The sequence below is a fragment of the Centropristis striata genome, chromosome 8, assembly GCF_030273125.1.
Source record: "Centropristis striata isolate RG_2023a ecotype Rhode Island chromosome 8, C.striata_1.0, whole genome shotgun sequence".
NCBI lineage: Eukaryota > Metazoa > Chordata > Actinopteri > Perciformes > Serranidae > Centropristis > Centropristis striata.
The window spans coordinates 27,768,053-27,912,231 of NC_081524.1; the positions used below are offsets into that span (position 1 = coordinate 27,768,053).

The following is a 144,179-nucleotide window of genomic DNA, read 5'->3' on the forward strand; positions in this document are numbered from 1 at the left end:
AGTGAGTTCATGAACACATCAGAAGTCGTTTGGTGTTTATTAGATGAATTTCCGGTGAGTTATTAAAAATAGAAAAGAAAGACGTTGCACTTTTGCGACGGTCCCTAAGCACTCTGGCTGCAGTTGGGCACTAGGACGTATATTCGGCCCGGTTACTTTAATCTTTCGCCAGACTCGCTGATTTTGGTGAGTTGATCAAGCCTGTGAAATGTCAGTCTTAGTTTTCTGTACAAAATAAAACCATCCTGGGGGAAATTGGTGCGGTTTTCGTGACGCTATTCCAGTTAGAATGCCGGAAAATAGGCGAATATCGCTCCTCCATTGCTCCTCTTCTTTCGTCAGTATCTCGGGATCTCGCAAAACTATCTCAGGATCTCGCAAAACTATCTCGGGATCTCGCAAAAGTATCTCAGGATCTCGCAAAACTATCTCGGGATCTCGCAAAGCTATCTCGGGATCTCGCAAAAGTATCTCCGGATCTCGCAAAAGTCCGTCCTTTTTTTTTTTCACCCATCATTTTTTTTTTTCACCCATCATTTTTTTTTTTTTTTCACCCATCTTTTTTTCCCCCCTGTCCCCTGGGGGGCTCCGTACGTCCTTTTTTTTTTTTTCACCCATCATTTTTTTTTTTTTCACCCATCTTTTTTTTCAGCTCCGTAGAAAATGGCTAGATATCAGCTCTTAGATTAAATTCTTATGAGCTATTTTTGTGTCTATTCTTCTTCAGTTTGTGCCACCACCTGCAACAGTTCGGACCGATTTACTGTTCAGATGAGAAAAATAGAGATGATGTGAGAAGTGACTGTGGGAAAACAACAGCTTCAGATGAAGAGTTTTGGTGTATTAGTTAAATAACTATAATTTAACCAATTCCTTGTACCTCAAAAAAGTGGACATTGATATTCAAATGTATGTCGATGCATTACAGTAAACACCTTTTCCTTTAAATTTAACTGAATTCATTCAGATATTAGTTTGGTCATCTCCAGTAATTAGGTGACCATTGACATCAGATTTTCATTTGTGATCATGCCCATAACTCGAGTCAGCACAAGCAGGGCTCAAATTAGAGCCTAATATGAAGGCTCTATGATGTGTTTAATAAACTAACGATACAGAGCTGAAAATTGGTAGCCATCTTAGATTTAAAAAAATGGGTAAAATCATTAAAACAGTTAAGAATTCCACAACCCCAAAATACCCCATAAACCACATATTATTCAGTATTGTAGGCCAAACCATCGAAAAGATAATTTCCAAAATGGTCGATGGCAGCCATTTTGGATTTGGGGCTCTATAGACTTTTCTTTTTATTTCCTCATGACGCATGGGGCTTCATTTGGTTAAGAACAGATATTTTTATGTTATAGAATACAGAATCTGGTGCGGTTCTCACAGAACAAACACTGAATTATTTAAATTAATGTTCAGCCATTCAACTTGATTGATAAATCTTAGTATGTTGCTGAGAAACAGTCGAGCTCTGGTAGCAATTTGTTTGTGTGTGTGTGTGTGTGTGTGTGTGTGTGTGTGTGTGTGTGTGTGTGTGTGTGTGTTTCTGTGTGTGTGTGCCTGAATGAGAACTCACCTTACCGTTAATGTGGTCTTTAAAACCTAGTTTGCCTCACCACACCTTAACAACTGAGAGAAGGATCACATTCTTTTTTCTTTTCTTTTTGCACTGGTGCCTGTGCATTTCTACAGCCGACACTATCTGATCTGCCCTTAAATAGGTTACAAGCTTGAAATCTTGGCCCAAGGGGAAAACATGTGACAGGGCAAAAATAGCTTCACTCTCTCCCCTTGGAAACTAACCAGAATGCAGAAATAGTAGTTTCTATTAGGCAAGATATACTGTAGCACTGTGTCCTGTGTTCTAGTTTGTGATGCCCTCAGCATCTCCAGCTATTCCAGACACAATTTCATCACTGTGTGGAAAAAAACAATATCTTATTTTGTTAGAGAAATATCACTTTGCTGTCTTAGGAGCTTTGTGGACTCTACATAAAAAATGACCCCATCACCAATCAGCTCCATACAACTATGATCTATGTCACAGGACCCATATCATGGGCGGTATTTAATTCAAGGCTTGCAATATTTTGAAAAATGAAAGTTGTTGGATTTGATGTTGACTTACATATCAGTTACAAGCAGGGCCGGTTCTAGGCAGGCATATATGAGGGGGCAGTCAGAAATGTGAAGGGGGCATCATGTGTACACATCACGCTCCAGCACTTTTTTTTCTGTGCTTATAGTAACGATGCTTTTTTCATTAAAAGGGGTCTAAAATGTGGATTGCACTTTTTGCACTTTTTCAGGCCTCTACCTTCAGACCTGTCCAACTTGGGTGTCCCACCTGAAGACTAAGCTCCTGCTGGTATCACTCTTAAGGTCACTGAGGCACGCAAACCCCCTGACCACAATAAGGTGGCAATCCCTCAGGGGGGGAAACTGAAAAATAAAAATAAAATAAAACATCCTTCATCCAGATTTCAATCAACAATCATGTGTCGTGTGTCCCTTTTTCTGCATATTTTTCGGCTACTGCAGATAATTTTGTCAAATTGTAATGTATATTAATTTTGTAGTAAGTATATTAAAATGTGCTTTCTCAACTTCAAAAATTTTGATTTGCGGGGGCAAGACATTTATTTAAGGGGGCTCTGCCCCCTCTTGCCCCAGCGTGGAGCCGGCTTCGGTTACAAGTTGATGTTTTCATAAATTTGTATTGCAACAAATGATGCAACACCATGACACATTGAATTTAATCAGATGTGCTTGTAATGCATTTGGAATTGTAACTTAATTACATTTAAGAGTTTGAACTCAAAATATGCTAAGACGGACTACATTATTTGCGATCATTTGTCATCATCTTCTCGTAATCGTAATGGAGGGAAGCGGACTACACCTCCCACAATGTCTCGTGTTCGGTTGCCTTGGTAACGTTTGACGTCAGCCCCCTCCCTGCTCCTGCCGTGCCTTGGACTGGTGTGATTGGAGGGAAACCCCGTGGACTGCATTCAGACAGACGGGCTGAGAGAATCAGCTGTAGCTTGGCACGCCGAAATCACTGCTATCTGCCAGTACTCAGGTATGAAAGGACTTAAAAGTTTTAAAACTGCACTCTCACGTTTGCGTAATTTATCGTTTGGTCTTCCAACTGAGGAGTAAAACATCGTGAACACGGAAGCGCGTCGCCTCCACTTGACTGTAGGGCTGCATGAAGCGGCGACAATCATCGGACCAAAGAACAATGGCTAGCTTAGCTACAGTTTGGGATATGTCTAATGGCTGGTTTAAAATGGCACATCAGACGGGCAGACGTGGAAGGAAGGAGGGTCAGGTCGAAGGTTGAAGCGCTGATATTCTGTTTTAGCTACAAACGTTAAACCTGTTAAGTGGGATAATTTGATACATTAAGCTAATTGGTAACGTGTGCCGCTCCCTTGTTAACAAATAACCAGGCTACTGTAATGGAGATGCATTGTCTTTAGAGGAGTAATAGCTGTCGCATTTAAATATGTCTCCTATTCTTCGGCTATTATCTTAACATCATTTCTGGCGTATGTAATTCTACAAATTTGCTGACAATGCCTGGAAGGTCCAATACCATCCGTGGCACTGTAATGTATCGATTATATTGGCTGTCGTTGTGTGTAGGGTCCCGCTAGGTTAACGGTAATGCGGCTAATGTGAATTAACACTACGTTAAAAATCCAAGTGAGTCATATCGCATCTGCCGCCAGGCGGGGAGCTAAACGCAGATGCACACCTTTTAAAAAGCTTCATACTTCATACATACTAAAAAGATCATACTTTCTCGGTTTACGGTGAACAGAAACGCTTGAAATTACGTATAGGCCTTATATAATAATCGTAACTTTAGCTACAATATTGGGTATAGCCGATTTATAAAAGCTGTCTTGCTTGGCTGCTTCGTTTCAGGAAATAGTCGGCGCCATACTGGAAACGGGTCACGAGGGCCTAACAGTAGCGGCTCCTTTTTATTGGCTGTAAACGATGTTTCTCGTCCCAACTACATTTATGTAAACCTACAGTTATTGGAATCGCTTTGGGGTTCGTGTCGGCGTTTATATACTGACGTTAATCGCAGTAATCCGCTTTAATTTTGCACTTCAGTTTCCGTGTTCTCGCTTGTTGGGTGAGCCACAGGTACAGGGGTGGGTGTGGTATATGTGTGTGTGTGTGTGTGGCAGATCAAGGGAGGCACAAAATGCGCCCCCGGTATCTGTACCGTATACCGAATACTATTAACTGCCACACGTGTATTGTTACAGTAACAAACGAAATTTTAGTTTTTAAATGTACTTATTTATCGATTAAAATGCATACACACCATAGAGCATGTTGCATAATGCCCATGCCAGGCCGTGGTAGTTCGTTCAAATTGGTCAAATGTTGTTTTCTATTGTTAGAATTTATCAAACTAGAAACTATAATAAACCTATTTTTATGAATTTGATTTTTGTGTGTTTTGGAGTGGTGGTCGTCAAGCTATAATACTAATACACGTTTTTAAGGTTTCAACACGTTAAAGCATTGTATTGTGACTTATACCCTGCAGTTTGACATATACAAGTAGTCAAGTGTCTTTCTTTGAAGAAATGCATGAGCATGTTGTACCAAAGGTGGAGTGTAAAAATTGACAAATCCATCTAATGAGGATTAGTTATCACACTGCTAATTTGGAAAATAGTTGTTTCTTCTTCGTGATGGCAGTGTTCTTATAAATGTATTTTCTGTTAATTGGTGTAGAATTTGCTTTTCCTCATGTCAGGACAGATTTTGTTCACGGTACACTACATGCACTCTGTAATGGAAAAAAAGTAATTGATTCTGTAGAACTCCGCTGGCTATTTGGGATGGGTCAAACGGATATAGGCTATTGATCTAGTGAAGAGAATTCCTGTGTGTGTGTCAAGTCTACACATAGACTGCATTTATATTATATATTTGCTCCTGACTTTTTAATCTTACCAGCATATAGCACTTAGTATGCTTAGTAAATTGCAGGGCTAATACAGAACAGTGGCTAATAGTAGTATTGCGACTTTTCTCAAGTCACCATGCTAGCCTACAGGTATGTATATATAGATATATTATGTTTCCTTATAGAGACACTTCCAACAAGGGCAGCCAGGCTTAAATACAATATCATAAGTCACTCATTCAGTTAGGCTAAACCAACAAAGGTTTCTGGTAAATAAGCACTGCTTAAAATGTTAAATGTCCTCTTGCCACTCCCTTAATTGATCGCCAACTATCCTATTTTCTTCTCTGCTTTTCTTTGCCCAGTGAGCAGTCATGAGCGAGGCACCCCAGAAGGAATTGGTGCAAAAGGCCAAGCTGGCCGAGCAGGCTGAGCGTTATGATGACATGGCTGCTGCAATGAAGGCTGTGACGGAGGACAGTGAGCAGCTGTCAAACGAGGAGCGTAACCTGCTGTCAGTGGCCTACAAGAACGTTGTGGGAGCTCGTCGCTCCTCATGGCGTGTGGTGTCCAGCATTGAGCAGAAGGCCGATGGCAGTGAAAGGAAGAAGGCCATGGCCAAAGAGTACCGGGAAAAGATTGAGAAAGAGCTCAAAGACATCTGCCACGATGTGTTGGTGAGATTGGCAACATTTCATAAAACAACTTAAGTGGCTTTTTCTGTTAAAACTTGTCATTTAGCCATAGGTGTTCATATAACTTTTACATAACAGAGTGCACACCAATTGTCCATGGTTGTTTATTGTATGGTAGAATGTGGATAATATTGTTACTATAATCTTATAGTAACAGTAATCTCCAGCAAATGTGGTTACTGGATGTTGGCCATGTCAAAATGTTTTCAGCACAATTGTAGAGGGATACAGAAGTGATTTTGGGAAAAAGTAAGGCATTCAGATTATGTGAAGTGCTGGAGGCTACCAAGGAGTGAGTCTAACTCCACAGTCATACCTTCCTTCAGCAGCTCACATTGTTAGATGTGTCAGTTCTGTCAACAAGACGCAGCAGAACATGCAAGGAAGTGCCACGCCTTGAGTCCTTCATTTCTATTGCTGGCTGTTTTACAGCAATTCTGCTCAAGTTTTCTGCCTTTAATAGTTTATTTAGGCATTCTTCCTCACACATGGAGAAAGTACATTTAGTGTGGTGGAGGTATATAAAAATGGTTTTACTACTAAAACTAAAACACCATTCATAGTCTGAGTTTGCCTGATATTCCAACAGTATGAAGTGGTAAGTGTGTTAATCCTATTAAGTCAGACTGACTTATAGTAATACTCCAAGCGGTCCTCTCATATTACACCTGTAGCAGCTGTAGTTCTTTAGAAATGTTACCAACTTCCTTGTTTGATCAGCCGTGAAAGCCACAGTCAACTTAAATAAATGAATAATCCTCAGATGAGAGTTAGAGAACACAGAATGCATGAGCTCACACAATACAGGAAATTATGTCTAAATACACCATGGCCAATTTATTAGGCACAGCTGAACAATCTAATGCAATCAAATACAACATCCATGCCATAAATGTCTGTCTAAACTGATGTTCCAACTTTGAAGACATTTCTTTAAACTGTTGATGCATATCAAGTCAATCATTTTTGCGTATTGACTTCACAGTTCTAGTTAAGACTTGCAGTATCTGACTGAGTAGCTTGGTGCAAAAAACATTGTTTGCTTCTACAGCTAATCTCATTTTGAGGTTGCAGCTATAGTTTGTGTAACATTTATACTAGAGTAGTTGATGTTAAATTGTTTGTTACTCATGGCTCACCTGTCCTCAGGCCTGGACTCTTAACAAATCTATACAATTTTGTGTTGATCGGTTAAGAGACATTTCTGTTAAAGCTAGAGAAAGACTGTCTGTTGACCAAATGTGCTAGAGATGGCGAAAAATGCACTTAAACACTTAAAATGGCTGACTTCCTGTTGGAATCAGGTTATGGGTCCACTGTTTTGTTTGTCTCATCGGCCTACCAAAATTGTTCCTTAAGCTCTGGGCTCTAAAATTAAAATATTGTAGGTGGTGGTATCGATCCATTTTGCCACGCCCATTCGCAAGGTCAATAAAGCTAATAGCCTAAATTTCCACCACTCTTGAAGCACATGCAAAGTTTTGTGATTTTTCAACTTAAGATGTTTAGGCCCTCAAGAACTGCTATTCTTTCGCAAGAATAATTAAAGTAAAACAATTAAATGAAGAGTAATTCTTCCTATAGTTTCAGTAGGTTAATGGATGATTCATTTGCACACAACATGAAAAATATCATACCAAATGGGACTTTAGGGCCTTACCAGTACTGTAGGCATTTTTGCTCGGCTCAAAATACTTTTTTTTTTCTCTGCACATGCACTGGGGCTTATCATTTTTGAAATTGCATGCACAAAATGTTTTCTTCCTGCACGATTTTTGCTCCTTTCTTGGAACTCCTGCCATTGTCATATTTAGCAACAAGAAGTCCAACATCGACCACTGCAAAATTTGCTTTTTAGACAGTTCAAATATGTAGAAATTGGAAATGTGTTATAATGTAACATAAACCCAGCTGATTTTCTTGAACTGTATAGTAAAAATATATAATGCTGTAATGCATGTATAAATAAGAAATGGAGCATAGCTCAAATTTTATATGCACAACAGTGCATATGCATGTGGTATTTTGAGCCCTGCATCTGTAGGAGCTCTCATACTGTTCTTCTCTCAGCCTGTGCATTGTCTGCATGATGACCCACTATCTCCTAATCCTATAATGACAGCAGCTGAGCCACGAGCACTCTGGCTCACTGACCTCCACTTTGGCCAAACAGCCTTATGGGGACCGAAATAGCGACGGATGAGAGTTAATAGGGCCAAAGAGGAGTGGTGTAGGACGGGGATAAGGCTGGGGTACACTAAGCAAGCTTTTTTTGTACTAGGAGTCATCCGACCACCTCTTAATATGCGTTTCTGAATGGCCACACTTTATAAAGCTGGCTACAATAGAGCAACACTAGGGAAGGGCACATCAAGAAAAATTGGATAGTCAGTGGTAACTATTATTCAATTAGCCTAAAATTGGGTGATCTTGTTTAATGAACACATCCCATTCAGAAGCTTTGTAATCTAACCTTTAACTGCAGTGCCTATGTGGTGACTGTAAAATAAATCCATAATGATACATTTGATGCAGGATATTCTGTTATAATCATTCATGTTTACATGTTAAAAAGTTATTGCCCGCCTTTCCACTTTTGTTAGCTGTCCATGATGCCTTGAGTTTAGTCTATCAACCACTCGGGCTGTGTTCCTGACCAGTCAACTTATCAAAGGCAGTGTTGGACAAGTAAGTTTGGCTATCGGGCTGTCGGCAAATATATTTCAGTAGCATCTCGCCCACAGTGGTGTAGAAAACTATAACCGCCCCTTGTGTGCAGCTGAACTGAATGTGCCATGCAGACAAGGTGACGTCACAAACTGTTAGATTTGTTTTAGGGTTTATTTTTAACAATAACGATGCATATCGTTGGACAATCTCTCCTCTGTGGTGTTCATGTTATTTTACTTGTGCATAAAAATGTGATAAAAGTAGTTGGGTGAAGACAAAAGAGTCCATGCTTACTTTTTCACCTATGCAGATGACAAATTGGTTGTTCAAACAAATGGGAAGCATTTATTTTCTTGTGGTTGTAACTTTGGTGTCTGGTATTTGTCTTATTCTAACCAAGATTGTATGACACCTTAGTTGTGTACTTATAATGGAGTTGTTGCAGTCCTTAAATAAACAACAATGTCCAGCTGTGCTATGAATGAATTTAGCTATATGACAGGCCGATCATAGCTAACATAATTAATTCTAATCTTACACAACAGTGGTGTATTAGTGTTGCTGCTTGTGCATTCCAGAAAGCATGTGTGCGCGCACACATGGATGCTCACTTTTACTGAAATTAATTTGATTTACAGGATGTGCCGCAGAAACCGAAGATATAATTAAGTAGGATTATATACTTTTATTCACTTTGAAGTTTCCTGCCATTGATGTAGTTCTTTGTGCTCCAGTTCCACATTTAGATCCAACAGGGCTTCCCTGATCCCTCACAGCAGTCAAAGAGCATTCTGCAAATGTAGGCACCTTTGATTGTTTTATTATACTTGGGATAATGTACAAATATACTAACAGAAACTAAACTCATAGTTTTAGAAAATCGGGAGGTTTTGTAAATATAACGATAGGTCTGCGTTGGGTTTCCAGATCAAGGATTTCTGTTTTTTTCTACTTGCTTATACCTCTATATGGCACACTTTTTATATAGGCTGTTTCGGAGAAACAACATGGAAATGTCCACATGGAAACTGCATTACAATCCATAGTTATGCCATGAAGAGATCAATCTACATTTAGATTGAAGTAGTAATTCATGTTTATTCATGATTTGAAGGTAGTTTTTAACCATTTCTGACCCAATGCTTATAGAAGATTAGCAGCACTTTTCAACTAGTGTGTTAAGGGAGACTCCCACCACTTAGGTATGCTGTTCCCTGCCAGCTAGCATTCAGGTTAGCAACAGGGAGAGGCTGTCAAGTGGTGCATGGTTTTGTTGGAAAGGGTCGAGCTGGGCTCTGAGTGACCTACTTCCTCAGCAAAAGCTCATCAGGAGTTCAGCAGCCCAGCTCTCTTCCCTTCTCCACCCCCACTATCTGTCATCCATATTCACAATACTCCCTATTGCTCCACTACCCTTTTCCACTCTCCCCCATCTTCACTCCCCACTCTTATGTCCAGCCCATTCCCCATCTCTTGCCCTATGATTACATGTTATCCACCATTGACACAGATCCACCCGCGTTCAGTGGTCATTGATGCATCTGTAATTAGGGGTGTGACGATGCATCCATATAGGTCGTTACATTGATTCATTGGTGAACAATCCAACTGCATTGATGCAATGCCCCAATATTGATGCATAAATATACACTTTTATTTTGACAATCTCCCTGTTTTGAGAAGTAAACTGGCCACACAGATAGAACCTTAAATGGTCTATGTTCGTAATTTAAAGATTACAGGCTCTTTAAGTTAAGCCATTAAATACACTTGCATGCAATGTGGCATTTTAGAGTGAACAGAAGATTTTTTTCAAATTTCTCATTTAAACATCTGGAAGAGCTTAGAAATAAAATGGTAAAACCATATTATTTTTGTTGAGTTGATATGAATGTAACTGGTTGTGTTAAATGGGCGTATGATATCGTCTCATATCCATCGATGGCCCCTGAATCCAACTGAATCAAAGTCGTACTGCGGCAGGCTTCGTGATATCATCAAATATCGTATTGTTGTCCAATTGAATAGATCTAATATCGGGCTGAAACCTGTACTGATCACCTATCTGATGTGGCTATAGCTCTGAGGCCACTGGAAGTAGCCAGCTTTACCCTCATTTAGACCTGGTGAGAAATTACTCTGCTGTCTTTGCTGATTTCAAGGTCTACCAGCCCCAAACGTAAAGCAAGTACGTTATAGTTGACACTTTAGATTTTATATCTTACAACCCAGATTCCAAAAAAGTTGGGACACTATGTAAAATGTAAGAACAGAATGTGATAATTTGCTACTCATTTTTTAACATGTATTCAATTGAAAACAATTCAATTGTACTATATCAACTTAAAGTTTTTTTGTAAATATATGCTTATTCTGAATTGACGACAGCAAAACATTTAAAAAATAAAAGAAGACATATTAAACATTCCATATGTAAAGAGACTAATTGGTAACAGGTGATGGTATCATGACTGGTAATACATTTTCATTGAATCAGAAGAAATCTCTGCATGTAAGGGATAGGGCCAACATTGGATGCAGGTGACCATCGATCCCTCAGATGGCACTGCATTAAAAACCAGCATGATTGTACGAATGACTAACATGAGGTCAGGAGCTGACTTCTGTTGGCCTGAGCTCATGTGAGATAGATTGATGCAAGGTGGAAAGGTGTGTGTTCCAACACATGGCTTCAAAGAAAAATAGTGTGGGTACTAGACTGGCCTGCCTGCAGTCGACACCTGTCTCCCACTGATTTGATTTGCAGCGAAAAATACGACTACGGAGACCAGAGACTGTTGAGCAACTGGAGTTGTATGTCAAGCAGGAATGAGAAAGTATTTCATTTCAAAACGTTGACAATTGATGTCTTCAGTTCCTCAGAGCTTGCTAAGTGCTATTATTAGAAAGGGTGATCTAACAGTGATAAACATGCCCCTGTGTTGGAGGTATCAAATACGGGGGTTCTATGAAGTTAGATTCTAACAGTCTGTCTGTTGTGTTTTTCTGCCATAGGGTCTCTTGGACTCTTTTCTCATTCCCAAAGCCGTTGCAGCAGAGAGCAAAGTCTTCTATCTGAAAATGAAAGGAGACTACTTCCGCTACTTGGCTGAGGTGGCCACAGGAGAAGACAGGACAAGTAAGTACTATGTATCACCGTATGTGGGGGTGGTAATGGTTTATTTCATTTTAATAATTTATAGGTATGCATGTTTTGATGCCCAGAAAGACTAAAAAAAACCCCAATAATTTTGTTTTGCAGTTGGGATGCTCAGAGCAGATACTGTCTTAGCTAGTGACAACATAGGAAAGTGCATATTACATGAAAATTGGCTGTTGAGTTTCAAGCATGGCAGAAACTTGTACCAGCTAATGTATATGAGATTAGCTATATTTTGTGCAGGAAGTGTTTCAAACTCTGCATAATGGTAATCAATGCAGTATATGTATGTATAGCCAGTATAAAAGACAGGATTTCCACTATGCGTCTTGCTCCCATACATCATTAGCAATATATGCTGAGGTTAGTACAACAAGTAGAATGGTAGGCATGTCAGTCCCACCATGCAAGCTCAAAACAAACAAAGAAGCTGAAAGGGAGGGACTCATCTGCAGGTTCACAGTCAGCTAAAACCGTAACAAAGATGTGCAAAAACATTGAATTTATGCTCAGTCAGGTCTGCAGGACGACAAGCAAACAAACCCTTAAAAGGTTGGTGGTTAGCACTTTCGCCTCACAGCAAGAGGGTCGCTTGTTCGAATGCAGTGTGGAGTTTGCATTTTCGCCCCATGTCAGCATGAGGTCTCTCTGGGTTTCTCCCATAGTCCAAAGACATGCAGGTTAGGTGAAATTGGTCACGCTAAATTGTCTGTAGGTATAAATTAAAGCATAAATGGTTGTCTGCCCTGTGATAGTCTGGCGACCTGTCCAGGGTGTACCCCGCCTCTCACCCAATGTCAACTGTGGTTGGCTTTTTTGTAATTTGACCTGAATGTATAAAATTACCTGCTATGACCTCTAGGATAATCTCAGCTGCATGAAACTTTAAAACCACAAACTCACTGAAAGACAAAATTCATCATACATACACACATGTACACGTACACACATGTACACGTTCACACATGCAGACGTTTACTTTAACTTTATATTCCACGGCACTCATTGTCCTTTTTTCCTCTCTCAGCCACCATTGAAGCCTCAAAGGATGCCTACCAAGGTGCTTTTGACATCAGCAAAGGAGAAATGCAGTCCACGCACCCAATCCGTCTTGGTCTTGCCCTCAATTTCTCCGTTTTCTACTATGAGATCCTCAACTCCCCTGAACAGGCCTGCCTCCTGGCTAAAAGTGTAAGTTCATAACACCACATAACTATATTTTCATACTTGTATGGATATTAAACTGCTAAATGAATTGCAATTGTAATAACATGTCACATTATTTTTGTGAAGACTTGTAAGATTGATTGCACAGAAGCCATTGTACACAACCTTACCTGAAACATAGACATTCTATCATAGCTTGTTTAAGACCACTTTTTTCCCCAGCAGTGAAAAATGTGTTTTGAATCCTTTTAGGCTTTTGACGATGCCATTGCAGAGCTTGATTCACTGAGTGAAGATTCCTACAAAGACAGTACACTAATCATGCAGCTACTGAGAGACAACTTGACAGTAAGTTTCCATTTCTTAAACAATACAAGCATGTCCCAAATTAAATTTACAGATTTTGTGCAGAAAATAATCATGAAGATTTTAGGAGTGCAACTATTGTTTTTCTTTATTGATTAGTATTAATGGTAAGTTACTTGCTCAATTGTTTGGTGTTAACTATGCAAATCAGAGCTTCTCAGAATTCATGATGACATTTTTTAATGTTATTTTCCAAAACCAAAAACCAGTTTACTGTCATAGTAAGTGGAGCAGGTGTAAGAACCAGAAAATTATTGCATTTGAGAAGCTGAAACCAGAGATTTTTGCTTTAGAATTGTTTTGAATTTGAATTCATGAGACAGTTTTTCAGTTTTCTATAAATGTTTGGTATTGTCAGTTTGCCTTTGAAACCTAAATACACAAAATCAACAGTAGCAGTTCTTTCTAGAAATGATGATCCAAATATATGTTCCAAGTAATGGACATGCTGTTTTGTATTTTGCTGTTGAATTTAGTGCAATAATTGTTGGTTCAAGGAACATTTAGGTAACATCCTATTCTTGACATAGCCACAGCAGTCCTGATATTGATTGACCCCCACTGGGTAAAGTACATGCAATAGGTCCCCCTTACTGTAACAGCTTTTTAGTAGTCCAGATTACTTACTGAACAGTGGTTTGTATTTTGTGGACACTGGAGTAGAGAATAAGTAGTGCTCTTAACAGTGTATTTAGTGAAAAATAGAAAGTATTTTAATTTTAGATATTAATGGATTTTTCATTATTTTCCCATACCCGCTCCTCATTGACCCTCTTTTTCTCCTCCCTCTCTGCTTCTTTCTCCTGCCCTGTCCTCCTGTCTTTCCTCAGCTGTGGACCTCTGATAACCAGGTTGAGGGAGAGGATCAAGAGGAGACCAGAGAATGAGCCACATCCCTATAGTCATCCCTGTCTACCTGCCATCATCCCAGTTCATCTTCATCATGATCATAAACACTGAGACCACCTCATTACTATCATTGTCGTCCAATACTCTCCATTTTTTTTCTATTTAGTTTTCTCAGCACTCATCTCATTCCTTATCAGTTTACTATTCCTTCTTTTGAAGTAACTGTGGGGATAGGGGATGGGGAGGGAGGGTAAGTTTTAAATTGTGTGACGGGAGGGTCCATGTGGAAGGTAGTGTGTTTGGGGTGGGCTGCTTGTCTGCTGACCTTTTCTTTTGTGTGGGAGTAAAGTTTGTTGCATTATTGAGGTGGTGGGTGAGAGGGCAAGTTCTCAACTCATGAAACATGCAGCAGGTTGAGTTTTTAGAGATAAAGTTATCCTGTGTGTGTATCCTATTCATATTAATGGTCCTGTTCTTGATTAACACCATCTTTTGATGATACGTGTGGTTTCACAAAATGAGTTGATTTGTCACACTTTAAAGAGACAGCGGCTGTTAGTCTGTACTTGGCAGGAGGAAGGACAGAGGTAAAGACCGTGATGGCGTAATGGTGAGTGCTGGAGACAGAAGGCAAAGTTTTTTTTTGGAACACAAAGGTTACATTCCATTCAGTTGCTCAACTTTCTACTCTATTATTTTGTTTTGTTTCGGGTGACCTGCTTTTGTATTTCTATGTATCAATTACGAGGTATAGAAAACTGAAGAACAAAAGAGCACACAAGCTTGTTGTTGATGTTTCATGAGAACAGCATTTTAAAAAAAACCCATGTGCTTATGTAGTTACTGCTTTTTCGAATTAAGATTTTTATTTGATTTGTCTTTTATTCTCCTTTTTTTCTTTCAAAACTTGCCTAAACTGCATGTTGGTAAGAAGTAGTTTGTGGAGATGTAAGGATGGTTGTTGTCAGGCAGGCTAGCTTTGTTCATGTCTTTGGAATTTTCATACAGAACACCCAAGCATAACTGTTATTTGGGGGGAAATGTGTGATTTCATGTAAGTGGAATAAAAAAAATAATTAAAGTTTCAACTTGTCCATTTATAGGTGATACACTGGTAGTTTAAGTGGTCCAACAGTCTGAAAGTTTTTTCTTTTGACATGGTATTTGTATCGTCCAAAGCCATAATTCATGTTAAAACTCACAGGAGAGATTATCTTTACCCAAACACCAGCAAGGTTTGTGTTAAATGGTAAATCCAGCAACCATTATAACGGAGATGTGCTTTTCGGTGAAGCACTACAAGAATAAGTGAGTCAGAGGGGGAAGCTATGAGCAGACAATGAGACACGGACCTTTGATTACGAGACAAAGTTTACTACTGCAATCTTACCTCTAACAGGCTAAGCGCATTAAAGAAGACCGCAGAACAGTAGGGTGAAAAAAATGTGAACAACCATTTCATGAGATATCGCCCTTGTTTCTTGTCCTATAATAAAAAATAAAAAAAACAGTAAGCATGCTTCATTGCCATTTATAGAATGAACAGCTGAAGGGAGGGAAACTTAAGCTCTCTGGGTTTTAATGTGATATTCAGGAGGTGGTCAATGTAAGGCCACCACAAAGGAATAATGAGCTGCAGTGCCATCTATTAAACTAACCATGAGGAACAAGAAATACAACAGCCACTTCAGAGAACTACCCAGCAAGTTGCCCTCACGCAGTCTGCACAACGGTTATCGTTCAATTATGCCCTGTGGGAGATGCATTTGTTTATTTATGTGTACATAGTACACTAAGTATTACTGTGTAGTCTCCAAGTCCCAAGGGAAGTCATCAGAGACGTATATTAAAACAGTGCTGTCAATTAAGCATATTGTGATGTAGCTTGCGCTCTTTGCAGCCCCCTGTGGGTGTGCAGTGCTCTGTCTACCTGTCGAGATGCGCGTGACCGTTGCGGGAGCGCGCACTGCTAAAAAAGGTAAAACGGTCGGACATTTATTTGCCATTTCATTTATTAAATTCCCAGGACTACATACGGTGAACAGTTAATTTTACTTAAATAGTTATTGTTGAGTAGCATTCATCAATGAAAGCCCTGACTTTATTTACATTAAAGTTATCCATTCAGTGATCAAGGTCAGTTATATTACACGAGATTGTAATACAATTTCCTTGACATGGTTGGTCTAATCCTGCAACATTTCTGTAAGCGAACTCTTTTGTTGTCCTAATCCAAGTAACCCCAAATCATAAATGGGCAGGTAACACCATTTATTGTGTCCATAGATTTAAAATGATTTGTTATATTTGTCAGAGCTGGCAAAAAAAAATCCACGTTTATTTTAGCCGGAATGAGTGCCACGTGTTTTAAATCTGCTCGCACACGCCAAAATAGTTCAACATATTTGCTAAATGAGGAATTATCAAGAAAACCATGGAAAATGGCCAGATATCAACTCCAAAATGAAACTCTTATAAGCTATTTTTGTTGTAATCATAATATTTGTCCAAACAAATGTACATTTAGTTGTACCAGGCATTAAAAAGAAGAGAACAAGGGTGGTCTAGTATTTTTTCCATGACTGTAGTTAGGGACATTTCAAGTAAGAGAGAAAATGATATGCGATGCTCGAAATCAAATCTTTAGTGAAATATCGCGAGATGTGTGACGTCACCCTCAGTAGTGAACGCGCCGTGGTTTCGACTAGAATCGGGAAACAACCTCCACCGACCTTCCTTTCATTCCCGTAATCCGTCTGCGTAGGGTGTGCTCCGGAGCTAGTCTCGGCACACATTTTATTATTATGAAACAAACCAAAAGCTAGAGAGCACACGCAGACATATTTTTATAAGAAAAAAAAAAATCGGTGAAGCAGGATTTCATTTGCCAACCCAAGCAACGCGAAGAAGACGAAAAGACGGAAAGGAGAAGACCGCTAGCAAGCCAAGCTGTTAGCGTTATTGTTGAAAGCGTGGGTGATTAACGTTAGCCAGTTAAACTGTTAACAACGTGTTTCTCCTCATTAAGAAATTTGTCATTCTAGTTACCATTCTGAACGATAGCATTGGCTTCGTTTACTGTCGGCAATTTAGCTTCGTAACGGACTGTGACAGAATACAGATTGAAAATTGTGAAGGCTGCGAGCCATCTCGTTTAGGCCACGCTCCGACATTTTGCTAATCAAGCTAACTAGCCCACGTTGCTAACTATTGAGAGAAGCTAGTATATGTGTCTGCGCTCTACATTTTTGTTAAGTTATTGAATAGACTGAGAAAGGGAACCTCCTTGTATAGGAGGCTTATATTTGTTGACGGTTGTCAACAAAATATCGAGCAAATATCACCTTATACAGCTGTATTGCCTGAGCACACGCGTCGTCTGACATGAATCCCAGCGCGCCTAGCTACCCAATGGCTTCCCTCTATGTGGGGGACCTGCATCCAGACGTTACCGAGGCCATGCTCTACGAGAAATTCAGCCCGGCTGGGCCCATCCTGTCCATCAGAGTGTGCAGAGATATGATCACCCGCCGATCCCTCGGCTATGCCTACGTCAACTTCCAGCAGCCGGCTGATGGTACGTTTACGTTACTATGAAATAGTATAGCAACTAAAGCTAACAAGAGGGATGTGGCACCATATGACTCCATTTTGATTGTGTACTATACATGCAATGTAACCGCATCTCAGTTGGAGCTAGCACTATTTGGGTGTCATTTAGCACGTTGGTGTGATGTAATTTCATGCGACGATAAGTGCTGAACATGTCATTTTTTTAATCCATGGATGTACCTAAGTTATTGGAGTAGGGAAAATACAAACTATAAAAACGAAGTTAAGTGTTAAACATTTTTGGCGTGTTTCAGCTGAGCGAGCCCTGGACACCATGAACTTTGATGTGATCAAAGGCAGACCCCTACGCATCATGTGGTCCCAGCGTGATCCCTCTCTGAGGAAGAGTGGAGTGGGCAACATATTCATCAAGAACCTGGACAAGTCTATTGATAACAAGGCCCTCTATGACACCTTCTCTGCATTTGGAAACATCCTTTCCTGCAAGGTGGGTGGGGCAGCATACATTATGCTGGTCTCTCTTTTAGAGTTTGAGTGCTTTACATACAGACCACTAGTTGCATGACTAAATATTGCACCAGATTGAAGATGATTGTGTGTGTTTGATGTGTTTTAAATGCATGGTGTTTGGGATTGTTTTGACATGCTCAAATCTCCCCCTTTCCAAGGTGGTTTGTGATGAAAATGGCTCAAAGGGTTACGGCTTTGTGCACTTTGAGACCCACGAGGCTGCTGAGCGAGCCATTGAGAAAATGAATGGCATGTTGCTCAATGACAGAAAAGTGTAAGTGGGATGACAACAATTACACTTGTATCAATGAAAATTTTTGGAGGGAAACATTAACATGTGAAATTTATATCTAATCAGAGTTTGTGTTTAACTGCATCTTGTCCACAACCCATCTCAAATCATTCCTAATGTATTTTCTGTTGTCAAACAACCAAGTGAACAATGACAAACATGCCAAAGAACTGGGCCAACTTTTAAGCGTTTCTCAGTATTATAAGCAGGAAACGTTGCATTTCTTGAGTGTTTTCTGCACTACTATCAGAATATTTGATTCTGATGAGTTTTTAATGTAATGCATATTTTTACCATAATTTTCAAAGTAGTTACAACCCACTTTACGGTGGAAATTTGGTGCCATAAGAAAGATTTCTGAACGCAGTGTCTGGACTCACATGATTGCTGTCAAGTGTTTCTTGCAGTCCGCCCTGCATATCATGCTTTAAAATCTTAATACACTGCTGGTTTACAAAAGTCGTGTGCCCAACACGGCAACTAGTGCTGGGTGCCAGTCAACTACTTTTTGTTGAAGGAAGTGCATTAAAATAAAATACAGTGGAGAATGATTTCCTCAGTTTTGGGCAGAAACTGTTGTCCATTGATAGTCCAGCAAAAAGTTATTGAAATATGGTGTTAAAGAATTAGAGGATGTCTTGTCCTGTGGTTTGTTCCAATTTTTTTGTCATTTGACCAACAGATTTGTTGGACGATTTAAGTCTCGTAAAGAGAGGGAGGCTGAGCTTGGTGCACGTGCCAGAGAGTTCACCAATGTTTACATCAAGAACTTTGGGGAGGACATGGATGATGAGAAGCTGAAAGAGTTATTTGGTAAATATGGTAAGAAAATAATAAAATTTTAGAGAGCCAACGTTTTTCCAATTAGGCAGGTTACCAGTGTTATTTGGCATATTAATATAAATTCATTGGCTTTTATATTTTGCAGGTCCTGCACTCAGTATCCGGGTTATGACTGACGAGAGTGGCAAATCCAAGGGTTTTGGCTTTGTCAGCTTCGAGAGACACGAAGATGCGCAAAAGGTTAGATCAGCCTCTGGCTTTTTTCTTCAGGGACATCACCCCATCATATATATTTACATTTTTGAAGGAAAAAAAAGAACATTAACTTATTTGCCACTATGCTTTGAGTGATATATTGGTCTATTGCTTATTTCTATGCAGGCTGTTGACGACATGAATGGTAAAGAACTGAATGGCAGGCAAGTGTATGTGGGCCGTGCACAGAAGAAAGGGGAGCGTCAGAATGAGCTCAAGCGTAAATTTGAGCAGATGAAACAGGATCGCATGACCAGATACCAGGTTTGTTGGCCTACTTTGTCATAGCAATTTTAATCAACACATCACCCTGTTTTTATCCTGAGCTAAAAGATAATTGTAAAACAAAAAGAAGTGTGCTTGTGATGCATTCGTGGGTTAAAGTAAACACGATATCTCAACGTCTCAAAGAACTTGACTCGTGATTGATATATTACGTTTTTGCAAAACTATATTTTCATTGTCCTTATATCAGGGTGTCAATCTGTATGTGAAAAACCTGGACGATGGCCTGGATGATGAGCGCCTGCGTAAAGAATTCTCTCCATTTGGAACCATAACAAGTGCTAAGGTACAGATGTCAGGACTTGATTTGTAATGTTGCACCTTTTCATTAATTGATCACAGATTGAGTTCAGTTGTTGAAATTATTTATAATTCAACAACTGTACTGTATTCAACAATATAATTTATATAATAATTTTTATAAAGTTTAAGCAAGCTGATATTTTATCTGGATAAATGCTAATCGTATTATTCTGTCCCAGGTGATGATGGAGGGTGGCCGCAGCAAAGGCTTTGGGTTTGTGTGTTTCTCTTCACCGGAGGAGGCCACTAAAGCTGTAACAGAGATGAATGGCCGTATTGTTGCTACAAAGCCACTGTATGTGGCCCTGGCTCAGCGCAAGGAGGAGCGACAGGCTCATCTAACCAACCAGTACATGCAGAGGATGGCCACAGTCCGCGCTGTGCCCAACCCTGTCCTCAACCCATATCAGCCTGCCCCACCCTCGGGCTATTTCATGGCGGCTATACCTCAGGTGAGTCTCCTGCCCCTAATTTCCAGAGTATACATGACATACAACATAGCCTTTTTGATTATTTTGTTGCCACCTCATTACTTTTAAACCTTTTCTGTTGGTTGTAGTGATGTGTGGATAATGGGAAAGTAATATTTCAATATCCTGTAAAATATCCATATCATGCTGAACCTGTCTTTGCCCTTCCCAGGCTCAGAACCGTGCTGCATACTACTCTGCCAACCAGCTGGCCCAGCTCCGCCCCAGCCCCCGATGGGCCACTCAAGGAGTGCGTCCTCAACGTAAGTAGAAACATTTAATCTCAGATTCCATGCATTTATTTCTAATAACCGTTTGACCATTTTGATGATTGGAGTGCAAAGTGATGCTGCAAGTATTTTAGTGACTAGCTCTCTTTTACATGTATCTAATTTCATTCTTATTACTTCAATGTGGATCTCTGTTGTTTCCTCCTCCTCAAGACTTCCAAAACATGCCCAATGCCATGCGCCCATCAGCTCCAAGGCCCCAGACCTTCAACACCATCCGTCCCACCACCACCCCCAACACGCAGGTTCCACGTATGATGGCATCACAACGTATGCGTAAGTATTTCAGCATTCAGATCACATAAAATGTTATATTTTGTTCCTCTTTCACTGCTTGTTCATCACTTGATGTAGTTCTGACGAAGTGCCCTTTTCACCCTCCTCACCTCAGCCACACAGGCCCTCAGCCAACGCCCTGCAAGTGCTTCAGCCACTGCTGCCCCAGTGCGTGCCATGCCCCAGTACAAATATGCTGCTGGTGTGCGCAACCCACAGCAGCACATGGCCTCCCAGCCACAGGTCACCATGCAGCAGGTTGGTATTCCATTGGCTTTCATGGCCCCAGTATAAGGCACTAAGAAATTGTATTGTTTCATTCACAAACATAGCAAATTGGTTTCAAAATGAGGGAATGTTTTGTTTGTTTTTTAACTTTATTTGCAGATTTCTTAAAACAAAATTTAGACCACATGGGTTTTTGTCACCACTACCAGAGTTTAACTTGCTGGGCTTTTTATTGACCAGAAAATGTAAATGAGTAAAAATTGTTTGAATCAGGTTCCTCAGTTTGCATTGCCGACTAATCAATTATTTGTGGTTATCTCTAACAATAACCCTAACCAGGATTTGACAACAAGCAATATCAATTAGCATAATTTGAATGAGTCTGAATATGTACAATTTTAACAATACCCAGCAACTCACCTTTCAGTCATTAATTCATGCTGTATAGAAATAGTTTGGTAGTTGTGCAGTTTTTTTTTTTACAATTTGCTAGAATCAATCCCTGAACTAAAATCTTTTTCCTCCTTAGCCTGCTGTCCATGTTCAAGGACAAGAGCCCCTGACTGCCTCCATGCTGGCTGCTGCCCCTCCTCAGGAACAGAAGCAGATGCTGGGTCAGTACATAATCTGCTCAAAAGAATTCTAGTTACCAAGTTATTTCACACATTAAGGACTGGTTGCATATATTTTAAATGGTTGTTGATGACTGTTCTTTCTTTTAGGTGAGCGTCTGTTCCCCCTGATTCAGAACATGCACCCCAGCCTGGCAGGCAAGATCACTGGTATGCTGCTGGAGATCGACAACTCAGAACTTCTGCACATGCTCGAGTCACCTGAGTCTCTGCGCTCAAAGGTCAGTTAACGTTAACGGCTAAGCTGTTAGATAGATCTCTGGAAGATCTCTTTGATCCATAGATCTCTTTGGTATTACATTCTTTGCCTTTTACATGAGCCTAGTTGTGAGCAGCATCTTCAAAAGGCAGAACTCAGTGAATTGACTTGACCTGGTATAATGTTTAATGGTAATTCATCATATGTCTGTTTTTAGGTGGATGAGGCTGTTGCTGTGCTTCAGGCACACCAGGCCAAGGAGGCTGCTCAGAAGTCTACCACCCCTGCTGGTGTTCCCAGTGTCTAAGGTAGGTGTGTGTGTGTATGGGGGGTATTTTTATTATCTAATTATTAAATGACTCAGATGAAAAGAAATGATGTAGTAGATGTACTGCAGTGTAACCATCTATTTATTTTTGTCTTACAGATTGAGCGTTTTGAAACCTGCTTCACCGATGGAAAAAGAGAAAAAAATATTAAACATTGAAAAACCTAAAACTCTGAAAACATCGCAAAATGATAAATTATTTCTTAAAAAAAGAATAAAACAATTAAATCTGCCAGGTCTAGAGATGGTTTGACTAGACCTTGATCATAAATAAAAATTTGTTGAAAAAAAATAGCAAAATCGTAAAAAAAAAATTGAGATTATAAATTTGAATGCATTCCTCTGTTTTATGTCATTTTACTGTGTCAGTGCTCAGAATATCAGCCATGTTCAGGAAGGTGGTAGCTGAGCATATTGAAAGGTGATTTGTATTGTAAACTGCTGGCTGTAATAAAGTCTCATTCAAAATTCATGTGTCTGTTTTATTTCTGTATCATTGTGCATGAATATTCATTGGGTTGTTTTCCTGATGATTGTTTGCACAAGTGAACATGAATTCATAACTCAGATAATGAAGTACAGTACCTTTGTCTTCCACAAGGTGTCACTGTAATTCAGTCTTTAGTACCTCATGCATCTATTTCATTTGAATATTGGTAGAAGGGCCTTATTTGAATTTACCATCTGTACTTTCTTTAAACCCTTATTGTGCATATATAATTTACAGCTCTAGTCTTGTTTTCTTGGAATTAATATCCTGGCCCATACTATACAATTAATATGCTTTTGTCATTGAAAGCTGACTGGACAGATAAATCACCATGCCAAAAGACTACAAACATAAATTGTTGCACTCAAAAGCATTAAACGGTGGAGCTATGACCTACATCGATATTTAATATTCACAGAAAGTAGGGCAGCTTTGCATAAATAAGTGAATTAGTGGCAGCTGCTAAAGCATGATTTCTAATGCCACTTTGACAACAATTTAGAAAGACTAGATCAATGATTTGTACAACTTTCACTTACCAAATTTTCCACAGTGATGGATGGGTTTTTGTGACACATTTTTCCAAATTGTAACCATACTATTCTGTAAAGAAAATTAGTTATTTTGCCTTGCCCAGTCCTGACTATCAAGAAGGGATCAACAGCCCTCAACTGGTAAGTGTTCTCTGCCATTTGTTTACATTTATGGCTGTCATTTTACACCACTTAAACTACTAGGTATTTTCACCACTGTAAAATGTGAAAATACCTATCCATCTCCTCTCAGAACTGTGAATAATGCTCTGAAACTGGTACTGTGTGAATGTGTCCATAGGATGAGGGACCAGACCTCGATGGAATTTAGTAACTTTTTTTCCTCATATTTTGTGGGAAAAATTACACGCCATCAACCTAATCTGTTGCCTGCCCTTTTTGTACAGAATATCTGATCATTTTGGCTGAAATCCTATGAAAAGTTAGACCAGAACCCATGCAGTGTCCTGTCTTGTAACTTGAGAATACTAGAGTAAAAGCCAGTTCACCTATTTTCTTTTGCCATCCATTTATAAAGGGAACCTTCTACATTTTTATTCTTTTTTCAGATTGTGGCACATATAGGAATTTGATTGTGAAGAGACAGGAGACAAAGCGCTGGTTGGAATTACTCTCTGATGTAACTTCTCCAACTGAGCTTTTTAGAAATGTGTGCTTTAATCTCATCGCCAATGCTTACTTAACTGGCTTCTCTATATTATTGGACAACCAACTCATTTAATTATAGCCAGCTTGCCCAACTTTACAGGGGCTGCAGACTCATCCATTATCTCCCATGACACTCCAGCACAAACACCCCCAGGCTTAAGACCAGCCTTTCTTTAAGCTGGACCCAACTGTGAACATACATATCAAAACCTGATATAGTACATGACTGACCCAAAACAACTTTCCACCAGGATTTCATAGGATTATCCAGCTTTAACTCATGCTGTATGTTCATATCTGTTTATGGTTTGCAAAGGGATGATTGAAAGTTAATATCTCTTATCTCATCTCATACATGTTCATATAAAACTCCATCATTGCTGTATTCACCCTGTGTTCTCAGAGGAATTTTGTGCTGGCTCAATATAAGGTATAATGCTCATGTGGATGGAGCTCCTGTGTAGCCTGATTGTAAGGATCTGTGAAGTGTAGGATTTTGAAATGGGAACATTCACATTTTGGTAACTCCATGATGTATGTGTGTGTATATATTGTGGGTACACTTCGACCTGCACCCATCTGGGAAACAACCATCAGCTTACCCTAGATTCCTGCTGTCACATGATTTCAACAGTCTGGACCAGGCTGTTTTGGTCAGCGTTCCTCCCTGATTGTACTGCACGGAATCATTGCTACAAATAAACAGTGTTTCTGGCATGTCTGTGAATATTTGAGTGGTTTTAATAACCAGAGCTGCAAAATTCCACCAACTTATTCGTCACTTCCTCTTGAGTCTCTTTGAATTATTATAAACACACACAGAGCTTCGTGTAATCCTCTGTAGCTTGGATTAGATTTGTCTGTCTGGCGTTGCTCTGTCTGCCAGTCCATTAACAAAATCTTTCATGTACTGTTTGAATATCTGAAAAATCCAAAAGGTTTGCCTAACTTTTAACTCATGTATTTTCATTTTCATTTATCCTTTATTTCTTGAGGAATCATTGAGGGCAACCCCTTATTTACAATTATGTCGAGAGCACAGAGAAAACAATGAAGAACAAACAGCACAGACAAAACACTTGAAAACACCTGCCCGCCTGATACCCTCCCCCTCTTAACTCAGCCCCTGTCTGACTTCTCCCCTCTGTCCCCTGTGCAACTGTCCACCCTCATGGCCTGCATGAAATGCTCCACCTCCTATCTCTACCCCATCCCATCCAAGCTTCATCTTGGACATCAACACCATGGTCCTGTTTCCCAAGGCATCCCCAAGGGTTGGTGCTTGGTCCTCTAATGTTCATCCTCTACATACTTCCACTCTGCAACATAATAGGCGACATGGCCTCCGCTTTCACTGTTACGCCGACGACATCCAACTCTTCATCTCTAGCAAAACCATCTCCAATGCCACCCACTCCACACTGACCAACTGCCTCACCGATATCAAAACTTGGATGCAAGAAAACTTTCTACAACTTAACTGTGACAAATCAGACCTAATACTCATAAGCCCAAAATTCCACAGCAAAACCACTGACAACTTCAGCATCACCATTGACAACTCCACTCTGCCCCTGTTCCCCCACATTCGCAACCTAATTTTTGACAGCAACCTTTCTTTTGAGCACCACATATCCCATATCACCCGAACTGCCTTTTTTCACCTGAAAAACATTGCCTGTCTCCATTCATCACTCTCCTTCCCTGCCGCTGAAACACTAATACTTTGTCACCTCCAGACTAGATTACTGCAATAGCATCCTGTACGGCATACCTACCAAACTACTCAAAAAACTCCAGTACATTCAGAACTCTGCTGCTCACCTACTCACCCGCACCCCCTCCCGTGACCACATAACCCCTGTGCTCCAGAACCTCCACTGGTTAAAAATCCAACAACGAATCCACCTCAAAATCCTCCTCCTCACCCACAAAGCGCTCCATCACCAGGCCCCCTTCTACCTCACTGACCTCCTCCACCACCACACCCCTTCCCGCAGCCTCAGTTCCTTCGAAGCAAATCTCCTTGCCCCTCCCATCAGGACCAAGCACCGAACCTGGGGCGACAGAGCCTTCTCAATAGCCACCCCCTCCCTCTGGAACTCTTTCCCAAAAAATAAAAGAGACTGCTCAAATCCACTCACCTTCAAAAAAATTTCAAAACCCACCTGTTCAAAACTGCTTTTAATGTATGACCAATGTTGTTGATTTTAATTGTTTGTTTTTATTTGTAATTTGTAATTTCACTGTGTTTTAACTGTAAAGCGTCTTTGAGTACCTTGTAAAGCTCTCTATAAATAAAATGTATTATTATTATTATTATTATTATTATTAATAATAATAATAATAATAATAATAATAAAACATTAAAAATAGTTAAAGTAAAACGCAGAGTTATTGGTTATCATAGTTTTAAACTGGCCCATAGTTATAATTGTGTTCAGTTTGAGTGAATGTTATAAGTTCCAGGTAAATGCAGCAGAAAAACTAAATTCGGTATTTGTCTGGGGAACATTGAGCATCAAGCAATCACTTGAGCGTGTGGGATAATTTCTATGTGACCAGTTTAGTAAAATATATATCTTTATATAATATATGTAGTGAATCACTTCACTTTGATCTCTCTGGCTTTATAATACAATTTATTAATGGCATTTCTTAGGGATGTTTAATTAACCTGAGATGATCTAGGTTTTATGATTTTTAACCAGTTGCTATTATTATGATTGTATTATTATTAGTTATTATTACATCTTAACTCTCTCGTAAACAGTAGCCAAAGTATGGTGGCAGATTCAAAGGTGTGAACCCAGGCCATCAGTGTAATGCTGAAACAACACCATAGACCAGGGATGGGCAACTGAAGGCCCGGGGCCGCATACGGCCCGCACCCTCACTTGTAGTGGCCCTTGGTACAACTCCATGCATTTGAGCATGAAATCTTAAAAGTGCAGTGTAAAAATGCACAAAATTACTTCTTGCAATTAATGTTGGTCTGCTGTTCTTGCACTGAAAAAAAATCACAGTAAGTGGTTATTTTTTTATTTGCTTCAAACCTTTTGTATTTCTGTTTATACTGTATACTTATGCATTTGAGGGTGTAATGTGTTAAGTTACTGCACTGCAAACATATTTAAAATTGCCGTTTCATCATATCTGGTTAAGTGCACGGTCATATATGTGGCACTGTGGTAGTGTCGATGAAAAATTGTGGCCCCCTCCAGCATTTAAGTTGCCCATCCCTGCCATAGACCATTTTAGGCCCATGAACCTTTCAAAATCTCGCGATGCGATTTGAATTTGTGAGTTAGAACGAGAACAGTGAACAACAGAGGGAGCTCTGTAGGAGCTGTTGTCGTCCGTAACGGAGCGGATAGGTGGGACCGAAGACAGAGGAAAATAAGTGCTAGTAGCAGTGGGAAATTATTTCACAGCACTGCACCGGGACCACCGATTAACTTGAAATCGTTTTTGGAAGGCAGAACGTTTCCTTTCGTCTGTGTTACTGTCTACGGAACCATTGTCACTAGCAACAGACGGTATGTTATCATCCTTTCTAGCTCTACTTGCTAACCAGCTGCTAACGCTCGCTGTATTCGGTAACGTTAGTTAGCTTGCTGGCATTCTGGTTATCGTCAGTAAGGCAAGATGAGACATTTCTAGTGGCTCATAGCTATATTTTGCTAACGTCATGTGCCCTATTTTCAGTCTGGACACGTGTACCAGATGGTGATAATTTGTGAGGTGACGTAAACTGACATAAAACACAATGAACTATGTAGCTAGCCTAGCTATCAATCAAATGTAGAAGACGAGGATCAGTACAAAATGCATCGCCAACTGTTGGCATCGTCATTACTTTTTAATTCATTAAAGCTGCTTACTAATATATGATTGCTGGAATGAATTATGTGGACAATTAAAGACGTGAGTTGTTTCTAAGGCACGTCAAGTACTGAAGCAGAATGTTCAACTTAGGCAACAGGGCTGGTTTGCTAATGACTGCCATGACAAGATAAAACTGAGAGCAGCCAGAGAAAAAGTTGTGATTTTGTGTGAGTTTTGTGATGTTGTGTCTGTCCCACAGTTAATTATAATGTAATACACGGGTGGAGACTACCACTCAGTTTAGATAAAAAGCACATAAAATGCATACGATGTTGCCTTGAAGTAATGAAGACATGTTGCTTGCAATACAAATATGAATCAGTAGCCGATAATAGTAGATCTTAAGCTTGTTTGATGGGCTTTCTCCACATACTCTGGTGGACCGTCATCCCACATATTCATTTTTACAATCTTCTGCCCCTCCATTAAATAATGTGTATTTGTTTACATTGCAGAGGGGTGGACATGTGAGTGGTGGAAAGAGGCTAACTTTATTCATTCTGTTTAGTTGGCCTTTTGGGTATCGGACAGAGTAGCCTAGGCCTGCCGCCATAACCACATTTTGTTGGGCGATATATTGTCCCAGAAATAATTGTGATAAACAATAATATTGTCATTTTAAGACTATTCAATGTCACTGATATGAAAGATAATATAATGGCATAACAATGCAAGTACACCCTTTCCAAAATATTGTGTGTGAAACTGACACAAGAGCAGACTAGAGTACAGAAGCAGTGTAGCCAGAAATGACAGCAAAATGTCTCCCAGCAAAAACATTTTTTGTTAATTAATATTAGGCGCTGTAAAAAAGACTGCTTAGGCGCTACACTCAAGTCTCATAATGGTCAAGAAAATCCTGCTGTTTATGGCATCATGTTTGCTAAAATGTTGGTGTTCTTATGTAAATACTTTCGACTTTTGATGAGCTTGATAAGTTATATTGTAATTATCATGACAGGTTTAGTGAAACTGATACTTAACCAAAAACTATACATATTATATCCTAAATTAACAAATTAATATTTAGAAAATGGTCGCCACTACTTTTAACTGATGTATGCAATCTATCACCAATCATCTTTATTGACTATACTGTCATTTTATTACTTTGGTCTATTCAGTCTACACGGCATCCATTGCATACATACTGCATGTCTGTCCATCCAGGGAGACGAATCCCTCCTCAGATGCTCTACTTGAGATTTTTTCCCTTTTTTTGTCCCTCGTTAAAGGCGTTTAAAGGGTGAGTTGTTTCTTATCCAAAGCAAGGGTCTTGTTTGTGAAACTGGGTTATGCAAACAATTTGACCTGACTATTGCGCCGCACTACAGAATTCTAATGGATGCTCCTCGAAATTTCATTTTTCTGATTTGACCACATTGATTGTGTATTGAGTGTTAGAGGGAGCCCTCCAGAATCAGCAATGTTTGGGTGTCAGAGGCCTCCCTGTGCTAGCAGCATGTTGTCCTGACCTGTTTGTTCTTCCAAGGAAAGGTCATTATCCCAGCATGGTGACCTGGCCTGTTTTCTCTGCGTGTTTATCAGGACACCTGTGACCTCCGTCTCTCGCTCTGTGGTAAACACAGCTGCAAGGCAAGGTTGTGGTTGCCTGGCCACATCAGGGTCCTGTCATTGATTATGACATGCATCTATGCATTTTGGATGATAAGGGGCCAGTCTCATTGTGCTTGACTGCGCATATATAGGGTTTTGATGTAAGATTGCTGTCTAATCTGTCAGACGAAGTCCAGAGGTGATTGGTAGTCTGTCAAGTGTAAATTCATAGATCTTCTAAAGCCACAAACTGTAAGTCATCTCTCAACTCCTCCAAAAAGTACATAATCTGAACTGCAGTACAGAAGTACTCAGTAACTCTGTATGGTGAGAAAAATCTTTAATTTGCTGCTCTTTAAAATTTGCTGTGGGCTGTTTTTCGCCACGCCCTCATTAGTTACATTGCTATACCTGCCAATCTTTCCATTTTAGCACAGCACTAATCCAGTTCACAATGATAACAATTTGAATTTATCTTAATAGTAGTTGTGAAACAATGGGCACTTGATTTGAGACAGATCTTGCAAGCAGATTGGCTCAGGTGAAGCTAGCTGATCCATTAACATTACCTGGTAGAGTTGAATCCAGGTAAAAAAAAATAAATTTGTGGCTCAGTTGGTAGAGCGGGTTTCCCCCCAACTGAAGGGTTGGTGGTTCGATCCCTGACCGTCGCAGCTTACATGTCGAAGTATCCTTGAGTAAGATAATGAACCCCAAATTGCTCCCAATGCTGTGTTCATCGGTGTGAGAATGAATTCCCAATGGTGGCAGGTGGCACCGTGTAGGGTAGCGCAGTCTGTAGTGTAAAGCACTTTGAGTGGTCGCAAAGCGACTAGAAAAAAGCTATATAAGTGCAGGTCCATTTACCATTTACTTAATTTAGTTTTACGATCGACTGGAAGTTTCTTTTGGTCCTTTCAAAATAAAAGCGCCTGTTATCAAAGAGAGAGGATTATTGAATATAATATTGAAATATAATTGAAGAGTTTTTAACATTTTATTTTTGGTAAATTTGTTGTTATATTATTCGTAAAAATAATCGATAGATGAATTGATTAAAAAAATAATCGTTAGATGCAGCCCTACAGATGTTGTCATTTGTCATTTTGATTGGTTAAAGTGACGCCCAGTATGTAGCGTTTTAAATTATATTGAGCATTGTTGCTCAGTCATTCCATGCTTGCCAAACTCTTATCACAGTGTGAACACTTAATATTTCACATCAATTTTCACACGCATATACAGCGGAATGTATGCACTGAAGAGCCAGCTGTCATTAAGGAGAGCACTAGCAGACTGAGGTGGACAAAACACAATAGGCTACAGAAAAGAAAGTATTGGATTTTGATCACCTTTATTTGATTATCCCATACTAATCCATTAAATGGGCTCAATACTGATCCTTAGGATTGATATGTGACATCTCTAAATGTTTTACTGCTGTAGGTATTCAGCTTGTCGTCCAGAAGTGGACATTTTGATTTTTTTTTTCCATTTTTTCACCATTAACCGACCCTTGTTAATGACCATTGAGCATTAACTGACAAGATTAAGATGTCTTTCTGTGACCCATTAAAAAGTGACCAATACAAAAAGCTGCTTCTTTTGGTGTGGTTTCGTGGCGCCAAGTCACTCACAAAGCCAAGAAAGACCTGGGAGGCTTAGTAATTGCAGAGATCCCCCGTGTAAGAAAATATTTAGTAGGTTACTTAATTAAATTGCAAAAAAGCCAGTATTGAGAATGATCAAAAGTGCTGTCACTCATTCTTAGATCTTAAATCGTCTTATCCTAAAATAATAAACAAGCTAGGCCTACGTCAGTCGTCACTAGCGGATAGCTTGTTTTTTACTTATGTTACTGGTTAATTTTAGAAATGGCAACATGTCGACAGGTTAGTCTAGTGCGCAGTCTGTTGGCTGTGAGACCTGAGGCAGAAAAAAACCCCTCTCAGATAGCGCCTCTTGAGATAGCCAGCCTCGGGAAGTGTGTATGGTTACTTTTCCACCAGGAAAGAGAATTACTATGAGGGGGAATTGTCTCTCATATATGTGTCCACTTCTGCCTCTGGGTCATTCGCTTGTTGAGTTACGCTGCAGTCATCTCCCAGTAGCATCATCATGGTATTTACCTGGCACTTTTGGCCGATTCCAGCCTGGACACCACTGTCATCATCTCAGGCTCAGCTTCATCATCAATATCAGCAGCAATTTCCACAGCGGTACAGAGTAGCCTGTTTTTCTTTAAGCATGCACCATATCTCTTTTAAAAACTACGATTCTTAATAACCCCCCAAAATAATAACCATTAACTGATAGTATTAATCGGGAAAAGTACTTATTGTCACTTAAATGTTTAACACTTAATTGTTAACATACCCAGTAGTGTCTTACACAAAGCACATTGTTTAATGCATTCATACATTTCTGCTTCTTAGTTTTTAAAGGCAAAAAAATAACACCAAACTTCTTTGTCTCTAGATGATGACTGGTGCTCTTACTAATGCCTTCTGTACACAAGGTTATTGAGAAATCTCTATTGAAATCACTTTTTACAAGGTCTTACCATAAACCTTGGATATACACAAACCTTTTCCCATACCTTGAGCAGCAATTATTTTGTGCCAGATTTTACAGAGAATTGTAATTGTACACCTGCTCTCCTGAAACTGAACCACTTCTAAATATATACCCTATAGAATGATTGACATTAAACTGATGAATGAGAGAGCGAGAGAGGGTCTCCTGCAAACACGGCCTGCTTCTAATGCCTAAATTTGCTTAAGAAATATACTCATACAAAGATTTGGCCATCTGCCATATCATGCATAAATGTATGTTGGAATATATTGTATATAATGTGTACACTGCTGGTGCAATGTAAGTGATATACATAAAAAAAATACAGTCTAAATCGTTGGTGCTGCTTGGTAACAAGTGTGTGAGGCAGTGATGAGCCGATTTATTGGCCAAATATTGATGTCGGCTGATATTCTTTATTCTTTAGGGTTGGGCCAAAACATGGTGCAGATGGACTATTGCATCCACTGTTGGCTAAACATTTTTAAATGTCTGTATCTTATATGGAATTTGACAATTGTTGCATGCCTAGTTTGAGCATGGAACGGTAAAATAGATTCACAAGGTGGGAGAGCATTCACAGATTGGTTGTGGTGAGCAAAGAAATGGCTTTCTCCTCTACTTTTAATCAACTTTGGTCTTTCTTGAACCTCTCTCTAGCTCAGATGTTTCTCTGATTTCCGCACCATTGTGAAGTAAGTGAAGTGTGAGTCAGTAAGAGGTTTTGAATTCTTCAGATTCTTAATGACTGGTATTCTTTCGTTGCCCTGTTGAAAACTTTGAAACAGGTGTTAGCTCGAGCTCATTCACTCACATGGCCTTTAAAGGATGTTCAGTGTGCATCACACTGTATAATCAGTGTCAGTGTTACCTTTAATGCTGAACAAACACAGCTCTTTCAGGAGGCCTATGCAATCAAAAGGCAGGAGTGATGATGAGTAAGTTGGGGAAAAAAGGAGGATACACAATACATAGGCCAGTTACTACTAATATATCGATATTTCGTCTGTATTAATGTTATGGCAAAACCCCTCTATTGGGCAAATCTGTATTGGTTTATGGTATAGTCTTACATTTGAAAGTTTTTTTGTCTCTTTCTACAGCATTGCCACAGGAAAAATACATCAAAAACTCCCAATTTACCAGTTCATTCCTTTCTATTTCACACCCTCTCCCCAAGCGTTTTGCTCTTTCAGTTGAGCTGAAATGCCAGGATGCTTACCTCATCACCTCCCTACTTGAGTGAAGTGTGGGAGGAAAGAGGGGAAGTCTGGGAGGAGGGGGGCAGCTGGAGACTGTACTGGCTTTGTTGGGGTTGGAAACTTTAACTGTTCTTCTCCCTGTCAGCCTGCCTTGCCTCTCTTTGTACATTCAACAATGCCTTCCCTGTTCATACTGTTGTTGTGGTTGTTTGCACCATGTTTAAAGGGATAGTTCAGGGGCTTTTTAACTTAGATTGTATGAGGTACTTATCTGTAGTCAGTGTATAAACTACAGTAGATAATGCAATCTCTTGCAAATCTGCCATATCTTAACTTGTCAAGTAAAAATTTCACTGCAAATGACCTGCCATATTTCACCAAACAGAGTTCAGGCGTTAAAGGGGCTGTACATCTTGATTCATAAAGATCAACAAATCTTTGGCCCTGAGAACAAATTTCAAATGCTTCTTTAACAGGATAGGATACATGGTATCATGTAGGTGTAACTGCTACATTTTTCTGTAATGTATCACACTTAAGCCACATAGTCATATTTTCGATAATTGAAATTGAAAGCTCATGTCAATTGGTTTTCTACTCAGAATTTAAATTCTGACACTCCTATTCAGAACCGTAATACAGCAGTAAACAACTCATTACTATGAAAATATATTGTGGAATAACATCCTGACCAGAGAATGAAGTCCCACTCCCTCTTTGTGTGATTTAAACCGAGCTTCTGAGTTCTTTGTTGACAACAAACAACAACAAATTGTTGTGGTGACCGTTCCAGCCATGCTTTCATGTGAGTCCAACATCCCCGCTGCTCTACACCAATGGCGGTTATTGCTGATAACACCTTCCGGACCCATGGCATTGCTGGCGGAAGTGTAACGGCCACCTGTCAGTTCCTCCTCAGGTTACACTGTTGCTCTGTGTCCACTGGTGCCATTTGTAGGCCTGTTCGCGGCTCCATTATCAATATTAACTGCTAGGCGACAGCTCAGCCACCACCATCTTTAGAGCTGTGTGCAAGTAATCAATATGCTCGGAATCTCTAGTACAGCCACTTGCATACAAATCGGCATCTTGGTTATTTGCTTTGGAGGGTTGATAAAATTTTGGCCAGGTTAATCATAGTGCTGACATTTTTCAGGCTAAACTAACCTGGTAACACTGCAGTAGCTAGAAGGCTACTTCACCAGGTTGGTCAATCATTAGTGTGTCCGACAGCTTATGCTGCTCTCAGAATTATCTGAGACACTTATCTGATTTCCCTGTTAACCAGTGATAGAAGATGCTGTAAAACAAGATAAAAGGAATTCCATTAGTAATGGCATATTTGTGCATTTGGATACATTTATCAAACTAAAAATTATTTTTTTGTCTACCACTGATCCCCGGAACCTCCATGCCACAGACAACACAGCCTTTTCCAGGCTGGGAGCTGGGAATGAGGGAGGTGGGTGGTCTGGCAGGTGTCAGATCTGTACAGACCAATCTGCTACACAGAATTGGTCCTAAATTTTACCTGTTTTTACCACTTAAAAGGTGATAAAAATGGCCATGAATTGCCCCAAATACCACATTATTTACCACATACCATTAAAACATGCTTTAATGTTTAATGTAATGTTGAATCACTGTTGTGCCTCCACTCACACTCTCGCACTGTTGTAACTTAAGCCGGGGTCAAAGTGCAACCATAGTTGAAAGGTCCGCTTATTGTAAGCTACTTTGGGCTTCTTATTTTGAAAAGTAGCCTGTTAATATTGGCAGCTGCGAGTTGTGTTTTTTTGGGCTTCTTAGCAGGCTAGCGTTGGCTTACAACAAAGTCCAGCATTCACATCTCACGTTCAGTGTTAATAACAATGTAATTGCCATCCATAGCAGTCAAGGTGAGCAGCACAGATGTATTGTATACAAAGCCAGGAGCAACATTTGTGAAGAGACGATGTAGTGTGCCTACAGGGTGGAGACATACAGACGTAAACAGTGATGTAATGACGTGGCTCTCTAGCCTGTATAAATGCGTTATATTATTCAGTACACCTGTGATACTGGGATTTGTTTTCTACAGTATGCAATTTTTTGCTGACAGGCAAAATAAAGAGATAATTTTGGGAGAAAAAAAATGCAGAGTTACCTGTACCATTGCCCTTCTCTTGATTATCCTCTAGGTTACAACAGGTCATTTTATGCAGTGAGATCAAATTTCATAAAATAGTCTCACTACAATGAAATGCTCTTGTAGTGCAGATCTGAGCGTATATTTCGTCTTATGACAGGGTTCACATGTGATTTATCAAACGATTGTATCCCGCACATCACAGCGTAATAATGATCGTCTGTTGATAAGTGTGGCGGCTGAAAAGAAGCGTAATTTAAATACCACGTCCTAATACATACTCAATTCAGATGCCTCACCTCAAGAGTTTATGACACAGTACGGCCAAAAAGAGGACAGGAGCGAAATAGACATTTCACAGAAATACGCAGCGATGGAAGTTAATGAAATAAAAGTACTTATTGTTATATACTCAAACAAGTTCTGTAAATATTTTACATTTAGAGCAAAGGCTTGAAGTTTTCACAGTTTTTGGTTGCAGCCAGGAGGTAAACAATGTTTTAAAGTAAGTTTTAATCCCAAAAGAAGAGGAATTTCTCAGAGGCAGAAAATGAAACGCTGACGTCCAACAGGTGCAACAGAACAAACTGCTTTTGTTTGGCAGCATAAAAAGTAAAAAGGAAGGAAATTAGTGCCGCTGTCAGCAGAGTAGCAGTGGACCATTCAACTCTCGGTGAGGTTGGAATATTTCATATATACATTGTGATATATATAAAGCCTAATAGCCTATATAATATGCAAATATTACTATAATTATTATTATTATTATGGAGAGATATTACTCACTTCTTTACATTTAGACACACGTCTCCGTCAGAGGAGCGTGTGGCAGCGCTGATTGGAAATGTTTCTATTCCGGCACAACGTTAGTGAAGGAGACGCTCCGGTGTCTGAGCCGGAAAACGATAAATAGCAGAAAACAACAACATTTTATAGCCTCGGCTAGTATTCAGTTTAAAGAGTTTCACGGTCGCAGTTGTATTTATTTTTAATGAGGTTTAAGCGATAAATAATATAGCCTAAACATGCATGTTTGTCACCATTTAAAAAAACAAAAACACGGCACAGTTTTATCAGCTCCAGGCATTGATACAACAGTCTACGATCAATTCTCCGTCTCAGATGTGTGGACTTCAGGCTGACTCAAATTTGCGTACAAGAACTGAGAACAGACGTGAGATCTGATCGTACCCTCCGCTCACGTCCAAACTGATAAATTCTGAGCCTTGCGTAGAAATGATCATGCGCCTACTTTATGCTCACTTTCTGTCATATGCGCGTTTGATAAATGAGGGCCATCATCTCACATGAATATTGCTGTTTAGGGACCTCATTTTGCAGAAATATTTACAGTACAATAGGTGAAAATAACACAGTTGTACTTGTACATGAGCAAAACATGCATCTTTTTGCCTAAATCCGCATTGGATTAGCACAAAGTGGGCATCTCCGTAAATGTGGGGCTTGAGGGCATAAACTAATTTTCATCCAGATTTCTTGAGGTGAAAAGTCAAGGGAACCAATTGAAAATGGTCCTTTCCCTCGCCAAATTATTATGATTATTATTATTATTATTAATAATAATAATAATATTAGTTATTTTGCCCCCTTCCTGGAAAGATGACACCAAAGGATTCCTTTCATATGATACCAATATCTTCACTGTAGCATTAAAATCAGCCGGCTACAGCTTCTGAAAGTCAACAAAGCCCAGTGGTGGGCTTTTGGATCATAAATTAATCAAATCTGATTGATTCTTTTTAAATTTTAGATCTATCTAAAATGAAAAAAAAAATCAATCAGATTTGGCCTATAGGCCTTTTTTAGGTGGCTATACATATTTTGCTATTGTCACATTTAAAACACAATGCATGCCTGTGTCCTCTTCTTTTTAAACCACTGTATGTAGTGTTTAACCTTTACACTTATGTTTTAAATGTCTTCTGTGAATACACAAGTACAAGGTTAAGCCTGCCATTTAAATACAGCCACTGACCACACCCCTAGTTTTCAGCTTGCACCACACTTTAGTGAAACAGGAGGGATACTGTTTGACTTTCATCCCACATCAGTCAATAGCTGCTCATCTTGCTTGCCAGGAGGTTGCTCTGTGTCTGTTCATGATGCAGTGGAAACCTCACTAATGCATGGACTGTCCCTAGCCCCCTGGAAGCTCAGGAATGTGCATAGAGGCAGCATTACACAGGAGACAGACAGGCCAGGAATGCAGTTGGAGTGATACAGACTGGCCGAATACACTGGCTCAGCTGCTGCTTGTTTCACTGTTAACATTTGCCTGCATGCCTCTCTCAGATCTAGCCTGCCATCACTGTTGTCTCTATGTCTCTCTGCCTGTATACCTTTTCATTTCCTTCTTTGAACCTATTGTGTCTACTCGTCTCTAGGTGTATCTCTCATCTCTGGCATGTAGGTGGTTTTCTTTGCTATGAATGATATTTAGCCCCACGCACATACTGCTTACCATGCGTACAAAGCCAGCTCACTTGTGAGTCTCTGGCTAAGTTTAGACTCATGCTACATTTCCACTGCATGGTACGGCTTAACTCAACTTGACCCAACTTGCTTGGAACTGTTGTATATAGTACCAGGTACTTTTTTTTCTTCTGTGTCCCATTGGGGGAGGTTTTAAGCAAGCTAAATTGATACTAAAGTTGTAGTTGAGACCAATGATCCATCAAAGATCGTCACTAGAATTGTCACTTGCACGACATGGCTCATTCTGTACAAACCTGAAGTTTTTAAAACTTCATTCAAAAAAATGGCAGCTCAGAAATCCATGCCATGGCCAGCTGATGAAGAACAGATGTTCCTTTTTTTCTTTGCCAATAAAAGGATCCAGCGAGATCTTCATGTTGAAGATAATGCCACAACAGTTTCACATGGCGTCACTGTGACAGATCAGCTAAGAATCCAGCCTGCATTGAGGGTTTACTGTCGGCTGTGGAAAACCACATTAAATGATTTCATACTAACACAGCCTTAGTCTACTGAAAGGTTTACTGATTTACCTTCCTTGGCCTTGTAAAAGACAGGCTAGGATATGGAGTGGTTTGCCCTTTATAATTTTCCTTTAGAGTTGGCCTGCATAAACACCAGGCTTATGTTTAACCAGCGTCAACATGGTTGGAAAAAAAATCAATGGGAAGTTAATAAGGCGTCTATTTTATTTTATTTGGTTTGTTTTATGTGTGTTTATGTCATTGCGTATATGTATGAGTCTGTGTTTCAAATTGATTGTGTAAGACATAATTTTGTTAAGTTGAGGAACACAACTCTTCTGCTTCACACTTGCTAGTAAGTCATAAAAAAGTTTTTTGCTCAATTAAATACTACATAAATTGTTGGAGTATCAGATGTAGGTAGTTTATCACTTGAAGTACAAGCATTGTCTATACAAACTATTAGTATTAGACCTTTTGAAATGAGAACAATTTGTATGCAATCTTGTATTCTCTGTCTGTAGCTTTATTATAGGGGAAAACCATGAATCCCTGCTACAGGAAATCTGGGTTGTTTTTTAAAAGTTTACCATGGTTCTCAGCTTTTGTTTAGTAAGAGTTGTACTCTCCCAGGCTGCAGCAGGTCGGCCGAGGTCAGTACTGGATCTGTTCTTTTTCTGGAATGCCCAATGAACTCTGTCCCAAGGAAAGCTCTGGTGTGTCTACCAGCTCTCATCTTTCTCATCTGCTTTCTCTGTTTGTTGCTTTTGTGCATGCACACTTACGCACACAGTCTAATCTAGATTTTCCTGTGTCGCTTGTTTGAGCCGTAGGTCTTATTCACATCAAAGGTATAATCAGTCTTTGTAATTTCCCAAGAATTCGAGAGCCCTTTTTCAGTTTAACCTGTTGTCATTAAAGTCTTCCAACTTTGAGTTCAGCAGTATGGCACTTCTGTGTTCCTCTGCTCATGCTTGCATCCTTTGCATACAAGTGGCCTCTTGTGTCTCTGACATTTTTGTCATTTTGGGAGTGCTATCACTATACTGTTTGGCATGGCAATGTTTCACTTTTATAAAATCTGTTGATATATTACCCTTAAAGGGACATTTTGACACCATTTGTGGATGTCCTGTCAGTGTTTATGGTAAATGTAGTCCAATGAAGCAATAAATTCTTCAGTGTGTTCTCTGTTGACAGAGGAAGCAGATTTCTCCAGCTCGTGGAGCCCTGCTGGCTGTGCTTACTTGTACCATGATGCATTGCATGCATGCAGCGACTGCGCTACATCAATCTCTCAGCAGCTTGTTGATGGCTCAGAAATTAGCAACACACAATGACAAAAATCGCCCTGCTGGTTTTGGATGGTATTTTCCAGTTTACCTTTGGGATCCTGAAGAAGGTCTCCAGCACACCTCTGTCCAAGTGAGGAGTAAAGCTGTCAGTACAGTAACACACACACTCAGTCTCAGTGTTGTCGGTGACAGCATCCAGCAGAAACTGCCGACACTGACATTCATTGCAGCAGAATGATTCTTTTTGTTTGCATAGGAGGGTAATTTGAGCATAAGCACCACCAGTCGCTGTTTGCTCTCAGTAGCTCATATCTCGGAGTGTCCCCGCCGGCTGTATCCTCGTTTTGGCTAAATACAGCCAAATATTAATAATAATATCAGCCAAAACACTATAAAATGTCTAATGTAAAAATCCTTGTCCATAACATGCTATGCACAATACTTTGAATTGTCATTTAAATGTAGTTTACAATACAAGTAAAATAAATGGAAAGGAATGGAATTCCCTATAGACCTACTCACCTCTTTTCAGCAGTGTTAGTTTATAAGCCCTAAAAGTATGTTGCCCTTTAGCTCACAGCATCATTAGTGAGCCAATACTTGAGTGACAAATCATAATCTCTTGATTAAGATGTCTGGGGAATATTAAGTTACTGAGAATACTCTATTTACTTTTCATTGTATTTCTGTTAATTCTTGTCACTTAATCTATGAGGGGAATATGCACAGTTGTTTTGTGGAAAGCCACCAAATCACAGGATTTTGTTTCGGTGGAGCCAAAAAATTTTCGCAGTTCCTTTAGCATTTTTTTTAAAAACCCATTTTCCTCTCTCTCCAACATTATTCATCTCTTCAAATTGATTTTTTGCATTTGCCTTGAAGAAAGTCTCTCTCTCATGTTTCTTGTTTTCCTATTTTTACTTTACCTTTTATTTCTCTTTATTTTCCCCCTCTCTATGCCCTCACTCTTTCTGCCTCTCTGAGCTCTCTCCTCCAGCTCCAGGCATATTCAATTTGGATTGTGTTAATGTACTTAAATCAGCACACTCAATGGGAAAAGCCTTTACTGCTGACCACAGCCTGCAGCCATTGAGCTGACATAGGTGTTTCATTTTGTGAGTGGGACCAAGCCAGGGCCTTCAGATAAGACAGCTGGGCTTGTCTACCTGCATCATTGGTCCTCTCATCACATGCACACGCGGCTATCTGCTTGGCAGCGATAAGCCTGGACAGGCACTCTTCGGCTGATTTAGATGCAGTGGTAATGACGACAGACATCAAGGTCATTATGAAGCACCTGACCTACAATCGTCTTTTCATGGTTGAATGAAAACTACTAGCCTTTCACATTCTGTTTACTACGTGCTGTACCCTTACATCTCACTCACAGTACAATGCACTCAGTAGCAGTAGTATTAGCCTGCAGCCTCACTTGTGGATTTCTGTAATGTTGTTTTGCTGCTTTCTGTTCATTTTTTTGCCTTCTGTTTCTTTGTTGCAAAAAAAGTTAACAACTGTGACGCTGAAGTTTCTGATGCTTACACATTTTGTTCAGCAGGATAATCTTCAAGGAGTTGTGCTTCCAGTCCCTTCGTTTTTTTCTTTACCTTTTCTGTGGGAAAACCATGCGTTTTATAATATTTACCATAGCCAAGTATTTTCACTTACTTTAAAACATACGTGAGGAAATCAAATAACGTGATATATCTAGTCCTTTGCATGTCTATAGGAGAGATTATTTGTGATTCTCATGCCATATGTGCAGGCGATATTAGGACCAGCCCTGCCCACCACATCAGAGTTTCCTGTTTTCAGACCTGGCTCAAAGCGAGGAGAGTCAGAGCTTTGCAGCAGGGAGAAAGATCACTGTCTTTCGATGCTTGCGTGTGTGTGGGTGTGTGTGTGACTGAGAAAGAGGAGGGGGGATTTAAAAAGCAACATGTGTTTCACTAAAGCAGAGAACTGTGACGATGGTAGTGTCAGTGGTTTAATTACAGCTGTAGAGATACTGTGCTCGGTACTGTTTTTGATCTTTTGGTTAGGGCTGCAGATTGACAGATTGTTTGCCAAGTGCTTCTAAAGTATGCACATGTACAGTATGTATGACAGAGCATGCTCTGCGGGCCCTCCTGCTTGTGTGGGTAGATTATGGGTGTGTGTACATGTGTATGTGTGTGTCCCTTGACACTACTCTGTGTTTCCACAGCATGGTTCATTGCCAAGATGTAACCTAAGACACACAGATAAACACACATACATATTCAGGGATGGACACCCAGCGAGTAAGCTGGACCTCAGTAGCAACACTCTCCTAAAATAACAGACATTCTTTCTCCACCTCTCTCATCACCACTCCCTGAAACACAAAGCACAACACAGATGTAGAAGCACACAGCGTTCAGTCAGTGTTGAAGCAAACTGTGGTACAAACCTATCATTTTCATTCATGTTCTCTGTCCTGGCTGTAGATGATCTTGACCAAATGATTGGCTCACATTTCCTGAAAAACTGTACACATCACACTTCCTTCTAGATAAAATCTTAAAGCTTATCTCAAGAAGCGAGCTGTCCTAGCCACCAAATTACCTGCTCTTTTCAGATGATCATTTTACATACAGACTTTTATTTCTCAACAAATAGAATTTCTCTGGCATTTGACCTGTAGCAATTCTGCATGTGATGACTATCCTAAAGTTTATTGGAAAGCCTGATCAATTTAAAATTGGGCTCATTATCAAATAACAGCAGATACAGAAAAGGAAACTGTCACAATTACATAGAACTTTAGGCACTATTGTTTATAGTTCTATTTAAGTTGACCTATTACAAAAGAGAAATATGGTGATAAAGTCAGTAATGCCTGTTCTTCAATTGTTGAATAACCACTTACTGTACATGTGTTGTCTTTTACTCTTGGGCACATTTAGAGCAGTTGATGTAAAACATGTATATATTATATAGAAATGTACCAATAGACATAACCTCCCAAATCTGGGATTGGTTTGGGCTGTAGCTTCTCTTCCTTCAGCAGTTGTGCACTGTTTTAGTTACAGTCTGCCTCTCTTTAGCTCTTTGTTTCGCTCACGCTCTCAAATGTGTGAAATTCTCAAGTGGACAGAACACTCATCAGATTGGCTCAGAAGCCATCTGTCCTGATATTATCGGTTTGTTGAGTGACTAGTCACAAACACGCTCAGACATGGAAATTACAGAGAAGTAATTGTGTTTTGTCATACAGGAAATTGTGAAATTAGTAGATCTAACCAGTAAAGGTCTGATGAAATATAGATGCAAGATCATGCCTTTGTAGAAGTTACTAAAGGAAAATAACATTTTAACTTAGGTCTTTGTTACTAAGAATCGTTAAATATATAACCACTATTTTAATTATGTTCACAACAGTGCTTTGTCCCTGCAAGGCTAGATGATATGATGCAAATATAATAAAGATTTATATTACTTAGTTGTGCTATAGAGCATTATTTACAATGACTAGTTTGTTTTCAGATCGTAGTTTCTGTACTTAATATAATCCACTTGTGCAACTGCCCTTTGAATTGTGATTTTCTTTAGACGCAGTCTGAATTGCTGCTGCATCAGAAACCGGTCTCTCAAGGCAAGGCCTTGCTTTGCTCAGCTGTGCCTTATCTCACACTTCCTCCTCTTTGCTATAATCAGCAGTGGACGGCTTGGGCCCAGGCCTTGTCACTGTTGATTTTACAGACATATCAGAGCGATGTCTCTCTGCGTCAATACTGTCCAAGGTTGTCAACCCTCTGTCCTCTCTTAGCTCTGTGACTGATCAGTGATGCAAACCTGCAGTCTGCCAGCTATGATAATGACTGAGCAAAATGTCAAGAACAGGGAAACACATAGGAATGCTGCATTGCTTAGTAAATAAGCATTGCAGTATGGGAAGACTGTGCACAGGGTACAAAATGCATGAAATTAGCAGCACACTGGCATTAATGGTATTCCACTGACTGACAGTTTGTGGTGGTAAAGAAAGCAATGTGCCACAAAGGCACCAAAGAAGAGAACTGAACTTGAAAACGTGAATGTAAACAATCTTGGTTTCAATTTTTTCTAAAAAATCAGTTTTATAAATTGGAAATCAATTGATATGATCTTTGTGATACAGTATAATCTAGGAGATCAATAATCACTATTTGGAACTGATATACATTTTCATTTTATGTTACAATGTCACAATTTGATTTTGCATTTTTGAGTAATTTATTTGATCAGCAAACAGATAAAAAACAATCGTAAAAAATACAGAATATCACAGGTAATAATTGTCCAGGACAATGGTTGATTAAACACTATTACAAATGAGAAATAAAATGCAAAGAACGTAGATTTTTGTTTTAGTTTTTACACTTTGAGGTATAGAATGTGTGTGAATGAAAAATGACTGCATTTCTTTTTTGTTTTATTCTCATTGAGTGGTTATTGAACTTGAATATTAATATTGATTAAAATCTCTCCTTTCTGCTCTCCCCCTTCTCTTTTTTTTGTGCCTCCCCTTCTTTCGCCTTCTCCTAACATTTTCTTCTTTTGCTCTCTCCAGGTTCTGTTGCATCAGTTTTGCAGAAGGTGACCCCCACCCCTTCGCCAAAATCCGGCTGTTAGATGTGACCACGAGGTTGATCAGGAGAAGCCACCATGTCTTAAACGCAGACGGGCCCTCTGGAGCCCTGTCCCCCCACCCTGGACCCCCCTCCCCCTCCCCCATCCACCACCTTACCCCTTCTCCCAGCCCCATCCCTCTCCCAGACCTCCCTCCACATGTGAGGGACAGGCTACCCAGCTCTGGCTCCCCGCTGGCACATCCCTCCCCTCCCTCCCTAGAGATGAGCCTGCAGAAGCACCAGCAGTTGGGTGGTAGTGGTGGGGTGATGGGCTCTGACCGGGACCTGCAGTCTACCGCCTCCTCCATCTCTCTGCCCTCTGTGAAGAAGGCCCCCAAGAAGAGGCGCCTCTCCTTGGCTTCTCTTTTTAGAAGGCGAGGTCGGGAGCCCAAATCAGGGCGCCAAAGGTCCAGAGAGCTCCAACACCCTGGACCTCTAGGGCTTGGAGGGGTGGATGGCATCGCCAGCATTGAGAGCATCCACTCTGAGATGATGTGTAATGACAAGAACTCTGCCTTCTTCTCTGTGACTGGGACCGGAGCTGCCTCTGCTGCCGCTGCCTCCACCTCATCTGCCTCAGGGCCTTCTTCCTCTGCCTCCTCCTCCTCCTCCTCCAAAGTGGGGAGTGGGGTGGGGGCAGAGCTGATGGAGTGCCCGCTGTGCCTTTTGCGCCACTCCAGGGAGAGCTTCCCTGACATCATGACCTGTCACCACCGCTCCTGTATCGATTGTCTGCGCCAGTACCTGCGCATTGAGATCTCAGAGTCGCGTGTCAACATCAGCTGCCCTGAGTGCTCTGAGCGCTTCAACCCTCACGACATCCGCATGATCCTTGGTGACCGGGCGCTTATGGAGAAATACGAGGAATTCATGCTGAGGAGATGGCTTGTGGCTGACCCTGATTGTCGCTGGTGCCCTGCGCCGGACTGTGGGTAAGAAACTAGTTAAAATACACAGTCAAAAAATGAACTGAACACCACCATAATGACATACATGATGCCTCTCTATAGATTCTCTTGAATGTATGTGAGATAGAATAAGATATGCATTTCCCAAGGGAACTGTCATTGATGGAAACAATGTAAGGTGAGGTCAACTTAAATTATTTCTATAAAATGTGTCTGTGTAACTATCTTCTCATCCTAAAAATATATATTTGACCAGTTTTCTGCCAGAGTGCTACTACCACGTGCCAGTAAAACATGTGTGGCACATTCAAGTTGGCTCTTATCTTCACAAGTCAAGTGCAGCATTTACTACAGTGCTGTGAGATGGGCTAGATGCTGTTGTACAAACAGGAGAAACATGCCAACAAGACTACTACAGCTGTCCAAAAGTTCTTTGTGAAATTCTTTCCAAAAAAAGAAACCAAACCAGAATACTAGCAGTTGCAACCAAGTGATGTTGAAGCTTGAATCCATCGTTTAGCAATTTGTAATAAATGTGTAAACAAAGGAGATAGTCCATTTTTGGCTAACACCATTTTGCTAGCATTGTCAAGTGTGCATGCTGTGAGTCTTCCATTTAGCCCCCAGCGCGTTGTAGCGGTCATTTGCCTTTTCATTCAGACTCTTCATAAAGTCACAAGTACCTTTACTTTAGTACTTATACTTCAGTGCCTTTGCCTGATTCTTTAAACCTTTCTGTCTCTTTTCCGACAGTCTTCTCTGTAACACAAGACTGCTGTTCCCTAACTGCCTTTCTTTCTTTAAGCATTTTTTCCAGTTCTTTGTTACTTGTGTCATGCCCCTCTCTGTTTTGCTGTCTAATCCCCTTCCTGAGTGATGGCCCGTTGACATGCTTCATCCCAGTCACCCACATTGTCACTGCAGTGTAACTTTGTAGAGGCCCTGTAGGGTCAAATGGTGACTTGGACTCACTGACAAATCAAATCAGCATCTCATTTATTTGAAGTTGATTGGGCATCTGTCCAAAGTACCTTAACTGCTGCCACTTCATAACTCACCAAATGAAGGAGATGTCCAGATTTCACATTTATTGAATGTTGGACCATTTGTACATTTTTGCATACCATAAGCATGTAAGCAAAACCTCTATGTAGTGACAACCCTGAACCAGGGATGAAGATGCATGAACACTGCTACATTACACATTGCTGCCTGAAAAGGATTTAGGAAAATCACTATCCTTAAGCAGATGCCTTAAGGAAAACTTAACTGATCTTCAACAGGCTTTGGGTCACTGCAGCTTGGGCAGTACCTGCTGGCAAAACTCCAGTGGGTGAGCAGAGTGGAGGGACACTGGGCAATGCTCATCTGCATGTGCTGTCTGTACTGCAGTGACAGAAAGCTGGTTGAAAATGAAGTTTCACTTTAAAGAACCCATTTCTGTCATGTTTTAAAACTCTCCCTCTCTTTGTATTGTCTCTCTTGTAGCCATTTCCTTTTCTTCCAGGAATTGTTTTAGGTCAGGTGGCTTTAAAAGCCCCACCACCCTCCACCCCATCACACTTTCGAGAAGTACTGTTTGTACCTAATTCTGAGCTGTAGTATCCTTGAGTACTTTGGCAGCTGGATGTTTTGTTTTATGGGATGTCCTGTTTTGTAACCTTGACTAGAATAGCAGCAAATGTATTTTGATTGTCAAAAAGACAAGACGTCATGATGTGTTTTGTTATGTTTTAAGAAAAGTTGATGTAGCTGTAGTGAAAACAGTAGTAGACTTTTTCCTTAGATTAGCTTTCCTGCTTTGCTTGGAGCTAGAGCATGTCCATCCTATTGGGAATTAGAGGTGGGGGAAAAAATAGATACAGTGTAGTATGCGTTATTTTGTGTAACAATATTATATTGATTCATGGCCGCCAAGAATCGATGTTTAGTGTTGTGACAGCCGGTGGACCGCCAGTACTTTCGCCCATTTACTAATTTTTTTTAAATCTGAGGCTGTAGCGGGTCTTTTAGGAATATACTGGAGATACTGGTATCATAGGAAACTAGAAGATCTAAGGAATCTATAGGCACCGTGTGCATATCGTGTCGGGAAGTTGTCGAAATAACACTGCAAAGTTATTTTTATGTTTCATTAAAAAAAATATTCAGAGCAATGAAGCTTAAAGTTTTTGAAAGTTTGATAAAATGCTGCAGTTGTTGTTGTCCATGTTTGATATCAGTTCAGTTCAGTCTGACTGAATATTTTGTTGGTCAGTCTGTGGGTTTGACTCTCATTGTAGAGAAATAAAAAGACTGAAGTGAGATGAATAGACTGAGCATTTTCTCTTTTTTGACAAAACAATTCTTGATTGAATAAAATTTTGTGGACTCAAAATGCAGTTAAACAGTTAAATTGCAATATATTGTATCGCAATACTCACCATATAACAAAATGCTTAAAATCACAATAATATCACATTGTGACTCAAGTATCGGGATGAAATCGTATCGGGGGACAGATACGCTGATTTACACCTCTACTGGGTATGGCCGTTTTACATAATTACAGTAACAAAGAGAAGGAATTGCCCCAGAACTGACATTTTGGGACATTTTTCTGTCTTCACTCCTCTGCCTCTTCCCTCCAAGGGGCTCTGTTCTTCCCCGGCTGACAGGTGTTGGTAGCTCCGCTAAATTCTCCTGTCTGGATGCAAATACTATGCCTTTTAGCATTCTGTAAATGAAGAAACCGTTTGAAATAACAATACTGTAATGTAGAGAACCAGCTCTTTCAATAATTATCGCAACATTTTAGGGCGCAGGATTTTCCCTGCAGTTAAATGCTGTTCAGGCATGTTGATTTTTGCCAAATGCCACAATGTGGAGAGCATGTGGACGAGCCAACACACTGCAATTATTGCAATTATTACAGTTTGTTATAACTTTTTTTTAAAACTTGTGACTAAATTAAATAACTCAAGGTTTTTTTTCTGAAACTTAGAATTGACAGTATAGGATCTATAGATATTGATATTATATTTATTTAGTCTTAAGCTTACCGTTCTTTTAGTCCCTACCCTGACGTCAAGCCAACAGTTGGACATCAGACGCCATTTGACCTTCATAAGGCGTTTGGCTGACTACTGGCTGCAGTTCTTGCGGTGTGTCTGTTATTAGTGTCCATAATGCCAATTAAGTGTGTTGAATTGCTGGTGACAGCAGTCGGTGAGCTCAGTTTATATCTTTTCTTTTCTTAGAAGCAAAGACCACAATGCCAAAGCAAATCAGATTGAAACTTTACAGTTGCAGCTGCAGTTTAACATATTCTCAGTCTGTATTCAGATGACTGAACAATTTCCCTAAAAACAGACTCAGAATGTATGTACATGTTGGCGGTCAGCTAACTGTACGAGCACACAGTGTGCACTGTTTGTGTTTGTGTTCAGGTTTCTGTAATTTCCCTTTGACGGCAAAGAAAGTAGATTTTATTTTGGCTCCAAGAGTGTCTTCCATTTAAATGAGTTTCTTTTTGCAGCAAGTTTTTCTCTGTTTTTACCTCTTGTTTGTTCCTCTTTCCTGCAGTTCTGAGGCTTTGGTCAACATCACACATTTCTTTTTACAGTTATTTATGTGAATTGCTCCAGAGAGTTTTGGGAAATGCACAGAAGGCACATCTGAACCAATGCCCTCCTCCTGGAAACTATTGCTTCAGCGTACTGTACTTTGGCCCATGTAATCAGGTGCACCTTGTACAGGGATCACATAGGTTTTTGGCCTGAGCCCATCCAGACAGCCAAGTGAATCCTAGGCCAAAGCAAAATACATTAATACAAATAAAAAATATAGATATTTTTTTTTGCATGGTGCACAGTGTTGTATTAATCTGACATTATTACTACAGCATTATCATTGGTTATATAGTTGTTTACTGTCTAATGATTGTATTGTCACAGCTGTAGTCGGATATAAAAATACAGTGCTTCCTTTCCCGGTGTCTCTTGTAGGAAGGATACATAGGGCTGTTCTGTTATGGAAACAGGACACTGGTATTGCAGTAAGCAGCATTGGTGAAGTGGTCATTTAGGGGTTATAAAAGTATTAAAACGTTTTTCAGAGGAAGTCAAGTAAGTTTTATTTATACATCCATTATCCAAATCACAGATTTGACTCAGGGCTTTACAAATTGTACAACTGGTTACACAAAAAATGGTTTTAATCTAAACTGATTTGGTGTTTTGTTGTTGGCAATCTCATAGTATAAAAACCTACACCGCGACATCTCTTTCCCTAATATCTCCTCATTCCCTAGTAGGGATGGGAATAATAAATCAATGATCAATTAATGGTCATTAAGAATTTGGTCAATCACATGGAATTTTAAATCGATCATGTATCGTGTATTTATTTATTTTTAAACTGAAACACGGCTGAGCATTCAGCTCTGAGCTGAGAATGAAATTGGATAAAGCTACAGTGTTTGCAAACTGAAAGTTGCAAGCACAATTATAAAACACACAGAAATACAAGAGTATTAATTTGAGCAAAACTAGCTTACTGTATCAAACCTTACTAGCATAAATTACTGAGTTTAATTTTATCCAAAACTTATTTAAACACAAAACACATTTAAATATGCAAGATTACTGTGAAAACTAACCTCATGCCTCTTCCGAGGCTAAAACATTGAACTCATTGACGTTATCTTTACAGTATAATCTTACTTGATTTAGTTTTTACGATCGACAGGATCAAGTCTCTTTTCGTCCTTTCAAAATAAAAGCGTCCGTTATCAAAACGGGCATTTGCATAGAACTGTATATATATGTTTTATTTTGCCCATTTATGCATGCAGCAATTAATCGATTAATTGATCGTTAACGTCATAGATAATCAGGTTGGTAGGTTTCTTCCAAACGCCCATCCTTAGTCCCTAGTCTGCATAGGATTTAGTGCTGGTGGTTTACTGACAATGATTTAAAAAAGGATTGACAGGTCTCTGCTATTCCTCACTGTGTGTCTGCATTCTAGACTCCTTCCTCACTAAAGTAAAATGATCCACAGCAAAGGAAGTCTCCCAGGCTCTCCGTGGCTCTGTGATTGAAACTTAATCCTGGGTCAGTCACAGAGGGGCCGGGAGGCTTCTGCTGCAGTCGGATAGAACTACGTCACACACTCCAGGGTTTCCTTCAGGAAACTGGCTAGCCAGTATTTTGCAGCTGTCATCTTTGAACAGAAATTTTGAACATTGCCTTTTGAGGCACCGCTTTCGTCTCCTTTCTATTGGCTGAAGGCACCATGCATCCAACCCCTCAGCTGTCACTCTGTCAGAGGTGTTAGGATTTGCTATGCTGTGCTCTGTCATGTAAACACACATGCAATTGCAAAAGACACAGCATGTTGTTTTGTTTTTTAAAACAAAATTATATAAAGATTTTTACCTACATGAAAATAAAAGTTTAATGTTTAATGGTCATAAATGTATAGAAAAAAATACACAAAAGTGCAAATGTTTGACATATAAGTGGGTGGTTAAAGGTTTAACATACAGGATAACCCTAAAAACGGTGTATAGATTCATACAAAAACAATTCCTCTCAATCATCACTTATGACCCACTAGTGTGTGGCGGTGTCTGTATCAGCAGACAAGCTGCCCTCTGCCTGTATTTTCTCTTTTCTCCCTATTTTGCTGTGTTGCAACATTTCTGGGCATCAGCAGAGAGCCTTTGGGCCACGTTTCTGTTTTACTCCCAGCCAATAACAGCCGAAGGGCGTGCAGACCGTTCCCTTTTCCCAAATCATCAAATACCGCTACTTTGTCACACCCCTCGGGTCTGATGCTGCTGTGTCTGTTTGGCCACACACACGCACACACACACACACACACAGACACACACACACACACACACACACACACACACACACACAGAACACAACCACTGTGAAGCAATCAGAAAATAACATTTTATTCCTCTGATTCATTCCTTGCCATGTTCTAACACATCTCCCTGTCGCAAAGTCTTACTTGGTTTTTGAAACTACATTGTTGGTTAAATTTGCTTCCAAGTAGTTTGTGTGAAGAACAAAACAAATCTTTAAATTCAAATTGGGGTACTAGTGTAAGGGACCCTTCTTTGAAGCATTCATCAGACATATTTAGCAGTGTGCCTTCCTTTTCTTTTACATTTTCTAATTAATTCTATAGGCAATCCATTACAACGCTTTTGTCGACTTTTTTTCTTTCAAAGTCCATAGTGTGCACAGTTTTTTTCCCTCTTAAGATGCTGGTATCTTCTAAGTAATCCAACCATGTTATGTTATCTTGTTGGGAAGAGGGATAGTGGCACCCAAAAGATATCTAAATGAAAATGGGTTATATGGATGCCCACAAGTCCCACCCAGTTTTGGGTTAAAAAAAACAAAAAAACATGCAGTTTTTCTCAATGTGTTGTTTTCTCCTGTTGTCTTCTCCCAGGTATGCAGTGATTGCTTTCGGGTGTGCTAGCTGCCCCAAGATCACATGCGGCAGGGAGGGCTGTGGCACAGAGTTCTGTTACCACTGTAAGCAGTTATGGCATCCCAACCAGACCTGCGATGCAGCACGACAGCAGAGAGCCCAGAGCCTCCGCCTCAGGACGGTCCGCTCATCCTCCCTCAGCTACAGCCAAGAAAGTGGAGCTGCAGGTCGGCTTTTCTTTTCCTGTGTCTCTTCTGTGTTTCACACATTGTCAAATATCCAGTACATTGCCACACATGTCAGGATGTTGCATAGTTCTTCCTCTAAAAGGGAGACGGATTTGAGAATTTGTGTTTGCAGCGTAGGTCAGAATGCAGAGAAATTAATCAATTTTTGTCAGTATTACCAAATTTCTTTGATGGCTAGGCTTGTCTCAGTGATAAATTGTTTGTGAGAAATGTTTTGTCAATCACAATGAAGTTCTGAAATATGTCACCAGTGACTGACCAGGCCTATTTTTATTTGATAGCAGAAGTGTAACAAGTCAGTTAAACTTTTCTATTTTTCTCTTCTTTTTCTTCCTTCTGCCTTGCAGCTGATGACATTAAGCCATGTCCACGCTGTGCTGCTTACATCATCAAGATGAATGATGGAAGTTGTAACCACATGACCTGTGCCGTCTGCGGCTGTGAGTTCTGCTGGCTCTGCATGAAGGAGATCTCAGACCTGCACTACCTGAGGTCAGTTTGACAAGATGCATACGCATATTTGAATACACACAGACACAGTTTGGAGGGCTTTATAGTTTTACCTCTGAACATGAGCATTTTAGGACACATTAAGTGATTGTAATCAGCTAATGCCATGCAACTAAACAGTTTTATTTCCTGTAACTGTGTATTGGTCCCTTTTATTTGTGGCAGCCCACAACTTGTAGCTAAGCCCTAATTCTACTGACTGAGGTCCCGCACACTCAAGAACTACAATCATGGAAAAAATTATCGGACCACCCTTGTTTTCTTCAATTTCTAGTTCATTTTAATGCCTGGTACAACTAAAGGTACATTTGTTTGGACAAATATAATGATAACAACAAAAATAGCTCATAAGAGTTTAATTTAAGCTGATATCTAGCCATTTTCCATGATTTTCTTGATAATGATTTTAGTTATTATCAAGAAAACCATGGAAAATGGCTAGAACAAGAAATTGAAGAAAAAGGGTGGTCTAATAATTTTTTTCATTACTGTATGTCTCCACGAGGACAAATATTTGTCCCTCAGTAACAAGGGATCAAAAGGTAAAAACATACTACAGTATCCACTGTATGAAAAAAAACAGTTCTCAGCTTAGCCTCCATTATTTTTTCACTCTAAATGTTCTCCTCTGCTTCTCTCAGTCCATCAGGCTGTACTTTCTGGGGGAAGAAGCCATGGAGCAGGAAGAAGAAGATTCTTTGGCAACTAGGAACACTTGTGGGTGCGCCCGTCGGCATTGCGCTCATTGCCGGAATAGCTATTCCTGCCATGATTATTGGCATCCCTGTATATGTGGGAAGGAAGGTGAGTCTCTAAAGACACATTCATGTGCAGTAGTCGGGAACAGAGTTGAGTTTTCCTGCTACGAGTTACACTACCTGGATGAGGCAGAACTTTGACTCATCCGGTTCCTGTCCAGATTTACTGTTCAAAGACTGTATTGAGCTGTACAGATTTTTACGAAGGCTTTGGGTTTCATTGTGAGTGCTGCATTGAGATAAATAAAGTTTAATATTTGCTCTGCTTTCCCACAAAGTGTAGCTTTAGTCTTAAGTGCAGTCAGTCTAAGCCTATCTCACTTGATATGCTGAAAATAAACACCCTGCACACCCAGAAACAAGCGCTGTATCAATCAGTAACTAACATATATTGTAAAACTAGCCCACATACCTCATGTCATCTATTTTTCTCAGACTCTTAAGTTATCTGAAGCCAACTGAGGTCATTTGTCAGTATCATGCTCTGTGTGTCGGTATGTCTTTGTATACTTGTGTTGTGTCAAATCCCTCATCAGTCTAAGTCTGTTCAATAAGAATTTGACATTACAAAAAAAGGAAAATGTTCAGACTCTCCAGAATTCCCCTCTTAAGCCTGCCAAGGCGAGGCCAGAGCCAACAAACTTTTCTTCCCCGAAAAAACCAGACCACATTCAGCCGTGATCACATGACACATGTGAAACATCTGAGCATGAATCACCTGCATTCCACATGCACTGGATGAATGTTGGTGTTCAGTCTTGGTTTCTATCCTGGTGAATCACTGCGCCAAGGCCATAGCATTACTGACAGCACAGTCACGTGTCGTATCAGCTGTACTTTGTCACCTTTGACTGACAGATAAAGCAGAAATGTTACAGTATAATGATAAGCACTCTTTGTGTGAAAGTAACTGGGACTGTATATGTGCAGTTTTTGCTATTGATGTGTGCTTTTTGGGCTTTGGAACAGAACTCTGTCAACCAAAACAACTGTACATTTTTTATTTTTTTTTTCATTTAATTGGGACATATCATGCATGAAACCATGAAACAAGACAACCCAGTCAGTTTAATGCTGGCTGCCTAGGCCAGAAAACATGGGATATAACAAGCCATTCAGATATGGCCCCTCTTCCTATGTCACATGCAGGTTTATTAAAATATATGGCCTCCTATGTGAGTTTCTCCACCCACGGCTTCAACACATGAGAGATTTGGTAGGCAGGTATATTCAGACTGACAAAAAGAGAAAAATAATGAAATAAAAACGATATTCAGCATTTAATAACACTTTAAAACTCTTAATTTTCAGTAATTCATGCGGTGTTTAGGGGTTCATTTGTTAGTCTTATATTATGTACATTTTTCTATCGGTTGTGTTTCTTGTATTCTCCAAATATGTAAAGAGAAAGGAAGTATGCGCACACTCAGAATAAACTTTAGGTGGAACAGGTGGAAGATGAAAAACACAAACTACAAGACAAGAAAACTGCACACTGCAAATTGAGGAATAGCCTAAATTAATAATAGGAATAGCCTTTTCATGTCTTTTGCAGTCTCCAGATATGTGGCATTTTTTACAGACTTTAACAATTACTTACCACTGGTCACTGTTAGGGGTGTTGTTTTTCCCAAATGCCTAGCTTTTTCAATTTTCTATAGATAGCTGTCATATAGCAGCTGGTTACTGCTGGCATGATTTGGCCTCACTGTACGCTGAAACCACTCTGGCTTGGTTGTTACCATTTTAAAAGATATTTATATAATTACAGTAATGACTTGCAACCGACTCTGTATTTTTACTAGGCCATGATCACTCTCTAACATAAAGTGTGTGTGTGTGTGTGTGTGTGTGTGTGTGTGGGTGTGGGTGTGTGGGTGGGTGGGTGCGAAAGAAAATTGTAAGGAAGAAAATGTAGCCCAGCTGGCAGTGGGTTGTTTGGGTTTGTAGGCTCAGTCTCAGCCCAACAGTTCCACTGTCAGTTCGCACCTGGTTTGGATCAAGTTATGAGAACTTGTTCCTTAGTTTCCTCTGTCTGTCTGTTTGAGTCTCATTGGTCCCCTTTTCTCTGTCAGATCCATAACCGCTATGAAGGCAAAGATATCTCCAACCACAAGAGGAACCTGGTGATCGCTGGTGGAGTGACTCTCTCAGTCATTGTGTCTCCAGTGGTGGCTGCAGTCACTGTCGGTCAGTCTGTTCTCCAGCAACTCTATCTCCTTCCTCCTTCTCTTTGTCTCTTCCTCTGCCTCAGCTCTCTTGCCTGAGGATCTTTATTGGCATATCCTTGTTTGATTTTTGCTAGCTTCAGGAATTTCTTTGGTTTAATGTTACAGTTCATATTATGCAAAAGTTTGTTTTCATTTAAGTACATTTTCACAAGCTGGTAAAAGATGAAACTGTTTAGTCTGGATACCACTGCTGCTGATGCACAAAAATCAAAACACACTTTTTTTCAGTACTTTGGTTTAATATGTCTCCGTTGTATTTGTCTGCGTTCACCCTTCAGGCATTGGAGTTCCCATCATGCTGGCCTACGTGTATGGCGTGGTGCCCATCTCGCTGTGCCGAAGTGGAGGTTGCGGCGTCTCAGCTGGGAACGGCAAAGGAGTTCGCATAGAATTTGATGACGAGAATGACATGAATGTTGGCAGTGGGGCAGCTGCCACTGGTAAGCTTCAGTGCCTCCACCACTCACACTGACACCCAAAAGTGACTTCATGTGATTGTGGCTGTGTCAGCAAACAACAGAATTTGCCTTTTGCTGACAGATACACTACTGAGTCCCTTTCCAAATGAAAGCTGCTCTGGGTTTCACAGTTGTACAGTGTTCTTTTGCACTTTGTCTTTTACAGAAAAATTCCATTTGTGCCTCAGAACCACTGAAATTTTGTAGATTTAAATTTAATCAGAAACTTCTCATTTTTAGACCGACACTGCCTTTTCTTCCTGATTCCTGGTTGACCTTTTATCTATCACTTATTCTTATATTCATAAATGTTATTTTGTGATCATACTTTCTATGTAGATACGACATCAGTGGCAGACACTAGGAACAACCCCAGTATAGGTGAAGGCAGTGTTGGGGGGCTGACAGGCAGCCTGAGTGCCAGTGGCAGCCACATGGACCGTTTGGGGGCTATCAGGGACAACCTGAGTGAGACAGCGTCCACCATGGCCCTGGCTGGAGCCAGCATCACTGGCAGTCTCTCTGGCAGTGCCATGGTCAATTACTTAAACAGGTACAGCAACAGAAAAACATGCTATGGGACTGAAATGTTGTGCAACTTTGGACTTCGTGATGCTTCCCTGCATTGTCTAAATCACCCCTCTCACATGTTGTCAGGCTGGAGGTGCAGGCCGATGTGCAGAAGGAGCGCTGCAGTCTGAGTGGTGAGTCTGGCACTGTCAGCCTGGGCACAATCAGCGACAACGCTAGCACCAAAGCAATGGCTGGATCCATTTTAAACGCCTACATGCCCCTCGACCGGTGAGCATCACTTGTTTTTTATCTGGAAGATGCTGTTAAGGAATAGACTGTTTATTGGCAGTGTTTGTGTCTATCTGTTGCTGATGTCCTTCTAGAAATCTGTAATATGAAACTAATTGCAGTAAAGTCACACTTGTGGTCACATGTAATTACTAAGTGAAAATATCACCTCAGATCTAGCCCTGAATGATTGTTTTACCTGGCAAAAGTAAAGCATTCAATTATTTCTATCTTAAATCATTTAACCCTTGGAGACAATTTGTCTGTAAGGGGGGGACTGGGGATCTTAAGTGGGTATAGCAAGTTAACAGTAGATGCCACATAGAAGTGGTGTACATCATCTGAAAGCTGGGAACCTGAAGATTAATTTGAGATGCACATTCCGTACTTTAGTTTTTCTCAAGATAAATTTGTGCAAAACATTATAAAGGAAGTATATGTACCCAATCCCATGCTCAGTTATCTCTCATAAGTTGAGTGAATACCATTTGTTACACAGATATGGTGCAAAATGTAACAACTTTTGGCCACTCAAGAATTGATAAAAAATCCCTACAAAATAGCACAATAAAGCACATACACCTTGACAAACATCATAGAAAAACCCGTACAACAGTTGCCTTTTTTGAATGCCCTAGGTCTCTAGTTTATGGTTATGAAGTCATGCCAAGTAATGTAATTCCATAACTGTTTATGGACTCCATATGCAGAAATATTCAAATAACCTCTCATGCTTTTCTCTTCCTCACATATTCCAGAGATGGGAACAGCATGGAAGTCCAGGTTGACATTGAATCCAAACCCGGCAAACTGCGGCACCACAGTGGCAGCAGCAGCGTAGATGACGGCAGCCATGTTGGCCGCTGCGGCTGGACTTGCACCTCCAACGGCTGCAATTCCTCAGAGGGCAAAGGCACCTCCACCAAGTGGGCCAAAGAGGCCTCCTGCTCCTCCTCCTCCAGCTCAGGGGGCAAAAAAAGCAAAGGCAAGCTGCGCAAGAAAGGCGGCGGGGGTACCAAGATCAACGAGACGCGGGAGGACATGGACGCTCAGCTGCTGGAGCAGCGCAGCACCAACTCCTCAGAATTCGACTCTCCCTCACTGAGCGGCAGCCTGCCGTCTGTGGCTGACTCCCACTCTAGCCACTTCTCAGAGTTCAGTTGCTCCGATCTGGAGAGCATGAAGACGTCCTGTAGCCACGGCTCCGGCGGAGGCGACTACCACACACGCTTCGCCACAGTCAGCCCCTTACCTGAGGTGGAGAACGACCGCCTGGAGACCTGCCCCGCTTCTTCATCCTCCTCACAAGGACACGGAGCTGTGATCACACCCCATTCCCCTACCTCCACCACCTCCTCCCTGGGCCACGGCGCAGAGCTCTCCCCTCTCTGCTTCATCACAGAGGAGAATGTCAACCTGGTGTGCCCTGCTGAGCTGGACTCTCACAGCAACACCAGAGAGCTGCTAAAAGAAACCAACAACAACCACCAACCACAACACCCAGCCCAAACCCAGCAGCAGCCCAAGAACTCCTGTATACAGACTGACATATGAAATCTCAATACCTTAAGTGCTGCACAGATGCTATTTTTAGTTAACATCTTTTCCTCCACTAAACTAACACACAGCTTACAGTTAAACCTGCATCTTCTGTTATTCTCTTGTAAAGGGGACATGTTATTTGGGGATTTCTGTCCTTCATGAAAAGCTACCGTGAGTAAAACAGACATCTTTGTATCCACTGACTGTCAGAGGGCTTGTTGGGAGTATTAATAGGTTTTCAAAGGGCAGCCATGTCAGAAATGTAAAGGTTGTGAATGCTGGTGTTTCTCCCTGTGCGAACCACAGACTGCTGACACTTTTTTTTTTGACAGTTCACTCTCTCACCACTTGTAACAGAGACAGCCCACTGATTTGGGCGCTGTCCTATTGACCTGTGTAGGTTCAAATAAAACCACTGTGCCGGCTTTGCTAGTATTTGATTTTGGCTCAACAATGCGGATGCAACACCATGCAGGAATCTTAATGTTACAGCTTTCCAGAAGTGAACTCAAACAGGGACCAGGCAATATGATTCACTATTTCCTCTTTTTATTTCCCCCAAATATATTAGTGACAGAGGAACCTTAGTGTTCTTTTCTGTATTTATTATTAGACTTTTTTTTGTCTTTTCCCTGGATATTTGTTCAGAATTAATCCTATAATGTATATTTATAAGACCTGGGCTCAACAACCTACATCATTTTAGCACTAAAATCAACTTGTTACACAACTGAGACTCTTCAGATGGATGGACACAGCTGTAGTCTCACTCTGGGAGATGGTATTTGACAGCTCTTTTGCTTGTTGGTAACCACAGAGTTTAGACCTGTAGCTGTGTGTGTTTTTAGTGCTAAGATGACTGTGGAAACCCAGGTCTTGTTAGAATCGTTGGAAAGCTTGTGATGATATGTTTCGGGTGGGTGGGTAAGGGTTTGATTTGAGAAAGGTCTCTGGAAGGCCACGGTTTTTCGAGATAATGCTGAAAGTCATTATATTAACATTAACCAATGGGTTGGTCAATTCTGTGAAATTGTATAAAGAAAATGTTTTGTCCTGTTCAAAGGTGATTTATTCAGGCTGATGGTCTTGCCTCACTGAGTAAAAGAGAGCTTTGATATCTTTCTTTGTTAACTCATGGTGCCTTCAAGAAGCTGTTTGTGTTCTATGTTTGTCTCTCTCCACTGTGTCTTCAAGACTCCAAACAACAACTCATTATAGGTTGCAGAATGTCTGTCTGTGTAGGAGGGATGCTCATTCACATACAGAACTTACTGTGGTAGACATGGTAAATGAAGACTTTTCAATTGCCTACCAAAGACAGCACTCAGGCTCTTGTTAAATCTTATACCTTTGACTTGTCACCTGTAGACACAGTATAGTGCATCCTTTTTACACCATGGGGGTAAATGAGGACCCAGGATTATACAGACTTCTGTTTTGTACATGCTTCACAAATGCTACGCAAATAACTGAGGCCACAGATTGGCCCAAGGCACCTGCACTGTTACCTGTATTTCTTATTACATTCATGTTCTGCAATGCACAAAGATTAATAGGGATACATAGGTTGGTTTTGGGTTATCTTCCCTATTGATTTGTCCTGTGATTTCTGTTCGTGTTGCCAATCGGTGCTGCTGAGCAGACTTGAAGTCAAATCCTGTTTTCAACACTTTGTTTCAGAGTGTTTGTTTAAGCCTGTCTTTACTGATCAGTGGTCAGCTTTGTTGAGGCCACTGAGTCGGCTCAGGTGAACCTCTACCAGGTAGGCATAAGCATCTTGAATGGTATTTTGACCCAGGTCTGTTACTGAATGAACACTGAGTTTGGTTTGGTGGGCGTGGCTACATGCTGCAGTCCTCCCTGCATTAAAGCAAAATGTTGTTTTTGTTCTTCTTCCCTGGTATAGTTTCTCATTCTACATCAAAACTCCAGTTTCTTGATCCTAATTTGAACACTAGTGCCAGATATAATTTGTAATTTGTGCAGAATGGCATAAGGTATTTGTATATTTGTTTGGTAATTTGCTTTACTATATGCGTGTAAATGCATATCAGAAAAATAAAAAAAATATATATGAAATGTTGTTGTTCCATTATTCGGTTTCATGCAAGTGCTCTAAATAATTGATATATTCCATTTTATTTTTATTTAGCTATTTCACTTACCACAGAGGAAAAACATTTCTTCCAGTTTATTGAATAGCCCTCTGAATACTGTACACATTTTTATTTTTACATCTCTATGGAAATATAATTGTAAAACCACAGTGAAGAGAAACTGTGGAACATCTGAAATTATTGCCTCTCGCCCCCCAACGTATCATCCTGAACTCAATTTTGTACATTCAGGTAGAATTGGTAAAACATTTGAGAACAACGAATGGTTTGGATTCAGGCAGTCTTCAATTTTATGACTGGAATGTTCAATATCTAACATTGACAGAAGGTTCTGAACTGTAAATTAGGAAATTATATTTCAAACAATTACGTGCATGTTGCTAAGTTATTATATGTGTGATTTATAATGCATGAATCCAAATCATTTAACATTTTCATAAAAAGCTACTGTGTGTGTAGAGATACTCTGTATACTCACCAAATTGGAAGTACATCTAGTCTGAAATCTAAGGCACACATCTCATAAAGATGCTGCTTATCTCCAGTGTCACATCTGCATGGCTGATGCATGTGCAGATGTGTTTGTCAGGCTAATCTGGTTAACAAATAGGTTGAATGACTTGACATCATTCCTTATGAAAAAGACACAAACACCAGCCTTTGAGATTGATTGGACATTAAAAACCAGGTCTGCTAGTTGCATAGCTGAACAAATAAAGAGCATCTGTATGGTTATAAACTGTATTTTCTCCTACAACAGTGTCCGTTGATATCAGCTCAACTTATACTGTTATCACACACTGCACAGATCAGCAATAAAATATCATGCAGGCCTATTTCCCCCACGATCATAGAGGACATATGTTCAAAATAACATTGTTATTTTATCTTATGGTGTTGACCCACAGCAACGGAAAATGACCCCACTTTTTCCATAGCTAGGAAATATTCAGCATGCACTGAATATCATTTCTGATCTTTGCTGGTGTCTGACGGAAGCTCATTTATTAAATGATAGACAGGGTTCAGGACCCGAACAACAAAGCTCAGTTCTGGGAACGTGAGCCTGTCCTAAGCAAACTCACCTGCCCTTAAGCTTTACATAACATTGTACATTGGACCCTATTCATCAATACACTAAAGGTCCTTAGTATCCCACTGTCTGCCTGTTGTACAATGCAAATGGTTGTTGGTGGTGGTACAAAAGTAAATCTGCATAGCAAAATGTTCTGGAGAGAAAAATATATTCCTTATACTGTCACTCAAACATACAGTGATCAGATAATTTACAGCACAGAGCGGTAAAGTGAATGTGACTCAGTCCCATTGTATTGCTCTGGGGCACATTCTGCAGCTTCCTGCCTTTGTGTACTCAGTTCTTGTGCAGTGTTTTGCATAGATCCAAGAGTTGTAGTGGTGCAGCAGCTCATGCAGCAGGGAGCAGGAACAAGAGGGTCAGATGTATTTGTTGGCCAGATTCTGAACATCGTTCTTAGTGAACTCTGTGCTCTGCACAGCAGACAGATGCTCAAACAGCTGAGTCATGTGGCGACGCTCTTCCTTCTCCAGCAGCATCAACGCAACCTGCAAAACAGCAAATCGTAATTTTTCACCAAAACCTCAGCTGCTGGGGACAAAGAAGACAAATTACTTACAAAAACATATAAATGATTTCATAAATAATGCAAATTATGCTCTGTAGGGAGATATGTGAGTTATAAAAAAACACAGATATTTATCTCAAAATAAAATACCCCTTCTGGTTCTAGTTTTTTGCAAGTTACAAAACCTGGTTTGAATGGGAAACATAAACCAAAGAATATTACCGAGAACCTGTCGGTGGTGTGCAGGTGGCTGAGGTGTTGGTAGACTAGGTTGGGGTCTTTCTCCAGGAGGTGGGCGTCCAGTGCCTGCATCATGAAGCTGATGGTGTTTCCATTCAGCTGGGTACTCAGGAACTGAGGAAGCATCTCTGGGGTTGTGGAGGCGAGCAGATCAGCACAGGCTGCTGTATTTTTGCTGCAGCAAGCTGCGTTCAGGGCCTGGCCAAATTCGTAGGCGTCAGTGGGTTTGAGGTTGATGGTGATGTCCTCTCCTCTGTAACTGCTCTCTGAGTTAGGAACGTCGTCACCTTCAACCTGGGGAAGAAGAGAAACAGAAGTGATTAAAGTGGATTTTCATAGGAAAGATGTGAGAGAGGGTTTTTAAAGAATCTTTATTCCCAATCTTTTTGAACTTCTTAGAATTCCCCAACAAATAATTTATTGATACAGTAATCCAGTCTACAAATGATACAAATAATAGTATACTGCATAGAAATATAACAAGGCATTTGATTTAAAAAGAAAAAGTACAGCACTGTGTGTATATAAAAAAGTTGCTATGAATACAACTACAACTCCCAAGAGGCTTTATGATCCAAAACACACATTCATCAGACACAGGGCTCTTTATTTTCACTGAAGTTGTTTCTCTAGCCACCTCATGAGCAGGATAATAATAAGCACTTCAGCCTTGTAAATATTTGATTTTCTTCACCAGCCATTTTACTCAGCGTGTCTGCCGTTTTAATGGTGCCACCCAAATTCACTTGTCAGGGCTTGTTTAGCTGAAATGGCTGCCGACAGTTTTCATGAGCCCTTGTTGAGAACGTTCCATTAATTTAGTGTAAATATGCTGTATATTTGACCTGATGGATCAGTTTAGTTGAACTTAATGAGTGCATTTCGAATCTATGTGATGCACATGATATGTTTCAACCACTTCTTTACTGTGGATGCAGAGAGAGGACAATAATATGCAGTTCTTGTACCTGCAGTTCCAACTATGACCACTAAACTGACACTACACTAAAATACATGTGTATCTACCTCTGTGATGGGAACAGTCTTTCTGGGTTTGGCTGGTGAAGCGTTGGTGTTTGCCAGACTCTGTCTGAGCAGCACTGTGACCTCTTCCAGCTCCTTCTCAGCCTCCTGCACGTTGGGATCCTGTTGCAGTACCTCCTGCAGGTCAGAGCTGCACGCCAGGTAATCCTGGTGGAGGGACAGACATAATAAAGCTTTATGAATTCAACCAATGCATGGTATTTTACAGAGTTTGTGTGAGAAATTAAATGATATGCCCCCTTCACACACAGATTGGAGATTTTCCCCCAGCCCTGGTTTTAATAAACACATTCTCTGTGGCATTTGTCACTTTTACCTTGAGGCCTTTATTGGCCAGGGCTCGTCTGTAGAAGGCCTTCTTATTGGTTGGCTCGACTTTCAGTGCTGCATCACAGTCTTGCTTGGCCTCAGCAAACCTCTCCAGCTTCAAGTAGCACAGGGCTCTGCAAACACACACACATAGAAACATCACTTGTGATTTTTATTTTTGTCACCAGCAGCTAATTTGGTATCACGAGTTTGTGACTCATCGACTGTGAAGCAGACTTGAAAATAAAACCAGAAGGCATGGAAAATATAATTTTAATATGAAAAAGATGAGAAAGGAAATATAATTTACATCTGAACTTGTTTTTCTAATATTTTTGCTTACTTTACTAACATGATTTTAGTCAAATCGGTGGCAGCAGCTGTGTGGCAGCAGCATGTGGGTGTTTGCTCTGGTGGGCTTTTACATACAAGTTATATTCCATAGCAGAAGTCAACATATACACAAACATGAACACACAATGGGACATTTTTTAATGTGGGCATCACAGTTTCCTTTGCGGCATAATTAACAATCTTTGTCTTTAATTGATTTCAGATAGAAAATAAAGTCAGTCCTGCCTGCTGTATGCATCTTTCAATGGAGATAATATGATAGTGGCTATAAATGGAGGTGTGCTAAACAGTGCTGAAGCAGGCAGCTGTTTCCTGAGCCTTGGCTGTTCTGTTCCTACTTACCAACAATACATGCTAATTTACTACTAGTGACAGACTGGTTGGGATTATCCACAGAGCTGAATGCACCGCCTGGCAGTTGAAAGCTGGTGATAATTTATCAATCTGTTTTAATTTAACCAAACAAATACAATGCTTTTCTGGGTGTGTTTCTAATATTCCTGCTTTATGAGGAAAACAAGACAAGTATAGAGTATCACGAAACAGTGAGGAACAGAGAGTAAAAGAGACCACAGCAGTGTGTTTGTTCATGTCGAGGCCAGACTGAGTCTCTCACCTGTTGGTGTAGATAGTACACTCTTCTGGCTTTAGTTTAAGGCATTCAGTGTACTTTCCCAGTGCATCCTGGTACTGGCCCTTCTTCACAAAGTCATTCCCTTCTTGCTTCAAACCTGTGAAACGGACTTCTGCTTTCCTTTCTGAAAGGCAAAGTAAAGTGATCACTTATTACTGCTTACTCACAAGAAGAGCAATTCACTTCTCCTTTCAATTGGAGTAATCCACATTGACACATGCAATACATTATAATAGGCCTCTCTTTTATTTCTAAGAAAAACCTAACAAGGAAATGTGCCAATCTATTGCGCTATAAAGCCTGAGAGTTTAAACTCTTGAAATGAATGCTGTGCTAGCTAAACGTGAGGCATAAGAGTTAAGTCAGCAATCAGTCACGGTGTGGACTAAGGGCAAATCAATCTGCTGCAAAGTGTCTTCTGGGAGAAAAAAAAACTGTGCCAGCAGGCCTATTCTTTCATTAGAGTTTAAAAATAACAGCTGTAGCACAGCACAGGGAATGGAAAAACTGCATGGTCAGTGAACAGAGGTGACACGTCCACTTATATAAAAATCAGGCCTTTTACATTCCCCTCCTATCTTAGTGCAGAGTGAAAGAGAAACAGAAACATGCTGGATTTTGGTGGTTGCAATGTAGTGCCTATTGACTTCTATTCCTCTATCTTGATGTGAAACAGTTTTGCGAGAAGAATTAAGATCCTTCAGTTGATAAAGACATTTCTGCATTGAAATTGTCCACTTAGCTAAACGATTGCAATTATTATCATTTTTAGCAAATGTCAAGTTAAAGTCCTCAGTGCAGACACACTTATCACTGTGGGTGTTACATTTTTATTATAACAGGATACAGGATATTACAGGATCATTATTAGTGATACATGTGTCCACATCATTTTACTGTTGTAGATTGCCATGGTGGAGCTGATTGGTAAGCATTTTACACACTATTGTGTAACAGTCATGATCATATGTTTAAAAATGTACTGTTACTGATGTTATGGTATGTTTCTATAAGTTGAATTATGGGATTGATAGATATTGATATTATATATTCTGCAGTTATGAATTGTTTTCAACTTTTGAACAACAGGATGTTACACAAAAGTTTCTTTGAAAAAGAAAATGCGAACCACCAAACAGTGTTATTATTTTAATGAGGAAATATCTGCTTTTAAAATAGTACTCTCATTAAGGATTTCCACACTGCCATTTTCCAGCTCAGGGATAAATATGGGCTTCAGAAAGCCCAGGGCCATTATGCCCTTATGTCACACTGTTTATTAATCCAAAGGTTACATTAAGCTCAAGGTTAAGGATTTACACGGGAGCCTAAAAAACCTGTTAGCATGTGACTTGCCGAGACTTTATAGCATCAAGATTATTCCAAAGAATGTTTACAGCGCGAAGCACACCAGCGAGTGTTATCCTGTGTCACGGTAATGGCTTTTTCAAAACAGACCTGCTTCTTTGGCCGCCTTCTCTGCTCGAGCCTGGAGGGCCTCTGCACTGGGTGGCCCCTCTCTGCGGTGCTGCTGAGCTGACAGAGGCACCAGGGGAATCTCCGGAAGTTTCTCTCTCCACTCTGGGCCATCCTGCTCAATTAACAGCCGGGTGATCCTGGAGGAGCATGCAGATCCATCAGTACATTAATGATATACATAGACACACATAGAAATGGAATACTGTACAAAGACACACACAGACATTAAGATATTAAAAAGTCTCACAGACAGTGAATGTTGAAGGTAAATGTAACTTATAGCTTTAGCACCTTATTGTTACATTTCATAAATATATTTGGAGATATGATAAAGCTATGAACCTCTTACAAAGCGGCCAGGTGAGTTTCCTTGTTGCATAACAGAGGACATGCACTCTGAGAGCCATAATTAGCATCTAGCTGGAGCTGCTTTTGAAAAGCAGCCAAATCTGTTAGCCACTAATCAGACTTTGTAAGTTTGTTCATTTGATTTGTTTTAATTTAGTCTTCTGATTATGTCACAATGCAATTTCTGGTTTCTTAAAGTATAGATTATAAAATATTCTAAATGTAGAAATAATAGTATACAGGGATAACATTTATCGTAATCCTTTTGTCCTTATCTGTTACATGTAATATTTTGTGTAACCCAGAAATAAAATGGATAGCAAGGATACTTTCATTATAGATCTCCTTATAGGTGAAAGGGTATTTAGATTAGCTGCCACAAGCACAGAAATATTCAGCCAAATTCTGGCTTTGTGGTGCCAATAGGACCATTCCATAAGAATATGAATGTTAAAAGTCATTCAGTCAGTTCTGTGTTTCAGTACAGACACCTCCCTGAACTCAGCTGAACAGAGAGGTGAAGGCTAATACCTGTTAACGCTGTCGTGTGCTGCCTGCACGCTGATGTCTATCTGCAGGACAGTCTTGTAATCCACGTAGGCCTTACTGTAGCGCTCCAGGGACTCATAAGCCATGGCCCGGCGAAGGAGGGGCTTGAGGGAGAATGACTGCAGCTCCAAGGCTCTGGTTGGTATAAATAGATGTGATGAGACAGGAGCAAAGGATCAAGTCTGCTGCCTCTGCTATAGATGTTACAGTCTGGGAGCATACTGTCCATCTGGATTGGGAAGCTATATGTGTGACAGATTTCAAAGAACAAATGTTCTTGTGCAGTGTAAAAATATAGTACTCGTGTATGTTTTGGTGTGCACATGTGCTGTTGTGTATGTGTGTATAAACTGTCACAAAACTTGTTTGGCCTAGAAGTAAAATCTTGAACAAACACAAAGGCTTTCACATGGGAGGTTCCCTCAAATTATCCTTCGATTTGCTGCTTATAACCCTCACAAAAAGATTAATTAGAAATCACAAATCACCTCATGAAATAATAGTGACCTGCTACTGAGGCATGATAAGGCTGTCTACAAAAAAAATGAAAGCTGTGTTGGATATTCAGGGTAAGACCTGATGTAAATTAAGAAATTTGGGTTGACACCCAAAGCTAACATTACTTCCAACTCTGCTTATACACACAGCATTTCAAGATCAGTCAATAATAGTCTCTCACCTTGTGCAGTCCTGTATGCACTCTTGACTGTTGCCATCTTTAAGGTAGCAAGCTGCTCTGTTAGAATACAGAATACATAGATCCTCTGGACTGTCAAGTCCTGCATAAGAAGAAAAACAACTCAGAAATAGCATATGTAGCTTACCAATCCCTTGGGGTCTGTTAGACACAATATCTGTAATAGTTGCAAACATTTAAATGGGTGTTAAAGAACCTCTTGGCTGGTTTATGTGTGGCTTTCAAAACTTTGTATGTTATGAATTATATGACATATATTTTTCAGAGGTTACTAGCTAAATTCATGGATTTCAGTTCAAGATCTTTTTTTTTGCCAATATCTCGCCACACTCCACCTTTGGTGCTGCATATGTGTGGATGTAAATTAAGAACTTGCATCACTATTAGAAGTTTGATTTTTAAAAACCATTAATGGTGAAATATTAACCACACATTGCATGTTTTAACTGAACATGAGGTATGAACCTCGTCTCTGGGTAGACCAAAGTTCCTCAAACATTTTGTTTTTGACCCAAAAGAGGCAGCAGGCCTACCTTTACCTCCAATAATACATCCTACTACATGCTGCCATTTCACCAGAGTAACACTATGAGTTCCAGGGGCTGGCGGGTTGAAAAATGCAGCGTAGATGATGACCATGGAAAAGCTTTTAGGACATTTTCTTTTGAAACCTGCTCACTCAGACTGCACACAGTGCTATTCTCTACTTGCCCTAATGGGAATTTCACTCCATTTTCAACATCGCTATCAGTGACACAGGCAAATCAGGCTTATGTTGTATATAACAGACAGAACGTCATTCTGCCGTGACACTAAATACAGTCATCTTAGCATGCCACCTCATCATATGAAATCAGATTATGGATCAGATTATGATGACACAGTGAGGCAGTGATGACGATGTCTCAGCAACTGCTCACACTTAGTGAGGTTACTGTGACAGTAGAGCATGTTAAAGGTACAAACTAGGGCATTCATATACAGCCCTAAACACAACTTTAAGACCATATACAAGAAAGTTTGAATGTTATGATTTGCCCCTTCTGTCAAACCACTGCATGGTTTGCATTAAGCATTAAGCAGTTTAAATATTATAACCTCATCTCTACACTACTAGACTACATCAGACAGATGATGGACCTTGGATGATGTCAATGTCCAAGGACTTTCACATCCAGTAGCACAGTGGCTAGTGACTACATTATAGACAGAGAGAGTGTGCTTGATGGTGGATGAGTCTGACAGGCAGCAGTTTCTCTCCCACCATCAATCGCTCACTTTCTCCCTCTCTGTGAGAATTATAGTTGCAGTCCTACAGATTCAATTTCACAGTGAGTGGTTAGCGGTCATGTGACCTGGACAGACCTGAGCTGAGAGGCTTAGCACCAGGCTGAGGCTAAAACAGAAACACTGTCCGTATACACCACAACAGCCATTTTTTGACGCATCGTTGTAGGGTCAGAAACACTTCACACACACACACAAACAGCCCAATGTTTTAACTCCTGAATATTGAAATGTTTCTAGACTGTACACTAACATGAAGTGCTTCTGAGATAGATGATTACTGTTGCTCGGGTATCATTTCTCTCATGGTAAACATAATTACTATTATTTATTTATTTCTGTTATAATCTGCACTGGGATAAAGGCACCAGAAACTAAATGAAAGCACTAGCATTATAACTGCAAGGTCATGACCTTTGATTAACAATTACATTAGACAGTTATGGGAAACAGTTTCAAAAGAACTGATGATTAAACACCATAAAGCAATATTTATTTAAATTATGGGAGGGACTGCTTATGAAACATCAGTTAAACTATAGGCCAGTTGTTTATAACACACTGCTGTCAGTATAATGGCTATAAGTTGACTGACATGGAGGCAAATAGTAAACTTCTATAATACATCAGCCAAAATCTTACACACTATCTGATTGATCTACCATTCCCCCCAGACAATAATACTGTATATAAACAATAAGAAGAACAGCAGTAGCCATGAAGACTCTTCCGCCCTACCTGAATCTGTGTAGCCTTGAATGGCTTGTGAGTATTTCTCCAGTGCATCAGCAAACTGTCCGTTTTTAAACAGCAGGTTTCCTTCATTCTTTAGCCGAGACAGAGGTGGGGGCAGGGCTCCACATGGGGCATCAAGGTTGACAGTTTCCCCTGTATTTCCTCCAACCGGAGTTTCTTTACCGTTGTTGCTCTGATCAGCCGGGACTGAAGCCGTCGACCCCCTCTTGCCTGTTCCATTGGCTACCTTATCCTTAGACTCCTGCGTGACTTTGTATTTGTCAGAGCTGCCTCCTTTGCTCCGCCAGTGTCCATGGTGGGAGTTGTTGAACTCACTATGAGGACCCCCGTCCCCTCTGCTGTGGGGCTTTTTTTGAGCGTTACCCATGTCTCCCCTTTCGGCAGGAGCAGCTGAGCTCTCCTCCCCTCCCACAGGCTGGCTGGGTTCAACCGGACAAGCTAGAAGGGAGAGGGAGGGAGGGACAGGCAGAGGGAGAGACAGAAAGAAGGGGGAGACACACCCACAGGAAGGAGTCAGCAGTTACATCACAGTGGGGGAGGGTTGGATACACATGACACAGAACCACTTCAAAGAGGGAGTTCCAGGAAGCAGCCTCTCTCACCAGTGAATTATGAAAGCGCTGGGTGGGGGTAGGGCAGATAACACGCACACATAGTATGTCACGTTATCCAGAGGGACAAGGGGTGTTTCCTCTTTTTATAGCACAGACAGAAGGGTTTGTGATGAAAATGAATGCCATACTATATTCCGATATCTGTTCACATGTTTTGTGTGGATCAGTGGATTAAAGGGTAAATCCTTTGCAAGCTACAGTGGGGACAAAGTCAAGCACAAATATAGTACTGATGCTACGGTGTAGTGTAAAAATGCAGATGATTTCCCAAAGTATTGGATATTGACGGTAATAAGTATCCAGGTAGTTCATAGTTCATCAGCCAACACTAATTTTAGTAAATCATGTTTATTAATTTAAATGCTTTTTGATAAGGATCCTTTTAACCTGTTTATTAAATACTATGAATAAGACACATTCATAGCAGAACATTTTACAGTTGAAAGCATAAACCTCTCTCAAATATTATTTATATATATATATATATATATATATATATATTGTATTTATGTATTACAATTTATATGTTAAAGTTAATGTTATTCAGTTTTACTTATTGGTTGACAAAAACATTGGTCTCAACACCAATATTTCTATGATAAGCAAAATGTACTTATAGTATCATCCATACCAATATATTGGTCAGAGGCTACTGTTAAACTAAGCAAATTAAGTCATTTTATACTCCATAGTGCTATAGATCAACTGTAATAGGCACATGGTTCTTAGTTAATTTGAGATCTGTAGTAATAACACATAATGGAAACTAATTTTAAAAGCTGACTATCTCTTGATATAGACAATATGATTTAACTGCCCCCATTGTGTTAGATATAGCTAAGACCTTATCTATCTCTATCCCCCTTAAATTGATCATAGATAGCATTCTAGATGGACGCAGTGAATTATAAACAATCTTTGGCTGATGTCTCTTTGTCTCTGTGTGTAAATCAAGGATATAGATATTGATTTTTGAGGTGTTCAATCTCACCAGTCTGTTCTGCACTTGTCTCCTTGTTGTCATCTTCCTCCTCCTCTTCTACTTCTTGGATTAGGATTTTTTTGCCTTTGCTTTGCTGCTCTGGTTGACATTCCTTTATCTTCTTCTCAGTCTCAGACAACAGTTGCTAAACCACAGATAATTCACAAATTAGAAGTTGTCAACAGTAACCAGTTCTGTTAAACAAGTCAGCAAAGTTGACACATCTACTGATACCACAATCACACATTTATAAGTGAGTTATGCCGAATGGCTTGTGTGGCAATGGAACATCTTCTCCGCATTCACCCACAGTACATTAAAATCCCTCATACATAATTAATTTAGCATATAAACAATGTTCACAAAGTAGACAACTAAATAAAATACACCCTGTGCTCACCACCTAACATCAGCTACACCATTCACTATTTTAAATAACACAGATTACACATGATTTTATTAATACCTTGCAACAGCTGCAATCTGTTTTAAGTGCCTGACCTCACACAAATACGGCGACATCTAGTGGAAAAAAAGGCTAATGGCATATAAACTACATGCCTCAGAGCTTCTATCACCTACACTGGCTGCAGCATTCTGCGACTCTGCCCTGAGCACCGCCCTCAGGTCTTCAGCAGCCATTTGGAAGTTGCCCATGTGATCATGTACAGTGGCACGGCGTAGGAGGGCTGATGATAAAAAATAAATTACATATAGTATTATAGGACATCATACATTGAAGCTTACCTGTGCTGTAAACTTGCAAATGTAGCATGTAAAGCTTACAAAAAAATCCCAAAAAACAAAACTGTTTTTTAGGGGAGTGGAAACATAAAATGATGCCAACATTATAATCATGTTCTGTTTACGTGCATTGCTGTAAATCCATTAAAGTGCTACAGTACAAAAGAGAAAGCACCTTTTATATTGCTTGGTTCCAGCTCAAGAACCCTCAGACAGTCTCTCATGGCGCTGTGCCAGTGCTTGAGCTTGATCTCTGCCTGGGCTCTGTTGTTGTATGCAGCCACAGTTGGTACAATGGAAAGGCTCCTGTAATGGGAGGCCAAAAATCAAACAAACCTTTATTTATGAAGGGACTAATGGACATACACTTAGAGGTACAGTAATGGAACCAGACTTACATAAACGTCTACAGTCTAATTAAATGTCAGGAAACATAATATAATCCCCAATGGAGATGTAAAATGCTTTCTATAATACATGAGTTGTTTTAAGAGCCTGACCTGGAATAGTATGCAACTGCCTCCTCATAATCGTTTGCCCTGAAAGCATCATTGCCTTTGTCCTTTTCACGATTTGCCAGAAGAAACTTCTCCTGTTCTGTCAGCACTGGATGTATTGAAGAGACGACACATTTCAGACAAATATCAGACACAACTCAAGTCCACACTGCTCTATGACCACAACATTTGATCTGAGCTGCTATACATAATACATTACATGAAGCATCCACTTTAGTCTTGATTTTTGGGTGTCCTGTGTTTATAATGACTGATGGATCATTTTGGACCAAAAGTCCCTCGATGCTTTTACATTCTTTTTCGACATCAAACCTGCAAATAGAGTTGATTATATTTGGGAAAAGATATTCTGCAAAAATCATGTTCTAAAACAGCATCAACTGTGGATCATTGTAATGAAAAAAGCTTAAGCTAATGTATGAAACCTATTATGGACAGTGCCTGCAGCTGCTGCAACAGTGTGTTCTTTCTTCTGAATATAAAAGACAAAATGACTCACTTGTCCCATTCTTGATAATCACGTGGGAGAGGGCATTTTGAAGAATTCCTCTTTTCAACTGGAACAGAATTCTGTGACGACATATGACAAAATTTTAGTATTTTTCTTGTAAATGTACATATTGCGTACACCGTTGGAGACTATTTTTACCTGACTAAGTGGAACAGAGCAATTGGAACCTCTTATAGGTGGCATGTTGTTATTCACCAGATCATTAAACACTGATGTCTGTTTGAGTAAAGTCTCAGTCTTTTTGGTTTCTTCTTGCCATGTCTGCAACAAACAAAGTATTAAAGGTCAAAATTTCAGACAAATAGACCGATGAGAAGACAGCAGGAAGTGAGCGGATTGTTAAAAAATGATAGCACATGCCTTCAACTCATCAACAATTTGGCTCCACTCATCATTAGAGAGGCTGGCTGCTGTGGCCACGGGGTTTTCCTTCCTGAGAGCTCGGCTCCTCGGGTCCAGTTTCTCCAAGTGACTCTCACAGAACTTAATCAGATGAGGATAAATACCCTCGTCGCCAGACCTTTACATAGAATAAAATATTATTTTCTGAAAGCCCAAATTCAAAGCAACAGTTTCAGTACTCTATTATCCTTTTGCAACTGGAGGTTAATGGTGTGTACTCTATTTTTTTTAAGTGTTGAAGAGTAACAGAATACATGTAACACGATTACAGATTTATGTACAAAGTATGAGTGACTGTATTCCATTACAGTCAGTTACAGTTTTTAATTTTTGGTGTTTGGAATACAGCTACTTTCATTAAAATAGATGACTTGAGGTGGTATCTTTATTACCTCTGCCAAGAGGGTTGTTTTCAGTTTGTTTTGTTTGTTGGTTCGTTTTTCTGTTTGTCATAGTTTAATGAAACTTGGTGAAAGGGTGCGGCATGGAATAAGGAAGAACCCATCCAAATCAGGGGGCATATACACAAATCATTTTTAACTTTACTTAACACTGCGTGAAAGGGCATTGGACTTGGTGGAGTTTTTTTTGCACCTAATTTTTTTGCTCTAAAATGAATAAAAGGCATGCATTTCCCATAAACCGATTTTTGTTTTTTAAAGTGCAACAATTTATGCATGTGCAGTGCACCTGCCCCAACACAATGACAGGGGAGATGCTCAGCCAGCGAACGGCCAGGAATGTGTTTTTGGCATGGAAATAACCCAGAGAAATGAGCTCAGCAAGATGATAGTATTCCAAGAGTAATCAAAAGTATAACGAATACTTGATTTGAGATCTAATGTGTTACAATATTAAATTTTACCGCACATATTCAGCAATCTGTCTGGGAATATGTAAAATATGAAAAGTAACCCTTCCAACACTGTCCAGGACTAGAGAATGATCTTAATGAAGAAAACAATATGGAAAAGAATATTTGGTGAATATACAATACATATCAATTATGCATCAATACATCTCAGTCACAATTTTATTGCTTTTTTACCTCAGCACGCTCAGGATCTTCTCCAGGTATTTTACATCTTTGCATTTTATGATGTAATCATAGTCTAGGTGCTCCACAGGGACCTTCCCACTATAGTCAACAGTGGAGAACTGGTTTTGAAGAGAGAAAACTGCATCTGCGCTCATACCTGTTGAAAGTATCAGATAATTCAGGAATTAAATTGTGTATGAGTACAGTTGGAAAAAGTGTAAACTTATGTTACATTTATGTATTTATGTAAGTAGTGGTGAAATGTAAAAAAAAAAATACATTTACTAGTAAAATTGTAGATTATAAGTACAATTAAGAAGAATTTTGAAGTACTTGAGTATTTCCATGACAGCTTTAGTTATTTTACAGATTCAGATTATTTATACAAAATACAATTAACTAATAGGCTGTCTATATATTACTGAAGCTTCAACTATGCTACACAGTAGTAGCCTATAGAAGTTTAACCTGTATTAAAATGAGCTCCACCTTTAATTTCAACACTAATGTGATGAACACATGAATGCATCACTACTTAAAACCCAATAATAATAGTCAGGTAGCTTAGCTAAAGAAAGTGGACATGTCGGACAGAAGCACCCTTTTTTCCCACATACTCTCTATCACCATAGGTTTCAATTTTGGGTGGGAGCCGCTTCATCAAGATTGCGGGGATGGCAGCCATATAAAATTTATGAGAACCAATATATCTTCCAAGCCACTTAGAAGGTCAATCCTGGTGTCAAATATACATTTTCTGGGTCAAGGAATCCATTAATGCTATTAAGAATATCACTAGATGATAACTTGATCAAATAGATATGTTCAATTTCGTCACCCTGTTCAAATAATCACCTAACTCATTTCTTCAAGTTTTGCAGGAACCACAAAAAACTTCACCAAAACTGTAACATATGACATTTATTGATAATTTCACTTAAAAAGGATGTAACAAAGGCTATTGGCATAGTAATAACACTGTGTATAAATTACGTAACTTAAGAGAAATAAATGACTTAGGCAATTTTTTGAACATGCCTTTGTGACTTAAGCAAGATATGGTAACACTTTATTTTGAAGGTGTCTACATAAGAGTCACACAAGCCTGTCATAAATATGACATGACAAGTATCATGAGCATTATTGTTACTTCAAAGTGTCATTAATGTTCATGACACATCCCATGTCATGTTTATGACACGCTCATGTCACTCTTATGCAGACACCTACCACCAATATTAGTGTCAACAATAAAACACTAATAAACTAAACTGATAACTAAACAATCTCCCTCTAGCTCTTCTTTGCTGGGTTCTCATCTGATGCCTATGAATGTGGCAACTTGTCAAAGAAGTGATGATCTTAAAGGGGTAAAATCACATGATCTGATCAACTGAGGATGTAGGCGATTTTACCATAGGTGGCCGACGTCATGAGGAGATGATGATTAGGCAACAAAAAAACAATTTTGAACAAAAAAATGACTTAGGCGATTATTTTAACAGTATGACAGCATGATAATTAATTAAACTTCACTAACTTCGCTTTTATAACTTATTACATTTACAACTAAAAAGATGTGTGCAATTTTACTACCAGGCTAACAGAAAGACTGAGCACAAGTTACTGTCGCTTTGCATTGGCGTGAGAGCTTGAGAAGTTAAAAGCGTGCGTCAGTCGTCAGTAGCGTGAGAGTTGGCGACCCTGAACTATTAACTTAACGCAATGTTATCGAAGTTAAAGGCAACATATTTACCTGCTGATGTTTTGCCTTTTTGGCTAAACTCTCATTATCAAAGCGGGGTCCGTCACTATGGAAACCACAAACCGACACACGGACGGAAGCGGCTCTCCGGAAACACGTGACCACGCAGTCCACAGTGGGCTCCAAATTTGAAAACGTGGCTGGCAGTTTAACATGAAGCAGAGATGATGACGGGGGCTGCAAGCTGAGGCCGAGAACCAAACCGGAGGAAAAATAACACTGCTCATAGAGCCAATTAACGCTAGCTCGGTTTTATTTAGAGGTAAGATTCTCGTGTTATAAGTGTTTAATGCTGAACATGTTGAATAGACACTATCTAGCAGCGTTTTAAGATGATAACTAGTAGGTTTGTCAGACTACTAAATGTACGTTAATGCTCACTGTTAGTACTGGCTGTAACTTTATTTATGGCACATAACGTTAAATGTGTCGAGGATTCAACCTGTACATCAGGCCTTATAGTGGACAACTATGTGTGGGCAAATATAATTAATCCTCAAGGACGAACCACTGGCTTTTTGATATTCTGTGTGTTTTTATGATAAATTTGGTAACATTTGCCAATGTTTCGTTACCAATGTGACATTACACAGACAAATGTAGCCTAACAATACCCACATTTTAGGCAACGTTAAATTAATCTCATATTCAAGAGTTAATTGACACAGGTGTTTTCAAATCATGCTAATTGATCTAACAAAGATGACTGTGGGACCTGAGGTAACCTTAAAATGCGTTTAAAATTGAGATTTTTAAAAAAAACTTGAATGCAAATACTTAACAATGGGTTATACATTGCATTTAAACAGTTTCGCTCTCTTTGAGAAAGGTAACGTAATGTTTCTCTGTCGGCTGGTTGGGGTCAGTTGTTCGTTATGGCGGCTATAGTTCCCTTTATAGCGGCACAACAGTGAGCACGCCACGGGGATGAGAATTGAAAACACGCCCTCTCATAGCAACGCTGATCAAACAGCTGAGAATGTTTGCTGTTGAACCAGCTGATTTCTTTAACAATGTGTTAAACAAACGCTGAAAACAAATTAGATTTGACAGCTTTCTATCACTTAGCTCATCTCCCATCACATAATGAGTCCCACATGATACAACACCATAGTCTATATACTTAGAAATAAGGTAAGACATTGCAAAGGCTAGTCAATATCACCACAAGGTGCCTTAAGACTTAACCATTTCCATAAAAAAAATTCCATTGAACTTCATATTTGTTGTATTAAGTAAATGTTATGCTGTTAGAACTGCATGTTGGTCAAGCTCCCACACTTTTTTTATTTTTTATAAATGAACTACAGGCAGACAATGTTCATGCAAACAGCAAAATTTGTCAGGGTGGACATTTTGGCTAATTTTAGCATTTAATTTAGCATCAATTTAGCACCTTCAGTTAGCAACATGGCTTAGTTCACAAGTTGACTGTGTACTGTTTAGCAAATATATTTCAGAAAGGTTTTTATATTAATTGATATTTCACTATGACAGGGTGGACATGTTGAGCTTGACAACATTCAGCTACATGCATAATGGGATGAAAATTACAAAATATAAGCATAGATACTAGCCACTGTTTCACCCTCCACTAAAGAAAGACAAATTGCCCCTGAGAGCGTCATAGGGTTACTTAAAAGGTCAGTTTCCCCATAATGACAGGGTGGACTGCAATTTCAGGGACACATGAAAAAATGTTTGATGTGATTATGGAAATGGAATATATATGTATAGTTAGCAGACAGGCAAAGTTTATGTTGTTCAGTTGTCCTTGAGCAGGTTTACTAACTACCTTTTGTTGTCTGCAGGTCAGTTGATATCATCCTCACTTGGTGAATAACGTTTAAACAGAAGGAGGAAATGCAGTGCACTCCTGACTCAAACACCTACCTTGAGAGATGCAAAGCCCAGCACTGTTATGATGACTGTGCTGACAGTGGATACTCCGGTTTATTCCACAGCCCACAGAGCATCTCCAGAGTTGACTCCTGTCGGTCTTTGTCTCCAGTAGAATTCAGTGAAACGCCTAAAGAGAACCTCCGGCTTTCTGTCACACCTAAGGAGAGGATCAGATTTTTGGGCAAAGATTCCAGAGGAATACAGCAGCCATCAGCAGTCAGCTGGTGTGAAACTCCTAAAGTTTACAAAAGAGATGCCTCATTGCGACACAGACTTCTAATGTGCAAGCCCACCACAGATGTCAAATCTGATGGCCCAAGATCACCATGCACCAGAGGGACTGAATCTTCCATCGGTGTCAGGTCTGAACACTGGCTCAGTGCATCGTTTGACACTCTAGACACTGTGATGGGGGCCTTTGCACAAAGCACTTCAAAATTAGAGCAGGATCTGCCACTATCTGGCAGGAAACGGCGCTTCCTCTTCAGGCAAGTGAGGACCTCCACTCTGGAAGATGGTAAACTCAACTCAGATTACCTTTCCAGTTTTGAGAGAAGGGTTTCACTATCGGATGCAGATTTCAGTGAGAGCATCTCTGCCTCTGATAAAATTAATATTAAGACTCCTTGCTTTATCAAGTCCCTGCCTGTTTCATCTAAGGAAAACTCTCAATCACCTGTCAGCAGTGTGACAAATAACCTATATGACAGGTCGAGTGTCTTGTGCACACCATCATCCAGACATACACCTAAATATATCAGGTATGTGTTGTTTTGTTTTCTCAACTTTTTCAGTACATGTTCCAAGCGCAATACTTGAAGCAGCATTTAATAATGAAATGTTACAGTAATTTGAAAACATGCTTCTATTAACCTTCTTCTGACCCTGGAACAGGTCTGTGTGTGAGGACAGTGGTTTTAGTTCCTTGGCCCTTGATAAAGACTCCTCGGTGGATCATGACGGCTCATTCCAGGAGCTGCTTCACTCTGCCTCCAGAGGAAACTGTGAAACCCCAAATCTGGCAGATGCAAAGCGGCGTTCCCGTCTGCAGCGTCAGCACAGGCTTTCTACACTTAAAGAAGGGGGCTCTCAGTCTGAGGAAGACCCAACAGAGAGAAAGCACGAACATCTTCATCAGTGCCACAGCCATTCTAAAGGAGATGAGGTTTTTGCAGACAGTGCCACCCCTCGCAGTGTCCTTTCTGCCAAATATGGTAATAGCATAACCTCTGATAGTTTGGGCTCGGCAAATCAAGGTGATGCCACTCCGCTAAGAGCAACCACAATCAAGCCAGACAACAGAACACCTTTGTGCACAGCTCCTGCTAATCCAGATATAACTCCTCTCAGGACGACCCCAGTCAATCTCTCTCTGACTCCAGCTTTGCAGCTGGTTCATGCTTTGTGCCAACAGAAAGCCCACATGTTTGCTGACCAGAGTCCAAGCCTAAAGGAGCAACTGAATTTCTCAGCAGCACTAGCTGAGACCCCGGTGACTTTCAGGACCACCATGCCATTGGCAGGGCTGATCGGCAGGAAGATGGGTCTGAGGAAGGTGGACATACTCACAGAGCTGAAGAAGAGGAACATCAGGCACATTCTGTCTGTCATCCTCAGCCACCTGACCTCAGAGAGCATCTACAGGTGAGGAGTTCATGATTTCAACAAAACTGCTGACACTTCTCAAATAGAAAACAAAACATTACATTTCATTATTTTTTGCATCTACTGTATAACTTGGCACACCTTACTTACCTTACACATTACTTCATCAATGTTAACCTGTTTGATTCCGCATTTTTTCTTCATCAAAGTGATTATTTGTGACTGCATTATTAGTTATTGATAAATATACAAGTACTATATAAACTCTACAGAATCCTGTACAATTCATACAGCATATCATGAATGCTTAGACTAGACCAGGGCAAGGCAACCTGCGGCTCCGTAGCCACATGTGGATTTTAAGGCCATCTACAGCGGCTCCCTGTGACTGTGACCAAAAAATTTAATGAAATAAGTTATTTCTTTACATTTTAATTTTAATTTATCATTGGTGTAAGCCCATATCAATCTGTATTCTTCATTTGTAAAAATGTGTGGTTTATAAACGGTAGTAAAACGTTTTCTATTAACATTTTAGTCGACTAAAATGTGCATCATAGCTTATGAAAGTCTACGGCCTGGCACCTTAACTTCTAAATTTTCACAACTTCAAGTCTAGTTTTGAGTTTCCCTCACCAGGCTAACTTTCCTGAGATCTTTCTCAGGAGTCTAGCCTCTTGTTTGGACTTGGGTCCTCACTGCATTCTGATAAAACCATAATCAAAACTGCTCACTGTGACCTATTAGTAATGTTGGTAGGCTAATAAGGGTTCAATTAGGGCTGTTTAACTTCATTGTAAGGCTAAAAAAAAATTGTGGCTACATTCTGAGATTTTTTTCTCTTCTTTTTTTTTTTTTTTTTTTTTTTGGCCAACAATGGCTCTTTTGTAAGTAAAGGTTGCTGACCCCTGGACTAGACCAAAGTACAGGACTTACTTTTTGTATTTTTATTACATTAATATAAAGCCTAATAATTACTCAAAACACCAGACTTCAGTCAACAACACGTCCAGTATTACAGATGCAATAAAGGCTGAAAGTATTGGTCTCATGCATGCATTTATTTGTGTTGGGCAGATGTGGTCAAGTGTGCAAGACGTGGAATGAAATCATCCAACAAGACAAGTTAGCTAGTTTTAAGAGAAGAAGCCACCTGAGTGAATTGAAGGCTGCTCTTGAGGTAAGAGACTTGCCACATTAGCCACTATTGCTAATGGCTGGCCAATGACAAACATGTCATAGATATATATGGGTGTGGATATCGACTAACCCGTGACTAATATGCCTCTAACTTTATGCTGTTGTCTCACAGCTCGGTGGTACTGTCCATGTCCCTGATGCAGAGACCAGACTTGCTGTGCTTAGGAGGTCAGCGTTCAAGACTGTTCAGTCCAAGTCCCAGTCTAGGTCGTCCAGCTTCTGCACCCCGCAGTCAGGAAATGGCACTTTAACCCCATTACAGCACAGTGGCTTGCTTTCAAGCAGTAGCAGCAAACGGGAAAAGTTTCTCGAAGTGAGTTTTAAAAAATTATCATACCAAAAAATCTGGATATTTGTATTTATTGCTGTTCAGTGGAGGATGAATTATCTTACTGAAAGAACATAAAACATTTCCCTAAGGTTAATTTTTTTTTCTTTCAGGTTGCCAAAACCCTCTTCAATGATGAGTGGCTCAAGCCTTGCCCACGATGTCAGCACCCCGCAAGGTGTCACTCCGTGAAAGGGGAGGGTGTGTGCAGCAGACCTGACTGTGGATTCCAGTTTTGCACAGCTTGCTTGTGTGCTTTCCATGGCTCTCGAGAGTGTGGGAGCCACTCTGTAGGTCGCCGCAAGAAGGACACACTTCTACCAGGAAGCGCTCAAAGCAAGCGAAACGTTAAAAGACTATGAGCAGAAAGCGAAATATATTCCTGATGCAATGCCAAGGTCACTTTAGCACGTTTTTCTGCCGAATGGTAAAGACGAGGCTCGGCAGCAAGGAAACTGATTTGTTGCTCATACATGAGAGCAACTTCTGTACTTATCAATGTGTCTTTGTGCCTGTCTTTATACTGTATTTTCACCCTTTATTTGCAACACAGGTCTTACTTGTGTTTTTAATTATGAATGTGAATGAATTCTCACCAACAGAACAATGATTGGATGTGTATTTTTCACATTGATCATCTGTACAGAATGTTTTTGAAATACCTGAGATTTTCAACTTTTACCAATGTGTTTTCAGAGAAGTTTTTAAATAAATTAGATTTTTTTTTACATGTGTCTCCTCCTTTTGGACTGTATTCATTATTTGTAAAAATTGATTTGTCAGTGTTTGTCGCCATCTAGTGTTATGACCTTACCTTGCCTTAACTGCAATAACAATGTCATTCTCTACTTTTATTTCTTCATGTATTTGATCCTAGATAGTAATGTATATAATGGGAATACTTTAAAATAAAGTGTTTTGGGGGTTTCAAACTGCAGGAAGAAACGCACACTTGTATTCCGTCCTCTGGTCTTGTCTAGTTAAACTTTTACCACCCCCTGTGTTTTGAGAATGAGTCCACTTCCATAGCAACCTGCAGTGTGTCTGTAATTACACCGAGAGGCTGGTGGCTGACCGAATGCTCAAAAGTGACTGCATGGCTCAACTTTCTCAGCAGCCACTTTCTTAATACAGTCCCTTTTCTTTAAGTGAACAATGTGTGGAGTAATTTCAGGTAAGAACAGTACTTTTCAGTTTACTTTGGAATTTTGGAGCTGATGTTTGTTTGGTAACTTCAGCTTCCCTTTGTATGTTGAAGAGTTCCCCCATCTAACTACTGGAAATTTTGTGAGTATGAGTTTTGATTATTGGCATTTCCTAGCTTGATTAATCTGTAATGGCAGTTTGGGTAAAGACAAATTACTATACTTACTACAACAATGTTCAACAATTTTTTTTAAATCTCCATGCAGGAGAATGCTCTGGCCTCTGATGATGTATTGGCTCACTTCTTGAATAATTTCTTAAGCCTGCCGGTAAAGTAGCCCTGAACTGTAGATGCAGACTATTTTTGATCCTTACACCCTTCTTATGCAGTTACATCCTTTCCCAGTCTTTCCCTGAGGCCTTGCTGTACAACCAGGAGACTGGACAGTTTGAAGTAGTGAATGGGGCAGCTGAGAATGTCTCCAGAAGAATCAGATCCATGCTACACTGCAGTAAATCACAACTCCTTAATGGTGACCCCACAGCGCTGGCCAGCACCCCTCCAGTAGACAACCGTTACACTATTTGTGTATGTAGTGAATCTTTACATGTGGGAATCGATATTTGGTTTGGAAGATGAGCAGAAATTCTGTAATGTAGATTCAGTGGGTTAACTTGAGGAATCTGTCTTCCTGACCTTTGCAGTGCCTGGACAGAGAGCAAGGAATTCAGTGGGTCATGAAAGAAAGATTGCCTTATTTCCTGCAAAGTGATTGCTACAACGAGTACAGGTAAAACAAAAGTAGTTTTACCTAGATTATTCTGCATGGATTCTGATCTTTTTACATCATGTTATTACTATAACATGGTTTTATATTGTTACTAAACTTGGTGTTAAGTTTCACTCATTCGCTTGCAGTTTGTCCAAAAGCTCATGCAGTTTATTTATTTATTATTGCAGACCTTGCTGTCAGTACCTCAGCTCTGCTATAACCTGAAAAGAACTTGCTCACTAACCTTGTAAATGTTATTTCCTTGAGGCAGCTGTGATTTAATAATATTTTACTATAATCTTAATTTCAAAGAATGCATTTGGTAGTGAACAGTGTTGACCTTGAGCACCACAATGCAGTAGTACACTGTTTTTTTTGTGTAGCCTTTTGTGATCATGTTTAAGACTGTTGCCCTACTGCCCTACCTCCTGCAGCTTGCATGGGCCACATCCCCATACTACTGTATATACAGATCAGATGTCACATAGACACTGGCTTGCATCCTACACATACAAGGTGTGATGCAGGAATATTAACATTTTTGCCATTATCATTAACCTAATGCTCTAAACACTGTGAATGGTTTTGTAAGATTTTTTTCTGGTCTTCCCCAGACTAGCCAAGTTGTTGTTTCAGTGGAAGCCAGTCTTCTGTATACAGAGGAGGAGAGGTAATTCAGTTCGAACCACCCTGTCAGCCCCACAACTGCGTTTTCCCTCCCCATTTGATAAGGAAAATAAAGCACTGAAGGTCCCAACAGGTTCACATTCTCAAGAGAACATTTCAGCAAAACAAGGTATATCCCTGTGAGTTTCCATATTCCCATCTATGTTTACTGTGTATACAGGTGCATGTCAATACATTAGAATATCATGGAAAAGTAAATTTCCAGTAGTCAAGTCAAATAGCCCCAACCAAGTATTAAGTGCATATAGATGGACAAAGTTTTCAATGGCCAACATTTCCATATTCAACATACTTTTTAAAATTGGTCTTTTGTAATATTGACATTTTTTGAGACATTGAATTTTAGGTCTTCATTAAATGTAAGCCATAATCATTATAATTAGAAAATAAATGAAGACATGAAATGTTTCATTCTGTGTTATTTCCACTTTTTGAATTGAATTACTGACATAAACTTTTCTATGATATTCTATTTTTTTTTTAGATGCACCTGTATGTGTAGGTCGAAGTCTAGTTATAAAGTTGATTCTTATGTACTCTTTTTCTTTAATGGTCAGTGAGGATGCACAGTGTTTCATATCTACCCTCTGACCAGAAGGAACATATCAGCACAAAATGCAGCGAATCATCCAGATTTTCCTCTGGCTGTTCTGAGCCAGAGAAACCACGTACCTTTTCCTCGTTGTCCTCATGTTCCTCCTCCTCTAACCTGAAATGTGAGAGAACCCAGGAACTCCAAAATGATGAGTCTCCTGAACTGCAGCTGGAGTACCTGGCTACTGAAGTGGTTAAACAGGTGCTTAACAATGCACTGTACGTGATGGATGGCCAGAGCCAGGTAAACACTGGATGTTTCACCAAGTCAGGAGAGCAGAAAAACTGTTCCAGCACAGACAAGTCCTGTGAATGTAAAGTTTGCCAACATTCGGATGATGGGGGCGAGAAAAAGAAAGTTCAAGAAGGCCAAAGGCAGAGTGGAGTGGAAGAAAAGACAGAGTTGTTTAACAAGAAAAAGGAGGTGGGGAGAAGAGGCACAGACAAGGAACATTTCCTTGATATTTGTTGCCATGGTATCTGTAGCCATGGCAATAGACCAGGCTTGGATGAGTTGAAGGAGTTTCTGCGAGGAACACCAGGAGAGAAGCTGCTTCATCTCTGGCTGGATATAGAAAGGCTGAAAGCTACACGGACCAGAGAGAGGAAGAGCAGGTAAACATTACAACACGGTGAAACTAAAGTCTGTCTTTTTTACTGTTGATACAAAACAGCAAATCGTTTTGATAGTGAACATCATAACACTTTGGATGGAAATTGCAGCTATAAAAATTAAGTAATGTAATGTGGTATTTTAATAAGGTATTTGGTCGTAATGAGGAGCCGGTACCTGCTGAGCAGCAGCCAGAGCTGTCTTAATGTGGAGCTGCTCTCCAGACTGGGGCTGACTACCTCCCCCTGCTGGACAGAGGAGAAACTGTGCTCGGTTCAGCCCTTCCTTGCTGAGTCTCTGCTCTACTATTGGTGAGATTCACAGTATACAAGTTTCCTGATCGAAATCCCAATTCTTGCTATAATTTGCTATGCCTTTTTTGACATATTTTCGATGAAAAAGTGTACAAAGCTGATATCAATGATGAGTTATATCCTGCATCAGCTGTACAACCCCAATTCCAAACAAGATGTGAGGCTGTGTTAATGTAAATAAAAACAGAAATCAATGATTTGCAAATCACATGAACCCATATGTTATTCCCAATAGAACATAAACAACAAATCAGATGTTGAAACTGAGACATTTGACCATTTCATGGAAAATATTAGCTCATTTTGAATTTAATAGCAGCAACACATCTCCAAAAAGTTGTGACAAGGGCATGTTTACCATTGTGTAGCATTCCCTCTTCTTTTAAAATCTGTCTGTAAATGTCTGGGAAGTAAGGTGACCAGTTCCTGGAGTTTTGGGAGAGGAAGGTTGTCCCATTCTTGTCTGATGCAGGATTCAAGCTGCTCAACAGTCCTGGGCCTTTGTTGCCAGATTTTTCATTTTATGATGCATCAAATTTTTACTATTGGTCAAAGGTCTAGACTGCAAGCAGACCAGTTCATAGTATATGGGATTACCTGTATAGTCAAGGTTTTTTTTCTAAATATCTTTGGTAATTCTCTCATCCCTTACCCCACAGGGTTCCACGGTTCCAGACGTCCCAGTGTGTTCAGGAAGACTGGGATAGTTCCCCTCATCTAGAGCTGTGGACAGAGTGGTGTTTCAGCCCCCTATCAGACATACAGCCCCCCCATGACTCTATGACCCTACCTCCCCTCCGCCCTGACACCTGCCTGCCCCTGTCCCCCCATGCTGTACATACACAGGTAGGAGCATAACGATATACCACTTGATGCATAAAATATTAGAAGATCTCTGTACCGGAAATCAAGTAAAAACAAAGAGTCAATAATGAGCAATAATGAGGCTCGTACTGCATGGATCATCCACCTCATACTTTCAGTGGCAGCAGGTGGGATCACTGCCTGGCCTGCAGTCATTGCCCTTCCCTCCCAGGTATATGCACTGCTTGTTTAAAGTGGAGCTGAAATGATTAGTGTAGTAATCAGTTAGTCTATTCATGCTCAGTATCAGTATCACATGCGGTAAATAATTTATCAAACAAAAATGCAAAACGTTCATTTCCATTTTCTCCGATAAAGATCTGCTGCATTTCTCTGTTTGATCATTATAAATTAAGTCTTGGACTGTTGAGTGGACGAAACAAACAATATCAGATGTTATCTTGGGCACTGGGATATTCTTTATGGTCTTCTCACTATTTTTTGCACATTTTAATGACTAAATGATAAATCATTTAATTGTTCAATGAAGCCATAATGAGAATAATCACTGTAGCCTCAGTTTTCATCTCTGTATTTCTTCAGTTATTCTCTAGCAGAAGTCAGTTACTGGGCAGCAGAAGAATGGAAAGGATGATACAGGCACTTTGTGTTGACTCCTGTGCCGGCTTTTACTTTACAAACTTCTGTGAACAGTCTGGAAACCAGGTACAATAGCAATAGCTTACTTACTAACTTTCGCTGTTATTCCAAACATTTAATCATGATTGCACATAAGAATGTAACTGTTATCATAATGTAGAGCATTCATGCACACACTATTTAAAAAAATGAATGTGATAAACTCAGTCCATGATGACATTTACTGAGGTTCTTCTTTGTCACAGCTGTGGGAGAATGCTGTTAACTTTTGGACTGACCTGAAGCACTACCATGAGCTGTTCTATCAGGATGGTCTGGACCCCTACAGAGTACAGAGGGAGGCACAGGTCAGCACATACACACACAAGATCAAGACCAAAGGTGTGTGTGAAGATTTCACATACCTTTCACGTGCCTGTAGGGAATTTATACTGATGTTTTTTTTTAAGTTTCTTGCATTTGCTGCCAAGGCCAGCTGTGCAATATCCAACTAATTTCAAGAAATAAAAAAAGGTACAGTTGTGTAACTCATGTTTTCTCTTAAAAATAAATTATAACTAATTTAAAACTCAAATTAAGATGCTTCATGCACAGGCATTCAATATCCAGCGAGATAGAGGTCTCTTTTGAAGGTCTCTTTTGCCAGGAAAAATCTTGAATCACCATAAAATAATCAATCATTAATAAGTGGATTGAGTGGAATGTGATTGACACACACACACACACATACACACACCTACACTTGTTTGCATGCCACTCCTGTTCTCCTCTCTGCCCTCTTTACCCCTCACTAAGTGGAGAAATTTAAACATCCATAAAAACAAGTGAGTCAGACCCCCACAGCTCTGCGCCAGTCCAGTCACCCAGAACCACCCTGTCTGGCTACAGCTGGACCAGGGAGGAAAGCTGAGTGGTCCAGTCCAGAATACCTCACAGTGAAATCTATTTTCCTTCAGTTAACCTTTAGTTCACCAAAGGAATGACATTTAGATGGTCTTTCCATAGTGCAGTGGCCAAGAGGGTTAAATGAGTGACATTTATGTGGTGTGATGGCAGCAGTGATGAGAGATAGGGAATATTGTGTATGAGAGCAACGAATAATAGTGATGAGTGAAGAGAGGAGAAATGTTTCTGAAGTGATGACATTTTTATGATCTCTTCTCTTCTCTTCTCTTCTCTTCTCTTCTCTTCTCTTCTCTTCTCTTCTCTTCTCTTCTCTTCTCTTCAGCTCCTTTACTCTACCTATCTTTTCAGCTCTGCCAGGAGGAGCATTGGAGTTGATGAGGTGATCAGAAGGGAGGTGTACGACCAACTGATGCCTGCTTTTGAGGAGCTGTTTGACAAGGTTGAGGAACACATACTGAACATCCTGCTGGAGCCGTGGACACTGCTGGTCAGCAGGGACAGAGAGTCCTTTCAGAGGGTAACCGAATTACATTCACAGTTATATCTGGAGGAAGTTAGTCCTTTAGTCAGTCTAGAGGTGGAGAAATTGTCTTTCAATTGGATAAACACCTGTCTGGCTGAAATTATGTGTAACACACAGAGACCTGAATGCAATGAAGAATGAGGATTTCCCATTAAACTGCACAAATGTATATATGTGTCCAGGTGTGTGTGCAGGAGGAGGTGCGTTGCATCGACAGTCAGGAGTACAGGGAACTCCAGAGTCTGTACAAGGAATCAGAGCGCCAACTGAAACAGGTCAGCCAGCAGCCATGAGTTGTACAAATTTATAACATGCTTTTGCTCAGTTAATATCCAATAAACACACACCTGCGAGCATAAAACAGCTAATGTCAACAATGTGAATGGTCTCTATCCAGTATTTATGTATTGCTTAGTAACAGTGTTGATTATCTACTGGTCCATACTATATTACTCAGCCTGAATTTCCCATTTACAATCATACTGCAGTGAGTATTAACTACTAAGTATTATGTGATGTGGTTATATCACTTATATTAGATTTATACTACATCTGTTTCTCTTTAACTTATTCTCGCCTTCTGCTGCTGTGTCTCCTCTACAGGTAGAGCAGTGCAGATCCACGCTATTACCCTCACCCATTACACCTTCAATTCCTTTCTCAAAGGGCCCCCAAGCACCGGACTCTTGGTCCAGAGTGTCTCCAACTTACCAAGGTTACCGTCTGGGTTCCCTACTTCGTCACCGCCATGAGATGGGCCACTTTATGTCCTTCCTACAGAATCGGGATGCCAGGTGAGCAGTATAACCACACAGTTTGTATATGAGATTCATAAGTCTTTGTTCAGACTTATGATTGACTCGTGTATGATATTATGTCCTCCATGTAGGATGTGGGCAATGCACTGAAGTTCATGCAAAAATAACACGATTGGTCTGAACATGATAGGTCTAATCATGTTTGTTTCTGCTTAGTATCCATCTGACATGCTGGCTGGATCTGGAGCAGTACAGGAGGACTCCTCAGAAAGACAAGGCTGTCAGACAGGAGAGATCGTCTCATATTGCAACTAAATACCTCAACAGGAAGTACTTCTTTGGGTTTGACAGCCCCGCCACAACAGAGCAACAGAATGATGTACGTCAGTCAATCACATGATTTCCAAAAGGTTTTCTGTGTAGAACCATTTTACACATTTTGGTATAGTCACATTTACATTAATATTGAATTATTGTCAACTGCCTGGGAAGGCATTAAGGAGACAGTGGCAGAAACAATGTGCCCATTACATGACTATTCCAAGATGGGATGTGAGCTCCAGCTGGGGCTCAACATCCAGATTTGATAAACAGAGGCTGCTGTGCCTCTAACACAATTTCTTCTTTGGCGTCCTGCAGACTTCATGCTGACAGCTCTGACAGCATGGTGTCTGTGAGAAAACAGGGAGGGGGAGGACATGGTTAGAATTAAAACGAGAAGAAGGAGAAGAGTGTGGTTTAGATCCAGCAAGACAAAAAAGACTAGCTTCAGTAATGACAGTAGGATGAAACCTCTCCTGACATTTATAGTCTGAGATTAGGTTTCTGGATACTAGGATTACTGCAGAAGGGCATGCTGTGTAGAGCTAGAATGAGTAGACACTGAGCGGTGAACCAGATTATCTCTTTTAGAACACCAGACAGGATCGCTCTGTAGTGTTACAGATCAGTGGTTCCCAACTTTTTATTGTGTGATGTACCCCTAAACCCATGTATTTCAAACTATTCATTATATTAAGCAAAAATATTTCATACAAGTGAACTAAAAGGTAAGTTTGGTCAATTACATGTGTATTAGTACCATAGATTAGTACCAGTTGTGACAGAAGCGGAACATCATCATTCATTATATTTAGCTAAAACATAACATTAATCACCATGTACGAGTTAACAAAAGAATAATCTTAAACCTTCACAATGCTGATGCATCCTTAGGTATACCTTTGTCACGACAATTAGCAAAAATTTTGATCACATACATTTATCAGTCGTACTTCACATATATTTTTGCCATTCGCAGTGCCACTATTTTGTCCAGTTTAAACTTGCGCATGTGTGCTTTTCAAACTGCAGTTCTGGAACATGCGCACATCTAGAGCTCTAGAAGGCTCCCTGGACTGCAAAGTTCATTTAGGTCAATCTTGCTATCATAAATTGACTAAATAATATTTAACACTTTAAATTAATTAAAGTTATTCTCAAGGGGCACCACCCATTTACTTAGAAAGGGGAAAGATAGCAAAATCATGGTAAATCAGTCTCCTGAAATTACTAAACTATCAATTTGGAACACTGATTAATAATTAACCTAGTAATTATAATCAAATTACCATATTCATATTTTGTATTAGTTGAAGGGATGTGGAGTTATTTTCATAGAAGAGGTTGGTATCTCACTCATTCATGTGCAACATTAACAGGAACAGCGTGTTTAGACTAATTGCAGTGGAAATGTAGGATAAAATGTGTGTGTGTGTGTGTGTGTGATGGCTTGACTCAAACAGTTTGAGGCAAGCCATCCTTTTGTAACTGGGAACCACCTCTAACATCAGCACGAAAATTCATCAATTTTATCAATTGTAATAATATAGTTATAAAGACTTATTTAATTTTGAGTGTCCATAGAAAGCTAACACTAGCATATAACATAAAATTAACCACTGCGTAGAGAAAGACTCAGCAGGAGACAGAGAAGAGGGACAGCTGCAGATGGAGAGTTGAACAGTGGGTGCATTACACACACACTATATGAATGTATAGTTGTGATTGACAATGAATAAGTTTAATATTTTAATGAATTAGTATTAAAATACAGTGATGGACAAACTGGTACACTGATCTCTACACTACAGTGTAAAAAACAATTGGCATCAACATGACTTCAACTGTGATGCATGACCTGTGTCATGTGTCACCCTTATCTCATAAATACCATCAAAATAATGACTGTGCATTTGAAGGAAGGTGCCAATTCTAGTGCTTCTAACTCTGTAGGCTTGGGTCTGGCTGGTGCTCTTGCATCTCAGCATTGGTTCTTGTCTGCGTGAGTGATGCAGAAAGACTGACAGCTTTACTGCTTTGGCCCTTCACTCTTTCAATCACTCAGTCATCCAGTCACAGATTGGGCTCCTTTCATCTTCTGACTCCTGCTCCAATGGCACGACTGGTTCTCATTGCTGAAGCCTGTGTGTAAGTGTATGTGTGCATGCATGTGCGTGTATAGTAAGAGAAGAAGAGAAAATATAAAAGAGATATAAAAAGGGAGACATGGCCAGATCGATATATGACAGAAAGCAGACAGGGGAGATGAAGAGAACAGAGGAATTGTGGGAACGATGAAGAGCACAGCAGGATTCAGGAAGGAAATTAGTTTTCAGTCGTGTTTCCCACTGTGAGACAGAGTTTATCTGAGTCTGTACTCATATGTTTTTCATGTTACACATCTTCATATCAAACATGTTAACACACAAAAACATAAAATGACCAAAATGAGATCTACAATTTGAGTAACTAGCTCATAGACGTTCACCACTTTAACATAAGACAAAAAGAAGTGCGTAAAGCCTTCCTCTCCATAAGAGTTAACAAAAGTCATGGTCCAGACAACATCTGTGGGTGCATACTCAAAACCTGTGCAAAGCAATTAAGTCCTCCTTTCCATTACATTTTTAACAAATCTTTAGAGGCCTGAGGTCTGGAAGGATGCCGTGGTTGTCCCTGTTCCCAAATCCAACAGCCCCAAAACCCTCAATGATTTTAGACCAGTGGCACTCACATCAATTGTAATGAGAGCATTTGAAAAATTGGTGAGGTCTGAAATGTTAAGGAAAACCGAGCATTCACTTGACCCTCTGCAGTTTGCTTATAGACACCGTAGGGGCGTGGAAGATGCCACAGTCACTTTACTTAATTTACTTTTTAAACATTTGGATAACAGTGGCTCCCATGTCAGACTCTTATTTGTTGACTTTTCCTCTGCTTTTAATACAATCCAACCCCATATTTTAACCACAAGGCTGCTAGAACAGTTTGAGCTGAGCAATAATCTGGATCCTTAACTTTTCAACAAACAGGACGCAAAGAGTGAGAGTGAACGGCAGTCTCTCTGACAAAGTCTGCTCATCAACCGGCTCCCACAAGGATGCGTACTTTCACCTCTTCTTTACATCCTGTAAACAAACATGTGCCAGAGCAGGTGGGACAACAGGGCCATAATTAAATACTCCGATGACTCAGTAATTGTTAGCCTGCTCCAAGACAGTGAAATAGGTCATGGTCCAGTCATTAATGACTCTGTTGAATGGTGTGAGGCATCCCACCTTCAATTAAATGTAGCCAAAACAAAGGACATGCTCATTGATTTTAGGAAAAAAATTAAGAGGAAATTGAGTCGCTTCCACATTGACAAATCCATCATGACCCTCTTTTATAATGCTTTCATTGAATCAGTTTTATTATTTGACTAGCAGCCTGGTTTGGGAACCTCTCATGAAAAATAAAAACTTACTCAACCAAACAGTAAAGTGGTCTAGCAGACTGATTAACCTAATTAACAAAAACTGATGCAAAATTACTGAAAAATATGTAAAATTTCCAAAAAAGACATCTGCCTTGACTGTGTCTGTGACTGTATTTTGCTTATGTTTTTCCTGTGTGTGTGTGTGTGTGTTTGTGTGTGTGTGTGTGTAGATATTGCGTCTTGCAGGTGGACTGGAGCGTCTGAAGCTGGACTGTCTCTCGAATCCAGTTGTCGTGGAGATCCAGGCTATCATCAAAAGTCACATTGAGGAAAAATGGCTGCCACTGTTTCTGTCCACAGACGAGTTCACAGAGCGACTGAAACACAAACCAGAGGTGGGTACCTTGATTCTCAAACTAAGGACATCATGGTCATCTCAGAATAGAAGCGTCCTAAAGTACACACAGTCAAGTCAATTAGCTCAGCTTAGCATAAAGCCTGGAAGTGTGGAATTGTCTTGTCTGGCTCTTTCAAAAGATCTATTAAGCTCACTATTCAACGTGTTATATTTTGTTGTAATCCATCAAAAATCCCTTGTTTAACCCTCCTGTTATGTTCGTTTCTCAGAAACAGCAATAATGTTTGTGAAAATTATTTCTTTAGGTAGAGTACTTCGATTAGAGACTTTGCTTGTACAACCAAACATGAAAAACCTTTCTCTGGAGGTGAGAGTTGCTTTAAACTCACACTTAGTGGATATATTCTCGTACACGGTCGCCCATAATGTTGGAATAAAATATATTTTACCTCTTTCCATGAAATGATTGTGACAATGTGATTTATTCTTGACAGATAAAGTGTATATCTTCTCAAAACTTTATTAATCAGTCTCTTCCATGAAAATTAAACCACAATTAACAGAGGATTGTGTCTGAAAACAAAATTATTCCAACTTTTTTGGCAAATGTATATATGTGTAGATCAGTTTACAGTAAAAAACAATTAAGCTTTTGTCATTAAAGGTACAGCTGGTAACTAGATAAATACGCTTTAGTTATTATACTGTCTGATTGGGTTGTTGAGTATTAAGTCATTATTATACCATGGTCTACTCAAGCTATCTAGTAATTCCTGACAGTGACATCTATTATGTAGTTCCCGTTAAACTGTCAGCTTGTATTTATTTGCATGGAAGATTTGTGCTGCTGTCCCTTATATTTGGAAAAGCCTAGTAATTATTTTAGGGTTAAAAAGCAATGATCTTGAGGTTTCGATATTTTCCAGTTTATTTAAGTCCATAAAGAATAGCTTTTGCTGCTTTAAAACTATTCTCAGCCTTTATTTACATAACAAATGACCATTTATTGAGCAGGATATTTTACGCGCAGAAATTATTAATTATGTTGGTCTGTTTTCAAAGCACTGATCATTTGTTACAGAGCATTTCAATTTAAAAAAATGTTTTTGATCATGTAATTGAAAAAGTGGAAGACATTAGGGCCCACTGCCAACTCTGACTCGCACACCCGTATTGTATTTGCCATAATAGCATCAGATTCCTGCTGTGTACTGGCCTTGGGAGGGGACAGAGATGAGAGCACATTATGTGAGGAACCACTAAATGCTGACACTGTCCAGTCTCTCTCTCAGGTTGCCTCATCAGGTGGTAACACATAAACCGCAGATTCCGCTGCTCTGCCTCATTATGTTATCAAGTTTACTATGTTTGGTCACACGGATCCTCTCATTAAGTAATGAGTGGTAGACATAGTTTAGCGTTACATTCTGCTAGACGAAAGGAGTTGAAGGGAGGAACAGGACAGTTAAGACAGTTAAAAGGAGGAAGGATCAGGCTCTGACATCAGAGAGGTAAAGATCTCTTTAAGAGGAGAATGAAGTAGTAAGATCAGAGAAAATAAAGACTGAAGGAAGGTTAAAGGTAAAACAGGAGAGAGGGCTTGAGTTACAGCCAGTGATAAAGTGCAGCAGAGTGCAGAGCACAGAGGTTTGAGGTGTTCAGTGTCTCTGTTAGTGCCAGTTTACTCAGTTTCTGGCTTTTGACCTTTGTGTGTGTGTGTGTGTGTGTGTGTGTGTGTGTGTGTGTGTGTGTGTGTGTGTGTGTGTGTGTGTGTGTGTGTGTGTGTGTGTGTGTGTGTGTGTGTGTGTGTGTGTGTGGTAGCCTCAAGCAGCAGACAGGCTCTCACAGCACATCTACCGTCGACGCAGAACGAGGAGAGAAGCCTGGAAGGTAAGGAGAAATCCTCTGGGGAAGCTGGATATTTTGAATGGAGAGAAATAAGGCATTTCCTGGCCTGAAAGCATGTGTGATTTAGTTCATGACTTGGCTTCGAGCACTGGCTTTGTCAAACACCATTTTGGCGTTGTGGTTACTTTTCCCAAATTGGATCCAGGATAAATAAGATTAAAGCATCAGCATTACTAACCTTTCTTTAATAGCGTTTGGAGTGTTTTCCATGCAGCTCTGTTCCCGTCCTCTCATCTCAGCTCCACTGCAGATATAAAACATTTCACATTTCTAGCAGGATGATTACAGGAAGGAGTTTTTCATACATGATTGTGACTATTGTCTTTATGATCATTATCTCATCATTGGCAAGAGGAGGTTTTCTGAATAAAGGAAAGGATCATTATAGCAGTTTTCTATGAGCTAAGACTGTAGCTCATAGGTCACAGATCATCTTTACTGCTGTTGTTCAGGAGCACACAGTCCTGTAACTTCTACCACTGTGCACATTTCTTAGTCTTCTGTTTTGTTATAATGTTTACACCAAGTGGTGATTATATGTATTTGATCTATCCCTGAGGAAATGTTTCACTTCTGTAATAGCTGAACTAACAGTTTACAACATGCCTGTGCTGTGTCCCTGCAGGCGGAGGGCTTGTGGATGAGTTCCTCCAAAGACATCCTGCTGTTTCGACGGATTCTTCTCAACCCTGAAACCTGTATGCAGTTCCAGCACTTTGTCTCTCTGAAGGGAGACTTCCTAGAAAATGATTTGCTATTCTGGTTGGAGGTACAGAGATACAAGGTAAAAGACGCAAAAAAAACCCCCTAGAGATCTGGTCTGAGAGCTTTGTTGTATGCTGTTCCACTTTCTCTAATCCTCCATATTAACTATGAAAGGAAATCGAAAAATAATTCAAAGAATACTTTTAAGTCCCCCTTAATTTAAGATATGATTGTAGTTACTTTACTTGGATGGTTGAGCTTTACTGTCAGGGTTCATACAAAGTCTTAAAAGTTTGAACACACTCCTGGATAAATCCTTTGTTGACCCCTTACTCTTGAAATTAATAAAATGTAAATAGTCATGATCAAAACACACAATAGAAATTAATATGAACAGCTGGTAAAATAAAGCGTCTATATACATACATGATATCTGTGGATATAAATTCATGCACTTATCCCTTTTTTTTGCAAATGCATATATAGTTGCATAATGAAATTGCATAATAGTTTAAATGTGACGACAAAGGGGGGATAGTTTCTCTGTGCTCACATTAAATCTTAGTTACTTGGATGTTACTAGTTTGGTGCTGATTGTGATCCACAATGCAACTTACATTAGTGTTATGTGATACATGAAACCTCCAGGTCACAAACACTGAAAAGACTTGTCAGTGAAGAAGTAGACATCTTGTGTTCAGATAGATAGATTGTGTTTTTTCATTGAGGTAGAAGGGGGATATGTATTGGAAAAAACTATATCAGACAAATTAATATTAAGCAGAGTATATTTGTGTCTTACAATGTGTGTTTGGGGGATCCTGAATAGTATTAAAACCTTCTTTTCACTGATTACATCTTTACGTTTAACCTCAAGGCCTGAAAACGGTTTTACTTCTTATTCAAATTGATAAATAAGAGAAGCCTTTTCCTCTTACATTACATATTTATGACTAGATAAATAATCAAAGCCACCAAATTACCACTCATGAACGCAGCCAGTCAGCTGATTAGATGGTCTTGTTTCAAAGCAAAAATAAAGAAAAATGTATTCCAGTGCACACTAAGATATATGCCCTTCCACACTTTTCATTTCTCCTGCCTCCTCTCTGCTTGTGTGCAGGACCTCTGTCACTCTCACAGCGATGAGGCCACCATCCAGCAGAAGATCTCCACTATCATAAACTGTTTCATCAACTCCTCCATGCCCCCCGCTCTGCAGATAGACATCCCTCCTGAACAGGCCCAGCACATTCTGGAGAAACGCCACATGCTGGGTCCTTACATCTTTAGAGAGGCACAGGTGTGTGTGTGTGTGTGTGTGTGTGTGCGTGTGCGTGTGCGTGTGCGTGTGCGTGCGTGTGCGTCCTTTGTGTCTGAAGTATGGTTTGTATTGTACTTCTTTCAGTATGTAAGCTGCCCTTTCCCTGTGTTTGTAGATGTCAGTGTTCAGTGAACTGCTCAAATTTTGGCCAGAGTTTCATGAACTGAGCAGGAGTATCCAAGAGGAGCAACTTCTTCCTCTACTGCAGGAGAAACGAGTCAAACACAGGGCAAGAGTGAGGAGACAGAGGAGGAAGGAGGACGAGGAAGCGGAAGAGGAGGACGGGAGGAGGAGAGCCCAGGTGAGGAAACAGTCAATAGACGGGCGGCATAGCTCAACATATAACAATTGTTCATTTTTATGATAAATGCACCAAATATGGCAGACATGTTGATAGATATATTGGGAACAAAACTTGATAGCAGGCTACAAAATCTCCTGGTGCCTGGCAGCCATGAGCTGTGGAAGACACCATCACTTGGTCAAACTTAACAAATCCATTGTACCAACATGAAATAATGGATATTCTTGCTTTGATGAACAATTTACAATTCAAGCTGTCTTCAAAGAATGCTTCAAACAGTATACTTTCCAAAGAACACAATAACATTGTTAAAAGTGGAAAAAAAACATAACTCTGTGTCAGTAATGCTGACAGTAAATTTGGATATTGTATATGATTCTTTAAAATGCTATCTTTCATTAAAGCCCAGAATGATGACTGTAGGTTGCAGGCTTCAAAATTTATGGACATTTGGTATGTCACCATGGTTACCAAGGATGCAATTAGAGTCTCCATAAATATAAAAACCTGTGTAAAATAGTCAATTTTTGAAATATCTTCATCAAATTTGAACTGTGAGCAGGTAATATTATACTTTGACCCCATTGTGTTTTTGAGCCCATAAGTCCCAGCTATAATGATCTGCAGGTCTGTATTTACCAAAAATATTCAGGCATACAATAAAAAAATATTTTTCCCTTCTGTTTCAACTTCCATTACTCAATAACAGTAGCACTTACAGTTATTCTGACTCTTTGAGAATACACTCTAGAGTGTTACCTTTCAAATGTGACAAACCCCAAAGATTTACTCCAAAGTATTCAAGAACAGCTTTCAATTTGGGCATTTTTTAGGCGTTTTAAGGTTAATTTGCAGGAACACTAAGGGGTTCATGGCTTGTATATATTCACATAACATGACCTATGTTAATACGTAACTTTATTTGCTACTGCTTTGGTTTAATCTAGTCATCACTATAACATGTAGAGACAATATCTTCCTTTTGTTTCCTTTTTTTGTACATTTTTTGCCGTATATTTGCGATATAACAAATTTGTTTCGGTAACTTATCTATAAAAAAATATTTGTGGTGCTTTAATAATGGAAACAGCAGGTTGGGGTCTGGTCAAAGTGTTCTATTAAACTGTTTATGTTCTAAATTTGGCGCTTTTTGTCACAAAATGAACAATATTTTAGCCATAATGCTCCACTAATACTGAGAGAATAAAGGAAGAGAAAAATAAAGTAAAAACTAAGTCACTGTCACCTCTCTTGTTCAGGAAGAGCTTGAGAGGCCTGAGTCTAGTTTCAATGAGGAGGGAGAGACAGATGATGAAGACAGCGTAGAAGAAGAACAAGATGGAAGAAGTGGAAAAAAACAGTCGAGGACACAAAGCAGAGTGCTGCTGACTCCCACACAGCCGGTAAGGAGCAGTCTGAAGTTCTATGGTGAAACATAATGCATGTAAAGTTGAAGATGTGTTTGTTTAAAAATGTATCATGTGAAGGGAGCCAAACCAAATGAAATGATTTCCTTTTGATAACTATCTGAAAGCACAACATATTAAAATAAAAACTGCAGCGATGAAGATAAACTCAATTACAGCATGAAGTCCAAACAAGGCCTCATCAGTTCCGACCACAGACTAAAGGAGAAACTCGATCACCTAATTGAACCGTTTTTCTAATCGTGTTAGATTTGACTGGATTTCTGGAAATGTTCCCTCAGTTGTCGTGGTCCTACTCCAAGTACATGGCTGCTCTGAGGAGAGAGGAGGTGCTGCTGAGGAGACAGAGTCAGCTGGAAGCCTCATTCTCCAGAGCCTCAGGTACACACACACGCACGCACACACACACACTTCCCGTTGTCTCCCACAGGTCGGTCCCACATCCAGCACTTTTGACTACTCTCTGCTACTAGTCAGACGTAATGCAGGAAACTGTAACCCTGAAATGACATTTAACTGTTCCCACGGTAAAGTCCAAACTAAATTTCCAAGGCTCCGATATAATCTGGCAGTCGAAGCCAAAGCATTGTCAAACCAACCCCCTCAGCATGTCAGAGCTGTCTCATTATGTAGAACTCTGGCCAAAACAGCCACTTCAGCCTGTCCATTAAGTGTCAATGTTCTGTGCAGGAGTTAGTCCGAGCCCACACTGCATGGACGTGTAAATGAAGCATGACACTAACGCAGGAGTTAGTTACAGCCCATAGTGAATGAACGGACAGAAACGAAGCACAGTGCAAATAGTGTTTTAATGGGATGGCACAGAGGAACACAGATGGAGATCATCAACGATTCCTGCAGGGTAGAGGTCAGGCATGAGGGCCTTGGTCTCCATGTATGACAAATATGAAGATATGGTCCACACAGTTGAGCTGATCGGTGTTAGCACCAGGAAAAAAAGACTGCATCTGCAACCTTTAAGGCAAAAATAACCCTTCATATTTGCTCTAAAAACGGATATAGCTGCAACGATTAGTTGACTCATTGATTAGTCGATAAAGAGAAAAATAATCAGCACTCCTTTTGATAATTGCTTCAATTGTTAAATATCGTCAAAATGTTGTTTTCAACCTGTTGAATGATTTGCTGATTTTCTCATATTCAACTGAACATCTCTTGGATAGTCATGCTTTTGGACTGACAAAACAAGAACTTTAGCTGTGTTTCCATCAATGAATTCCGGTGCTCATTTTGTAGATTCGCATGAGAAAATTTGGTGGAAACACCAAAATTCGAAAAAACTCTTGTTCGTTTTTGTCAGAGATGAAAGAACAATTATAAGTTGCCCAATTTGGTCTAATTTCTGAAGACATATTTTCTCTCGTGTGGCCTACAGCAATACATTACACTGCCATCTTCTGACCAAAGTAAGTTTATGCAGCTTTGTTTATTCACTATAAACCAGTTGATGGAAACGTCATTAATTCGCATTTTCTTTAATGCGACATTTAAAAATTTTGCTTCAAAATTGGATTAGACTATAATGGAAACGTGGCTTCTGTAAGGTATCACCTCAGATTTTGTGAAAAGACAAAAGATGAACATTTTATAGACCAAACAATTAATTGAGAAAATAATGAAAACAATCGTTAGCTGCAGCCCTAAACAAGAGTCAACAATGTGTTAATGATGAGTATATGCTTTACACTGTGTCCTTTAACTCTGCAGATTCATCCTCTGACTGCAGTGTGAAGTCAGCAGACAGTAAACACAGCTGCCAGCAGCCTGCACGTCGCTCCTCCAGAGCGGACAGTAAACAGTGTAACAGATACAACAGTAAGTGCAGAGTGAAATAACAAGATATAAACACACAAACAAAGCATTTACTTTGCCTCCTTAACCTTACTGGCTCATGTTTTACTGTAGGAGGTGTGAGGGTGTGCAACATGAAGTGACTTCATGCCACTTCACTTTGACACAAACAGATGAGGCTGCCTGATGCTGTTATTGGAGCACGATCAATGAAAACCGAGAGCAGACCTGCTACTGATATCTTGATACTGGAGGCTGGATTTACATACAGTCATGGAAAAAAATATTAGACCACCCTTTTTCTTCAATTTCTTGTTCATCATAATGCCTAGTACAACTGAAAGTACATTTGTTTGGACAAATATAATGATAACAACAAGCAGTACTGAACGAACAGTACACGCGTGTCGGGGCATGCTGCCGTCGGGGTGTGTGCGTTACAGGGGCCAGTCTATACCACCCCTATGAATTTCATTGCCTTAAGTGTTGTACCAAATATTAAATTAGACTGCCACCACAGTGCCACCTAGGGGCCGATCAATAAAACCTTAAAGGGTTATCCTCAGGAGGGCATTGACAATAATTGTACCAAGTTTTGTATAATAATGCACAAACTATCCCTTTAATCCTCATACAGTGTCTGAAGGAGGACTCTTAACTGATATGTATAAGTTAGAAGAGGCAGGTAGCCTCTTACATTTTATGTAACTTTATTTTCTACTCCACTACATTTTAAATATTGTACTTTTTACTTCTCTACATTTAGCTGACAGCTTTAATTACTTTTCAGGTCAAGATTTAAAATGAAAAACATGATACAATTAAAATGATTACCCATTTTTATAAATTAAACCACTTAAAAGTTTATTAGGTAGTTAAAATAAGCAGAGTGGAGTCATTTCACAGTGTGGTATTAGTATTTTTACTGAAGTAAAGGATCTGAATACTTCTTCCACCACTGTTCTTTTTACTTCTTTACTTTTTTCTTTTTTATTCTTTTATAATTTTTTTAATTTTTTATTGATTTATTTTTCCTTAATTTTTTATTTTTTTTTAATTAATTTTTTATTATTATAATTTTTTTCTGCACAATGCACATGCGCGGCCGCGTTGCGCTTCTGCGCATGCGCGGTCACGTTGCGTTACTGCGCATGCGTGGCCTTTCTGCGCATGCGCAGTAGCGCAACGAGGGCCGCGCAGTAGCGCAATGGGGCCGCGCATGCAGTAACGCAACGCAAAAATAAATAATAAAAATAAAAAAAATAAAAATTATATAAAAAATAAATCAATAAAAAAAAAATTAAAGAATAAAAAATTTAAAAGTAAAGAAGTAAAAAGGACAGTGGTGGAAGAAGTATTCAGATCCTTTACTTCAGTAAAAGTACTAATACCACACTGTGAAATGACTCCACTCCGCTTATTTTAACTACCTAATAAACTTTAAAGTGGTTTAATTTATAAAAATGGGTAATCATTTTAAATGTATCATGTTTTTCATTTTAAATCTTGACCTGAAAAGTAATTAAAGCTGTCAGCTAAATGTAGAGAAGTAAAAAGTACAATATTTGCCTCAAAATGTAGTGGAGTAGAAGTATAAATTTGCATAAAATGTACATGAAAGTACCTCAAAATTGTACTTTAAGTCCAGTACTTGAGTAAATGTACATAGTTACTTTCCACCATTGCTACCTGCCTCTTCTAACTTATACATATCAGTTAAGAGTCCTCCTTCAGACTTAAGGATTAAAGGGATAGTTTGTGCATTATTATACAAAACTTGTTGTTTTGTTGTTATTTAATAACTTGAGTATTCTTTGGGTTATCAAAATTATTTTAATAACTTTTTGTCATGAGGGTCCATAGATGCTGTGTGCAAAGTTTGGTGCAAAACGATGAAGCCTCGGAGGAGTTCGAAAAAGTAGGTTTGCGACATTTTCGCGAATTTGCGGAAAAAAAACTCTAGGCGAAAATGGGCGTGGCCTACATCACGAGATTCAGCAAAACTCAGTGAACGCGTGGATATAAGATTTTTGAGTGTTCAATGAAGTATGTGGGAGTTATTAGCCAAAACCCATTTTCCTTTATTATAGCGCCACCTAGTGGTGAAAATTCAGGATGACAATAGATTATAAAATTTTTCGCCTGGTGTGACTTATATTTTAAGTTTCATGAGTTTTGGGGTATGTTCAGGCAGTGAAAAATGCGATCATTTGGGACAAAGAATAAAAATAAAGAATCATTCGAAATACAATAGGGACCTCGCAGGTTGTTGCCTGCTCGGGCCCTAAAAATAGCTTAAAAATAGTTTAATTTAAGCCATTTTCCATGTTTTTCTTGATAATGATTTTGGTTATTATCAAGAAAACCATGGAAAATGGCTAGAAATCAGCTCTTAAATTTAACTCTTAGGAACTATTCTGTACCTTTGGTTGTAACAGGAATTAAAATAAACAAGAAATTGAAGAAAATGGGTGCTCTAATATTTTTTTCCATGACTGTATGATGCAGGAATATTTTCTTCAATCCAGTGTAACACAATAATAGAACAAGACTTTCATTTTTTAATGTTTTATTAAAATGTTTCTCTATTAATATATTATCCATTTACATACATTAAAGGCATTAGACATAAATCGTACACAGCGCTTAATAGCACAACAATATAAAAGGCAACAATAACATGTTTGCATCATGAGGGGTTGGCATTCACGTAAGGTTACAAAGAACAGTGTTTTTGTTAAACAAGTATGTTACATTATCTGTAAAAACACTTTGGTTGACAGCTGGTATCTCTAACTTCCATCAACATGTATATTATATTGCACTTAACATTGGCATGAGACATGGTAACTACATGGAGAATGTAAACACTAAGAGCTTACTGTGCAGAGTGAAACATTGCACACCGTTTTGATAGAAATGGAACAGATAAATTGTGTACTGTGCATTTCCATCTGCAACACTGTTTCATACTGACTGAATGAGCCCTGATTAAAGTAGGAGAACACACTGTTGGTCCGAGAAGGTTTATGATGACACAACTCTCATTTGTTTTAGTGTTCATTGTTGTATGTGTTCACTGAAATGTCTTAACCTGCATGTGTTTCTAGGATTAAAACAGATTCTAATCCCTCTGACTCTTCCTGTGGTTATATGAGTTTGTGCATCAGTAAAAATATATCTTTCAAAGGCATTTTCTAAGAATTCTGTACATCACTAAGGCTGAAATAAATTATTTTACCTCAACAGCTTTGCATAAATGTGTAGTTATCTTTTCAGAACTGAAGTACAGTGAATTTTAAGGCTTAATTTTTTTGTAACAAAAGGTCTAATCTTTTTTTTTGTAGCATAAATGCACAGTTGCATGTTACAATGCATTAGTGGAAACCGATGCGTAAGGCTTTATTCTTCACCATAGTGAACTTGCTGACAAACACTTTGGCGAAGGCGGGATCCACCAGGTAGCGGTAAGACTTGGTGACAGAGGGCGGCGGCTCGGCGAGCGTCACTGGGAGCTGCAGCTGGAGCGAGGCCGTGGACGGGGACAGGAACTGGGAGGCTCGCATCACGTAATCCACCAGCCGGCGATACTGCTGCTCTGACAGACGCTCACGAACACCGTCACCCTGAGGGAGCACAGACACATGTCAATACTCTGGCACTAATGAAGGTCAATCTGCTGCAGGTGGTGTCCATCCATGCAATCAAGGGCAGATGAGTGTTTTGGAAAGTTGTCATGCCAACCAAAAATTACAGAAGCTATAGTAATCTTCAACCAGACAGAAAGGAATAAGTGAAGGAACTGAACCAGTTGAGTTCATGCTGGTCAACACATTTGAACTCATGATGTAACAGTAAAGAGTGTGTTGTGTATGTTCACTTTCTGTAGCCTTGCTGGTGACTACAAGATCAGATTTTGTGACTTGTATGTCAGCCTAAACACAGGATGTACTTTTAATGTATCGTAAAACAAAACAATGAATGTTAATTATCACATTAGTGAAAGAAAATAACATGATTTTTGGGTTAAAAATACACTTTAATGTGTCATAAAATAACATGATGTATGTTAAAAATTAACACTTACGGTAAAAGGGATTAAGACAATTTTGAGTCAAAAGTGCACTAAGGTGGTGTCATAAAACAACACCAAGGGTGTCAAATATTCAACACTATTAAAGAGTTAAAAAATGAACACTTTTCAAAGTGTCATTTTAACTCAGGATCCGTGAGAATTATATAAACTCAGAAAAAGTGTTAAATTTAACACTCCTGATGTTGCTGTGTAGGTTCCTGTTCCTGAAAGATTCGATCGGTTCATGGTGGAGGGGTTTATATTAAGGCAACAATTAGTCATAGATTTTTTAGTTTTTAAATGAACAAAATGTTTCGGAAGATGTGAAAACATAATGTAGAAGTGTGCTCAAATATGCTTAATTAACCTTGAGTCACTTCTTTTGGACACATAAGTAAACTGTAAAAGAAAACATATCTGAAAGTAAGAAGTGATTAATCGAGATACATTTGACCTTAAACAAGGATGTTGTCTGCTTCAGGATAAAAAAAAAGGAGATTACATTTTTATTACATAATAATTTGTATCAGAAAAATACAATAACATCTCTATTTTATTATAGATGTGGTCCATAACGTTCTGACAATCAGCCCGTGTAAGCAGTGTATAAATGAAACAGTATTATTCCTCTTAGATTGATGTCCACATCATATTATTGTTTTCCACCATGAGATAACAGTGCAGCTCCATTACTTTGAACGTCTGAGTCTCACCTCTGTGTCGCTGGCTACTGTCTGCTGCTGTAAGGTGAGGCTGAGCTGGCCCTGCTGCCCTGGCTCCTGCTGACACTCCACCTGCAGAGGACAGGAGGTTTAACATTCACTCCACAGCAACACGGCTAAACAAAGAATCACTTCAGTGTTACAGGAGCTGTTTTTCAGCGTGCTGAGAAGTCTTTTTACTAATGTCAGTTACCTCTGTGATGGGGAAGGCCTGCTGCTGGGTGTCCTCGCTGAGGCTCACCACAAACAGCACTTCTGAGGTGAGGAGCAGACAGCCAGCATGTTCCTGACCTGACCCACTCACAATGGTCACCTCCAGGGCCATGTGCAGCTCCGGCCGCCCCAGAGACTGAAGCATCTTCCTGTAATTAGAGCAAAGCAAGGAGAGATGGACATTATAAACAAGTCATGACATACACATTTTGTTTTTTTATTTAGAGGGACATAAATCTTAAAGATAAAGGCTTTGTAGTTTTATGCTTAATCAAGACATGATTTAGGCAGCAACATTTCTTCTCCTGCGTGCGTAGATTATGTGCATACATAATGGCAGGCCTCTTAACTTCAGATATACACTTTCCCTATAAACACAAGACCACACAAGGTGCCCAGCTAACTTCAACACACACAAACAAGTGACCATACGTGTCTCTATACATCCTGTAATTTACATTCTGCATGTTCTCTGTGTGGTTCCTATTACACACATGTTCGATAGGAAAATATGTGTGCAGGAACTGAAGTCTTCAGTCATGTTTCTCTGACAGTGTGTTTACTTTGGAAGGCAGGTGTTCAAATTGCAGAACAGATGTTGAAGCAGCCACAGTAGGGACAGTTTGGTCTGTTCAGTGTTACTCTGCTCAAACAGTCTGACCCCTCAAGTGTCTGGGCTACCTGTAGTAGTAAAAATAATTGATGGATGCTTGATGGAAACCAGTTTGACCGCAATGCAGCATGAATAAAACCACAGGGGAGCATTATCTCAGCATTCATGTGCTTTTTTAAATCTTTTTTTCTTCTTCCTCTAACATTAGCACAACATACTGCTAACCCCTCGGGTGATGACAACTAAAGTGGAATGTCCTAAAGAAATATTGTATCTTAATTTTGGCTTTTTTCCTCATGGCAGTTGACAGCAGACACAGACTGCTATTAGAAGTAAATGTTTGATAGCTATGGAAACCAAACTAAATTGTGGAAAATTCATTAAAAAAATGCCATAAATGCTGTTTTCTACAGCTCCTGATAACCTTCTGAAGACAGAGGACTCTTATAAATTTTTATGATAATATTAAGTGCTCCACTGAGAGAGCATAGTGGAATCTTTGAAACACTCAGATCTGATGCACTGCTGTCGATACCACTGCCATACTTTTACAACGCAGGACCCAAAGGTAACCTTCTGCTTGGCAAAACATGCGACCTTTGTAAACGAAGCTCTCCCAAACTCCAAACCATTTCAGCACACAAAGGAAGGTGTTCCTCCATCTGATGGCACTGAGAAACATCTCTGGATAGACTCATAGTTAAACAACAAGAACAATTTCTAGCTGGCGGCTTTGGCAGAGTGCTTATAAAAACCTTTTAACACGGCTTGATGAGAACAAGCGAGGGCAGGCTGGCTACCATGTGTGGGATCAAGGTCAAACATTTTTCCAGTTTCCAGAGTTTTTTTTTTTTGGAAAGTGGGTAATGAACCCTCCAAGGTTTTTTTTAAACAAGACAGCAAAAATGATGAGAGGTAAAGGGGAAAAAAAACAGAAAGCCCATCCTGGAGAGACTCCAAGAAAAGCAAAGGCCAGAACACATGTCTCACTTCTAACAAAATCTGGACAAAAGTAAAGAAGGAGCCTGCAGAACAAATGAAAAGCTTGGAATGGCCAGGGGTCATACCAGACATATTTCAGGTGGCTGTTTGGGGCCTGAGCAGACTTCTCCTCTGTAGGCAGGTACAGTTGTTTGGGAAGTTGCCACAGTCCTGCTCCATGAAGGATCCCTGTTGGAAGAGACAGACATCAGTAAAACTGTCAGGTAGGTTTTGTCTCCAGTGTTGTGGATTACACACATGCATGTAAATATCATGAGAATTTACACTGGCTATTTTCACTTAAGACTTACTGCAAATGAGAGCTTGACTGATAAGGGAGTTTTGAAATCAATACCAACACCAAATTTAAAAAGGAAGAATTGACAAATTATCGATACGTTGAATAAAAATAGACCGTTTCTGTCTCAACTGCACTGATTTCGCAGCAATATGAAAATGCAAAGCTACCCAGAAACCTGCTTTCTTAGACTATGTAAAAACATTAGTACTGTTTGCTCAGCATCAGTAAATTGCCAATCATAAACAATAATAAAAAATCTTTATGACATTATTTCTAAATCCCCACAGGTACCATTTTCTGTTTTAATATGTTCTGTAAAAAAGCACATATTAAAAAGCACACACCCTGATACTAATGGATACCAATATGAAATCGGCCAACCAATATTTGGCTTGTGCTATTACAATCTGATAAACGGGACATTTGGTGTATACGTGTGCATTATTATAGATATACATTTCATACTCAGAGGGAAAAATAATCCAAACTCATGATTAGGGTGGCTCTGTGTGTACATGTCAGCCTGAGTTCATAACCCATGTGCGTGTGGTCAGTTTTCCTTCATCCCACTCTAGCTGTCAGCAGAGCAGCAGCAACAGCAGCAGCGGGCCAGTGAAGTCATCACGTAGTTAAAACTGAGCCATAAAGAACACAGTGAGATCCATTAATGATGTCACTGCAGCCGTACTCTGCAACGCTGCTCAACTCTGAGTTTGCAAATGTTTCTGTGTGTAGGTATATCCATGTGTTTCAAAAGACAGGATGGAGTTTTGACACAGAGTTGTCCAGCATATATTACCAACAGATAGAGAGAGTTTTTCTGTGCATGTTGTCAAAGTGAGCATGGATTTGTGTGCTGGTCAGTGTGTCTTGCAGCGCACATCTGTGTGCACTCACGAGCATCTCCATATGGATCAATGTTTATTTGCCTAAGCCTATATCTGTATGTGTGTGTGCATGTGTTTGTGCTCTGCTGAGCTCAGAGGGTCAGGTAGATCAGATCCAGACCCCGGGGAGTCATTACTCTTTCTAAGAGCCGTTAGCCTCGTTGGTAGTTTATGTGCTGTAGCCAAAACCTGCTAGCGCCAACACACCCCACCCTCTGACCCACCACCCCTATCTACTACCACCAATAAAACACAAACTAACTCCAAAGACAGAACTGCCTATGTATACTAGTGTTTGTGCATGTATGTTTAGGCCTGTGTGTATGTGCCAAATGGTCTTTCAGCAGTTCTCTATAAGGTCTTGCACTACTGAAGGCCTGGCCTAATAAACACTTGTGGCTACAGCCAAGAGGACAGCCAGGGGAGAAATTGTCCATCCACTGATGGATTTATGATTTTTTGACACACAAACTCTAAGATGTGTTTATTAGGATATTGTTGCCGATCTTGTTGGAAAATTGTACATGTGACCTATTTGTTGAGTTGTGTTAAATATATCTAAGACCTTGCTGCATGACCAAATCTCTCTTTACACTGTGTGAGAGTGATAATGTGTTTCTATGTTAGGGATTTAAAAGGAGCTTTTTTTCATTTTTTTGCAAATATTATTTACGGTAAATCACTTTAGGATAAATTAGCAAAACATTTCAAACACATATTCTGTGCTTAATTTTTCCCCACAAAATGATGTAGCTTGTGACCAGGTACAGCATCTTAAAAAAAAGCTTTGGTGCTATAGAGGGTATATCAGTTGATATCCAAAATTGATAAGTGATGTCAAGAATGAAAGAACAAAAAGCTCTAATTATGCTTTACTTGTTCTGTGTTTATAAACCATAGAAAAAAGGCAATTATAATAAACAAAACTTAATTTACTAAAATAAAAAAATAAAAAACAAAAACCCTACAGCACAGTGTCAGAAAAAGACACAAAAAACATGAATTCATTCAACATGCTGCTGTTTGACCATCTTGAACTCACCGTATCCAGTCTGGGACACCAGTTCAGCTGCTCCTCCGATGGGCTTCGTGAAAACGCCCACAATGCCTTTCCCCACTCCTGAGATGACCCCTTTGGCCTTGCTACCAGCTGAGCTCTGCAGCTCCCAGTTCCTTTGGAAGTTCTGCATGGGCTGGTCCACGATGCCTGCTATTGCTCCTAAAAGAACACGAGTTGTTGTTCTCTATTTTTGTGCTTTGTTCAACAAATACAACACGAGAGACGTACAGTTAGAAAATAGAAGATGCACACAGAATTCAAGGCATCTCTTGTAGACAAGGGAAAGCCCTCTTTGTGATTTCACTATAGCAAGCCATGGGAAACATTTCCACATACAGATTCCAAGGTATCATAAATGGGACTCAGACAGGAATCCAGACATGCTTTAGCTCTACAGAAAATATCTGACCCTTCGTTTCATGTATGTTGTGATCGACAGTGCATATCAGGAATTATAATCCGCTGTTACCCGCAGAGATGCGAGCAGCTGTGTGGTTTCAGTGACTATATGCCCTGGGTCTGTGTGTGTGTGTGTGTCTTGAGACATGAGTTTTACTGCCCTCTGAGTGTTTACTGAGTCCCTGCTGTGCTGTCTCCACAGCTCCGTCTCATAGCTCTCTACTGTGACTGTGACACCACAGTGTGTGTGCCTAATGCCAGTGGACAGCAGATGAAATGTGTGTGGGCAGAAAATGTTTCCATACATATCGAGTGACCTGGTGTCAAGGGAAAAGTGATCCTATATCAGGCTTATTTATGTAATAAAAAAAGATTGCTTACTTTTCACCTTGTGTGAGTGAGAACAAAATTGTATTGACGTCAACTATTTTCAGTCATCTGTGACAGTTCTCATCTAAAAGCACTTTTTGTTAAGATGACTAATAATGAAAAAGTGACTTACAGGATGAGGAACAGATTTGGACAATTCAACTAAATGCTGATATTAAGAGGTGTAATGACAAAAATATGATTGCAATGTGCTGCTGTGTTCTTGATTAGATATGTTCCAAAACCCTCAAATGATAAAATAACAGTTACATGAGATGCATTAGTGTCTGTGTGTGTATATCCCCACATACCTAACAAGCTAATGCCGAGTCGTGACAGCCCCTGTCTCAGTCCGTCCCCGAGGCTCTCCGGTAGCTGACGTCTCCACTCCTCCTGCCTGGTGTAGTGCTCTTCATCCAGAGACAGGCGGTCCATGTTCCTGGCCAGGCTCGTGGCCAAATTGGTGATGGATGTTAGCGTGCCTAAACACAAATGTGATATGTTCAAACTCAACGCTCAGTTGCAGAGAGTCAGCCATCTCTGCCAAAAAAACAAAACTGTTCCAAAAATGTGCTTGTCATCACTGTATGATGAAGATATAAAGTAAGCTATTATTAGTCTATTATTATTAGTTTCAAATACAAATGTGTGTGCCCAGAGATTATTTCTACTTGAAATAAACAAAAACATTATAAACTTCTGCATTACCTTTTGAGATATGTTTGACGAAGGAGGTGGTCCCTCTGGACACCCCGCTGACGAAGGCTCCAGGGCCGCGTGTCAGACCCTCATATGGCAGCCGGAAGAAGTCGGACACACCGTTTCCGATACTCCGCACCAGGCTGGCAGGACTGCCCAGGATCTCCAAAGACCCCACCACCCAACCTGAGACACAGCAAGAGCCACAGCACAAGAAAATGTCAAATAATACTTGTTATAACAATTAAACATGCACTTCATAGCACAGAGTTGCTATCCAACCTTTGAGTTTTATCTTTCAGTTAAGCTGTAAGCAAATGTCAAAGATTAAAAATAAATAAATTGTAACTGTATAATTTTTGGAGGTAGCCCCAATAGTGTTATAATACACAATTCTACAGACCCTACATACTGTATAACTCCACAGTGATTTTTTTGAATTGCTAAAATGGGTTTTGTATTCATTAAATAATACATGTGGAACACCTACTCTGAGGAGGAACATCCCACATACAGGCAAAAGCAGTTCTAAGAGTACAGATGTGTTATATTCTACAGAAGCCGGAAACGGAAATGCGTTTTCTCTTGATAATGAATTAGATAAAGTTAGGTTTTGAGGCTTAATTAGGCTGTTTTGAGGGAAGTGAAAGTTCAACAGAATGCAGCATAAACAAAATGTTTTACATCATTAGTTAACTACAAATGTCTACAAAACATAATGGGACTGTGCAGACTTCGGTTAAACAGTGTAGATATAAGGTCTGATGGAATCATATTGTGAAGAGACTGCATTCCACATGGCTACGTGATTATGGTGTCTGCAGGCAGCGTGAACCTACCTAATGTGTAAATGATGCACCTGGATGCAAGAATGAGATAAACACTGCCTACTGTATGTCCATGCCGGTAAAATTACACACAGAGCTGGGAACTGGCTGTGAGCTTTAGTTGTCAAGTAAGATGTGTGTGTGTGTATCTGTGAGACTGTCAACATGTCTTTGATTTGTGACAGGAGCTGATGTTGACTGTGTCAACAAAATAAGCAAGTGTGCAAGTCTGCGCCACGCTGACACACAAACCACGGTGAAGTCAACATGACAGGTAATCTACCTATCCACCTATTGGATATTTCTGCATACTGAGGTCCCTAAACAGTCTTGGAATTGTATATATTGGGTATGACTGGAAAGCTGAGACTGGATTCAATGTTCGCAATTGTGATGATGCTAGCTCCCTTAGTAACATTTCATTGTAGTGAGAGCATTTTTTGAAACTGAGAGATTGAAATTGTTTTGGGCCCACACCAATGATGAATGAAAATGAAAATATAAAGATTTCATTTCGAAAAAATTTTTGTCACAGCCACAGGGAGCCACTGCAGATGGCCTGAGCCACATGTGGCTCCGGAGCAGCAGGTTATCTAGCCCTGCTCTGGGATAATCACAGTCTCATTAAGCTTTACAACCACAAACTAGAGACCTGGAGCATTCAGAGGATGTATGGATTGAAGATTACATGGTACCCCCAAAATTACATGTGGCCCAAGCCTGCCCACCCATTGAAATAGTCAAGGACTGCCACTGCATACAAACCCAGTGAGTAAACTTTCACTATCCTCCACTGACTGCCGGACTCTCCAAATCTAAACATTTTACAGAATAACTTGTTTTTGTTGTGTTTTGACATCATGATTATATGTTCTGCATTGTTCGATCAGAGTTCTTTTCACGACAATAGCATTCACTCATACACACTCCTGCATGAACTAATAAATGAGCCACAGATAGATTTACAGCCTCCCACTATACCTCATCTCTCTCATTCAACCATAGAGTCCCCTTCAGATAGCATGGCTCATTGATATTTATGCACTGACAACTGGATCTCAAAAATCAAAAAGCCATTTCTCAACCCGCCGAACCCCGCTCTGCTCTTATTCTCTGTCAATTTGCACTTGAGTGATGGGCTCTAATGGTAGGAAACCAACTCCAGTGGGGCCTAGTGGTCGTTTCTACTTCACATGGTCTCCCAGTTGTGGTTTTGGTAAAGCATGAAGTCCTGACAGGAGCTGATGTTTACAGGGTTGAGTCATGCTTTTAAACACACATACATACATGGCTGTGTATGCATAGATAGTGCACTTCCTCTAATATCCATAAGTCTTTGCATGTGTGTGTACGTGGATTTATGCTTGCGGGTGTATGTGTGATCATAATACTGTACTTCCCAGTACTAATTAGACCCAGAATCCAATGCTTCCCGGTGCCCCTCACTCTATGATGACTCAGGAAGAGGAGAACGCGGTGAGGTGACGTGTTGAAATACGAGCAGAAATGAGGGCTCTAACGAGAGACAGCGGGAAGTGTTCGTCCAGAATGGTGATTTCTGATGTGGAAATGACTGGCTTAAATCAGAACATGTGTGGAGGCTTTGACTAGACAGGAGGACAACGCAGAGGAGAGGTATGGAGGCTTTATATGGCCTGATAAGTCAGACTCTGCCGTCCACAGATTATCCATAACGTCCTGCCTTCACACCATGAGTGAGCAGTAAAACCTAATGATAAAAGTGTAAATTATGACACAGAGAGAATATAAATCATTTTCGAGCCTTCAGTGATTTAGACTTAGCTTCCTGGAGCTGTACAGTTTTAGTTCTCTTTATGCTACAAAGCAATTGAAGCCCTTGGGTGCAATCATTTCAAAGCTCAACTCTCGACTTAGTGAGAATAAATTGTGGAATTTCTCACTTGAGCACACATCCTGTTATTTCTCTGTCCATATTTGCCTGTACCAAGTGCATATGATCCATAGAGCCTTTCTGATACAGATTGTAAAACTGTGTCCCTGCAGTGTGAAAATAAATTATTCTAGTGTCCACATATAACACACAAGGTGGCTTGAAGGACCATTTGCTGTATGGTGTAAGTTATGTGGCAGAAGGTGAATATGAAGCATTTGAAAGAGAAAGAACTTTCATCCTCTACCTACCAGCTCTGAAGAGGGCTCCTGCAGCATAGTGCATGGCTAAGGCGTGGACCAGCTGTCTGGCCGTGGTACACAGTGGACCTCTCTCAAACAGGGAGAAGGAGAGAGGAGTGTGGTCTGAAGCGATGTACAACTTCAGGGAGGCGTGGATGCTGACCAACAGGTTGACTGGATGGATGGTCAGCTTCTGCAGCCGTACAGGGTGGACCAACGCCTGCACCGACTGAAGCACCTGGAAGAAATGTACTAGTTTTTAGTTACGACACAAGTGACTAATGACCACAAGTTATACTAATGATTTCAACATCCTGTAACACACAGTGACTGAATATGGCTGAATATTATACAGCAAGAAATAATTTTCCGCCATGCACCAAAATTCTGTGACACACTGTCAACTACTCCTGACTTCAAAAGTATTATTTAAACATGAGATCGTATGAAGATGAAGACATGAAGGTACCATAAGAGGATTAAACATTTATAAAGCTGTGAAAAAAATCATGCCTCATATGTAAAAGATCTACTTGCTCTATTTTAGCAGTTTCATTTTACATCTCCCTCTCCACCCCTCCCTATATCATGAACATAATCTAAAAGCTGGAAAGCCGAAGATTAATTTCAGATGCAGTGCAAAATGGATTCCTTTCTCAACAACAGACATATCCCTTTTGTTCATTAATTAAACGCTAAATGAGCAGACCTTCTTTATTGACATGCTGATAATCTTAATATATGTCTGTCCTGAGGGGAAATCACCACTGTAGTAATAATGTAATGAGAGTGCAGAGACAAAACCACAAAACATTCAGCCTTCAGCCTAAACAAAAACATTACGTTATGAATAGTGCACCTGTTCTGGGAGGATTGGGGCTGATCCAGACTCTCTACTCCTCTGGATCTCTGCTGTGGCTGACATGGCACTGTCAGGGATGTAGGTGTGGAACAGGGTCTTAATGTAGTAAACAAAGGTGTCTTCAAGGTAGACTCTGGCAGGTTGGAGCTGGAAGGTGATCTGAGGAGAAACCACAATAAGCTGTTATGAAAACTGTTGAAGGATGTTATGAATAAACAGACTTGGAAACAACATTTACCCGGTCTCTTTAAGAGAGTTAAAGGTTATAATAAAATGTATCTTATAATTTGACAAATAAAAGAGAAATGTGAACCCAACCTCCTCTGCGGTGCATCTGTCTGCAGCCAGCGTCATATTCAGCTGCAGGAAACAAGAGCGTTTAAACTCCTCCAGGGCTTCAGGACACTCAGTGGGGTTGGCATCGCAGCTCCATGGACCCCCAGTCTCAGCTCCCCCTCTCTGATCCTGGCACAACAGCACGGGGAAGTGGAAACTAGCTCGGTTATACAGCTGGTTGTCCACTTGCAGATTGGAGCAGTAGAGCTCGATCAGAGAGGCGTCGGGCATCAGAGCCGAAATGGATGCTGCGCCCGTCTCAGGGTCGCCTGGAAGCCCCGGGGGCAGTGCGGTGGGTGCTGGAGCCAGGCTGAGGAGCAGCTTGGTCAATGTGAGTCTGAGCAGCTCCACGGATCCAGAGGGATTGGTGATGTCATCACTCAACACCACACTGGCTTCGCTGAGGAGGACTCTACAGGACAGCTTAGTAGACCTGAAACAAAACAGAAGTTATTAATGTGAAACTATTATAGGTTGAAATAAATAAAGGAATGTATGAATGGCTTTAATTGATGCAAGTCAAGCAGGTTGAAGCATGCATGTTTTATTGCCCTTATTACTCTCCATAGGAAAGGAAAGTCTTTAAGTTGGTGTGTTATGATTCAGATGATTTGCAGAGAGTCCAAACTCATTCATCTTGCGCTGATGGTGTTTCTCAAATTCCTCACCACCAGAACAAAGATCATTGTCTGACATAATTTGTTTACATTTACCTAATATGTGATTATATTAATTTCCTGTTTTGCCAAAATGAAAAAGCTGCTCTGTGTTGATGTAATGGAATAAAGCTGTAATACCATGTTCTACTGTACTAATCTCTCTCATGACAAAACAAGAAGGTTTTATTGCCCTCCTGTGGTGCAAATGATGCCTGTTTCTTCATGATTGGAGTCAGCTGCATGAAAACACTGCTGTTAACAATAATCATAATGCAGTTTGAAGTGAACACATTAAACGGGTAGATACCTTGGGGTTAGGAAGAACATCATGCACGGATGAATTCTTATGGTTCAAATATGTAGGGAGCATAAAAAAAACAATAATTAAACCACTGTCTGTACACACGTACCTGCTGTGCTGATTGATCACAGCGTCCACACTGCCCTCTGGTGCCAGAGACAGAACCAGGGTGCCTTTCTCATACACCACGTCTATGTAGAGGCAGCCAAAGCCTGGCAGGAACACCACCTGAGCAACAGAATACACATATGTGGTGAGATAGTTCAGTACACTTGGATTTTGATGCTATATTGGTATAAAAACAGATGCTTGCTACCTCTTTTGATACCACAGCTAAATGAAAGAAAGTCCTAGGCACATAAAAGAGGAATATACTTTACTTAAAAAAAAAACAAAATGGGACTTGCACAGTGCTGGTGCAGAAAAAGTCAACACATACGCACACAATTTAAATAACGTCAATAGTAATTCACATTATTATTACTATTCTCTAAGGTTTTCCCTATATTTTAACCCTACACATTATTTATGTTGTTATTATTGCTTTCAGTATTATTTATTTATTATCTTTTCCTTGGGTTAAAAATTGTAGATCTGCTTTTTAAATAGCTTCAGTACATTCAATACCATCAAATGTATACTTAATAGAGATTGAATCATTTTAAACTCATTAGTATCAGTATTGAGACTTTTGACAATCTTACTGTATCTCGATGTCACTCAAAATAAACTTGGAGGAGGCAACTTTACCCATTTACAGGCCCTGTAAAGTTTGGCTCTGTGTTCTTTACACTGCTCTTGGTATATGTTTCAGAGCATACATGTGTGACTTTAACCTTCACTGCTCCAGGTTCACAGTGTTCAGCCCCTCATGTGACGAAAGGAAGGAGATCCCTGCTCAATGCTTTGCTGAGCAGTCATAACAAGTCCAACCTTTGACCTCTCACCCCTACCGCAGAGGTCAGACTCAGACCTCACAGTAACCAGAGATACACAGCCTCAACCTCAACCCCAACCTGCAGCTGGCTAGACACAACATCAAACATTAGGCTACACACACTGCTAAGCCCACACCACTTCACTGGCCAAAGCAACAATACTGGCTGGCTCGTTACTTATTAACCAACGTAGGCAGGACCTCACACTTCACAAAAACATAGTCTAGTCCATATTAACATATTACTATTGTGACACACTCAAACTAAAACATAAACTGTTGATCTATAGCTATGTGAACAAACTTGCCAATGCATCACATTGTCATACAGGGTTTAGAACCGTTTTTACAAAAATAAAAACTAGTTTTGGGTCTTGAAGGGGATTACATCCTGTCATCATATGTTTGGCTGTTATTAGTCAGTGAATTGAAAACATCAATACAAGCGTGTGATGGGGCTTCTCTTCTTTGTGCCGCTAAAGCATAACAAACGTTGGCTCCACCTTTTTGACAATGACAGCATCCATGGGAGCAGTAACATGTTACTTAAAGGGGCCGCTCAACATTCAGATCATTAATATAGCAGTAAACATCAATTTACCATGTGAAGCATCCTGACCAGAGAATGAAGTCATGCTCCCACCCTGTGTGTTTTAATCTGAGCCTCTCTGTTCTTTGTTGACAACAAAATAAAACAAATTGTTGTGGTAGCCGGTCCGTGGCGTACATGTTAGTGCAAATGAGTCCCTGTGTGTCCCACTCAACGCCGCTGATTGAGTTATTTCTGATAATGGCTACCAGACCCACATCGTTGTTGCGGAAGTGTAACTGTCACCTGCCTGTTCCCTTAGGTTAAATTGTTAGCTCCACTCTTACAGTTTTTAGGACTATTTGTGATGCTGTTAACACCATTGGCTAGCCACTGGCTCAGCCACCGCCATGTTGAGAGCTGTGTGCAGGCAACAGATGATCCCTCAAGTCAATGTACAGCCACTTTAATGTACAACAGTAGTTAAGTAGTAATCAAGAAGTATAGATCTCATAAGGAGTGCTTAATTTGCAAACTCAAATAACATTAAATAAAATTAGATAACTGTTTATTTAGAGTTGAGAGGTGTGACATTCCCTGACACAAAAGACAAAATCCTGACCTCTTTGCACTCTACCCTATCTGCATGCATGCTTTTACCTGAGTGCCAGGGCAGTTGATATCTATGGGGTCGGTCCATTCAGAAGAGCTGTGGTCTGAGGTGGTTTTCAACATCAATGTGGGCAGCATCTCTTTCTGCCTGCACTCGGGGAAACTGGAAAAGTGGTGGTAGAGCTCATGGTGCAGGGAGCAATTAGCAGGCAGAGGACGGCAGAAAACATCAGTCCTTGGAGTTTCTATTCGAAGATAGGAGAAAAAAAATAGATGGAGTAGTTGTCATACAAGACAGGAAGGCAAAGGGGATGGGATGGAGAAGAGAGGAGACAGGTCCAGTCCAATCTGGCCTTTCCCTTCTTACCTTTGACAGTTTCCTTTAGCAGCAGTGGGATAGGGCATTTGTTGTGGATCAGCATTCGAGGACTAGGGTCCTGGTTCAAGATGATGTATGTCACCCCAAGGTGCTCCTGATATGTCAGTACTATGGCTCTGCAAAACACAAATAAAAACAAGCCCATAAATAAACTGTCCACAGACAGCTCACACCCCATCCCCTTCTAACCACACACAGATAAGAGCTCTCACACCCATCAACATGTCAAACGTCACATTACTGCTATGTCCATTTGCAAATCCCTGAGGCGCATCAATGGGTAGAGCCTTAACTGAAGCCAGCCGCTGACACACTGTCACTCAATGTGTGTGTCCATATTTGTGTTTCTATTTATGTGTGTTTGGCTGTACATATGTTACATTCACACACAGTAATGAGAGCCAAACTGGCCATTCACACCAGAACATAAAAATCTGATATGTTCATTGGCCTATGTAATGTGGCCTGTGTTTTTGTTAATTGGAAGATAAAATAGCTTTTTACTAGTGCTAAATTTAAGACAAAACACCACAAGAAAAAAACAAGACAAAGACAAGAAAGACACAAGATACACTGAGTTGTACAAGACAAGCAGAGACTGACATCAGAAAAGGCTGACAGTGGAAATGTTAAGGGCATTCCTCCTTTTTCTTCATCTGTAGTGTTTAACAAGCTGTGACTTGCCACAGTACCTCCCAGCTTCATATCCTGTGCCAGCCAGGGCTCGGTACCCTGCTCTAAACGGACTGTTACAGCCAGCAAAGCACCAATGCTCCACTTCACCCACCTGCTGCTCAGGCCACCCCCAGAGTTCGGTTCCCCAGGAACAGACAAACTCTGCCTGGGGAAGTCTGGTCTGATGGGAGCGGGGAGGCTCCAGGCAGCAGATCCAACTCCACCATCATCCTTGGGAAATGAGCTGAAGAGCATGTATCTGAGTGGCAGAGGGAACTCCACTGTTCCCTGGACACTGGTTTGGAGGAGGTCCCAGCATGGCACAGAGCAGGGTTTGGCCAGGGACAATTCTTCAGATGGAGCCAGGCTGAACGGCGATGTTTCTGGTATCTCGCAGGCCTGAGTGGAGGACAACAAACGGGATGAAAATGGAAGAAGAAGAAAGGAGAAGAGATGAAATGAAAAGAAAGGAGGATGAAAGGAAAAGCGAGAAAAAGAAAGAAAAAGAGGGGAGAAGATGAGTGGAGAGGAAAGGAATATCATTAAAGCAAAAAGGTGGAAGAAAAGAGACAAAAAAGAATAGAGGTGAGGGAAGAAAAGGAGAATAAAGGAGGGGAAGTGGACAAAACTTGCGTCAGAAAAGTTTATGAGATGGGACAAGAAGAAAAGAACGACAGAGAGACAGAAGATGCAAGTGATTACAACAAAAGATACATGGTAAAACCACATTGTTATTGTACTCTCTTCTCTCTCCCACTGAGCTTAGAGCTAAATTGGTAGCAGAGAAGCCCTGCTGTGCTGGTTTAGCAGCCAGTGAGCAACGAGTAGTTGAGGACTACAGGGATTAGGCACTAAGCATGATGAATAGACCAACTAGAAAGACATTCCTCGCCTTGTTTGTGGTCTGTGTTATTGTTAAGCCCATCGCCCGCTATTTCATTTTTTTAAAGCTCTTTAAAAAAAAAAAACTTTTTCAGTCAATTAGTGGCAACTGGCAAGCTCTGCCATCCTTCTTTAAGAGGATCTGAAGGCTCGTTAAATGACATCACTACATTGTTGCTCTCTTTGGGGACATGCAGCAGATGAAAGCGAAAAGGGAAACCTGCATCCAATTCTGGGTGTTTGTCTAATGTCCCAATGAAGTGCCATTGCCACATGGTGGTGAAAACAGTGGAGGGAGAGAGGGGGGGCAGCATGATCTGATGGAAAACGGCTTGCTACATTCAAACAATGTGTATGTGCTGGGGTGGATTTGTGAGAGTAATGTGCACAGGGAATAAAGTGAATGTGTGAAGCTTCAGAAACTTCTGCAGAACAGAATACCAGGCCATGCACACGCACAGATACGCACAGACGCATAGACGCACGCGCACACAGTGGCCTAAAACTGTGTTTTTGGAGAGTTGGAGGCGGTGGGAATTTATAGATAAGACAGGTGTTGTGATGTAAGAAACATTTTCCTAGTACAGCATGAAACTTGTAGCCGTATGTTAGCACAAGCAGCTTTTTTAACAGTTTCCATAAAGGTGGGGAAAGCGGAAAGGGTCTGTATTTGTGCATTTATAGTTTACCAATGAGCAAATATCAGGTAGAGTTGACATGATACGCCAAAAGCCGGTGAGCTAATGCATGCTGAGGCCAGTTTTGTTTCCATTGTCACTTTCTGTCTTGGCCAGTTTTCGGGTGTTACAGGCCCACCCATGGGTTAAAGAGGGCCAACTGCGGCCTGCAGCCTCGCTGAAGAGTAACAGAAATATTTTAAATGGACAACAAGTGGCAGTACTGACTGACAAGTACTGACTGACGAAGCCCACTTCTGCACCATTGACCCTGAAATACACTCCCTGGAGAATTCTACTCTTATATAAGTGTATTTTGGCAATAAACTGATCATTTTAATCCAAATCATGCTCACTGAATGAGTTAGTCCGTTTATGAGTTGTAACGATTCAAAAGTTCAGCTCCATAAAATTCCATTAAAGATTGCCTGATGCCACCAACTGTGATTCAAGTTGTGGCTCCATTTAAGTTACAAGGATCTGACAAGCCTGTTTAATGTTATCTGTGGGGTGTGTGTACAAGAGTGCCATGTTATTGGCTTGTTTTAGGGCAATACTGCTGGGCTATCAGCGAGATGGTAGATAAGCAAATCTTTTTTGTTCTTTGCCATTAATACCTGCTGGCTCGATGATAGCCCCAGCTCGCAGTGGTATGGGAGTGGAGAGCCAAGACATCTTGTGTACTCTTGTGAAACTTTCTTTTGAGTCAGTGCATGATCATTTTAAAACTATTCAGAGAAACCCTAATTTCAGTGAACAGTGAGAGGAGGGAGCTTGTTTATGTGAGCACAAAAGCACATTACCTGGTCATCAGTTCCCAGTGCATGACCAGTCAGCAGAGGCCTGTACTGAATCATGTACGGAGTGTTGTTGACAAGAATTGTTCTGTCCTCTATTTGTAGGATCTGGATGCCATGTCTCACCACAGACGACACGCAGAACTGACACAGCTACAAAGGAAACAACAGACACCAAGTTGTCAGCTATAAATGATTAAAAAAAACTAAATTTTACTGCTTGAGAAATCTGGATGTAAGCTTCCTGTGGTGAGAAACAAAGCTTATTCAGTTGTTGCTATAATTAAATACACATTTAAAATGTTGAAAGAAAAAACAATCAGTCAAATTCTATCTGCTTCAGTTAACTACATTATTCTGCATTGTGATTTCATTGTGCCCACCATATATTGAATGAACAATTCGGCGACTTTCCAAATTCAATGACATTTAAAGAGCAGTGGTTCCTGTATGTTATAAAGCTTTATAGTTTGACAGTTGTTTCCCCCACCTTCTGTCTGCCAGGAAAGGCTCCCAGGGTGATGTCAGCCTCTACATATCCCTCCTCATCCAGAGTGACCACCTCTGAGCCCGATCCCTCCTTCCATCGAGGAGAAGTCAGGTCATGGACCAGTTTGAGTGCTGTAGACTTGTGGACGGTATTAGTGTGGGCCCAGTAAATACCAATCTGGAAGGCTTCCTGGATGATGGGAGACGAGAGGGCGTACAAGGGGGAGAGAGGAAAAATGAGAGGGTGAGGAGGAAATCTCATGGAGAATTAGGAAGAAAATGAATCAGAGTTCAAGTCATTGTCAGTCATGTCAAACCAAATTTACTATTAAAATTGACTGTATTTGATTGCATTTTGGAAACAGCCATATGCTAGGGTCAACTGTGGCTTCATTACCAAAAACCCAGCGCACTGTTCCTGACAGTGTCCATGTTGCATAGCATTTCCATGACTGCTGGCTTTGTTAGGAGACCATAATTTAAGTGCCCCACAGATGCTTGAATGGCACACTGATTGTTTATCTGGCTCTGCAGCTAGCAGCATCATGAAACACGCCGATCAAACACCAACCTTCTCCCACAAACAAATCAACTCTCAAAGAGTCACTAAATCTTCTCTTCACTTGTCATGCTATGATAAATAGTGGGGTTCTATGGAAACAATGCTTTATTTGTTTCTATTTCACAGGCTATTACACATTTACGACTTTTTATTTTGTATTTTTGAGCTCAACCATATCAGCACTTGTTCTTTGATACGCTGCCTTCCCGCCTAGTGCTGGATTAGCTGAAGAAAAAAAAATCTGTGTACGTGTGTTATGTTCCAAAGGGGAAAACCATCTGCGGACCTCTTCTTTTGATCTCAGAAGCCAGTGACAAGACATGCCTACAGTATACAGTGACAGAGCTTGGCTGCAGATAAAGACTTTAGGAATATTGTTGTAACGTAGCTTTGGTAACAGTTTTTGTGCTGGTCAAAAGGACAAAGATTAATCTTCATCCAATAGGAAGATTACTGTAGATCATACAGTCAATACAACAGTGAAGTTAATAGAATCTGAATTATTTTTACTGGCAAAACTTCAGCCATTAAAAAAACTATGACATGGTGGGAAACATTTATTTAATGACTCATTGATGTAGCATAGTAAATGGTATGCAATTATTGTATATAAAATAATGTAAATGCTATAAGAAAATTAATAACAGACTTGTGTAAATTAAATTCAGATTAAAGAGTACTACTCGGTCTCTGTAACAGTTATATATACAATTGTCTTTTGTGGCTGTGGAGGGAGATCTTTAAAGTCTGAAAAAATAGACCTGATTACATCATCATCATCAAACCCTATGTTACAAGCTAAAGGCATAAAATTTGGAAGACATGGAGATTAACCTGGCAGCGGAAGTCTTTAATAAAGGTGCTATTAAGTTGCATTATGGGAAATGCAGGATGCAGCATATAAAGTCAAAATATCCTAGGATGTAGCTGGCATCATACCTGGAAGTTGGGGGGTACAATGACTTTGCCAGCTGGTATCTGCAATACGATAGTCTCTCCTTCAAAAAGCCAGAGGTCCCATTGGGAGTGGTTGGCCAGCAGGGCCCAGGGCAGCAGCTCTACCAGCAGAGTGTTCAGACTAGACTTCCAGCAGGATAACTTCACCTGCATGGGACTGTCCCACTGTGCGAGGGGCTCAAGCACTGACCTGTTGGGAGACAACACACCATCATAGAAATTAGTCCATTAGCATCAAGTATATGAGATTATATTCTACTACAGTGACCCATTGATAGATATACAGTATATGGGATTATAGACACTGGTTGAAACACACAGGCAATGGAAAAGTTAGTCGTTGCATACATTTTAAGCACAATTGGGCCTTCTGGGAAGTAAACATAAATCCTGACAGGTATTCAACACTATCATACAGGACATCTCAAAAAATTAGAATATCATGAAACAGTTCAATATTTTTTGTCAATCATTTCAGAAAGTGGAACAATATAATAAACAATATCTATATATATTATATAGATACATTATGTGTAGAGTGAAATATTTCAAGCCTGTTTTTCTTTTAATTTTGATGATTCTGGCTTAGAGATACTGAAAACCCAAAACTCAGTGTCTCAGAAAATTAGAATATTGTGAAAAAGTTCAATATGTGAGTCCTGGGTCAGTGGTTATTTGGGGCCATGTCCTCTGCTGCTGTTGGTCCACTGTGTTTTCTGAAGTCCACAGTCAACATAGCAGCCATCTACCAGGACATTTAGAGCTCTTCATGCTTCCACAAGCTCTTTGGAGATGCTGATTTCATTTTCCAGCAGGACTTGGTACCTGCCCACACTGGCAAAGGTACCAAAAGCTGGTACAATGACCATGGTGTTACTGGGCTGGACTGGCCAGCAAACTGGGCTGACCTGAACCCCATAGACTATTGTCAAGAGGAAGGTGAGAGACACCAGATGCAGATGACCTGAAGGCTGCTATGGTAAATGGACATTGCACTTATATAGCGCTTTTCTAGTCGATTTGTGACCACTCAAAGCGCTATAAAAGCAACATGGTGCTGTAGGCTGATCACCTCCATGCCACCAAGTATTAATGCAGTAATTCATGCAAAAGGAGGCACAACCAAGTATTGAGTGTATAGAAATGAACATACTTTTCAGAAGCATGACATTTGTTTTTAAAATATCCTTTTTCTTTATTGATCTTACATAATATCCTATTTTTCTGAGACACTGAGTTTTGTATTTTCATTATCTGTAAGCCATAATCATCAAAATTATAAGAAATACAGGCTTGAAATATTTCACTCTATGTGTAATGAATCTATATAATGTATGAGTTTCACTTTCTTTTTTGACAAAAAATATTGAACTTCACAATATTCTAATTTTTTGAGATGTACCTGTAGTGAACTAGACAAGACAAGCAGGTGGACATGCTGAACAAATTTCTACTCTTCTAAGCTTTTCTGAGGTCACTGCAGTGAGCACAGCTAGCTGTAATGCAGTATTGATAAACAATCACTGTTGTAAGCTTTCTAATAAAACACATTTATCCTCAATTACTAACATTAAGGATATCATTTCCCCTGTGGACCCATGTAATTTAGCAATCGACATGCTTTGCGCAGTTCCAAATATAGAGCAGCATGCAGCCTTAAACAGGAATAAACAAACAAGTCTTATACTGTTATACTATGCAGACCATTAACACAATGACAGTCAGTCAGGCTAAACAAACCCATAGAAACAAAAGGTCTGCAGACAAGTTATGTAATACAAACAGATACAGAGAACAGTTGACAAGGCATCTAGGAACACACATGGGCACGCAGAGAAGCAGACAAACAGGCAGACAGACAGAAACACACAACAATTTTTCCACCAATCCACTGACACAGCAGTCATTTCACGGTAATCATGGTCTTGGGAACCCTAAACAGTGCAGTGCCAGAAGAGAGCCAAACAAACAGTTCTCTCTGAGTTACTCTGAAGTTCAAAGCCATCAAAGGCGACCCAGTCTTCCCTCTCCCTCAAGGCCGCCTTGACTCCTCTCTAACTACCAACCTGAACCTGCCATCTCAAACTTGTTACATGCCCGAAGACTCCCTGTTGTGAAATGGGACTAAAAAACGCACAGACTATAATTTTTCTTTACCATTTACTGCTTACTGTTTGTGTGTGTGTGTTTAAATAGAATGTTGACCTTGAGGCTGGCAAAGTGCAGGGCTCATAAATCACATTACAGAGCTCACAAAAAGGTAATTGAAAGAAATGTGCTTAGCAGCTTCTGTCAAAACCTGCCAACTCTGAGGGTTTTAGAAGTGTGACTTTTGAGAAGCACACTGCTCTGAACACACACACGCACACGCACACACACACACACACACACACACACACACACACACACACACACACACACACAGCCTGCAGCTAGAGCTTTCCCTAACCCCAACCACTACAAGATGTTTGTTTAATGATTGTGGAGGTGCCTCTCTGCCATTAAAAATCTAACAGAGAAAGAAAAATAACTTTTACCACTTTCAACTTCCTCTGCCCCTTTAAGGTCCAATATTTACACACTCCCTGCCATTGAGTTGAGTTGGTTTGGTTTCTCCACTGTGCCAGGGAGACTGAACCCTCTTTTTGAACAGCAAACTGTGTCACAGTTATCAACATTAAGGAAAAATATACAAATTAAACTGTGGCTTTCACTTGCAGTCCAAGTTCTGAGTGTGTATTGAGATAGCAATCAGTGCTATTAATCCTCTAATGACACTTTACCCTCTTTTCTCTTACCATATTTCCTCTCATGCTCTTGAAAATAAAGTAGTAGCTCCTTGGGTTTTTAGTCACTGCCATGATCTAAAATGTGTGTTGGCCTTGAGCTTTTGTCTCATTACATTTAAAGGTGAGTGATGCACATGGTGGTGTTCGTATGTAAGTGTGTTATGAGTGTTATGAGTGTGCGTACACATGTGCTGGGCAATAATCAGTGTGTGTGTTAGAGTATGTATAGAGAACAGGGAAACTGGAGCAACCACAGGCAGACATATGGCCCACATGTCCAGCAGATCGACTGGGAACTCGGAGCTTGTGGGAGAGCATGTGGCTACATCTTTTTCCGCTGCTATCAGGATGTGATTGCTTTGTGACAAAAGATGATTCCCAGAGTGACACTTGTGGACAGATTCACATGTGTGTGCTGCCTGATTGTATATATACCCTCATACACGGGGCACATATACACACACACACACACACACACACACACACACACGTGCACACATCTATACAGTTTACACACTGTGTGCTCTGCAAAGCTGTGCCAAGTTTTAACTGGATGCAAGGCCCTGTGACTAGTGTGAGAAAGTGGGACTGTGACAGAGTGACAGTCTAAATCTCCAGTCTGTGGGGATGGCATTGGGACCCCTGCTAACTTTTGATGCATGGCTCTGCATTGTCTTTGCAGTTAACTGTTTTATTATGTGAACAAAGACTCAGCAATAAAGTGAAGCCTCTCTCATTAAAGGGCTCGCTTGCACAACTTTGTGCTTTGAGGAGGGATCTGTATGAAGACTACTTTTAGAAAAAAACACTGGTGGGTCTCAATGAGACTTCTGTTATGAAATCTAACAGTAAGATTTAATGCTTGCCGCAGAAGTGCTATAATAAAGATGGAAAAGAACAACACATGTTGACTTATTACAAAGGATCATAAGGTGTCATGGTGACTTGTGGGGTATGAGGGCTCATGCAGTCATGTTTGCTTTGAGTGTGAATCTGGCTCACAACAATAGACTGTCACCATGGATGTCTAAAGAGAACCTGATACAGTGTTGGAGAAGGGAACTGCTATTTCCTATAAAAGTTGCTCAGTGGTGCATAAAGCCAAAAAAGTTTGACTTCCATGCATAAAAACACCTGGATCTTCTGCATCTATGGGCCCATTTGAGCAAGCGTACTAGAGACAAGTGCCAGCCAAGTCGGTTACTGCCCGCTTGGGGATCTGCACACTTTTTCTATTCTTCTAGTTCTTCTAGACTACAAATGTTATTTGGCCAAATGAATTAATATTAATATTTCTGATGAAAGCACATCAGCTGTAGACATCACTGAGCCATATGCCTATTTACCTTATTTTTCAGTTTTCAGTTTATGAAACATAGTGGAAGTTGCCCCACAGTGTGCTGTGGTAGTAACCTGTGAATCACAATGTAGTCGCCCTATGGCTCAGTTGGTAGAGCAGTTGCCCATTGATTGGAATGTTGTTGGTTCGATCCCAGACCATGGCAGCCTACATATCCAAGTATCCTTGGTCAAGATACTGAACCCCAAATGGCCCACTGATGCTGTGTTCATCGGTGTATAAAAATAATTCCCAATGGTGGCAGGTAGCCTCTGCCACCAGTATGAATGTGTGTGTGAATGGGTGAATGAGCGTAGTCTGTAGTGTAATGCGCTTTGGATAAAAGTGCTATATAAGTGCAGTCCATTTACTATTTAAGGTGGAGGCGCCCCTGCTGGCCATTAGAAAGAATGCAGGTTTAAGGTACTTCTGCATTGGCTTCACTTTTCAGGCATGTAGGTTGCCACTTGCTAATAACTTGCATTTGGTGTCATTATTTCTCCATTCTGCTTTGCTTCACCTTGCTTATCCAACCCAAGTGATTGTACGTGTAGACGGGCTACAAAGGAAAAATGACGAAAAAATAAAAGCACAAAACTACAATTGCCACAAATGCAGGGCACTGAGAAGACAACAACTAATGTGGAGTACCTGTCAGCATCATTGGTGACGTAGGGCCATGGTGGGCCAGTAGAGGTCTTGGGACCATAGAAGTCAGCCAGGATGTGTTCCAGGTTGTCCTCACTTCCATTCTTGTTCACAATCTGTTTGATTAGGCTGGTGGAGATTGGTACAGCACAGTGGGAAGCATCTTCATCCTCCCTAAAAGTCAGAGCACAAATCATTATAGAGTTCTCTGACAAAAAGAGTGTGATCCATGTATTTATTTGTTTATGTGGGAAAAGGTAACCAATTACCATTTGCAAAGGATACCTCACATGACATGTATAATCTCAGTGATTCTCAAACGTGCCATCTTTCCTCCTGCCAAGCAGACACTGTACCAGCTGATTTCACTTAGCTTGATCATCTCCTACTCAGTACTGGATGGTGTGAGAAGTGATTGCTTGAAATGAAAACCTACATACTCGGGGTCATAAAGGCACATGGATGTGAACTACCGCTGTATATTTTGTCAGCAAATCTGGCTTAGAAGCATGTTTACTTATTCTACGCCAGAAACAATTCAAAAATATTTTTTTTAATCTCACTATAGAACAAGACATCTCTTGACAGCAGCTGACTATCCCCATTGTTCTGTTCAGAACCATTAAAGTGACCTCCAGCTAAACTCTGCTTTTACCCTCAAACCTCGAGGGTTGAATCTGCCTTTTGTTTTGGATTTTTCTTCCTGACATGCAGTCTTGCCTTACCAACACTAATTCACAAAGATCATAGAAAAGCTAAACTGCAGTAAATAATCCTATTGGATACCTCAGCCCCAGACACTGGTCAATTATGGCTTTGCAACAAGACGAAGAAGAAAAAGAATGAAATCCAAAGTGTAATAGCTTCTTCCCTTTCTCTGGGCAGCATCCAGTTCCACTTGGCTAAAGCAAAGCAGCCCCCTTACCCCAGAGTAGTGGTTTATTAATAGAGCTCATTGTGCTATAAAAGGAACACAGGGGCTATTGCTTATGGATTTGGGGCAAGACAGAGAAAAGGGACAAGGTGTTGACAGGAAGCTTTTCATCCAGAGCAGTTCCTGAGGGGGGAAACTGGAAGAGGCTTCTGATTGTAACCCTCAGCTTTCTAATGTGGTGGCCAATATGAGGAGAGCAGGACATAACAGTTCTGGTTAAGACTTGTCTGTGTCTCTTGTGTCGCAGACCGCAGCTCTGCTCTCTACCTCGTCCATTAGAGCCCACAACTATGTGTAATTACAGGAAGGAAAGACGAGCTGTTGACCAGCGAACATTCAAGATTGGATCCGTCCTAGAGGTTTGGGGTTCGGGGGGCTTGTGTGCATATGTGTGTGTGTGTGTGTGTGTGTGTGTGTGTGTGTGTGTGTGTGTTATATGTGTATCTGAGGTAGGTACGTCTACAATTGTGGCTTGTAGTGTGTGTGTTTTTGAGGATGGAGAGGGATGAGGGATGGATTGAGTTGGGGAGACAAGGGAGGGGTATATGTAAGTTGTGCGGTGAGAGGCAGTTTAGGCAGGGGACGGATTGTAAACACAAGGAGCATTGTGGTTGCAATCCAGAAAGACAAGACACTTAGTTGTTTCTGAGCTCGCTTTTTGCGCGCATGAAAAGGATTTATCTACAACAACGGGGGCCAAATATATTCCCAGTCACTGTATGGCCACTGTGGTTCCTTTATGGCAGCTGAAATCAAAACAAACTTTGTGACCAGATATCTAAACAGAAAATGGGTTACAGCAAAAAATTCTCTCAGGGGGAGTCAATTACACTCAACGTTTACTCTGTTTATTCAGATCACCACTAGTTGCTACCAAAGGGGTGATGTTTCTTTCATGGATTCGCATAAAACAACATAGATTACAGATGTGCAGATAACAAATACAGTAGGAGCAACAACAATACAGTATGTACATGTGGTAGTTATTTCCCCTGGGGCCACCCATACTGAAACATAAACACTCATGTTACTGAAAGACACTTTGGACTGAAGTATCTGCCATTTATATGTTGTGAAATGACGCATGAGGTATCACAGTGATGCTATTAGACCATATAACCTACAGATGAATTACTGAAATATGGCCTTTCTTTGAAGGCCAAATTTTGACGCAACTAAACATTTTGACAACTGATTCAGCTTAGCCTACAGTGATAAAGAGCTGTCTCTTACAAGAGGATATGGACAATATGAGAAAGTGTGAACACATGCTGACAAACTGGGACTGAGTAACAGACGCACAAGTGATGTATGTGACAGACTCTGCCCATGATGAAGTGGCGGCTGTCACACTTACACTGGCACACAGACAGCTAAGACAATGACAGACACAGACCACACATCGATATGAGGACACATGTGCGCATACACTACTCATCCACCCACGCAAACATCTGTGCACGCATACATACTAACCTCTCCACACACACACATGCATGGAGCCAATATAGGGCCAAAAACCTGCTCTCTGTTAGTGCCTGTATCGAAATGAGGTGTAATTATGGTCCAACCTGACATTTTGGAATTGAAACAGTGTCTCAGCTGCTGCCAAGCTGGCTTCCTGTTCCCCTAAAATGTGCCTGGATTCCCCTGGATCATGTCTTCATGTTGGCTCACAGTAATCGGAATGTGGTGTGAAGGAATCTTAAGTAAGTGTCTCTCCATCTTTGCTAAATGGAGGCATAAAAAACATTACAGAAGACCAGAGTCCTTTGCAGCAGTATGGGCTGGTTGCTGATGACATAATATTACACGGAGCTTAAAGAGCTAAAGTGTACAGTGAATTTTCCTCCTAATCGTCATCTATTTTTCATTCAGTGTGAATGGAAACAGAAGACCTGCAAAATATACTTCTGGACTGCAGGTGAGGCAGTTATTCTTTTTTATACACTTTCGATTTCTATCTTACTTTTATTGGTGTAAACTTATTGTAAATGTTGTTGGGCAAAACTATGTACTACATGGTCTGAATGTGGCAACACTGAAATAGATACTGCTTCATAGCCCAGCTCTTTTTTTTACCTGGCTTGGAAAATTAGGTGGTGGGTGAGGTCCGTCTCAGTGTTTAACAGAGGCTCCTGGTGACCCTGGCCCTGTATCAGCTGGCTCTCTCTCAGTCCTAGACTTCTCTTCTCAATGTGGACGATTACTGGATCTGGCAAGTGGCTTCTCATGACAAACAGTGGGCTGAAAACCACCTAAAAAAAGGGGATACAGAACCATACAGAATCATTGACAGTGTGACACTGCACATAGGAAATAACTACACAGAATTAAACTGGCAACGATAGATAGCTGAATATGATGTTAATCTTGGATGTTCAATAAATCAACTGCCATGAGTCTTATTTTAGTCTTAGTCAACGAAGTCAAGCTATCAAATTAAGATACACTGGGTTGGAAATATGGCGGCAAATAATGTGGCAGATCAACCAAGTAAAAGCAGGTGTGTGATAATTTTGTTAAAAAGCTTAAACACATTTGCTTTGTGTTAATGCATTTGTGATGTAATGCGTTGGTGTTCTGTAGTAACCCATACCATATTGCTTTCACTAGATGGCAAGAGCAGGAGAAACCCAACTTTTTAAAAATCATAATATGGAAATAAAACACCATGCATGTAAGTGTGTGTGTGCAGAGATACTCACCACTCTCTGCTGCATGTGCGAGCCAGGTTCAATTGTAATGAGAGTGCACCAAACATAGAGCAAGGAACCACTGGAGCAAGGCACCTGAAACAGACCAACGGTTGCTATTGATAGTCTTACCACTTTTAAATCCAAACTGTCCAATTCAAAACATTTTAGTCATATTGGACATATTGTTTTCAGTGTGTCTCATATCTTTTCATTAAAGAGTTTACAGGGAACTCAAGAACACCCAAGGGCAACTTGATTGTGTTTGTTTGTGGTTACAATGTAGAAATATGGGTATCTGATGAATTTCATGCCTTTTGCTGCATCTCTCGAGGACAAAATGTTTATTGCCTCCATCAGTCACGCCATTATCATGTTTGGTCCTATAAAACATTGTTTCTTGGCTTCTTTCAGTAGTTAAAAATGAAGTCTCCCTAAAGCCTTGCAACACAATATCATGACTGAGGCAACTGACAAGTGTTAGTGCCAGATAATGGGCCATTAAAGGCAGTTAAATCCTAGCAAGATTTAAGGGCTGAGAATGTGCCCACCGAAGGCTGAGTACACTCAATGTGTCACTGGTGTTTGTCCCATTTACTCCTCACTCCTCATTAAAGCCTTGGGGTGCCAAGGAACATTAGAAGTGGTCTAGTTTATGACAGACTGGGGACTTCATGTACTGCTGGGGACAGCAGACTGGAGCAGTGCAAACGTTTAGTTTAAATATAGAAAGCCTTACAAAACAGTTTTGTTGGGATGAGGGAGGGAAACTGTAGAAAAACAGATACTCTATAGGCATGATCCACCAAAAACACATATATAAGGTCAAGATGACCTCCTGTGCCATGTCAAAAGTAAAGGACAGGGGGGAAAAAATGATGTTGCACATAAGATTTAAAGGGGGGGGGGGGATGGATTACTTATACAGATTATCAGAAGACAGATGAGAAAAGAGACAGACATTGTCAGGGGAGATAGTTGAAGGGTGGAACAGGTGGAAGAACTGAATGCCAGAGGATGAAGTAAATAAAAAAGAGGAGTTAACAACTATGAGATAGATGAGTGAGCCAATGTGTGGGCGAGAGAGTAAAAGAATGGGAGGAAAGGAGAGAGTGAAATAGCAGGAGACAGATAGAGATAGAGAGATCTAAGGACCCAGCTACTAGTCCAGGCAGCTCTCTCATTCAGAGCCAACCCTCCATATGTGTAATGAATGGCTGATCTGAGGAGAGGAGATAACAGCGGAGGTTGGAGTGGTGTGAGAGATGTTCAGACCCACACACAGAAGCTGGAGCTGTAGAATGGCTAGCTGTTAACAGCATGGGGCTTTTAAAGGAAGAAAACAGAGAGTGAGGGACAGACAAAAGACATGAACAAGAAACATTCAGAACAAGAACTAAAACAGCAGGGAAGGAGTGAAGGAGTGATTGTCTGGCGCTAATCCAGCGGTGTGAAAGTGCCTTCAAAGCCTTTCTCTGTGCCCACATATCAGCTAGTGTTTCCTGTCTACGGTTAGTGTTGTTATGAGAGAGCATAAACTGTATTTTCTGCCTCTCAACATGGTTGGGTTATGGGTTGGAGGGCCTTTGTAAGCCTATCTGAGGGGAAGATCTCAATCTGTTTTCTAACTGTGAGTAGCAGAGTGGAAGCTCTGCCACTGTGGCCACCCAGGAGAAGAGGATCCGGTCACAGTTGGTGGTCCAGTCACCAGCTCCAAACATGTGTCTGTGTGTGGCTGGAGAGCCAACGGACAATATCAGTGTGAGCAATGTGCGCGTCTATCTGTGTTTGTGTATGATATCCATATCAAACAAGTCTTTCAAAAATGTAGCCTATAACAGTGAAGAGATGTCTTTGGGAAATAAAAAAATCAGATCCACTGACTAACCTGTGACTATATTGATCTTAACGGTCATGCAGTGACTCCACATTCAGTCCATTTGTGTTACCTGTACAACAGAGCTGCTGTTGCCCTTTTCCCTCCTCTCCAGCTGAACATCCTGTGACCAGTCTTCATCTCCTCTGGCCCTCACACACAGTTCTGTCATCTCAGCGTCCTCCAGCACATAAGACGGCAACTTGGCCCCTGCCTCTAGGCAGTCACAGTGTTCCCTGACCACCGTCTGACTGTCAGGCCCTACGTAGTGCTGCACCACCCGCAGCTCGATGTCCTGAGTCAGGTAGCTGCACATTACCTGTCGCCCACAGATTATTACCTGTAGAGAAGAAGGTTATAGGGGATAATTAGAATAAAATAATTAATCTAATGTACTCTAGGAGACAATAGAGACAGAACCTTAAATAGAGAGATGTTGACTGTGAACTTATGTCCTCAAAAGAAGATGCTTTAACAGTCTCTGTTCATTGAGCATGACCTAACAGTAAAGTCACTGTATCCTGACTCCTCCTTGTCCTAATGGCATTTGAAATGATCCATCAGGCCTGAAGAAGAACAACCAATCAGAGGGGAGGAGTGTTGGACAAAGCTGTCAATCATGTCGGGAAATGCAGTCAAACTGGGCAACGCAGATCAAAAAGAAATCATGACTGTGTTCCAGCACGGCCTATTTCTCTCCTCAAATGTTTTAAGAAACATAATTTAGTGACTGTTTAGCTGAAAAATGAGGAAGTGTGAACCAGATGTCATTTTTTTTAAACAGTTAAGCAAGCATTTGAAGATTTATTTTGTCAAGTTTCCAACATAGTTTCAAGTCTTGGTATGTTCATGAAAAAAAATGTTATCCAGGTTAAGTGTGTGTGCCGATTGCTACATGAGTACAGTGTTTCAGATGCTGTTTGAAAAGTGCATTGGGTTGATGCATATAGATGCCTTTGGGGACACTATAGAATTTCTGTCATGGAACAAACCTCTTTGAGCTTTAACTTCACATTAAAATCAAAAGGACTGGGGATGCATTTCATATTTAAGTTATGTTGAGTAAAGTCTAAAGCTGCACTGCTGCAATATTAAAGTGTTGCTTTATGTGACCTAATTGCTTCCTCACTGCCTGATCATTTTCCAAGCTTACTGTCTATCACTCCATATTCAGTATGCAATCACATGTGCACACACGTGCATCCTTATCTATTCACTCTGACGTCATGTACCACCGGTACACTGTACATATATATGATGTGTACTTGTGTGGACATATGTTACGTCTGTATTTATGGACATGACTGCGCGCGCACACACACACACACACACGCACACGCACACACGCACACACACACACACACACACACACACACACACACACACACACACACACACAGCCACCAGGGAGCTCTCATTTAGGGCTGACACATCTAATTGTGCTCAGAGATGATTGCTTCCACCACCAAATGTGAGTGTGTGTGCGTTTGCCTGCATGTGCATGTGTATGGCTGTGTGTGTTCTGCAGGTTGTGGCACTGATAATGACCTTAAAGAGAAAAATCTTGGCCCCTAATAGGGGAAATCGCTCCATCAATCATTACTTTATATCCCTCACTCACATCAGCACTGTATACACACACAACACCATATTGCATTTTTTCCCCTGCCTGCCCATCTCTCTCTTCATCTCTGCTCCCCATATTTGGGAAAAGAAGAAATATTATGAGGAGAGAAAGTCTGTTTTAGAGAGAATTAGAAAGATGTAAAAAATTGTTGCTCGTCTCTTTTTGAATATCATTGCAAACTGTGAACATTTTAGGTAACGCAAGCAATTTGAAGCTTTGATTGCAATTTTCAACTGACAGAAGAAATGATCAACCAGGGGTCAAATATAATTAACAGATTAATTGGTGAGGACAGTAATTGTCAGTAGCAGCCCTGATACCCCTGCCTCCACATGTGTTCTCCCACAGGCATCAAAGTGTGCCCAGTGTGTGTATAATCACAGCATGCATGTGCAGTGTTTATGGTATTTATATGAGGGAGATTTATACGAGGGGGATTTTTTTTTAATAGCATTCAACATGAGGTGGCAATATAAATGATAAAGCAGCCATCACAATAAAAGACCATAGGGTAGCTAGACGGAGAGAGACAGTAGAGCAGTGCGTGTCACTTTGAGGACGAAACCCCCGCCCCCTAAAAAACACAAGATAAGGTATGCTCAGGCAGGCGGGAGTCAAATTCCTCTGTAGTGGCAGCCGCTGTCCTACTCAGAGGCTTTGTGTTGTGAATTGGATGTGACCAACACTCATACCCTATCATTGGATTCAATGGGAACAAGATGTAAACAAAGTCTGGGACAGGCGGAGGAAGGAATGTTAGAGGCCGAGCCTGTTTTGTCTGGAGGACGAGAGGGAGACATGTGCGACACTTGACACTGTTTACATAACAAAGTGTCACCGCTATAATCTGACGGCATCTCTGCATTTTCAGGAACACAACGACTCTGCCTTGTATTTGTGGAAAAATGCAAACATGATTCACCACTGTTGTTGGTGTAAAAAGGGGAACACGGCTGGTTTATGATTGGCTTTATAATTTCCTGTGATCTTCTTTGTGGATTGATGGGGCATATTGTGTTTTTGGATGGCTTCAAGTTCATACGTTTTTTGTTGTAGTGCTATAAAACAGATTATAAAAACTGACAAAACAGAATACAGTCTGCTGTTAGCCAAGCAACTACTAAATCATAACACATAAATGGGAAAAAAATGGAAATTAAAAAGCTCTCATCTCAAAATGAGCATTGGGAAAAACGCCCGGCATAATGCAGCAAACACGTTCCTGCTCTCTGTGTTGTTCAATACCATTTAAGACCTTTTACAGCTTAGCAGAAAGTTAATCTGCAGGATCTGTATAGAATAGAATACAATGCCTTTATTTGTCTCTATACACATGTACAATGAGATTAAAAGCTGACTCCAAAAGCAGTGCGACAATAAATAAAATATATATAAAATATAAAAATATACAATTTACTTTGGTTTTAATTGGAGGCTTGTTTATTGGTGTGATACACTTAAAGCACATATCTACACAAAAAGCGTTGCCAGTACTGTGAATCTTTTCCCTTGGATTATCTGAAAATGAAATCCTGCTTGTCTATTGCTCTCCTCTGAGTCTCCTTTTATTGCTTAAGCCAGCTACAAAGTTGTATCACTATTATGGCTAAACTTGATGCTTTTGTAGGAAAGTTGAAATGTCCAACTGAGCAACTCCATCTAGTAATGAAGACAGATGAGGTGGAAAGCTCCAAAAGAAGCCAATAATTAGGGATGGCATGAAACATATTTATGGCAAAACAAACATGTCCTTAGAACAGCAAATGCAACACTTACCCCATTCATTTCTGATACCTTAAGTATTATTATTATCTAATTGAATAAGTCATTATAATGTTTGTAAAATGATGTTTGCAGGATGAAGAATTTCCATAAAGTATACAAACTTTTAAGAGGTTTGGTGCTTTTCATTAATATGAACATCATAAAAACAAAACAAGCAAACACAGACAGTAAATCACTGAAAACTGATTGTACCTGTTTCTGTACACCATTGAGCTGCACCACCTTGATGATGAGTGAAGCTGTACGTCCTTTGTACTGAATGGTCCTCAGCAGAGTCCCTACATTGTCCACGCTGAAGGCCTCTGACCAGCGCCAGTTCCCCCATCCCTCGATGCAGATGTGCAGCAGCTGCAGGATGGGACAGAGCAGGACACACACATGCAAACAGAGACAGAAGACACCAGACATCAGAGGTTAGTCTCCTTGCCCTTTATTTATCCCCAAGCAAAAGGCAAGTAAACAATAAGATTCTTTGTTTATAAGATTTTGGTAGGGCAGAGAAGGGAGACAACAAAGTTCCTGTTTACTGGTGCAGAACAGACCTGCTCCTGTTGGAAGGAGAAATGGAAGGTCGCACACAATAAACTGGCTGGTGGAAAACAGCTGATGTTGAAGCTCATTATGGCTGTGTGTATGTGTGTGTGTGTACTTGTGCGGTTGGATGTGGAAGGTTCTGTTCTCCACACGTCTAAATAAGAGGCAGATAGTTTGGCTCTGAACCTTTTCAGCTTCATATCCATCACTTCAATGTGGAGCACATCCATGTGTGTGGCTGTGTGTAAACACACAGACTTAGAAGGACAGCAATAAACAGACGCTGTTCTATCATTTGACATCCAAACAACTGCACAATGGTGACAATTTTCCGACCATTTTCCACATAATCCCTCGTGTTGTGGGCCACAACTTGGCAGCAGGGCTAAAGATATGTAACGCAGCATGGTTTCTAGGATAACTACATCTGTATCTGCAACAGTGTTTTAGAGGCTTTCTTCATTACACAATATTAGGGAGTGCAATGGGACAATATCGATTCAATGAAGTATCACAATTTTTTCTTTTAACGACTGTTGCAACAAATACAGCCAGCACAAACCCGCTGCGGGCTCTGATACCAGAATGCCAGATGCTACCATTACACGCCACTGACCACCAGCATGCTGCCTGGACTACCTGGTGAACACAGAGCCTGTGTGCACCTGGCATTAATATTTGTACCAGGTTAATTCCAATCACAAGAGGACAGCCCTAAGAAGGCTTAACTGTTCAAAAGCAACTGTTCATCAGTGCTAAGGAGAGAGTGACTGAACAAGAGGCCCCCAGACAAGTAAACCTCAGACTGGTTTTGAGAGAGCTTTGCATTAAATAAAAGGAAGACAGACGCTGAGCTGGTCTGCTTGCTGTTAGACAAGTGAGTAATATTAGCTGGCTTGCTATGTCTTATGTTGCTACCTTTGCTTGATGTTTGGCTTTGTTAGCAAAGTTGTTGCCTAGTTTTTTTATCATAAGTGACCCATTCATAACAAATGCATGTGTCGAGCTGTTTATATTACGACAGCTGTGTAGAAGTAAATTGAACTCTGAAACTGTAGGACGATAAAATACAAAAGAAAGCGCTCACAAATATTGAGCATCATTGACAACCAATGTATTTTTTAGTAAAATGTCCAGTGTAATCAGTAACACCAGTGTTGTTATGAGTTTATGAATGGGTATGAACATTTGCATGGGGAAAAACGGAGGGGGATTAGTATAAAGTGGGCATGTCTGTAAAAGGGAGACTTGTGTGTATCCATACAACCCATGGCCATTCAGATATCTCGAAAGCCCGATACAACTGGACAGACCCACCAGCGGGCCCTCGGAGAACATATAACTCAGGTTATATAAGGTGTCATGAAGTGCATATTACTACAGCCTTTGCCTCACAACATGCAGTACAAAAGGCAAGTGGGCTGATAAAATGTCCATCCATACAGCACATCTGTGCTTTAGTGAGGTTATACACAGACTATCTATCCAGCACAGAGTGCTACATGACAAGGAAAGTCATTTGTCAAACAATATGAAGGTTGTCCTGAAATTATGGTCACAATACAGGAGCAGAATCATAAATATGTAGGGAGATCTAAAGCCTTATCCCCTCCTGAGGCAGCCTGACTGACCTTCCACCTAACTGAACTCTCTGAGTCAACCCAGCTGCCAATACAACTTCAAACTTGCAACAGTTAGACAGAGAGGAGAGAGAATGTGAGAAAGACAAAGAATGCATGTGAGTGAAAGAGTCTAGAAAGACAGGGGAGACAAGCGGGTGGGTGGGGTGGGTGGGTTCAATACACTCCCAGAGGACTTGTGACTAGAGTGAAACACTGAAAATCGTTTTTGAAGATTTACACTCTGGCTCGTTGCCTCAATGTGCCGAACATTTAGCCAATCTGACAAAGGAAAAACAAATTACTACTGAGGTCAAAGAGCATGGGGGACCCTGGTCGAGACCTTCTATGTTTCTCTCCGCTGTAGTCTTTCCTCACTGTTTGAAGGCAGATTTCTTTACAAAAACATTCTTACTCAAAGCCTGAATTCTCTTTCTTCGAGATCATCCCTTCTCCCTGTCGGCTGAGTGGAAATGACATAATATCTCTGATCTCCTGCTCGGTGGACCTGCTCACAGGGAAAGTGGCAGAGTGGTGTAAACAGCCAGGTGGCAGGGGTTAAGGTTAAGCCTAAGGGTGGAGAACCACGAGCTGATTCCTTAAACTAGCACTAACATTATAATCAAGACCAGTTAGGATCATGGTGGTTCAAGGAAAACCTTAAAAATAAACTGTAATGTGGGATAGTCTGCCATTCTGCTACTACTCTCTCTTTAAGTGACCTGGTAATGGATGAGATGGAAACCTTTTCATTTGTATTAAAACTTCAAAAAGTTCCTAAGCTTCTTAGTATCAGCCCGTCTTTGGAGTAGTACTGCGTTGGTGTTAATTATGGTGGAAATGTGGTGGTGAACCTTCTCTGCTGTGCCTCGGCACCATCTGTGAGGATCGTTTTGTTATTTCAACACTTCTCTCTCCTTTAACCCCTCTGCCCCCCCCCTCGCTGTGGCTCAACTTGACCTTTAAGGGAGAATCATAATAATGTCTCTACTCAAACTTCAAACAGTGACTGCCGCTTTTGTTTTAATTCATCACTGCTCTGACTCAAGCAGTGGAAGAAGAAAAAACAGCAGTGACACAGATGAACTGGACACGTAGGACAACAAGAATGAAAAATAAGAAGCTGTTTTGCCTCTTTGTGACTTATCCAACTGTTGTGACACTGAGAAAACCCAGTCAGCCACATGTGGTGCTTTTACGCAGATGGATAAACCTGGCCTTACACTAACAATGTTCAACTGAGTGGAGAAGTTAACAAATAGAAAAAGATTTGTAGGGAGATGAGGTTTAATGTGATATGAATCTAGTTATATGGAAACACTGGTTCCCAGCCTGTGGTCTAAGAGGACCAAAGATCTCAAGGGTAGTCTGCTCTGAGGTTGTCAAAATTTAATTAAATTACATTTGCTAAAATTAATGATAGTCTGGCGACCTGTCCAGGGTGTACCCCGCCTCTCGCCCAATGACAGCTGGGATTGGCTCCAGCCCCCCGCAACCCGATTGCGGATAAGCGGTTAATGGTAATGAATGCTAAAATCAAACTAAAATCACAATTACACACATACCAGAAAATCTATAAATTGGCCTGTTTGTATATACAAGATAGCAGGGGTGAGGGCATACTGTGTGATGAAAATTAAAATGGGGTTTTGCACTCACATGAAAACCCAGATACTAGTTTTTAAGTTTTAATCTAATTTCGTTAAGTTGAAGATTATTTTGTCCTAAAACAACTAAAGGACCAATCTGTCATATTATGAAAGACATGTGAAATCATAGCTCAATCTCTCCTCATTTCCCTTAAATCCCCAGGGAGAGATTGTGATTCTGGCTGGCTGATGGTCCAGCACATTACTGGACTGCAGCATTGGTACTGGAGTGATCTGTTTGAGGAATATTTAAGTGATTTGAATTAATGGAACCATAAAACAAGTATTTCTGTTCTGTGACTGCATTGTACAGTAATATTGTCTGTTATCTGTCAGTGATAGTGAGCAGGATTTGACCAGGGTCATGTTATAATGTTGCTTTTCCAATAACAACTCTGGCCACAAGTTAAACACAAACCATTAGAAAGCAAGACAAAGCTTGTATTTTTAAATACAAAAAACAGCATTTATCCCAATTCTTTGAATGTTACTTGACCTGTGGTATTGATATATCAGTAGGAGGCTTTAGTCAAACATATTTTCCACTCATTAATATAATCAGCCTACAATTATTCATTCTTAGAAATGAACTGGATATAAGTTACTGATATGGCTTTTGGTTTGACAGTACATCCCAGGCTTGTATCATCATAAGGGTTTAAAGTGACATGTTTGTCCAAATACACTAATATAACTAAGCTACAGATGATTCATCTCAGTTCCATGGAGATGAATCATCGGAGTAATTTGACAATGGGATTGTCCAGTCCTGCTTGAACTGAATCAACTCTGTTCTTCTTCGGTCTAATGTCCACAGTCAGACTGCAGGGCCACATCAGCAGGATAACTTGCCTTGTAGTGGTCAAAAATGCCTCAGATGAAAGCTGAAGTTTAGTATGGTTCGAATCAGTGCTGGAATGTAACTAAGTACAGTAGAAATGAGAGTATTTCCATTTTATGTAACTTTATAATTCTACTTCACTACATTTTAGAGGCAAATATTGTACTTTTTACTTGTTTCATTACTTTTCAGGTCAAGAATAATAAAAAACATGATCAATTTAAAGTGATTACATTTTTTTTCAAAATTAAACCTCATGACAGTATATTAAGTAGGCAAAACGCCCTATCTTTACAAAATTAAAATGCTGCCAACATAAATGCATCAATACAAATAATATTGTAGTGTACCTGCAGGTATTGTTGAGAACATAATGAGGCTTTGACATATGTTTTTAGATCAAGCAGTCTGCTGAAATCATGACTAACCTACATGTAACAAGGAACACCTGTGTACTAAACCAAATATCACAGGGTCAGAATGATGATGTTAAAATCCACACAGATCATGTTGGGAACATGTATGGTCTTATCTCAAGATCAGTACCACATGAACTTTTTGAAACCCCATCTCCCAGATTTCACAGTTGCTATGGAAACTAAACACAGAACCCAAACATGGGACTGACACATTCAGAAATGGTGTGAACTTCCAAGAATCGCCATCCGCTAAAATTGTAAATTATATTCAGTGAGTCAATCAACCAACCAAATTCCACCATGGGTGCGATGTCATGTCTAGTGTCTAATCCTGTCCCGAGAGAAAATCATTAGTAAACTGTTTCCTGTAAAAGAAGGTAAGATATCATCAGTCAGTCATAACCAAAGCAATGACTATTAACTTCCTGGTAAACACAGAGCCATTACTTCATTTGGATGGCAAACACTCAAGTGTCTGCTTTGTTAGTGGGTGTCAAGCATAGATGAACAGAGAAACATATTCAGTGGAGTAGACACAAAGTCACTCAAACCCACACAGACACCAAACGCCCTGCAACCCCTGTCCTCCTGCAGACACCACGAGTCACTCCTGCCACTGTAACCACTATCCGTCTGTTGTCCTCTAGCAGGAATGTACTTGGGCGCACATAAAACAAATTAAGTGTCTGTCCACAGTGGAGATGTAATCAGCGTTCCGGTATGCTTGAAAAAACGGGCTGAAAAAGCCGCAGTAGTCATCGGTCGTCTACCCATCACTACCATTCCTTCATTCCATCTCACTCAGACTATAATAGGAGATTTGAGACATGGAGACATGGAGCAAAGAATAAGCAACACCAGTAGCTTTGCACAATAGTTTCCATAACAGGCCCAAAAAGGCTGTGGCGGGTCTCAGATGGTTGATTACCAATCAATGCCATCCAAACAAGCTTTACCTCTAAATTAAACTTTCAAAAGCTTGACATTTTTTTAAATTTAAAATTGATGTGAATTTAATTTCTTAAACCAAAGGCTTAAAATAGTCCGACAAGTCTCTGTACTGCCTTTCTTGTTTAATGTCATGGGCGTACATGAAAAAAGATGTTTGTGGAACAGAGGCCTGTTTTGTCTGGTGAAATAACTTTGGGACCAGGGAGCTAGCTAGCCACCTAACAAATGAAAAACAGGTTTGTACCCAGACAGAAAAACAAAAGAATATGGATTACTTTGTCCTCTAAAAAGGATGAGTATGGGAAAGAAAAATAAAGAAGTAGACAAAGTTAAACTGCAATGAGGGAAAAAAAATAAGCACAAATGAGTTAAAGAGAGAACGGAGAGACACAACAGCATCCTTGCCAGGGCAGTGAGGGCTAACCCATGTAACATGAGGGAATTATGGTGGCTTTAACAGCTGTCTGCAATGCTTCTTTCCTCCTTGGCTCCCTCTCTCTGACAAAAGAAGCAAGGCAGTGCAACATCAAAGCCCAGATTTGCAAGTCTAAGAAGCGGTTTGAGAGCTGGAAGAAGGTACAGAGAGAAGGCATTGTGTGGGTCCGTGGTTGACAGAGGAGACGTTAAGAGGTTTATGCTTGACTAACATTGTTCCATAGTTCTCCCTCTGGTTTCTACCAAGGCATCTCAGACATCCAGGGCCTCAAGGGTTCTAGAAGACGCAGACGCGGCAAGTGTTTGCACCAAATGAAGGGAGCTGACAAAAGGAGTACTGTCTGGGAGGAGAGAGGGTTGTAAACCACATGGCGGGGGAATGAAGGAGTCAGTGGTCGAGGACCCTTGGAAGGACAGAGACCCTGTCTCTGTCTAAGAACAAAAAAAAACAAAGGCTTGCCCCGGGCTTCTGTAGAAATAAAACAGAGGGAAGCTATTGTAAAGCAGACTTTCTGTGTCTGTATGTTCCTGAAGGTACATTAGAGGAATACAAACAGTAAGCAAGACATTTTCATCGCTTATTCT

General features: G+C 40.3%; 7 protein-coding genes across 8 annotated transcripts in view; 5 read left to right on the top strand and 2 right to left on the bottom strand.

Annotated features, from left to right (window-relative positions):
- Positions 1–2,965: 2,965 nt before the first annotated feature.
- On the top strand, positions 2,966–14,952 carry LOC131975783 (14-3-3 protein zeta-like). The gene is made up of 6 exons (XM_059338544.1): positions 2,966–3,097; positions 5,323–5,634; positions 11,338–11,461; positions 12,510–12,673; positions 12,902–12,997; positions 13,846–14,952. Exons 2-6 carry the CDS (start codon positions 5,332–5,334, stop codon positions 13,900–13,902), a joined length of 744 nt encoding a protein of 247 aa, XP_059194527.1. The 5' UTR covers positions 2,966–3,097; positions 5,323–5,331; the 3' UTR covers positions 13,903–14,952.
- A 1,640-nt stretch (positions 14,953–16,592) lies between these two features.
- Positions 16,593–22,760, top strand: LOC131975782 (polyadenylate-binding protein 1A). 2 transcript variants are annotated; one of them, XM_059338543.1, is made up of 15 exons: positions 16,593–17,441; positions 17,731–17,924; positions 18,106–18,221; positions 18,922–19,052; positions 19,168–19,262; positions 19,404–19,541; positions 19,753–19,848; positions 20,045–20,317; positions 20,508–20,598; positions 20,779–20,901; positions 21,017–21,159; positions 21,659–21,743; positions 21,852–21,982; positions 22,178–22,268; positions 22,388–22,760. In XM_059338543.1, the coding sequence occupies exons 1-14, from the start codon at positions 17,249–17,251 to the stop codon at positions 22,265–22,267; spliced, it is 1,899 nt and encodes a 632-aa protein (XP_059194526.1). In that variant the 5' UTR covers positions 16,593–17,248; the 3' UTR covers position 22,268; positions 22,388–22,760. The 2 variants fall into 2 exon arrangements, with proteins under 2 accessions (XP_059194526.1, XP_059194525.1); XM_059338542.1 differs by having other exon boundaries at positions 16,594–17,441; positions 18,922–19,061.
- Positions 22,761–27,301: 4,541 nt separating this feature from the next.
- On the top strand, positions 27,302–60,194 carry LOC131975779 (E3 ubiquitin-protein ligase RNF19A-like). Its single transcript, XM_059338540.1, has 10 exons — positions 27,302–27,519; positions 44,161–45,153; positions 51,586–51,794; positions 52,163–52,307; positions 52,967–53,129; positions 55,159–55,273; positions 55,593–55,754; positions 56,112–56,325; positions 56,430–56,573; positions 57,332–60,194. Exons 2-10 carry the CDS (start codon positions 44,444–44,446, stop codon positions 58,125–58,127), a joined length of 2,658 nt encoding a protein of 885 aa, XP_059194523.1. The 5' UTR covers positions 27,302–27,519; positions 44,161–44,443; the 3' UTR covers positions 58,128–60,194.
- Positions 60,195–60,215: 21 nt separating this feature from the next.
- spag1b (sperm associated antigen 1b) lies at positions 60,216–76,178 on the bottom strand. The gene is made up of 19 exons (XM_059338539.1): positions 76,100–76,178; positions 74,353–74,500; positions 73,263–73,422; positions 73,041–73,163; positions 72,891–72,961; positions 72,591–72,703; positions 72,374–72,479; positions 72,049–72,179; positions 71,712–71,818; positions 71,139–71,274; positions 69,516–69,971; positions 67,473–67,572; positions 66,776–66,928; positions 65,876–66,033; positions 64,400–64,541; positions 63,437–63,563; positions 63,103–63,267; positions 62,059–62,370; positions 60,216–61,816 (listed from the first exon to the last, which is right to left on the bottom strand). Exons 2-19 carry the CDS (start codon positions 74,496–74,498, stop codon positions 61,688–61,690), a joined length of 2,835 nt encoding a protein of 944 aa, XP_059194522.1. The 5' UTR covers positions 74,499–74,500; positions 76,100–76,178; the 3' UTR covers positions 60,216–61,687.
- Positions 76,179–76,233: 55 nt separating this feature from the next.
- Positions 76,234–82,092, top strand: fbxo43 (F-box protein 43). Its single transcript, XM_059338541.1, has 6 exons — positions 76,234–76,370; positions 77,920–78,771; positions 78,905–79,654; positions 80,693–80,795; positions 80,928–81,128; positions 81,257–82,092. The coding sequence occupies exons 2-6, from the start codon at positions 77,972–77,974 to the stop codon at positions 81,503–81,505; spliced, it is 2,103 nt and encodes a 700-aa protein (XP_059194524.1). The 5' UTR covers positions 76,234–76,370; positions 77,920–77,971; the 3' UTR covers positions 81,506–82,092.
- Positions 82,093–82,298: 206 nt separating this feature from the next.
- LOC131976666 (regulator of G-protein signaling 22) lies at positions 82,299–100,771 on the top strand. Its single transcript, XM_059339797.1, has 24 exons — positions 82,299–82,317; positions 82,402–82,430; positions 82,556–82,618; positions 82,696–82,878; positions 82,995–83,080; positions 83,677–83,868; positions 84,311–84,958; positions 85,106–85,267; positions 85,930–86,116; positions 86,678–86,800; positions 86,980–87,081; positions 87,963–88,157; positions 88,346–88,438; positions 88,767–88,957; positions 89,138–89,300; positions 92,891–93,055; positions 94,840–94,908; positions 95,552–95,710; positions 96,755–96,934; positions 97,071–97,256; positions 98,519–98,662; positions 98,968–99,067; positions 100,415–100,522; positions 100,613–100,771. Exons 1-24 carry the CDS (start codon positions 82,299–82,301, stop codon positions 100,639–100,641), a joined length of 3,576 nt encoding a protein of 1,191 aa, XP_059195780.1. The 3' UTR covers positions 100,642–100,771.
- Positions 100,772–103,765: 2,994 nt separating this feature from the next.
- The window catches only part of LOC131976529 (intermembrane lipid transfer protein VPS13B-like), a 353,761-nt gene continuing 313,347 nt past the window's right edge, over positions 103,766–144,179 (bottom strand). The window contains exons 47-68 of the mRNA XM_059339603.1: positions 137,339–137,494; positions 133,808–134,074; positions 131,871–131,954; positions 131,245–131,420; positions 128,232–128,402; positions 123,435–123,642; positions 121,935–122,123; positions 121,451–121,597; positions 119,201–119,487; positions 118,402–118,529; positions 118,083–118,279; positions 116,066–116,184; positions 114,979–115,429; positions 114,658–114,819; positions 113,808–114,036; positions 110,827–111,003; positions 110,430–110,600; positions 109,333–109,509; positions 107,189–107,291; positions 105,489–105,657; positions 105,287–105,367; positions 103,766–104,124 (exon numbers count right to left, since the gene is read on the bottom strand). Of these exons, the coding sequence (XP_059195586.1) occupies positions 103,876–104,124; positions 105,287–105,367; positions 105,489–105,657; positions 107,189–107,291; positions 109,333–109,509; positions 110,430–110,600; positions 110,827–111,003; positions 113,808–114,036; positions 114,658–114,819; positions 114,979–115,429; positions 116,066–116,184; positions 118,083–118,279; positions 118,402–118,529; positions 119,201–119,487; positions 121,451–121,597; positions 121,935–122,123; positions 123,435–123,642; positions 128,232–128,402; positions 131,245–131,420; positions 131,871–131,954; positions 133,808–134,074; positions 137,339–137,494 (4,098 nt within the window). The 3' untranslated portion in view covers positions 103,766–103,875. The remainder of the gene's footprint in view (positions 104,125–105,286; positions 105,368–105,488; positions 105,658–107,188; positions 107,292–109,332; positions 109,510–110,429; positions 110,601–110,826; positions 111,004–113,807; positions 114,037–114,657; positions 114,820–114,978; positions 115,430–116,065; positions 116,185–118,082; positions 118,280–118,401; positions 118,530–119,200; positions 119,488–121,450; positions 121,598–121,934; positions 122,124–123,434; positions 123,643–128,231; positions 128,403–131,244; positions 131,421–131,870; positions 131,955–133,807; positions 134,075–137,338; positions 137,495–144,179) is intronic.

Excerpts from the sequence above, each read along its gene's own strand:
- LOC131975783 (XM_059338544.1), top strand. The coding sequence starts at position 5,332 with ATGAGCGAGGCACCCCAGAAGGAATTGGTGCAAAAGGCCAAGCTGGCC. Across the intron at positions 11,462-12,509 it reads CACAGGAGAAGACAGGACAA|CCACCATTGAAGCCTCAAAG; the intron begins GTAAGTACTATG and ends TTCCTCTCTCAG. Across the intron at positions 12,674-12,901 it reads CCTGCCTCCTGGCTAAAAGT|GCTTTTGACGATGCCATTGC; the intron begins GTAAGTTCATAA and ends GAATCCTTTTAG.
- LOC131975782 (XM_059338542.1), top strand. The coding sequence starts at position 17,249 with ATGAATCCCAGCGCGCCTAGCTACCCAATGGCTTCCCTCTATGTGGGG. Across the intron at positions 21,744-21,851 it reads GGAACAGAAGCAGATGCTGG|GTGAGCGTCTGTTCCCCCTG; the intron begins GTCAGTACATAA and ends TCTTTCTTTTAG. Across the intron at positions 21,983-22,177 it reads CTGAGTCTCTGCGCTCAAAG|GTGGATGAGGCTGTTGCTGT; the intron begins GTCAGTTAACGT and ends GTCTGTTTTTAG.
- fbxo43 (XM_059338541.1), top strand. The coding sequence starts at position 77,972 with ATGCAGTGCACTCCTGACTCAAACACCTACCTTGAGAGATGCAAAGCC. Across the intron at positions 78,772-78,904 it reads CATACACCTAAATATATCAG|GTCTGTGTGTGAGGACAGTG; the intron begins GTATGTGTTGTT and ends ACCCTGGAACAG. Across the intron at positions 81,129-81,256 it reads AACGGGAAAAGTTTCTCGAA|GTTGCCAAAACCCTCTTCAA; the intron begins GTGAGTTTTAAA and ends TTTTTCTTTCAG.
- spag1b (XM_059338539.1), bottom strand. The coding sequence starts at position 74,498 with ATGAGCGCAGATGCAGTTTTCTCTCTTCAAAACCAGTTCTCCACTGTT. Across the intron at positions 73,164-73,262 it reads AAATTGTTGATGAGTTGAAG|ACATGGCAAGAAGAAACCAA; the intron begins GCATGTGCTATC and ends TGTTTGTTGCAG. Across the intron at positions 62,371-63,102 it reads AGACTGTTCCCATCACAGAG|GTTGAAGGTGACGACGTTCC; the intron begins GTAGATACACAT and ends CTTCTTCCCCAG.
- LOC131975779 (XM_059338540.1), top strand. The coding sequence starts at position 44,444 with ATGAGCCTGCAGAAGCACCAGCAGTTGGGTGGTAGTGGTGGGGTGATG. Across the intron at positions 55,755-56,111 it reads CAGTGGGGCAGCTGCCACTG|ATACGACATCAGTGGCAGAC; the intron begins GTAAGCTTCAGT and ends CTTTCTATGTAG. Across the intron at positions 56,574-57,331 it reads GCCTACATGCCCCTCGACCG|AGATGGGAACAGCATGGAAG; the intron begins GTGAGCATCACT and ends CACATATTCCAG.
- LOC131976666 (XM_059339797.1), top strand. Across the intron at positions 82,619-82,695 it reads ATAATTTCTTAAGCCTGCCG|TCTTTCCCTGAGGCCTTGCT; the intron begins GTAAAGTAGCCC and ends ATCCTTTCCCAG. Across the intron at positions 86,801-86,979 it reads GTGAACAGTCTGGAAACCAG|CTGTGGGAGAATGCTGTTAA; the intron begins GTACAATAGCAA and ends TCTTTGTCACAG.